The sequence below is a fragment of the Eleutherodactylus coqui genome, chromosome 1 (assembly GCF_035609145.1).
Source record: "Eleutherodactylus coqui strain aEleCoq1 chromosome 1, aEleCoq1.hap1, whole genome shotgun sequence".
NCBI classification, from domain to species: Eukaryota; Metazoa; Chordata; class Amphibia; order Anura; family Eleutherodactylidae; genus Eleutherodactylus; species Eleutherodactylus coqui.
Window position 1 is genome coordinate 472,504,983 of NC_089837.1, and position 136,254 is coordinate 472,641,236.

At 44.2% G+C, this 136,254-nt stretch overlaps 1 protein-coding gene across 1 annotated transcript; it reads right to left on the reverse strand.

Annotated features, from left to right (window-relative positions):
* Window positions 1–366: 366 nt before the first annotated feature.
* LOC136586035 (zinc finger E-box-binding homeobox protein zag-1-like) lies at window positions 367–99,857 on the reverse strand. Its single transcript, XM_066584435.1, has 7 exons — window positions 99,748–99,857; window positions 28,416–28,562; window positions 22,065–22,186; window positions 11,111–11,213; window positions 9,630–10,813; window positions 4,136–4,280; window positions 367–2,369 (listed from the first exon to the last, which is right to left on the reverse strand). The coding sequence occupies exons 1-7, from the start codon at window positions 99,803–99,805 to the stop codon at window positions 2,071–2,073; spliced, it is 2,058 nt and encodes a 685-aa protein (XP_066440532.1). The 5' UTR covers window positions 99,806–99,857; the 3' UTR covers window positions 367–2,070.
* Window positions 99,858–136,254: the final 36,397 nt, after the last annotated feature.

Sequence of the window (136,254 nt, forward strand, 5' to 3'; positions counted from 1 at the left end):
TCACAACAAACATTGGGACCACAGCGGAGCTGCAGCAATGGATCCTGGCAGTGGCAGAGAGGTAAATACTACTCAGTTCATTATTTTTACTACAGGCAGTCCCATTAGAGGGATGATGTCCGGTAACCAGACAACTCCTTTAAATTAAGTAAATTTAGTTCATGCGTTGCAATAAGCACCATACACATTGTTAGTTGAACATATCTGATATGTTATTACACTGTTTCTCATACCTGACCGTATCTGTTTACTAATATATGGTGTATTTAGTTGTATAGTAGTAATATATATATATATATATATATATATATATATATATATATATATATATATATATATATATATACACATACACACCTCCTCCTCATGTAATTTTTTTATGGGTTGTATAACTTACTGTATATCTTCCTTTGACCTTTCCGTAACCACTGAGTGACAAAACTAAAAAATAAGAGTGTTCTAAGCAAAAGCAGTGAAGATTAATTTCCTATTTAAAGGGAACTTGTCACCACCTTTGAGTCCAACAAACTACGTTAGTGCGTGCACACAGCGGGACTCTTTTCAGCCAGCTGTGTGCATGCTCTTTCCCATTTATCTCCATGGGAGAGTGCATGCACACAGCCAACGAAAAAGAGTCCCACTCTGTACGTGCAATAACTTTATAGTGACATGAATGGGGCGCCAGGTGAGTATCATACACCGTTACCCCTACTTCCCTTTTCATCCCCTCTTAACATAGTTTATGGGGCTCAAAGCTGATGACAAGTTCCCTTTTAGCATTAAAAGCACCAGATACTATGTATACAGAGGGAACAGTGGTTATTTAATGACACACCACAATTTAGATTAGAATACCAGCATGAGTGCAGTTTACACTAAAACAGAGTTTAGTGCCAGAGGTGTAGTTATAGAGGGTGCAGAGGTAGCAGATATACCTGAGAGGGCCCCCAAACCCTTCTGTTACATAAGAAGACCTAGTATTGCAAATGGCACACAGGTGCGTGTGTAGGGGGCTATGCCTAGTGCATTATTAAAGGTTCTCGCTCTCCATAACTAAACCATTTGGAATTGAAGAGGTAAGAAATGGTTGTTGTAAAAAGACTTCTTTAGCCTGGTATTCAGTGTCAAACTTGGGTTCCCGAGGGCCAATACAGAACACACTGTGTGCACATCTACTTTCTTTTAATATCATTTGCAATCTTTTGTTCTTAGCATTGCACACAGGACATATCAATAAGATCTAATAGGTCATTTGTGAATACACTCATAAGAAATGTGATTGGTTTCAAAGTTATCTCCAAATACCAAATGTCTTTAGTCGAACTTTTGAGGCCCATTTTTGGGAGAAAGCCAGGATCCTTTGGTCAGTTACAGTCCTGTGGAAAAAATACTGCAAAGTAAGATATCTGATTGACTCCAAGTGTATTCTGCATCAGGACAACGACCCCAAACATCCAGCCAATATCACTAAGAACTATCTTCAGCATAAAGAAGAACAAGGAGTCCTGGAAGTCATGATATGGCCCCACAGACCCTGATCTCATCATCATCCTTTCAGACACCACCCCTCACAGAGTTGCCCCCTTCCCCTTAGCAACATGTCACAAACAGGACGGCGTTCCTAACCACTGTCTACCATTGATTCAGATGTCTTTGGACCACCCTGTAGATTTTTTTGTTCAGTCACTTTGCATTTTTGTTAATTGACAAACTATTTACACTTCTATTTTTGAAAGCATTCTTACTTTGAAGCATTTTTTCCACATCTGCCTAGAAGTTTTCTACAGCACTGTACATAACTGTGTAGTTGCGACTAGATACAAATGCAGGCTATATAAGCCAGTCCTTCAATAAATTAAAATTGATCTTAATAGAATATTTGCACTTGAAAATTGCATGATTGTTGTATATAATTTCATTAGTTCCTCAAATGAAACCACGTCATGTTTGTTGTTGGGACACTTTACTGTCTGAATCAAAAATTGTTTTTCTTTTTTTTGAGTATCGATTGATCCACATCCTTAGAGAACAACTGTAGTGCCTTTTATTTGTGTACCGTATGGGTGCTTATTAGATCTGGGCCACGGTCATCAGGTCTTCAGGCGAATGTAACCCTGGGTAATTTCCAGACTGGTTAGATGTGTTTCCCCAAGGCATCTCACCATTTTCTGTTGGATCTGTAGTGTCTCTATGGCAGTAAGAATACCGATGGTTCATATGCTGAGAGAAGGACCCAGAATGGGAGAATCTTTTGCCACATTTATCACAACGGTAAGGCTTTTCTCCTGAGTGTAGACGAATATGCTCAATGAGGTGATGCTTGTGCTTGAAGGCCTTGTTGCAAACTTCACACTGATGTGGTCTGTTTCCTACATGGGAAAAAAGAAAATATGAAAAATTGTGAAACTCAACAAGGAAAGGCTAGAAACAATGGGAGCAGACACAGATTAGATATTAGAAAAATACTTTGACAGTGAGGGTGATGAATGAGTGGAACAGGTTACCATAGGAAGTGGTGAGTTCTCCTTCAATGGAAGTCTGCAAACAGAGGCTGGACAGACATCTATTTGGGGTGATTTAGTGAACCCTACATTGAGTAGGGGTTGGATCCGATGACCCTGGAGGTCCCTTCCAACGCTACTATTTTATGTTTCTATGAAAATCATAATAACTTGTCACCTTTTTGAACATTTTCTGCAAGGGTTTTCTAACGTTTAAAAATATTCCCAGTGTTAGCTGCATATGAGTAGAAAATAGCAGATAGGCTCATAGTCAGCTTTCAAACCTCTGATGCTCTTATGATAATAGTTCAATAATCCCCCAATATTCTTTGTTGATTTGCCACATTGATGACCTGTCTTACTCGGTATGACCATGCCGGCCAATCACTGCAGTGACAGGTTGTCCTTACTGACATCAATGACTGACTACCAGGGTCAAGTGTCAAGTAATTCATTGATACAGCCAAGGAAGCCACAAGGGGACAACAGGTCATCTGCATGGATGAAGGGGGGTTTTAAAAGGTGAGTATTTGACTTGTTATTTTCTTGCCATATGCAATTTATAAAAGTGATAAAAAGCAATTGATTTCACCTCTTCATTTATTATTTACAGTGGCTATAGACATTAAATGGACAGGACCTTTTCCCAAAACTTTGACTCATCTAATAGCCTGTGCATATCTCATGAATCTTGGTCATATACTTGCATTAAAAATGTGCTTTTACCACTGAAAATCAAGTTTGAAGTGACTGCCACTAGGAGTCTCCTTTCCAACAACTATACAATCCACTGCCTGTCGTTAGGTATTTGGCTTCTCTAGTAAGAGGGAGATAAGAACACTGCTAGTTACTATATGCAACAGAGGGGTGGTCATTCAGATGCAGTACCTGCAGCTGATTGGAGCAGGGCTAAGCAAAGCAGCATATGAAGTGTGGGAGAGGAAGTCCTGCCAGAATAGCTGCTTATGACATGTCTCACACTTGTAACTATAACAAACAGTAGGGGAAGCAGAAACATAGGAAGATCTCCATGAAAAAGTAAATTGATAGAGTTCTAAATAGGTGCAAACAGCAGCAAAACAGTGAAAATGAACGCCTGGGCTGCTTGTTAAAATGTTTTGAAAACTCAGGTTTGCTTTAATGACAAAACTGTTGGCTATGGATGATAGAAATCTATCCTATCAGCTGAAAAACTTTTTGGACTTCATTACAAAAACACTCCAATGCCTATACCGGGCTATAAATGCCCTCTTGTGCCATATTCAATCATATTGTTATAATCTTCCTTCAGTGGCGTTTACTTTTTCAGTGGCTATATACATTTAGTACATACCACAAAGGCTACAGAGATACTTTAGCCCTCCCTTGTTCAACCAATCACAACAGCAACTCTTCAATGATGTTTGTGTGACCCATGACCATATAGACTGGCCCATTATATCACTAGTTAAGGGTTAATGACTGGCGCAAATTTTTGCCCAAATTTGGTGATATTTTAGACGTATCTTTTTAACTTGTTCAATTTTCACCACAATTAGGCTAAAAAACAATTGCCTTTTTTAAAATTAAAATTAGGCAAAGCATATGTACAGATAATATAGTGTGTGAATAGCAGAGATAGTGAATGTCCGTACCTGTATGTTCATATTTGTGGCGTAGAAGAGAGCTGCTTTTCTGGAAACTCTTACTACACTGATCGCAGGCATATAAGCCATTGTCCGCTTTCTTGGTCTTCTTACGTGGTGCACTTGCGATTTCTTTCTCTTCCACTGAGATATCCTTCAAGAACCAAACATTTAAGACAAGATTCACCAAATGCTATATGTATATACACTACCCATAGATGAGTACAGTATATTGTAAGCATACATTGTTAAAAGGGTATTAACATTTCAGACAACTTCTGCTTATTTACTACTATTGTAAATTACATTTTAACTGACTGCCACTTCTCTACAATCCAGTCTGTCCTTAGATGCAGAGCTTCTGTAATAACAACGACGTTTCCATACCAACAAGAGGGACTATCATCACAGCGACTCTCCTGCACTCACAGGCTGCAGGCTGACAAATCTGTCGACACTGTGATAAAGATCTCCACAGTCTCTGCCTCTCCTGCAGTTATAGTGTATGGGTGTGTGTATGTGTGTGCACACATTACACATACATATTATAGTGGGTTTACTAACCATTTGACCAGAATGTTTGTAAATGCTTCATCATCCTGAGAAGCAGAGGAGGAAGCATTCAGACATTGCTTCCCTGCTGACTGGAACAGAGACAGTGCAATGCAGCATGGGAAGTGAGGGAAAGGAAGTAAAGCACAGTGAACTACTGGCAGAATGCTAGGCTTGGTACATGCCCTCTGCATAATGGTGGATAGCAAACAGCAGGGCAGTGGAAAAATGTGGAAAATCATCTAAAAATCTGAACTTTAGACATGAAACAGGGTGCAAAAAGCAGCAAATGAGTAACAAGAACCTTGTGTATTTTAGAAAACATGTTGAAAACTAAAGTATGCTTTAAATGAAAGGGCTTACCTGGTACTTAAAAACTGAAGGTGAATTACAGCTCCATGCAGCTTCGAGTCCCATTAGTGTGAACAGGACTGAGCTGTAATACCAGGCATAGCCACTACCTAAAGAAGCTATTATTAATGGCCTACCTTAAAGAGGTTATCCCACTTATCCCACTGAGCTGTTTTGCTGCAGCTCTGTACATTGCTCAGTGGTTGAGGTTGGTACTGCTGGTTGAATTCTATTGAAGTTAATGAGACTCAGCCTGCAGTACCAACTCAAGCCACTGCACACTGTACAGAGCTGCAGCAAAACAGCTTAAAGTGGTATAACCCTTTTAAGGTAGGACATCAATAATAGCTTCTTACTTTAAGTAGTGCCTGTGCCTGGTATTATAGCTTAGTCCTGTTCACGCGAATAGAATACACAAAGCTGTACTGAGCTGTAATACTTGGCAAAGCAACCACTAAAATTATGGAGCTACACCTGGCCAGGTTAAAGAGTGAAGCTGAGATACAGGAGTTGTGGAGTGTTACTTTAAACTGATTACACGGATGCATTTATTTTATATATAATCTAGCAATCCATCCATTTGAAGAAAATGTTTCTGGCTGTTTTTCTAAATAAGTTTTAAGTTAAGTGAGAAGAATACATTTGCATACTTACCAACATTAAGAACACCAAATTGGGGACATCTAAGCCCTCCCTACAGAACTCCTCTTCACACACACCCTTCCCCCCAGAAATGCCCATTTTGGGGTGGGGTTTGCATAAACTCAATCCCTTTTGCAGTCTAGTTCGTTGGATTGTTAGGACTATAGGCAAGTATGCATCTCACTGGCACTTGGGCTATAAAAACAGTGATATTCTCACCACTGAATCACTGTCAACATTTAACCCCTTGAGTGGCAGGTTTCCTATCACCCTGTCGTGCCCACCAGGGCAGGTTTTTTAAAATGGTCTAATCATTGAATTTCAACTAGTTTTGCAGTTGCGTCTCAAGAGCCATAACTTTTTCATTTTTCCATTGACATGGCCATATGAGGGCTTGTTTTTTGCGGGACAAGTTGTGATTTTTTAAACAGGGGGGGAGGAAAAAAAGAAATGGGGAAAAAAGAAAAAAGGGGCCATGTCATTAAGGGGTTAAATAATGTATTAACTTCCTTCTCTGGGTCATTACGACGCACATGGATACCACATGTGTGATTGTATTTTTGATTTTTTTACAAAGTAAAGGGAGACAAGTGTTTTTTTTATTTTTTTAATAATTTTTTTACTTTTTTTTTTTAAATTTTTAAAAAAAATTTTTTTTTTTTGTCCCTTTAGGGGACTTCCACAGGGACCCATCAGGACCCCTGATCACATTCCAGGGGTCCGATGGTGACAGCCCTTTACATGCTGCAGTGACAGCCCTTTACATGCTGCAGTCACATAGACTGCAGCATGTAAAGGGTTAACACAGCAGAGATCGGAGATTTTCTCTGATCTCTGCTGTAAGAGCTAGTACCTAGCTGTCCTCTGACAGCTAACAACCAGCTCTCCCTGCCACAGAGACCATCGGCTGGCTTCTGACAAGCCGATGGTCTCTATGGCAACCTGTAAACAAAGCAGGACATTGCCGACATGTCGGCAATATCTTCTGCTGCTTTTTCAAAGCCCTTGCTTTGTTCTCTGTGGGTCTGTGCAGGCAGAGCACACTGTCACAGCTTGTGGCATTGTGCTCTGCAGCTCCCACAGTGATACATAGCCCGGAAATCTTCCGGGCTATGTTGCTATGAGCAGTGGAGCTCGTCACGGAACTTTTCCGGGCGTGCCACTCAAGGGGTTAAAGCAGAGTATAAATGAATGTAAACCAAAGTTTGCTGTGGCAACAAATGTTTTACATTCATCTGTAAGATCAAAGATACTGTGAAGGTATAAGCTGACAACTTACAAGACCTAAAACTTTAACCACCCAATAGCACTTCAAGACCTGTATAAATACAAGACAATTTATTTGCATATAGCACAGAGTGCCTTATATATTACTACCTTGCTTATATGAACTTTAAAGAAGTTGTCCAGATGTAAACTACTGATGGCCTACCCTTCGGATAGTTTGTTAAGTGTAGATCAACAGGGGTCCATTGCCAAGGAACCCCACCAATCCACTATTCTCTGGGTTTTTACCTCATGTACTAAGCGGATTTCTGCAGGAAGCAGACAGCTCCGTTCCCACTGCAGTGGTCAGGCTTTGTAATGCAGGACAATTTCACATTGAAGTGAATGGAACTTGGCCTGCAATACCAAGCCTGACCACTGCAGTAGAACAGATCTGTCTGTTTCCTGCTTAAATCTGCTTAGTGCATGAGGGAAAAAGTCCAGAAAACAAAGGATTGGTGAGGTTCCTTGGCAATGGACCCCTGTTCATCTTCTATTGATGACTCATCCTGAAGTTACACCTATTTACACCTGGACAACCCTTTTAAGAACTTTCATTTCTCTGCATACTAATACAAGGAAATTGGCTTTAATTAACACAATCTTCATGCTAAAATAAAATTAATGATCAGTGATGAGCAAGCTTTTGAAAAACTTGGATTGGTTCACCAAACTTTTACAAAAGTTCGGTATGATCCATTCTAGTTCGAACCAAACCAGAAATTCACCAGAACTCCTAAAACTAATGTATAACACTGTCTAAGAGGCATAAAAGCCCTGTATAACACTCTGAGGTCTAGTGTTGAGCGAGCCAAACCTATTTTGGGTAGATCCTTGCTGAGCGTCCGGTTCAGGTTCATGCTCACCTGAACTTTCAGTAAATTTCAACCCTAAACAATGTTCTACTAGTTCGGCTCACTCAAAACTAATAATGATGGTTATGGAATGGTTTAATTTTTGAATAGAGGAGATTTCGACCTGCTAACAAAGTAAGGTCTCAAGACCTTTACAATATATATATTGTAAATATATATATATATATAATGTTTCAGAGAAAGAACAACCAAAGTTCACTGTTTTGTGTTTTTAAACAGAACCTGCCATTTTGTAGATAAATGTTGTAGAATACGTTGGTGAATGCAGGCACATGAAAAAATGCATTCTAGAGCAAAGAAAACACAGTTTCTGGAAGAACAATGCAAACAGGTTGTTCAAAAACTATGATGCATTCTTACATCCATTGTACCTAGAGCAGTGTCCTTTTCGCATTCAAAAAACACTGGACTGGAAAGTGACGTTTGTAGCACCCCTACTGTGCAGTATCATAATGCGCATAGCCGAACTTGGGCTTTATCAAAATGCGCAAAACGCAATTCCAGAGATATCGCAACATTGAATAATCTGTCCCCTACTCTTCTTCCATTACAAGTGGACAAAAACAGTGATTTGCAGGCTCTTAAACAACTTGTGCCAACAGAATACTATGATTACTATGACAATTTGCTACAATCGGGCAATTTTTCAGATGATGATTAAAGGGGCTTTGTCATTTAAAAAAAAAAAAAAAAAAAAAAAATCTATACTTAACTATTCCATCCCTGTCAGTTTCCTTAGCACTAGAGATGAGCGAGTATACTCGATAAGGCAAACTACTCGAGCGAGTAGTGCCTTATTCGAGTACCTGCCCGTTCATCTCTAAAGATTCAGGTGCTGGCAGGGGGCGGGGAGCGGCAGGGAGAGCAGGGAGGAACAGAGGGGAGATCTCTCTCTCCCTCTCTCCCCCCCCGCTCACCGCCGCAACTCACCTGTCACCCGCACCGGCAGCCGAATCTTTAGAGCCGAGCGGGCAGGTACTCGAATAAGGCACTACTCCCTCGAGTAGTTTGCCTTATCAAGTATGCTCGCTCATCTCTACTTAGCACATGTTCTCCTAGCTGAGCTTTTGCAGTGTCCCGAGTCACCTCACCGCATGCTCGGCCCAGCTTGTAATGAAGGCTGCATTCCTCAAATTCCTTCCGGCCGGGTCAGTGAAGGTCTCATCCCTGTGCTGTAGCTTCACTGCCTAGGAAGGAATTGTCATCTATTTCAGGGACAGCTTGTATGAGCAATCTCTGAAGATAGGCAGTACCCCTGCTGGCCTGTGAGCTGTGAAGTAACGTATATTGGTTGGCAGGCAGAAGACTGCCAACCAAATGTACGTAACCTCACAGGAAGGAGAAGAATCAGGCAGCTCAAGGTGAAGTGACCCCCTGGACTGCAGGAGACAGGAGAAGATGGGGGAGGTGAAGATCTGGTAAGTGGACTGACGGGGCAGGAATAGATAATTATAGAATTTTTCTTTTTTAGTGACAGAACCCCTTTAAGGGAAAGATAAAACATTTTCTCTATACGATATAGCTTTCACACAAGTTTTCAGCTTTAGAAGTGTTCCCTACATGTATTACAGTGTTCAAAATTCCATTTCATTGTATACTTTAGGCTTGACTCTCAAATTAAAATGATCATTTTTCAGTAATAGTGGACTTTGATCATTCTTTCCCCGGGCCCTTCATACACAGTGCCCAGTGAAGCCCCTTATGATAATACATGGAGACTGTATGCTTCCCTACTAGGAGCTGTAAAGCCTTCATGTATTGCCATATAGGTGCATGAGCTTGAGCTTATCTCTTTACAGAAGTATCGGTTGACCCACCGTTGGTGTGAAGTCTTCACTTCTTCTTGCCAAGTTGTTTGGCTGGTTTTCATAACAGTTTATAAAGGGGCATAATGAGAGTCCACCGAAACTGTGGTTAATATGTAGAAATGGGTAGCGACTGTGTATGAAGTTGTGTAGTACATCTGGTAAGAAGCATGGCAAATTGTGGAACCCATGCTCCGGCGAGAAGAAATCTGGCCTGGAACTTTTACTTCTCAATGGATTATTTTCATGTTTTAATGGTTCCTCACTTAAAACGGTCCTCACATATGGATTGATATGTGTTTTTGGGATAGATAAATCCAGTGGCTCAATCTGAGGTTCTTTTAGGACACTGTCAAATGGCGCATGAACAGGACTTATGGAATTTGACTTGATTTGTTGTGAACTACAATACTGAGTTGAATGGCAGCTCTGCGAGTTTTCCAGTCTATAGGCAGGAGATAAGAGTTTTGGACATTTCGGAAGTAAAGACTGGTCGCATCCATTGACTTTTGTTTCCTGTTGCTCTTTTTCAGTTTTTAAGTTCTCTGTACCAGGCTTTCTTTGTGCAGCATTTGGATATATTACTGAGTTATTTCCTATAGTTTCAGTAGGCAAGCCTAGATGGTAAGGAACCAAGGACATTGCAGACTGTTCTGTCTCACAGTACCGACTGACAGACGGTGTTTCTGGTTGGTACTTTCCACATTGAGTGGCACTAACATTCTGGTGGTCTATTTCCCGTTTCTTTAGTGAGTCCCACTGCTTAAGATCATCTTCTGACCACTTGTTGGATCTGATTTGTTGCAAATTCCTCCAGCAATCATTGCCAAAATGCCAAAGACTTGAAGCCTTTTCCAATTGTGGACTCAGAGCCATGTCAAACGAAATGTTCTCGAGAGATCCCGGAGTGATATTAAAATCATGGCTACACCAGGTGACATGTGAGGCTGGTAAAGATTCAGCAACTGGATGGTATATTAGCCAGTTTTTACTATGGGAGTTTTGTAGTTTGACTTGATCAGTATACTTTTGTCCAAAGTTCAGTTCTCCAGGAAGAGAACATGAATGGATTAATGGAGGCACCACAGAATGACCGTCTTTAGAGGGAAAGCATTTCCTGTTGTTTAAGTGAGAGCTGTAAGATCCCGAATGTGAGAACCTTCGTTTGCACTTGGAACATTCATAGGGTTTCTCACCTGCAAAATAGAGCAAATTATTTTAAAGTAATTTCATCTCTGCTTATGTACAAAATAAATAATAATGCTTCACTCCTAGGACATGTTATAAATGGCCTATCTCAAGATTTCTCTAAGTGTTCTCATCCATGGAACCATATTTGCTAGAGTTTGGGGCACAATGAGGGTTTAGAAGGCAATTAGTCCTGTTTTCTTTGACTACTGATATTAGTTTGGTTCCATGTTTCCTGCTGTTCCTGATACGAGCTTTTATTATATACCATATATAAGAGAAGAGCAGCTTTTCCGGGCACTTACCGCTGTGTATACGAAAGTGTTCTTTCAAATGATGTTTGAACTTAAATGCTTTTCCACATTCCACACACTTAAATTTTCTGCTTTCTGTATTCTTCACTGCGGTCTGGAAGAAAAGACAAGCTGCTCAACAAAATGTGATAAACCTATTGAAATAAAATATACTTTTGACATGGTCTACACTTCACAACTTGTATATGGGCAAGATACAAGGGACGGATATGCTGCTGGTTTTCTGCTGCAGAATGAGGGCTTACACCAATGGACGTGTTTTAGTACAGCTACATGGCTACTGATTTTAATGGTTTCATTTTCACTAGCTCTAGAGATGAGCGAGCATACTCGCTAAGGACAATTACTCGAGCGAGCATTGTCCTTAGCGAATACCTGCCCGCTCGGAAGAAAAGGTACGGGTGCCGGCGCGGGTGAGCGGTGAGTTGCGGGAGTGAGCAGGGGGAAGAGAGGGAGAGAGAGATCTCCCCTCCGTTCCCACCTGCACTCCCCCGCCGCTCCGAGCCCCGCCCGGCACCTGAATCTTTTCTTCCGAGCGGGTAGGTACTCGCTAAGGACAATGCTCGCTTGAGCAATTGTCCTTAACGATTATGCTCGCTCATCTCTAACAAGCTCTTTTCTTGGATGTGAATACTACACCCGAGAAAAGATAGGACTTGCCCTCTCTCTCCTGCACATAGTTAATATTACTTGGGCAGGACCTATCTTCCCGCAATTTTTTTCAAACTCCTGAGCTTTGGTGTGGAATTTGAATGGCAGCAGGGAAAAATACCCCCAAAAAGTTCATGCACACCTATGCTCCGTAATGGTACGCATAGTTGCCTATATGGCCGTCTGAAACTACCCTGAGGGCTTATTCACATGGACGTATATCGACCAGGTTTTCACGCCCGGCTGATATACGCTGCCCCTCTCTGCAGGGAGAGGAGGAGGGATGAGGCGAGAGCTAGTGCACTGAGCTCCCGCCCCCTTCCACTCTTTGCAATGGGAGGGGCGGGACAAGGGGGCTAAGCTCTTCCCTGTCCCATGCCTCCCATTCCAAACAGTGGTGAGGGGCGGAAAGGGGGTAAGAGCTCAGTGCACTAGCTCCCGCCCCGTTCCGCCTCCTCCCCTTGCAGAGAGGAGCAGCGTATATTGGCCGGGCATGAAAACCCGGCCGATATACATCCACGTGAATAAGCCCTCACAGGTAGAAAATCTGTTATAGTAGCAGCAAAACTGATGACATTTTACCAAATTGCATGCGTGCACTGCGTAAAGAAATTCACACCGAATGTGCAACAGAATTGATCTTCAGTGCAGATTTTAAATCTGCAGCATGTTAAAGGGGTATTCCAAGACTTTTTACATTTTTGAGGTTTTTTACAGCAGGTTTCACTCTCTGCAATGCATAAATTGCAATTTTAAATTCCATAAGAAATCTACAGCAAAATATGACAAATCTGCTTATGTTACATACAGATCTTCCTGGAAAATCATTGTAACTATTTTTCTAACATCTATGTCCTCTATGATATCATATAAGACATCTGGGGTCATTCACATTGCTTTTTCCCCCACACTTTTCAACTGTAGCTGGGGCATCCATAGGAGCAGCATCCATAGGAGCCCCAGTTACAGGGGAAAACACCCCCTTGTAGTGACAATAGTCACTGGCAGAGCTGATCTGGGTCTGCTAGGATCCTGCAGCTCTGCTGTGGCATGGGGTACCAGTCATAAGATCGTCAGGCCGAAAACCAGAAGTGGCACTTGTTGTGCACTTCCACTTTCTCTGTTCACTACAAAGCACTCATTGAATGCTATGTAGTCTGCAAAAGAAAAGGCAGAATAAGTTAAAAACTGCTACTGCCTTCTCCTCCAGGTCCTCAGCTGTGACTAACAGCCAAGGACCCAACCTGCTCCTGCTACAATGCAGGAGCTTTAATCCAATGCCAGATTTTTACCATCGTCCGGGATTAAAGCCCAGGACCAAGTGCCGTAAATTTACGGTGCTTGGTCCTTAGGGGGATAATGTTTAGACAAACATATGGATTTTCCAGGTCTCATTCAGATTAATACATTACCAAATTCTGCAACAAAATCTGTTGTGAATTCAAGGGCACAGTGTTGCACCCCATAGCTACCTAGCACCCGATAAGTCTCTTTTCACTATACTGCATATATCTGTCAAAGTCAGGCAGGGCTCCAAATTCCCCAGCATTGAACATATTCACTGACTGCACTAGACTGTACTGGAGGGTGAGTATTGACTTCACTGGGGATTGTGTATCCTACAGACCCTAGCCTCCAATTATGCAGGATCCATGACCATTCTGTACATATTGTAATAGCCAATAGTCCTTGGAAGCAAACTTCAACGGGCAGGGTTTGCACAAATTCAACTGGAAATGGGTAGTTTCAGGGCCTACCGGGTCATTTTGCGGGTGGTCTTGGGGATGTGGCTTAAATGTCCTAAATTATATTGTCAACTATAAATAGACAGGAGCCACAAATGAAACCCTCATCACTTTACTAGACTGACTCACTAATAGGGGGATAGTGATAGGGCACTCAGTGACCATATGACTGCAGGAGGTTTATGGCTCCAATTGGGGACAGCAGCAGTAACATGAATACCGCATAACACGTGGTGAAGGGGTGAAATTTCAGATACAGGCATGAAAGCTGAATACTGTAGAGATATTAAGCACAATTAATTTCCTATAACTAACTTTTTAAACTAAATCGCTCATTGTAGACTTTATTTACATTCACAAATGCAGTTGTTAAAAACCACTAAAAAGTCAAAGAAGTATTATATGACCATGTATTATTTACAGAATAACAGTACAGGATCATTTGCAGGTTATATTCCTTCTAGCTCAGTAGTTTCATTTTGACAAGAAACAAATTTACTTATAAATGTGTTGTTTTGGAATCTCTAATGCTGCGTATATTGCTAGTGTAGTTTCCAAATGAATTGTAAGTAACTTCTCTTACTTTAGTGATCTCTCAATCTGCGCAGTCATGTGAAAAAAGTAAGGACAGCCCATGTAAAGTTTACTTAATCTTGTAAATAGTTGGACAAATTCAACTAGAAGACTAAAATACTAACAAATTGACATTCCAATCATTTATTAAACAACAAAATTACAAAAATCCCCTTTAGCACTACCTTAAATGGTCACTGTTTTTGAGACAACTTGTGTTATTATGATAGCTAAAGCGAAACTAGCAAAAGTGCAAATCACATTATTTACCTAAAATGACATTTTTATGTTGAAAAATCTCTCTAAAGTGCTGCACACTAGGGGTCTCCCTTCCTGTTAACTTTCTGTCCACTGCCTGTTGTCATGTGAAGTCCATCTCTAGTAACAGAGACACAAAGATGGATAACAGGCAGTGGGGGTGAATGTTGTCTCACGAGTTTTATAAAAATCTATAGAGAGGCGAGGTGGAGCAGAAAGCTGCTGCAGGAGAGAGAGAAATTCACACAGATGCTGCTGTTGCTAATAATAAGTCTGTTACTGCTACCATATCTATACTGCTCAGTACTGCTGTACACTGTCCTCGATGATGCTGTTTTCCTGAGCAGGAAAAGAGCAGGGGCCATTGAAACATCAAGGAGAGTTAATTTGTTTGTTATCTCTACCCACCACCTTGGACCAGAAAGGTTGGAGATATGGCCAAGCCCAGAAAATGTGTAACATGGATCCCCATATCTCCATTATGAGGGAGAGAAAGAAATGAAAATTTTATGTAACACAGACAGAACAATGTACCAGGGACTGGGGATCTTATAACCAGACATTTGGAGAGCTAGAGCCAGCTGTATATCTAGATCTCTATCCCATTTTGACAAAAACTCTGGAGGTTGGTCAGAGTTACTGGTAGTTATGGCAGAGTATATGTCAGATAGTGTGTGCTTAACTGGGCCTTTTCTTATACAAAGTCTTTCAAGGGGCGTTAAATCTGTCCTATTTCCAAGGTCTCAGGGTAGGGACAAGTGGAAAGATGGCAGCTCTAGCTGCTGTCAGACTGAAAGATCAGGTAGGTTCCAAGTGGCTCTCTGCTCCGTAATACTGGATCCTCTTCAAACCACATTATAAAAGCAGCGTTACTACAGCTACCAGGAAACTACAGATTATCCCGCACTAGAAGCATGGGCGATGAGGAAGGAGAAATCAATGGGTGTCGTCCCCATGTCGAGGGTGTTTTTTTTTTCTTTATATACACAGTTTCTTTTTATAGAGAAGTCAATAGGAAAGCACTTGAAAAATGTCATGTTAGGTCTGTGCAGGCAGTGTGAACAGCGACCTACACGAATACAACCTTTTGAAAGCTGGACAGGAAATGGAAAGGGATATGCACACACAAAAAAACCCAAAAAAAAACACAGACAACAACAGGAGGCCAAATATGTACCAATGAACTAATTCACATACAGATGAAATTGCTAATAGGTATGTACGAGGTATTGGTTTGTATTTTGATCAAAACACGTAAGCTCACAAGCCCATGTCAAGGGTCCTTGTCTTGAGTCCCTACTCTAATAAACAACAAAAACCACAAGAAGGGAACCCTGCTTACAAGTGGGGCAATTGTCTAATAGGGACGACCCCATGTTGGAACCTAGGGGGACACTGTCTCACCCCAGATAGTAACTGTCCGGAACAGAGCAAATACAAACAAGTCAGCAAACCACAAACAGGATATTATTCACACAAGGCGTCTGCACACCAGACAAAACAAGACCCTAGCATCAACCTATCAATGGATGAAGGGGACAGGACAAGTCTCGGGCATCCACCCACCAACAGACAAAGGAAACAGAACAAGGCTCGGGTGTCCACCCTTCAATGTACAAAGGGAACAGAACAAAGCTCAGTTGTCCACCCTCCAATGGATGGGTTGGAGAAACAAACGTGAACTGCCAACGGATGAGTAGATCAGACATAGTTCAGACACAAACCAAAACAGAACATCAGATGGAATTCAGACAAGGGAAGTACAGACAAAAACCAAACTGAACCGCATGTATGCAAACCACAGTAAAAGGGACTAGTATTTATATGCAGCAGACTGGTGGTAATTGGCTGGCTGAAGATCTCCATGCCATTAGCCAGCCAAATCAAGCACACCTACAACCGTGTGCTCCTGGAAACCCATAGCATTGCAAGCCCCAAGAGCACAACGTGACATGTCAAACCTAGAACATGCTGTCCTGAAACTTCGCACATCTGAATTTTTTATTTTTGCGGTCAGTTTATTATTATCTGTTTGTTCAATTACATCACCTTTATCTTTATTTATTTCCTGTTACTCATATGGCTCCAATTTATTCCACAGCGCTCTTCAGAGACTGTCATCACCCACACCAGTCCCTGATGCTAAGGGGAGGGAGGGGGGGGGGGGGTCACATACTAAATTTCCTTAAGCAGAGACTAGGAACAGTTTCCTAAGAACCCAATTAACAGATTTGTATGTTATTTCCCTGTGGCATGTGGAAAGGATCTGGAACACCCGGAGGAAGTGCCTACAAACATGGGGAGAACATAAAGCCTCCATGCAGAAGTTGCTGTCCTTGGTCAGATTTTTAACTCAAGACCCCAGTACTGCGAGGCATCAGTGCTAACAACCGTGCTGACCCCATTATATCGAATGAAGGTCAAATATAAATATGTCTGCATATGTTACAAAAGAAAAACTTCGTAGCATGTCCTTACTTTTCAACATGACTATAGTGTAATAAATAGAATATAAGCAGTTACTCTTGAGAAATATGTCTGCGTGTTTGCAGATACCATCTCCCGACTTGCTACGTACAAACATCTTATTAAGCGCTGGCTTCCTTCCGCTGTTGTCTCGTTATCTGCATGTTATATTCATTTTGTAGCAGTAATGTCTGTACAGTTGCAGGATCATTCATGTTCTAAAAACATGTAAGGGGCCATTATGAAAATGTAATAAAATATTAAGATCATTTTATCAGTTAAGTAGCTTGAACAATGGCATCCATGACCTGTGTTATGTAATGCCTGTGTAGCTGTATATGTTCCTGTTCCCTCCTATGTGCTTACCCCGAATACTGGTAAATGATTAATGTAGGTGCAAGGGGAACATGTAGTGAACCGTTATGTAAAAGTGTAGCGATTCGCGGTCGTGGTCGCCCTTTTACCTCACCTGCCTCCCATGATGGCCATTGTACATTCTCTCCTCATGTCTGTGGCAGATGCAGCGCAGTGGCCTTCTGTCAGTCTCTGCTGCTCAAAGGGTGCGTGTGCAAACATGCCCGCAGTTCAAAAAGTCCAGCAAGTATCCTGTAAGTCTATCCCCCACCAATCACGGAGCACCTCTGGTTCTACCAAGCACCTTTTGCCCCTAAGGTAGGTGCCTAGGCTTTTGGTCTACTTGCCCAGCTAAAGGTGTTATTCATTTGTACTGATTTCCTGGTTTCTGACCCTGACTACTCAGCATTCTCCACTCCTGACCTCAGCTTGTTTTAATGACCATTCTCCTTCTGTTGCCTACAGATTACCGAACCTACTCTGTATGCCTTGACCTTTGGATTGTGTCTTGTGTTAAAAAATACACTGCCTGACTTAATTGTGGACTTCTCTGATTACGCTTCTGTTCACATGCTCAGGTACCATGCTTTGGTCTGTAGTTGCATTAACTGCCACCAATGAAGCCTAGATCACGACTGGTGGGGTGGAAGGGTGAAAATTAGGGTTCTTCAGTTATAATCTCTAGATCTGGCCCAAAGCCAAACCAATGTGTGGCACAGCGGGCCCATATCCGAACAAAAAGTTACTGGTTCTTGATGAAAGTTTTCAATAGCTGATGTAGACATTGACTTACTGGAGTGTATGTATATACTAAAGGGGAGAAAGCAGTACAAGAGGGAATACATGTAGAATAACCACATTTTTGCAAAGCAATAAGGCAAGAAGAGAGATGCTAAAGAGTGTGAATAAATTCACTAAACCCTCACCAAGGCTTGAAGCTGAACGAGTCATCTTCTTCCATTGCTTTAACTTTCATATGTGAATTAAAACCAGTCTTGAAAATCATAAAGTAATTCGAAGGACTTGGCCCAACAACTTAATATTTAAACAAAAGGGATATCCGGCACGTCCGGGCATAAAAAATCCATTTTATTAGATATCACTTAAAATCAATAAACCATGATCCAACAGAGCTGTGCAAACTAATATTTTTCAAGCTATATGTCTCTTGGTCACAGCAAGCCTTACAGCTTGAAACGCGTAGGGATCCACACCTCTGTTAGATAATGTTTTATGGATTTTAAGTGATGTCTAATAAAATGGTTTTTATTATGCCCGGATGTGCCACATATCTGTTTCTATGCTGATGGTCTTCACTGTTTGTCGTCATTGTTCCAAGCACGTTGGGGAATACAAGCCGTGTAGATGATAACCAAAAGCATTATAGCAGTAAGCAGACTTTGTTTGGATTTTGAACCATTTAATAAATAGACTGGATAGACAAGATGCGTTCATTGCTACTGGATCCCTGCTCTGTCTAATAGGTGGGTTCACAAGTTGTATAATGTCCATATATTTCAATAGGGCATATGGGAAGTGGTTATCTTTGTGACACTACCCCTTTAATCTACAGTAGATTGATGAAAGTTATGTTTCTACACAGATAGAAAACTGAAATCAGAAAAAGAAGACAGGGTCTATCTAGTCAGCCCATATATTATTTCCTTTATCTTTCTCTAAGGATAAATCTATCCTTATACCAGGCAGCTTGAATTCATTTATTGGCGATTTTCCAAGTACGTCTGCTGGAAGTTTGTTCCAAGCATCTACTACTCTTTCAGCAAAATTTTTTGCTTCTCATTTCTCCCCACCAAACCAATCTCAGATTGTATCCTCTTGTTCTACTGTTTAGCTTCCTAATTAAACCACTTCCTGACTCATCTTTATCTATACCTTTAACATATAAAGGTTTCCATCACGTTCCCCTCTCCCTTCTCTCCTCCTGTAACATATATAAAGCTTTTCATCATATCCTCCTCTCCCTTCTCTCCTCCTGTAACGTATATAAAGGTTTCCATCATGTTTTGCATCTCCTTTCTCTCCTCTTGTAACATATATAAAGGTTTTCATCATGTCTACCCTCTCCCTTCTCTCCTCCTGTAACAAAGGTTCCCATCATGTCTACCCTCTACCTTCTTCTCTCTTGTAACATATATAAAGGTTTCCATCATGTCCCTCCTCTCCCTTCTCTCCTCCTGTAACAAAGGTTTCCATCATGTCCTCCTCTCCCTTCTTTCCTTATATAATATATATGAAGGTTTCCATCATGTCTACCCTCTCCCATCTCTCCTTCTGTAACATATATAAAAGTTTCCATCATGTCCCCCTCTCCCTTCTTTCCTTCTATAAAATATATAAAGATTTCCATCATGTCCCCCTTTCCCTTCTCTCCTCCTGTAACGTATATAAAGGTTTCCATCATGTTTTGCATCTCCTTTCTCTCCCCTTGTAACATATATAAAGGTTTCCATCATGTCTACCCTCTCCCTTCTCTCCTCCTGTAACAAAGGTTCCCATCATGTCTACCCTCTACCTTCTTCTCTCTTGTAACATATATAAAGGTTTCCATCATGTCCCTCCTCTCCCTTCTCTCCTCCTGTAACAAAGGTTTCCATCATGTCCTCCTCTCCCTTCTTTCCTTATATAATATATATGAAGGTTTCCATCATGTCTACCCTCTCCCATCTCTCCTTCTGTAACATATATAAAAGTTTCCATCATGTCCCCCTCTCCCTTCTTTCCTTCTATAAAATATATAAAGGTTTCCATCATGTCCCCCTTTCCCTTCTCTCCTCCTGTAACGTATATAAAGGTTTCCATCATGTTTTGCATCTCCTTTCTCTCCTCTTGTAACATATATAAAGGTTTTCATCATGTCTACCCTCTCCCTTCTCTCCTCCTGTAACAAAGGTTCCCATCATGTCTACCCTCTACCTTCTTCTCTCTTGTAACATATATAAAGGTTTCCATCATGTCCCTCCTCTCCCTTCTCTCCTCCTGTAACAAAGGTTTCCATCATGTCCTCCTCTCCATTCTTTCCTTATATAATATATATGAAGGTTTCCATCATGTCTACCCTCTCCCATCTCTCCTTCTGTAGCATATATAAATGTTTCCATCATGTCCTCCCTCTCCCTTCTTTCCTTCTATAAAATATATAAAGGTTTCCATCATGTCCCCCTTTCCCTTCTCTCCGCCTGTAACATATATAAAGGTTTCCATCATGTCCCCCCTCTCTTCTCTCCTCCTGTAATATATATAAATGTTTCCATCATGTCCCCCCTCTCCCTTCTCTCCTCCTGTAACATACATAAAGGTTTCCATCATGTCCCCCTCTTCAAACTCTCCTCCTATAACCTATATAATGGTTTCCATCATGTCCTCCTCTTAAAGGAGATGTCTCGAGGAAGCAGTTAATTTTTTTTTTTGCCCAGTCCCCCCCATTAAACACACATTACTAAGCCCCCCTGTAAATGACATTTCTAGCTGGTTCGTACTTACCGTTCCAGCGTTTCAGCAAGTTATAAAAGTTTCCTCAAGATGGCCGCCGGCTCTTTCCCAGTCGCTCGCTGCAGCCCGACGTGCGCGCTCCCGAGACGCCGCCAGCTGTGTCTCCATGGCAACCGGACGCATCGCAGCCGCCGACCAGACGCCCCGCAGCCGCCGACCAGACAGCAGGTAACCGGCGCTAGCCCCCGGCTCCCCAGCGCTAGCTCCCCCGGCGCAGCGACAGCCCCCCCCATCGCAGCGACAGCCCCCCCGGCCTAGCGCTAGCTCCCCCGGCGCAGCGACAGCCCCCCCGGCGCAGCGACAGCCCCCCCGGCGCAGCGACAGCCCCCCCGGCCTAGCGCTAGCTCCCCCGGCCTAGCGCTAGCTCCCCCGGCCTAGCGACAGCCCCCCCGGCCTAGCGCTAGCTCCCCCGGCCTAGCGCTAGCTCCCCCGGCGCAGCGACAGCCCCCCCGGCCTAGCGACAGCCCCCCCCATCGCAGCGACAGCCCCCCCGGCCTAGCGCTAGCTCCCCCGGCCTAGCGCTAGCTCCCCCGGCCTAGCGCTAGCTCCCCCGGCCTAGCGCTAGCTCCCCCGGCGCAGCGACAGCCCCCCCGGCCTAGCGCTAGCTCCCCCGGCCTAGCGCTAGCTCCCCCGGCGCAGCGACAGCCCCCCCGGCCTAGCGACAGCCCCCCCATCGCAGCGACAGCCCCCCCGGCCTAGCGCTAGCTCCCCCGGCCTAGCGCTAGCTCCCCCGGCCTAGCGCTAGCTCCCCCGGCCTAGCGCTAGCTCCCCCGGCGCAGCGACAGCCCCCCCCATCGCAGCGACAGCCCCCCCGGCCTAGCGACAGCCCCCCCGGCCTAGCGCTAGCTCCCCCGGCGCAGCGGCAGCCCCCCCCGACCCATCACTTACCTGGGAGGCTTCTCGGGGCTGCTGGGCTGGGCTGGTCTTCTCCGCTGGGCAGCTCCAGTTTCTGCACCTTCCTCTAACAGAGGATGGTGCAGAATGGCCGCTTCAGCGCGCTCCCGAGCAGTGACAGCTCGTCTGCGCATGCGCAGAAGAGCTGTAGCGGGGAGCACACTGAAGCGGCTCGTGCTGAATGGAGAAGACCGGACTGCGCAAGCGCGTCTAAAAAAGCAAGCTGCCAGCGAATTTAGACGGAACCATGGAGACGAGGACGCTAGCAACGGAGCAGGTAAGTGAATAACTTCTGTATGGCTCATATTTAATGCACAATGTACATTACAAAGTGCATTAATATGGCCATACGGAAGTGTATAACCCCACTTGGTTTCGCGAGACCACCCCTTTAATTCTTTCCTCCAGGTTATGTTGTGCTAAAAAAAATAAACAGTTTTCCAAAATTCTTGTTGCTACAAATGTTATTTAAGTGATAGAATGTATTTCCATACCTGCAAGGCCTGCTGGGAAATGTCCAGGCAATGACAAGCATTAAAAGTAGAGTCAATCTGTGAACTATTGTCTATTGGGTTATATTCCTTTCCACAGTGCAGACAAGATTTCAGTTCTGCTCCTTGAAGAAAATCACAGTAAGTGACACAAAGCAAAGATTCTCAGAAGAATAACATGAATAATGCCATGCTTTTAGTCTTGTTTGTCTGTATTGTGGATCTGTGATGAGCTATATGCCTCTATACATTAGTACAGCAAAATTACTTTACTTTACTCTCCCATCTGCTAATTTGGACATTTTGATAATCTACTTTTGTTTCATATACAGAACTTCATGTCGATTGTCACAAGATCATAATGTGAAAATTGAACAGAAAAACAATTCTGAGTTCACCGATAAAACCTCTACTTTTATAAGTAAATGACAGATACCGTACTTTCCTAGAATTATCCATTAATCCAGAATATTTGGATATAGTAGCCAGAAACCTCTAATGCCAGAATAGGAGAATTGAAACCAAAAAAGTAATTTCTATAGAATTAATGTTTATGAAATATAAATTTGCACTATAAATATAAGATTCATCAGTATAAAAGTTAGTGTAATTTTAATTACATGCAGTACAGTGTAAAGGTGTCAGGCAGAAGTCAAAAATATGCTGCAAAATAAGAATTTTTTTCAAAGATAGAAGATGTCTGATTGCCTCCATATTTATTCTGCAGCAGGACAACGACCCGAAACATAGAGCCAATATCTTTAAGAACTATCATCCGCATAAGGAGGAGTAATGAGTCCACATCCATCTGCAGGTGTGTGGTCTGATTGGAAAGTGGGGAGGTGGTGGTGATTGGACAGCTGGTGGTGTCACTAGCTGGCCAATCAGACATATATATAGATATTCCCGTCCCTCCTCTTAGAGGGCATTGGTTATTTCTCTGCATGGTAGCGCTCTGGTCCAGTCTTCGTCTTTCTGGTGTAATCATCTGCTAGATAAGTCCCTGGTTTTTGTACTGATTACTTGCTATCATGTATCTGCTTCCGAGTGCTGCTGTGGCTTTTGGTATTAACATTTGTCTTTTGCCACTTCTTTTACCATCTAGGGACAGTCCAGGTAGCCCTTAGATTCTGCCCACCCGTACTAGGTCTATCACCCCACTTTAAGGCAGGGTTTTCCTGTATTAGGCTTTGTTCCCACAAGCGTATATCGTCCCACCGGTTTAATGGCCGGCCGATAAACACTATGATCTGATGCATTGGATTCCAATGCATCAGATCAAATGGCCATATTCCCGCAACGTAAAAGCGCCCGGCCGGCCAATATAGCGCAGAGCCTTTTTTACGTCAGGCCTTAAAGATAGTCCTCGAACTATCTTTTGGGCCGGAATACGTCGGCCGCTGCATGGGCTACTATGGGAGCCAATGACATTGGTCAGAGAATTTTAGCGTTTAGCGTGACTGCTAAACTTCCTCCCTCTTCTCTCCTCCCCTCCAGCTGATTGCAATGTGAAGGGGTGGAACATGGGTGGAGCTAAATACCGCTCCGTCCAGCCTCCTCCCATTGCTGGATGCAGACAAGGGGCGGGACATGGAATCAGGCAGAGGGGAGGAGAGAGGAGGTGGGCCGGCGAGGGGGAGGGAAGGGGCAACGGCATGGTGGCCTTGGTGTATATACGCCAGGGCCCATGCCATCTGAACCGGCGCACAAACATTAGATTTGTGTGCCCGTTCACAAGTTTTTACACCTCACATCATAGCGCATATCGTCGGGCCGTGAAAACGGCAGCTAATATGCTCGTGTGAAAGAGTCCTTAGTGTAATAGCGTGAGTTTTCCCTTTCCCTCTTTTAGTTACATTATTTGCAGCTTTGTTCTCTGAGTTTTCTGTGTATATCCGTCCTATTGAACAACCATTACGTTTGATCCGGAGGAAGCGTCCGGATTAGATGTAACAATGACACCAGGGTTATGTAACTGTGCCAAGAACCCTAAATATATGGTATGTGGATGGTGCAGTAACAGGAGTATCCACGGTGGATATCCCTCTGATGCGGACTATTTAAACCCTCAGATGCCGTAGTTGCTATTGTTTACGGGGTGCCGATGAGTTTCCATCACAGTTGGGGCTTAAAGAAGGTCCCCAGGGCTGCCATCTGTGTATATCTTTCATATAATAAGGACAGCTTTTTGTCAACTATGTAACAATATTGACTTTTGATCACGCAAGGAATAAAGTATATGTTCTGAAACCAGAATATTTCTTTAAAGGAACTATGTCACCCAAAAAAAAAATCAGATAGAGAAGCATATCACATTTTTCTACTTTGTTTTACTTCTTTCATTGTAAAATTTTCTATTCTGCTGTGTGTATATGACTATGGAGGCGGCCATCTTTTATGAGCTACATTTAACAGCATTTAGAGCATTTAGTGTTATGTTTTACAGCAATGGGTCATTCACACAATGGGCAGGAGGGAACCATTGACTTGTATGAAGACTGATCTAGACATGCTCTGTGACCTGTGCAAAGCTTATTTTTCAGTAGGGGTGGGGGGGTTAGATCATCACAGCTTTTGTGAATAGTGGGTCCTGTTAGTGTAATCCTGCCTGTGATGTTAGTGCAAAGCTTTCTCTGCAGATCAGTAAGTAACAGACTAGTATTAGGCACATTGGTCAGTGTGAAAGATGTTGGATCTTAGGAATTTTTTTTAGATAGAAATTCTGACCAAAAATTTAAAAAAATGTATTAAAAAACTCTTAAAAATGATGTTTAACAAAAAACAGGTCATTTACGGATGACACATGACCTTTAATGATGTTTGGCAATAGGATGTTTAATTAGTTTCAATAAGAACCAACAGAATTGTGAATGTAGCTCTGGATTACAGCACGAACTTTAGCTTAGAGCCACTGCAAGAAATGTAATATGTGGATTATATCTATAGTATAAATGGTTAACCTATTAAAAGATCAACATGATCTTAATACACACACTATAGGGATAAACAATCAAGTTGAAATGCCAATCAGTAACAACTACTGTCCCGGAAATGACAAAAACTTTCATAATGATAAGAAAAAAAATCATAACAGTTTCTTAGCATTTTTCAGAATGTCAAAGGACGTTGATCTCATTTCAACCTATATGTTGTACTAAGTGTGATTCAGTAAGCCAAACCACTGTTAGAAGTGTGTAGGCTCTGGGAAATAACATAAGGGCACTAGGGTAACGTGCTTATATACTTTACAGTATTAATGCATTTGCATTCGTATACACCTTGGAGAGCTGTAATTCTTGACAAAATACCAGGGTTTCGTAACTTAAACCACACAAAAACCTCTAAATGTTTTCTGCTTACGGTTTCAGATATTGTTATGCCATCAAACAACATCTGGGTCAGAACTATGACATTGGCAGTTGACACCAGCCTGTGAATCATTTAAATGTTAGCTACAAATGTAGCAAAGTTTAACTTGACTGCAAACTTGTCGAAGAAAGTTATCCGAAGCAATTAAAAAACTATTGTTATCCTACCGTACCACTACGAAACTCATGGTAAAGTAACTGAAAGGGTAAAAAAAACGGAGGCACGCAAAGTTATCATAGCGCTCTGAAAGCCAAGTTAAACTTTTTGCTATATCTGTGTGTACTGCAGGCCAGGGGCATTTAGCAGTTGTTATAGTCAATCAAGGATGTAGAAGTGAGCTTGTACTCATCCCTACTAGAGATGAGCGAGCGTACTCGGAAAAGCACTACTCGCTCGAGTAATTTGCTTTATCCGAGTATCGCTGTGCTCGTCCCTGAAGATTCGGGTGCCGCTGCGGCTGACAGGTGAGTCGCAGCGGGGAGCAGGGGAGAGCGGGTGGGAGAGAAAGATCTCCCCTCCGTTCCTCCTCGCTCTCCCCTGCAGCTCCCCGCTCCGTGCCAGCACCCGAATCTTCAGGGACGAGCACAGCGATACTCGGATAAAGCAAATTACTCGAGCGAGTAGTGCTTTTCCGAGTACGCTCGCTCATCTCTAATCCCTACCATATACCGTATTTTTCGCTTTATAAAACGCACCGGACGATAAGACGCACCCCCATTTTAGAGCGGGAAAATAGGGAAAAAATATTTTGATCTCACCAGGGACAGTGCAGGGGATAATAATGGGCGACGGAGCAGAAGGAGCAGAAGAGGTCTGAAAAACGGAGCTCCGTGTTACATCAGTGCTTCTGTGTGGCAGGAGGAAGGGAAGAAGCCATTTGGTGGAGGTGGGGAGCAGCGGTACATATGCGCAGCAGTGGGGAGGTGGGAAAACTACTAAATGATGGCACATTTGTTCGTGAGATCGTGACGAATTTCGGCACATTTGCTCTAAAAGATAAAGCAACTCCCCCCCCCCCCCCCCCCGCTTTGGAGGGAAAAAAGGTGCGTCTTATGCAGCGAAAAATACGGCAATATGTTTTTTGTCAGAATTGGCAGCTCACACAATATTCATGAACCATGTAACTGCTAGTTGACTCTTGCGTCATCATTGTCACAAGGGGTGCAATCGCCATGCTCCTAGTGGTCTGTATGCATGTATATGTGTGCTGGTGCTTAGCTTATTATTACATTTGCATTCATTTTATTGCAGCTTTATTTTAATAAGAGCCGTGTATTAATAGAGCCGTGTATTAATAGGGCCACGCGTTAATAGAGCCACGTATTAATAGAGCCATGTATTAATAGAGCCATGTATTCTGCACTGAACATGCTGCTACATATGGGATCTATTAGTGTATTGCTGGTGTAGCATGTAATGTGTACCGTCTGACTTGTTAATGTTTTTAATTGCCTGATTTGTGTAATAAAGTGGATTTTCTTACATATTGTTTTATTCTGTGTGATTGATTTCATTGGATGGCGATCATTGAGTAATAACGCAGAATATTATTGGTATTTTTAAGCCTGCTTTTTGGAGTAACTCAAAAAATTGCAATTGTGCCTCTTTTGGCATTCATTTTGCTGTAAAAATGACGTATTTGCAATGGGAGGGGCCTTGATGGTGGCGGAGCTAAGTTCTGTTAGGGCTTCTACCCACTAATTGCTGCGTTTTTTCCAATGGAACTTTCTAATGTTAAAATCGCATTGCAGAAAAATCACAAATTTGTGCTTTTGCGATTTTTGTGCGATGCGATTTTAACATCAGAAAGTCCCATTGAAAAAACGCAGCGATATCGCAGCATTAAAAAAAACGCTAGTGGGTAAAAACCCTAACTCTTTAATTTTTCTGTTACAGCTTGCACTTTTTATTGAACCATTTTTTTGTCCATACACTGTTTCTCTCAATTTTTAATCCCTTTTTTTTGCAGACAAGATGACAAAAAATGCAATTGTGTCTTTATGTATTTTCACTTTTTAATAACATTCATAATATAGGATTAATAATTCAATACTTAAATAGTTTGGTCTTTTATGGAGGCAGCAGTGCCAATTACCTTCTTATTTTGTTGTTTAGCTTGCTTTTGTTGGAAAAGTGGGGATTCAATTCTTACTATTTTATATTTTTCAAAAACTTTACTTAACTCAGTTATAAACTTTTTTGTCTCCTCCGAGGACTTAAACTTGCGATATAATTTGTTTGCTCCTCATGGGTGTTGATGGGAAGCCAGAGGGAGACCCTAACCCCTGTATGGCAGCTTACATGCGGTTAGCATTGACAGCATATATAATTTGTCAAATTGACACAATTGGAGCTGGCTGTGAACATACGGCGAGTGTCAACTGTCAATATCCTCTGTGATGTTTATGTATGTTACAGGGGACAAAGGGTTAAAGAGAACCTGTCAACTCTCTGACATGTCTGTTTTAGTAAATACTTGCATTTCTCATAAAATACATTACTGTAGCATCTTTCATAAATGTTGAGTAGAGTTGTCTCTAGGTTAATCTTCCTGGAAATGTATAAATTGACACCTGAGTGTCACTATTTCCGTAGTGAACAAAATGTGCCCCTAAAAACTGACACATTCCAATCGACCAGAGAGCGTCAGACTGTGTAAGAACAGAACCTACGTAGAAGGTGTATCGTAACACCCAGTTGTCAATTTGTACATTTCCAGGAGGAAAAGCAGAGGAACAGTACAATACAGAGTTCAAGAAAAAATGCTCCTCCTGAATTGTTATTTCATGAGGGCTGCAAGTATTCCCTAAAACAGATATGACCGACCAAAGCGCTCACAGGTCCTCTTCTACAATATATTTACATATATGTTGACCAGTGCATTAAGGGAAGTGATCTAAACAATACGTTGGGCACTTCTGCACTAGAGGGACAAAGCAAAGTGTCCACTTTTTAGCCTAAGAGGACATCTAAGCAATAACTTACCCTCTGGGGGCGCTGTGCGTCCATCCGTTTCACTTTTCAGTGTTGGGAAGATTAAAGTAAGTGGCGAAGTATTTGATCTCTGTTCTTCATCTCTTTCTATTCTGGAGGACGGATCGGCCGTTGTGTGAAGCTGCTCTTGATTGTCCCCTGAAAAAGTATGCAGAAATCGTAAAAAAAACCACAAAGTATTAATGAAGTTGTGAAACATTGTACTGAATAGTAGGTACTCTTTAGGGAGCTTTCACAGCTTCTGTGAAGACCAATGTGTCACCACCGGATTTATAAACTAGCACCAAGTGTTTTCACTTTCAGTTTTAACCCCTTAGGCCGAAAGTCTCATGGAATGTCTGCAGCGGGACTATGCAGAAATTCCGTGAGATTTCTGCAGCGGGAAGGCTGCTTCAAAACCAGTGCCATTCGGTGCAGATTTGGAGCTGCTTTTCCGCCTGTATTCTGTTGCGGTAATCTCTCCCCATAGAGAGAAGAGAGCCCACAGCAGAAACAGTGATACAATTGACAAGTTGCAGATTTGAATTCCGCATAGCTAGTCAGTTTCCACATAGCTTGTCTGCAGCAGAGTGTCTGCAGCGTGCGAACGAGATTTTTGCAAATCTTGTCTACTTTGCTGCTTAGTCTCAGGAAAGTCCGCACGAAAATTCCGCAGCAATTCCGCCACGTGGGAACCCAGCCTTACAGCCCACATTGCTATTCTCTATCACGGCTGTGTTCAATGCACAATCAGCATAGCAGTTTACTGGATAAGACAGCAGCACAGCATACTAGCACAGCAGCTCATATGCTATATGAATATACAGAGATCTCTGATATTTCCAGCCTATGTCACAACTGTGATTAAGATATAATTAGCATAGCAATGTATTAAATCTTAAATTTTGGCTGCTCTATCAACTAGCACCCTGTGCCTCCCAGTGTTGGCTGTCTGCAGTTCTATCGTTTCCCTGAGGACAGCATGCTGTATGAATATGATGGTGGCTATAAATGACTGCCCTTTCAGCATGTCTAGCTAACATACACTTGGTTCCTCTATGGATATAGTCAAGATCTAATTCAGCCACCTATTCCCTTATTTTAAAGTGTATTTTTTGAGTGCATATATGTAAATAATGTATACATGGATAACACACAGACAGGAAATACAATGTACAACCTATTTATGTTTCAGTTGAAATAACTGATAGCTTGTTTTAGCTTGAAAGAAATTCCGCTACAGTTTTTTGCTATCGTCTCTTTACACTGTTTACTGTGCAGCATAAACGTGTTATCTTTATTCTGCAGGTCAGTACAGTAAGGCCGCCTGCACACGGGCGGAAATCCCGCGGCGGGATTTCCCGCGGGATTTCCGCCACTGAAAGTTTGCATAGGAGTGCATTACAATACGCACTCCTATGCAGACGGCCGCGGTTTGGCCGCGCGAAATCTCGCGTGGCAAACAAACCGCGGCATGTCCTATTTTTGTGCGGGGCTCGCACTCACCCGGCCGCCGGCTCCGGTCTGCGCATGCGCCGGCTGCGCGGCAGCCGGCACATGAAAGAGCAGGGGCCGCCAGGCGCGGGTGAGTACGCGCTCGTCTCTGCAGGCTCTCGGGTCGGGTCCCGCGGTGAGAATTCTCGCTGCCGGATCCGACCCGCTCGTCTGCAGGCGGCCTTATAGAGATACCGAATTATATTTGTATGTTTTTTTTTTCTGTTTTAGTATTTTGCTCAATAAAAGCTTGCTTTATGGAAGAGTCTTTTTTTGTGTTATCGCAGTTCAAGAGCCATGGCTTTTTAAATTTTCCATCAATGTAGGTGTATGAAGGCTTGTTTTTTGCAGGATGACTTCTTATTTGTATTGGTATTATTTTGGGAGACTTGGATCACTGATTACATTTTATTAGAGATGAGCGAGTATACTCGCTAAGGCACTACTCGCTCGAGTAATGTTCTTTAGCCGAGTATCTCCCTGCTCGTCCCTGAAGATTTGGGGGGCTGGCGCGGGGCGGGGAGCGGCAGGGGAGAGCAGGGAGGAACGGAGGGGAGATCTCGCTCTCCCCCTCTCCCGCCCGCTCTCCCCTGCCGCTCCCCGCTCATCCCTACATTTTATTCATCGATTAGGATATCCTAATGAAAAAAAACATCAAATCTTCCATAAACGTTTCTTTCACATCATCCAGCACACCGTGAGGTGTAAATTATGGTAAGCTTATTTTAACGGTTGCTAAGAGGTGGGGGGGACTTTTTATTGTTACACTTTATTTAATTTAGGCCGGCATCACAAAATTTGCACACGCAATACACTGAGAATAGAGTCTATTGATTTCAATGGGTTCGTTCACATGTGGATATTTTTCTACGCTTTTAGGACACGCAAAAAAAAAACAAACAGTAGGCACATTTGCGCAGCAAGAAACACCATACAAGATAATTGAGAAGTGCAAATGCGCTAGGATATGTGTGAAACACTGCCTAATTGCACAGGAAGAAGAACACCTCTGGAACTCACTATACTAATTAGCCAACCACTAGTTTTTTTTTCCAAGCGCAAATGTACATGCCCATGCATGCGGAAAAAGTACAGTATAATACACTGATGCGCACACAAAAAAGCATTGTTTATTCCTCAAATACGCTATGCTCATGCGCACGCAAATACACATATGCTCGTGTAACGCCGGCTTTACAGAGGTTGTCCAATGTATTCTATTTTAGCTATATAGGTCGCCCATGTGAATAAATAATAACGGCGCTAATACTCACCTCTCCCGGCTCCCCGCTGTGTCCAGTGCTGCTACTCCGGGTTTTTATACAGGATGTCACAGGCTGCTGCAGCCAATGACAGATCTGTGCTCCATCTCTTATTATAGTCTACTGAAATCTAGACACATTTGTATGTCATTAGTATTTTGTCAGTATTAGTTCGGTATTTGCATGCATTACTGTTATTTTTTATTGGGCAAATATGGATCCGTATTTTCCCAGTAGGAATTAAGACAAATGAAAGCGAATGTAGAGGCAAATACGGATCAAATAATGATGAAATACTAATAACATATGCTTGATGTCATCTGTAACACATTGGATTATAGACATGTTACAATGTGAAACCTAAGCCTTAAGACAAGTTCTGATACTGTACATACTGTAGCTATATAGTAACATAGTATGTAAGGCTGAATGAGGACAATGTCCATCTAGTCCAGCCTGTTTATCCTCCTATGTTGTTGATCCAGAGGAAGGCAAAAACCCCCAAGTGCAGGAGCCAATTAGCCCTTTTGGGGGAAAATTCCTTCCCGACTCCCTAATGGCAGTCAGACTAATCCCCGGATGAACCCCTAATAGTCCAAAAATACATATGAAAATGCAGATGTAGCAATCGTTAACATGACTGATGCGTCGTAATTACTCAATTCACAGCATTGTACTACATTGTGGTTGCTGCCATAATGCATTAAATGTCAGGTTAACATTTGCTTCATCTATACTGCAAAAATCACGTATAGCAAACAATACAGTAATGAGCATGATCAATTAATTAATGCATTTAGGCTTTTGTTATATGGTCACCTGTTATGCTGCCACTTTCTTATACTCTAATGCTTCATGGTATATTTTTGACCCGTCTTCTTTATAGTAGCCTTGTGTACATATGTCTACATTTTTCCTACATATTACACTGCGGTTGTTTGATTACATCCAACCATATTATTGCTAACTGTCTCAGTTGTCCTGAAAATTCCCATCATACCTTACTGTATATACTGTAGCAAAAAAAAATTAAACTAAAACTTCATCTTTAAAAAAACAAAAACAAAAAAAAAAACTATTCAGCTCCCTCTATAAATTACTATTTCATTTCTAAAACTTTAGTTGGTATTGTCCCTATTATTAAAAACTATACCATAACTTTCTATCATATCTAAAACTATACTATAACTTTCTATGAATGGCTGTGTAACATACACATACCCATTAGATTATTTTTATGCTTCATTTACCCATTAATAAGTTTAGTTTGGACTTTTCACACTCACCTGAATTACTGAACATACTAGTGACTTCTTGAAGGTTTGTGGGAGAAGAAGCTGTCAGCCAGCTATAGGTAGAGACAACTTCCCTACTGAAACCGAATGTGCACTTGCTATACCTACACAGATTAGTTTCACACTGTAGTTTTCCTCCACCCTCCAATGTGCAGTCTCTACAGTGTTGGTGGTTATAGGGTCTGATGGATCTTATATAAGGTCCAGGGCTGGACGGAGACTGAAATTCAGCCCTGACAAAAGTACACAAGCCTACTTACACCATCACAGCACTGTAAATAGGCAGCAATTCACGTTAATATACCCACCAATGCCATAAATGTACTTCACAGGGCAGGAAGGGGTTACATGTGTGCTGGGAATTGTAATTTCTGGACATATTAGTGGACAGCTATGTTACTTACCTTTGCAACTGTAAAATGATATATTCAGTGAGCCATTAGGTTCTACCCCACCCTCTCCAGTCTGGGCATGACTTCTGCCATCCTGGGTCAGAAGCGGTGTCGTGTCTCCTTAAGGAGAGCGCCCAAAAAGTGTGTGGGGACACCTAGGAGGTGAGTGGATCAGGGGATGGTATAGTCTCTCCCTTACGAGAGCACCCAGAAGGGGTGTGAGGGCACCTAAAAGCTAAGTAAGGAGACTTATAAGGCAACGCTCCTCTGGGAAATTTATGCAAATCAGAAAGTTGGGTTTCCAGAGGCTGCACTGGCAGCAGTCATTTTATACCATTTCCAGACAACCTCTTTAATATGTAATGTCATAAAGTAGGTGGTAGTAAAAGATTTTACTGAGATTAACTATATTCACACACGGCAAATTTGTTGCAAAAAGTTTTGCAAGTGTCTCATTGATGTGAATGGGGCAGGAGTTGAGAGCTAGGATTATTTTTTTGTACTGCTGCAAAATTCAGCTTGATGTAGACAAGCATGTAATAACATGTATAGAGCATCCATTTAATATGTAATCTATTCAGGTAGAGGATAGAGATACTAAAAACACACTAAGGGCAAATTTACACGTCTGTAGGCGTTTTATGTGCTGGCGTTTGCAATGGGAGGGGGTGTGATGGAGCGGAACTATACTCCCGCCCTTTGTTCACAGCCAGCTTCCGCCCCCTCCCATTGCAAACAGCGACCTGGGTTGGAGAGGAGAAGAGATGGGGGGGAGTTTAGCAGTCACGCTGCTAAACTCCCTCCCACATCCCTTCTCCGGCAGTTAACATAGGCTAATCACAGGAATCTATGCAGCTGCCGGCAGCGGCTTGACAGTGCCTGGTCTGGCGCTTTCATGCCGCAGAAATACGCCCCTGTGCACTGATGCATTGTAAGCCAATGCATCAGAGGGGCAGCGTATATCAGCCAGGCGTGAAAACCCGGCCGATATACGCCCGTGTGAATATGCCCTAAGGCTCCCTTCACACAAACAAATGCATATTTGTGCAAGCCTGAGTGTAGTGTTTTTGCAGAACGGTTGGTGCTTTTCAGCACGCGGATCGGTGTATTTTACTGTACTTTTTGCACTTTCATTCGCACGCGGTAAACAAAGATCCACCGATTGAATTAGCTAATTAGTCTAATAAGTCCCAGATGTGTTCCTTTTCCTGTGCAGTTATCAGTATTTCACTCATCTCCTAGCATATTGTGCATCTTCGTTGACTTTTTGGAAAATAGAGCATGCTGCAAATTTATTGTGTGAGGAATGCAGATGAAATACACATATGTTGTAAATTAATCCATTGAAATCAATGGGTTCTATTCTCTGTTTAGGAGTGTGCAAATTTTGCTGACACAAACACGCACGGAAATAGATCAGTGTGAATCTGGCCTTACTTGGAAGAAAACTCAGAGCTGAAAACCTAAATATAATTTAACTTGCATCCAAATAAAAAAAAGAGGAACCACAGCCCGTCCCACAACTAAAGATCATGTTTATTCATTTCAGATCTTTCTCGAAGACCGACCTACCCACATCAATGTAAATCTCCAAGTGGTTTATTACAGTATGTATGTAGACTAATATTAATGCTGACTGCTTTTACAAATCGGAAAGCTGACCGGAAGGTTCTGATGGTTCAGGGTGGTTTCACATCTGCATCGGGGGTTCCGTTTTCCTGTTCCGTTCGGGGAGCAGGGGAATCTCTTGGCCAAACGGATTCATCTTGTGACGCAACCGAACAACGCTGAACAGATCCATTGACTATAATGGGGTTTGCTCCCTTTCTGCTCAGCTGCCTGACTCTTCTTCCAGGATTTTGTGCTGTTTCTGTGACAGAACCTCTGATCGAAGGTGCCAACGCGGATGTGAAACCACCCTAAGTGAGCACGATCGCCGTCCGACATTGCGTTCACCAGTTTGCGTTTTCACGGCGATGCAGAAGACACCTCATTCTATGGATCTGGAAGTTTCAAAAGTGGAACTTGCACTTATAAGATATTTATGGCATACGTTCAATATGACTCAGATAGTAATACCCCTTTAAATTGTATTCTGATTCTTGGGGAAGGAACAGAATAGCAATGTTGCTCTCAGACCCAAAATGGTTGTACATTCTTGCTCTGAAGAGTCCAGTCTGGACATGATAATCAATTCTAATATTTTATGGGCTATAGAGGTGATTATAAATGAAACTTTTATAGGTGGAGACCATATAGAATTGTTTCTCTCCTCTCTGTGCGTTATCTGAGAATCCTTGCATTGGCCAAAGGATATGATTCTATGGTCCGCCCATCATTTATAAAGAGCCTGTACAAATACACTTTAAATTGCATTGTAAACACTGTTTTCATCATTGCGCATGCAGAACATAGAATCAATAAGATTTAATAAACTATTTGTGAATCGACTAATAAGCAATAGACCCTAATGGTAAATGGCTAACTCCACAATAAGCTCCAAGTTAGTCTGTCTTCTAGTGCACCCTTGGGGTCTCAGAGCCCCCCAGAGGACCTTCTTGTACTCAGGTGGGTCATCCCATCCCTCATAGGCAGCAGGGTCTTTTTTTTTCACCTTGCAAAATCAGAAAATGTCAACGAACCCACTGACATCAATAGACTTTATTCTCTTCGTATTAGTGCGTAAATTCTACGCACGCAAATACGCCTGTGTGAATCTGGCCTTAGAAGGATTAAATTCAACCGAAATAAACTGTCTAATCTAAAATGCATCTGCAGATTACAACAAAAAACGGAGTATTTCCACGGGGAGGAGTGTTTTTCTTCTATTCTCATAATGTGTATTTTTAGGGGTTTGGACTGAGTCACATTAGACATTTCTGAAATGTTTCTGGAAATTAAGCACCTTTGTACATGCACAGACCTGCAGCAGTTTCGCCGTACAGTCTGTGGAATTGGTGTGAATTTTCCGCAGCAGAAAATTGACACCCAAATCGTCACAATTGGGGCAAATTATGACGTGGATTTTGAATGGATTCAAAGCAGACTTCACCTCTTCAAATTGAAAGGGTGAAATCAGCTGCGGATCTGCATCAAAATGGTGCAGATTTTGACATAGATTTTGGTACAGATCCACAGCAAAACCCTCAGCACAAACTATTCTACGGATTTTGGTGGGGATGTGTACCAAAATCCTCTATGTGTGAATGGACCCTTAACAGCTTATTCACAGTGCCATATGTGCAGCACGGACATAGTTGCGCCTAAATGAATGATGATTCTTCTCTCTCACTGGCAGTTCCAACTCTGTGCCAGAGTGCAGGAGTTTGAAAAAAGAAGTGGGAAGCTAGCGGCTGCATGGTCTATCCCGCACAAATCACGATTGGGAAAAGAGGTGGTGAAAATGAAGCCACTGAAATCCCATAGAGATTAGTGGTATCAGTTTGTCGGTGGAGACTGTTCGACCCGCATCCCATATGGAATTGACATTGAATACTACGCCTGAGAAAAGATAGGACTTGCCCTATCTTTCCTGCACAACATGAATACCGCGTGCAGGATAGTTTGAAAAGCTGGTCAAGGGGAAGGGATTCCCCTCCTTCAGAGGCGGAACTACACTCCATGCCGCCGAGTGCAGTTGCGCCTACGGTCATCTGAATAAGCCCTTATGGTTGTCATTAAAGGGTCATTCATGAGGTTTCATTCACACGGGTGTATTTGCGCTCCATATTACATAAAACAAACAGCTTAATCCCTATTAATTTGCCTTGGGTTATTCAGATTAAGTGTTTTGGTCCATATCATGGACCAAAATTGCTCATTAAAGTCAATGGGATCACGTAAATACGCAGTAAATATGTGTAATACAGGTTTATTCACTGCATATTTATGCATGAAGACAGAAGAAATCTATGGGACTTTTTAGTGTTTTTTTGCGTACATGAAAAACACAGTGAAACCATGCACAGAAAAGAAAACACAAGAAGGTCCAAATATGTGAATATGCACAGTTTTGGTCTATCTCTGTATTTTATGGACTGAAACTGCACACACCTGTATGAATGAGCCCTAAATGTAACTACTCGTTAACACGGCTATGGAGCTCTTGGCATTGGGATGGCGTTTCTTCCCTTCCGCCTATTTAACACTGAGCTTTCTACCTTGGAGGGTGACTTGGGTGCCTGGTAGAGGGTCGGAGCTGTGTCACCACCTGTGAGCTGTTGAACAGAGGTATGGAGGTGCGCACTGGAGCTCAGAATCCAACATGGCACCCGCTCCCTGTGCTGGTGTGCCCCCAATGCCAGGCACTAGTTACATCCTCTGGAGAAAGTGAAGAGCCGGTACTTCTGCATCTGGACTTTGTGGGTCACATAAAATGACTCAGAGGGCTGGATCAGCCCATGAGCCTTGAGTATGACACATGTGCCCTATATCTTCCCACGTAGCCCATGCATGAACATATCAGAACTGAAGTTTAAGTGCCACTATAAAAAATGGTAATGATTGAGAATGAATAAAACCTTTTTCCATAAGTCAGAATGGCGATCCGCTCTGTAAAAGCCGTTCTGACTTTTGCAGACCAAGCTCATCCACACAGCACTTGATTATATAATGTTACCTTACATAGGCTACTACAGGGAAAGGTCTTACTATAAATGAAGTTCAATGCAAGTTCAATCCCCGCATGGTTCAGGTAGCCGGCTCAAGGTTGACTCAGCCTTCCATCCTTCCCAGGTCAGTAAAATGAGTAACCAGCTTGGTGGGGGGTAATAAATAAATAAATTACCTGAAAGAGCTGCGGAATAAGTTGCCGCTATACAAATAACAAGATTTATTTATTTACATGCCTCTTGGTAGGGCGCTTCATGCTCTGTTACAAATTTTGCATTGGGGACAAGAAGCTTCAAGTTATACCTTTACTCAGCTGAGTCAAGAGAAATATTCCCCCAAACCCCGGAGTCACTAATGTCCAGGGGCGTAACTATAGAGGATGCAGGGGATGCGGTTGCACCCGGGCCCAGGAGCCTTAGGGGCCCATAAGGCCTCTCTTCTCCATATAGGGAGCCCAGTACTATGAATAAAGCTTTATAGTTTGGGGCCCTGTTACAGGTTTTGCATTGGGGCCCAGAAGCTTCAAGTTACACCTCTGCTAATGTCTATCCAGTAAGTCTACTGAAACTATATGTTTATTTATAAAAATCTTTTATTTCAGGTTTATTGGCCCTATTACATGGACAAACACAAATAATCATCACCATATCACTGACCAACTATATTTACTTTCACTATAAGGGTTACATTATTTCAATCACAAATTACTGTGAGAATCTGATGTTTCTCAAACTTTCCAAAACCTCCTGGGAGGCTGTGGCAAGTGGGTTGACAATGCTGCATAAAGTGCATGTATAAGACACTTAGACCTCAAGGAACTTCCCCGCTGCCTGATACAATCTTTCTGAGTTAACAATTTAACATATTAATGGAACCGACTAGAAATATCAGTGAAATGTGTGCTGATACTTCAGCATTCATAGAGTCAAACTTTCAAAGTGATAGAATGTTGCAGAACGAAAAAAAAGGTTGGTACGATCTTAGCCGCTAGAACAAAATGTGACTGTTCGCAGCAAGAGAAACCACGTAATCTTGTAGATATGATACTTTTTAATGGCTAACAAAAATACATGATGTTATAGCGAGCTTTCGGATCTATTTCATTATGCCTGAGGAAGGATCCTGAGAGGTCCGAAAGCTCGCAGTAACATCATGTACTCTTGTTAGCCATTAGAGGGTGGTAGGACGGCCTTCACTTAGGCCGGGCTCACACCAGCGTAATTACATCATGTATTGCGCTCGCAATGTACACTCGCATAAAATGCGGTGAATGGAATCAATGAAAGTACTTTGATTTTCATTGGCCCACTCACACTAGCGTTTTTTATTGCCTAAAGAAGAGCGCAGCGTGTTCTATTTTACCGCGTATTCCACACGTACAGCCCAGTTGTTCTATATGGATGCATAATAAACACTGTACATACGCAATTACATTGCATATGTGCGCCGTATATACGCAACGTCACTAAGCGACAGACCAAGAAATATAAAAAAAACAAAACAAGTCAGACTGCGCATGACAGCATTCGTTTTACGCATACAGTCGTGTGAGCCAGCCCTTATCAACATAGGGGTCTCCACTGACAGACTCAGATAATGGGGCTTATTTACTAATACTGTTAAAGGGCTTAAACAGACATGTTTGTGAAAACATGATGAATTCAACCCATTCATTTCAATGGGTTAGTTCTCATTAGCGTGTTCTCACGCGCAATTCCTTTACGCGAGAATATATAGAATCTGCCCTATCTTTGTCCGCCTCATACAGCAAGCTGCCATAGAGATCTATGGCAAGTAACAAAAAAAGGAAAATAACGACAGCTGGCCCTTGCTTGGCTTTAAATTGCCATTTTATTCCATGGAAACAAAGTAACATGCGCACGCGTGTAGAGTACAATGCGCTGACACAGACGTATCAACCTGTTTAGTGCCATCTTCAAACCTAGTTCATGCGCAAATACGCTCCGTCGCGGCGAGTATATTTGCGCATACATTCTACTGCTGAAGCCCAAATACAGTTTAGTGCGGCTTCAGATGACTGTATTTACACATGTTTTTGCCCACGTAGAATATACACATGCAATACGCATAGAAGAAGGCCCATTGATGTCAATTGGTTCGTTCTCACGAATTGTATTTTGTGTCGCCCCAAAAATTAGGTCTTGCTGTAATTTCCTGTGTATTGGCGAAGCAAGGGCCGCATAAAAGTCTGTAGGAGGTGAGCAAATGCACTGCTCAAGTCCATGGGAAAATGAACGAATGTGAACCTCGTTAGCCTAAATAGCCTTTGAAATCATGGAAAGGGGGTGTGGCGCGCATATGAACAGGCCCTGCATGCGTAAAGTATAGTACTATGTGCGATACGTGCACAAATCTACCTCATCAAACCTGGTTCACTGCGTAAATACGATGCACTGAAGCATGTGCAATTGTGCATACGGTCATCTGAAACCACCCTTAGACAGCGCAAACTTAGACTACATACATTTTTCACATTAGCTCTGCTGAATGTAAAATCGGTCAGATTTTAAGAGTACTTAGCCATATCTTTATACCACCTTTTAGGTCTCTTAGTTCAGTGTTTATCAACTCCAGTCCTCAGGGACCACAAACAGGTCCTGTTTTCAGGATATCCTATAGTAAGAACACCTGTGGCAATGTCTGAGGCACCGACGGTAATTACATCACCTGTTCAATACTAAGGAAATCCTGAAAACATGTCCTGTTGGGGGTCCCTGAGAACTGGTGACCTGTTGGGGGTCCCTGAGAACTGGTGACCTGTTGGGGGTCCCTGAGGATTGGAGTTGGGAAACACTGGGTTAGTTTACAACAAAAATGGCACCATTTTTGATGCACAGTATAGACCAGTATGTTGAAATTCCTCTAGGTAGTTTGGACAATCTATTTGAGAGGACAAATTGTAAGGAGGCGCCTTGATGATATAAAAATTGTTATATACTTATAACAATAATAGAAAAAATGAGAGTTAACTCACCTGGTGTCAAACGAGGATACCTTTCCCAAGGCACCTCGCTGACACCGTAATCCAAGTTCACTTATAGTAAAGCCTTTAGTTCCATCCGACCTCATTCGGAGAGCTGCAGGACCGTTTTAGTTTAAGCTCCACCGGATGACCGGGGCTTAGGTAGAGTATGCAGAGTAGATAAAATAAACTATCCGCGCTCCAAGGGAATAAAACGGCTTCAAAGTAGGGAACCAATGTCCTTCTTTATTAATATTCTTTGAGCAACGCGTTTCGGTAGATTAACTACCTTTTTCAAGCTCTGTACATTTAGAATAGCTAGCACATATAAATAGGCACTCACATGTCAGTCCATTTGTCTCCAGCCCTGTGAAATAGCAGGTCTGTAATTAGCGGGGGCGTGGTACACGCCTCCCAGGTAAATCCCACTTCATCTATGTTGATCACCTGGAACGCTCCGATCTGCGCTATTTGAGAGGACGTTTATATATTTCAACCCCCTGCTCTCACTAGTGGCTGATTATTCATCTCTTATCGATGAAGTTGGTCTAGTCCTTTTCCCCTTGGTGCTGCCATCCGGATCAAGCTAAGTAGTTGATGTATTGATTTATATTTAGTATTGTTTCTGCCATTGCTCCTACTGCCATTGGTTGTTACCACCTTATTTTCGACATTTCCTGTATTTACCCTGGGTCAGTACAGGTGTCCTAGGTTCGGGATGTGGGGTCGTGCTTGTCGAGACGATCAGCCCGCTTTAGGCAGGGGTATTTTCCTCCCTTCGGCTGTTAAGGCTAGATTCCCCAATTTTTCCCCTTGCTTATGTCTGGGTGGTGATTTTAGTGTTTTACGTGGGATTTTCTTGAGTTTATTTGTCGCATGTGAACACTGATGTGCATCTGTGCTGAGTGTAGTGCTTTAACATTCAGTATGAATGTAACATCCTAGTACCTTGAATCATATACTCACCTGTCCGCCGCTGCCGGGGCTCAGGCTTGTCTAGCCGCCGCTTGTTCTCCCTGCATTTTTAATTCCCGCCTGCTGAAAAGCTGCAGAGTAGTACAGAGAGAACAAGTGACGGCTAGACGTGCCTGAGCCTCGGCAGACAGTTGAGTATATATATTTTTTTATTATTTTACTACATCTAGGGATTATTTTCAGGGAAGGGCTTATATTTAAAGCCCTTCCCCCAAAATCACTGCGGAGGTACCGGCCTCCTCTTGCTTTTAATGGGGAAACGCCATCCCGATTGAAATCAGTGGGAGAGCTTCGCGTTCAGGAACGGATTAATGGCTTTTCCATTCATTTCAATGGGGAAAATTGATTTGACTTACGAGTATTTTGGGTTAGGAGCTCCATCATGGAACGAATTAAACTTTTAACCAAAGGCACCACTGTATAGTGCTTTTCAGCTTCACTAATCAGATAAGCATAAATCCATTTATGTAACAAGGCTGGCCTCACTGCAAAGTTAGAGAACTTACTGCCCACCAAACAGAAAAATCAGTTGAACATGACTGACTTAAAGTGTACCTGAATTTTTATCCAGTTTTCTAAAATTTAACAGGTACTTCTCACCCTCTCATTTTCTGCTTTTTGCACCCTGTGTCATGTTTGTAACTTCTGATTTTCAGGTGCTCCTTGATTCTATGATTCTCCATTTTGCTACTGCTCTGCTGTTAGCAATCCACTTTCAGACAGGAGGCATTCAGCAAGCCTAACATTCTGTGAGCAGTTCACTGTCCTGCACTTCCATGCCCTGAGTTCCCATGCTGCATTGCACAGTCCGTGATCCAATCTGCAGAGGGACAGTACCTGAATGCTTGCCCCTCTGCTCTCCCAGTATAATGCAGGCATTTTGGTCAAATGGTTAGTAAACGCAATATAACATGTGTACAAACAGACATACACCCCAGAAGAGTCAGAGATTGTGGAGATTGTTATCATAGTGTCTTCAAATCTGTCAGCCTGCAACCTCTGTGTGTACAGGAATACTTCAGTGAAGATAGCTCATCCCCCACTGCTAAGGAAACACCTCTGTGTCTTTGTTTATACAGAAGCTCTGTACCCAAAGACAAGCAGTGGATTGCACAGAAGCTGTAAGGGAGACCCCTAGTGGCAGCCACTTCAAAAGGGATTTACAGCGGTAAAGAAACAAACTTTTAATGCAAGTGTATTACAGAAATGATGAGAAAAACCTAAGCTAGTAGATGCGATGTCTGAAAAGTTAATGCCCCTTTAATATAGATAAGCTTACAAAATAAATCAATTATCTATTGTTACATTTGTGAATGTCCTGTATATCCATGAATGTTACCTGACCTTGGAGAACCTGCTCATCATAAAGTCACTCCTAGGTTATATAAGGTTTAATTTGTGTGCAGAGGAGCCTGAGCCCCAGTAGCTAAAACCAGGAAGTGTGGTGTAATTAAATATTGTCAATGCTGACAGTATGTGGTCTTTGCTGGCCTACCTTGACAAGCTTACTATATGCCTAATTACTGGTAAAGGTGGTACTCGAAAGGTGCTGCACAGAGAGCAAAGTTCTCATAAGGGTGGAGGGCTCAATACTCAACCACATTTTGTAAAGTTTGCATTCTGTAGGGAGTGTGAAAATGAATTTATCTGCAAAATGCCCTTATTGTGGTAACCATTCTGTTTGAAAGCATATGTCCAGCCGTCACATCTCTACACGTTCCCATGATCATAGCACTGCGAATTTTAGCTGCGGTCACAGCTGCTACATCGTCTTTATGCAAAGAACTGTACGCACAAGCAGGTAACTAGTCTGATAATTCACAATGGGTTTTATATTTTTCTACAGCAATGCAGAAATACATTTCATATCACATAAACATGATGGCTGACAGATACATCAGAAAAAAATATGTTTTAAGGCAGATTGCCACCAAGGCTGACCACAATTAACTTTACCACCTATCTATAAGATAAATGATAAAAATCTGGTTGATGCGGGTCTCATACTGAGATCCCCACTGGCCCCGAAAACTGGGATACTGTGCCTTCCTCTCCTCCTCACTGTGGGTTCTTTGCACCCACCTGCAGCAAAAATAATGCCAGTGCCAGATGTATCATATGACGAACATCAACAGCACCCAATGGATATTGACTATGATGGGATCCATTGGGTTTCCGTCGTGGTGTCCATCAAAACAGCGCAGGATGCTATGATATCTTGTCTGACCAAATCTCTGCTGGAGGCTCCTAATGGAGCCTACCATGCAAATATGAACCTGACTTTAGCTGTGGTATATGCAAATAGGACACCCCAGTAAAAAGTAGCAAGATGGCTTATGTGCTGCCACAAGCACTCTTGATAATTCTGATTATATAGTGAAAGGGCATGGCATTTACATATAGCATGGCTTTTAATTCTGACCACAATTACCAATCAAGGGGCCAGCTTAAGTTGCATTTACGTGGGCTGATTATCGAGAACAAACCTTCACCCGAACATTCATTTCCCTAATACTTGGCCTTTCTGAATAAAGGAAGATTGGCCAATGAACAGGCAAATGCTCGTCTGCTCATGTAAATCGAGACATATGCAGTAGACTTTGATAGATGATCGTTCAACCCCATAAATCCCCATCTACTGTGTGTGAACGGCAGTGAATGAACGCCAATCAACAGACTTTGTTGATCGGTGTTCATTAAAGCGGGCCAATTCTCAGCCTGTATAAACGTAGGTTATTGTAACCATCAGTTTAGTTTTAATGGAGCATTTTCTTACCTAAAAGGTAGCCATTTCAATTAAACATTTGTGTTAATTTCCTGACAATTAAACAACTGCTTATTTAAAATTCATACTGCCCTGCTAGTACTTAATATAGTGATTCTGAACTCTGTAACCATGGGTGTCTCCTATAAAACACATCCATTCTATATTATAATGAAGAGTAATGAAAAAAGACTAGTACTCTGAGCGACCCATTGGTAGGGTTGATTTCCCCCCGCTGGCCAGTCATGGGCTGTATTCCTTTTGTCTTTGCATCTTTAGATCAGACTTTGAAAACCTATCCATATATGCACCTAGTTGTCTGATAAAGGGGTCTATGAACCTCGAAACGTGTTACCTGCTGGCTTTAAATTAAGCATAACCCATACATTTTTTTTGCCACTGCTTTTACTCCCCTTATGAGCTAATACCTCCCTTTGGTCACTTCAGAGTCCTAGGCTTTTTTGATCACTGTTCATCACATTACCAAACGCTAACTTGGCCATAGGTCAACCAATGTCCTAGGCTGGCAAAACCTTCATAGAATAGGCTTTTCACCACTCCTGCTTCAAACACATCTGAGCACCATTTAAGTTCTCCTACAGGGTTGCTCTACCTAAACTCTTTGTTCCTTTTCTCAAGCTATTCTATTTTATGACAAAGATTTGTTGACTGCTTTGCCAGCCTCCATAACAAAGCATCTTTGAGCCAGCTGAAAACACCTTTCCAGCCCTACATTTAGGGGATGATACACATGTGCGAGTTCAGAGTTCCGTCCTAGAAAACTCGGACAGAACTCAGAACCATCAATGGGGCTATTAAAAACAGCATTTTTTGTTTAACAGACTCATGACCTATGATAAAAGAAAACCACAGCATGTCCTATTCTGGGGCAATTCACGTTCATGGATGAGAGTAGGACATGCAATGTCCACTGTTCAAAGCACATGAATGGGGTGTCTGTGTGGAGAATCTTGCACCCAACTTGTACTTGGCCATCTATCTACTACCTTAAAGCGACAGCTCTTACTGCTGTGTTCTTTTGAGGAACCTCTTACTGTGTTCCAGGTTTTCTATGGTGTGAAAACACTGATCTTAGACATAAAAGTAAATCAAGGGGAATCTCTGCATGTTAATAACTGAAATATACTTGCATTTACGGCTTATATAGATGTGTACAGTTTCTAACAATGGCAACTATATACTAAAAGGTTTACTCCTGGGGAACTTGTAGTCTTTCCTGACTCCGAGGAACAGGTGGCACTATAAGCGGACAATGTGGTGATATAATGACATGTTATGCTAATTTCTAAAGGGTATAAAATTGCATAGTAGACTACACTATTTCATTCTGAAGAATACAATAAAAAACTTATAGGTATACTTTTTTCTAATATGAAAACCTATGAGAGATGTTGGACATTATAAGGCATCCAATACATGTATACGTCATGAGCCTTTCATGACGTATCCCTTAAATGGATGCCGTTATGGATGATGGATGTCAGTGACAGATGCCTAACAAGGCAATCTGTCACAAAAAAAGTTATAATGGCACCCGTGTAAAAGTCATTAGAACTAATAATGCATGCATTAAATGGAAGCCATTGTATTCTATGGGTGACAGATGCCCCTGTTTAACACACGTCAGGCAGGTGCTTTTTCCAACATATGCTAAACGTAATCAGAAAACTTGAAATTAATGGGACTAGGGACTTGTAGAACTCTACTCTAAAATGCGATATCGTGTTCGAGCTACTGTTGGGTTTTCTATATTTCCGTATGATGCATGTTGAGAATGTATTTCTGTCTCCTAGCAGCGAGCGTCTCATTATTTTATCCCTGCTTATCAGTCTCAGTATCACTGTGACTGACTAATAATTTCATCAATTCTCTTGATTTTATTAAATTCTTAAGAATTTTCTTACGATTTTCTGATTCATTTCTGACTGGCACGGGCATTTGATCACGAAACTCTTACTTTTCATCCCCTTTGAGTTGTCATGACAAAAATACTCTACACGCATGCCGCATATCTCTACATTTTGAGGTTTCTGCAAAACAGCAAGTACAAGATATATATTTCCAGGTGAAGATGAAGAGTGCAACAAATATTTGACTTCACGCTTTAGTTTCTTAAAATAGTAATTAAATTAGAAGTATGTTAGAATCCGCAGCAAAAATTGGATGTCTTACGAGTGGATCTTGCCATACAGTTTGCCTTATACATTGCAAAAAAATGTATAAGGGTAAAAATGCAAAGGGTAGAATCCGTCTCAAAAACCTTGAAGAAATCCACAGCATCTAGCACTGGCAATAGATCTGAAAATCTGCACCATGCACTAAAATTTGTACTCCCCTATTTGTCAATGATGCTTTGCAAAACCCTATTTACTAACACTTTACTGTATTAGGCTAACGTCACATAGGCTAACGCGTATCAGGCCTGATATCGCGCTCGCCAACATACAATATTCCCGTGGATGCAAGGCGTTTTTATATCGCGGAGCTTGGGGGCTTGTGAAGCCTATTAAGCAGAGCTTAATAGAATGCCTGACAAAGTACAATATACTGCAATATTGAAGTATTGCAGTATACTGTATAAGCTATGGGGACTAAAAATAAGTAAAATAAAATTTCCTTAATTATTATCAAAAAAAGAGCAAGTTTTCAAAAAAAACCTCTGCTTTTCTTTTTTTTAACATAAAAAAACAAAAGGAAATGAAAAACGTATTAGTTATCAAAGCGTCCATAAAACTCTAACCTTAATAGAAAAAAAGGCCAAAATTAGACTTTTTTGGTCATCCCATCCTCAAGGAAAAATTTTATAAAACATCGTATGTACTCCAAAATTGTGCCAGTTAAAAAACTACAATTTGCCCCTTTAAAAAAAAAAAAAAAAAGCCTTCACACAAACTTATTGATATAAAAATAAAAAAAAAAGTTCTTCAATATGTTATATTGCATTGTAAATGGTTCCATTGAAAAATACAGCTAATAAAAACTATAGGTGGCTCCACAAAAAAGAGTTCTCGCAAAACGCCCCATTGACAATAAAATAAAAAAAAAATTGAAATATTAGAATATGGCGGCAATTTAAAAAAAAAAGTGTTCTTTCATTTTTTTAAAGTAATAAAACTGGCATCGCTGAATTTGTACTGACTCATAGAATAAAATGAATAGGTTATTTTTTGCTGCACTGTGAAAAGTAGTCCCAAAAATGGCGCAATTTTTTTCCTATTTCACGCCACTTCCAAATTCTTAAAAGCTTTTCAATACATTATATAGTACAGTGAATGGTATAATTAAAAACACAACTTGTCCCAACTTGAAAAGAATTGCTGGTCAGTAATGGGTTAAAGAGGTTTCTATATCAGATTCCTTGTAATTATATGGGGATTTTTTTTTCATATTGTAGCATGTCAATCAATTCAGCAAGATGTATGCAAAGAAGATATAAACCTCCACTACTTGATACCTAGGTGATTATTAATAAAAAGCAGAAGGCGTTTGGAGTTTCAGATTTGAGTCATGCTTGCCACATCTAAAAGCCAGCTCCTCAACATGAAGGGTATGTAGATGAAGCGATCTTGTCAAGTTTCAGTGATACATAGTAATTAGAGATGAGCGAGCATACTTGCTAAGGGCAATTACTCGAGTGAGCATTGTCCTTAGCGAGTACCTGCCTGCTCAGAAGAAAAGGTTCGGCTGCTGGTGCGGGTGACAGGTAAGTTGCGGCAGTGAGCAGGTGGGAGCGGGGGCGGGGGGGGGGGGGGGGGAGAGATCTTCCATCCGTTCCTCCCCGCCTGCCGCCGGCAGCCGAATCTTTTCTTTCGAGTGGGCAGGTACTCGCTAAGGACAATGCTCGATCGAGTAACTGTCCTTAGCGAGTATGCTCGCTCATCTCTATTAGTAATGTAATATTGTATGTGCCATATATTCTTCTCGGATACATTGCATATCTCTACCTGTGTGAGTATTACTAGTAGTATTCCGTAAAATCCTACGGCCAAGACATGATGCTTTCCAAAGTTGGCCAGTAGACCACTTCTTTAGGAAGACCACCCCTGATTTAGACCTGATTTTTCTGTGACAGATTTTCAATATTCTTATATATTATGCATATTGATCTCTTCTTTGAGAAGGCCACCATTCTAGACGATCACTCAGCACTGCAGTTTTGGTGGGCGGTCCCTAAGGTTTCACTGTATTTTTAGCATCATTAGAGTACAAGGCAGATAACTGAACCACACAAATTAGTTAAGAATTAATATTTACCATAAGTCTAATTTTTTTGTCATCGTTTTTTAAATGACCCTCTTAATTTTTTTTGTCATTTTTAGGCACCAAATCAGTTCTGCCCTGGCATTGAATCACCACCTTTTCAAAACGTCACCCCTCAAAGTATTCAAAAAAAGCACTTAGTAAGTCTGTTAATCTTTAGGTGTTTCATGGGAATTAAAGCAAAGTGGAGGTTAATTTCAAAAATATTATTTTTTGTAGATATTCAATTTTCAAAATATTCAATTGTTTACAGACCCTCCGAGCTACTGGTACAGTCCAAAACCCAGAGAAGTGGCCCCATTTTGGAAACTACACTTTTTGAGGTCTTTATCTAGGGATGAAGTGAAAAATGTGACCCCACAGGTGTTCTCATGTAATGTAATGGGTGGTGAAGAGAGAAAATTGCACATTTTCCACAGTTAGGCTATTTCAGTGCCCGATATCGTATGCGCAGCTTGTGCTACTGGAAAAAGATAGTGTCAGAACCGGCAACTCTCGGGGCCGCCGTGCCCGCACCACCGGTCCGGCCACCCGGGGTGCAGGAGCGCGGCGCAGAGGTACCCCGGTTCTTGTGATCTCCCCGGGCCGCTGTAAGACTGGTCGCCGCCGGGTTGCTAGGGAGGCAGCTGGTGCTTCTAGTGTCCTGACTACCAGGCTGGCTTCCCTAGTAACTGTCTGTGCAGCTAGACTGGGGGCGTGTCCCCAGCACCGCCCTGATTAGCCCTGCTGCTGTCAGGCTCCCCGCCCCAATCAGCTTCTGGGGCGGGAGCGCTGACAGCATTTAAATAGGTGTGTTTTCCTCTCAGGCCTCGCCAGTGTTAGTTTGGTTCTCCAGCTGCACCCGCGTTTATCCTGACTGCTCTTGTGACCTCGGCTTTTCTGACACCTGCTTTTGGACTTGACTACGTTTTTGCCTGACCCCTCCGTACTGCGTACCCTCTTGTTGCCGACCCGGATTGTCTGACCATTCTACCGTTGCTTGTCTCAGTGTCTGTTTGTCTCCCGTGTCCCGCTTCCCTAGTGAGGGTAGGGACCGTCGCCCAGTTGTCGCCCTGGGGGTTAGCCCAGGGGGGCAAGTAGGCAGGGACAGGGGTTGCGGGATATCTCAGGGACCCCCATATCCCAGACACTGTCCTGACAGTAACACTGGCCGAACTAAGGTCAGACCCTTGCATCCGCCCGGCAACTTTGAGCCCCTCGATGGAGGCCGTGGCGGCTGTAGCGAACCAGGTCCAGGTCCTTACGACCCTTGCCCAGGACCTAACAGCCCGCTTGCAGCCACGGGAACAAGTGGCAGCTGCAGGTCCCATGCAGCCCTCGTCCGCTCCAGGAACGATGTCAGAACCTCGAGCCACGCTTCCGGATTGCTTCTCCGGAGAGAGAGATCAGTTTTTTGCATTTAGAGAGAGCTGCAAGCTCTACTTTGATCTCCGCCCCCACTCCTCTGGTACTGAATACCAGAAAGTGGGAATCGTAATTACCCGCCTGAGGGGAGAGCCCCAAAATTGGGCTTTCTCGCTACCAGCTGGCTCTCCAGCCCGACTATCCCTTGACGCCTTTTTTTCCGCCCTGGGTCAAATTTATGACGAACCCGACCGGGCGGGCTACGCAGTCTCCAAACTTCTGGCCCTGCGCCAGGGTGGTAAGATGGCGGAGGACTACTGTTCCCAATTCCGTCAACATTGTACGGAATCCCGGTGGAACGATGCCGCCCTAAAAGACTTATTTTTGACCGGTCTGTCTGAGGGTCTCAAGGACCTACTTGTGGCCCACCCAGAGCCTAAAACCCTGGAGCAAGCCATGTCGCTGGCTATTCGAGCCGACCGACGTTTGAGGGCCAGACACGCCGCTCGGACCACCCCACTCCCCACGTCTACTTCTTCGACTGACCCGACCTGTTACCCTCCCACCACCGAGGCCATGGAGCTGGGAGCCGTGAACCCCGAGCAACGACGGGAACACCGCCTGAAGAAGAACCTCTGCTTCTACTGTGGGGAGCCGGGTCACCGCATTGCTACCTGCGCTAAGAAGCCACGGCAGGAAGAACTCCCGCTCCTAGGCAGTTGTCGGGGGGACTGTCTAGGAGCCAAGGTACTCCCTGTGTTGTCCAAAATGTTAGTGCCTTGCACCCTAGAATTTCATGCTTTCCACCGTACTGGGCAAGCCTTTGTTGATTCGGGGGCTGCGGCTAATTTCGTTAACTTTAATTTCGTTGCTCAACTGTCCGGGGTTTTGTTACGTTTAGAAACTCCGATTCTGGTTTCAGGAGTGGACTCCACTCCTTTGCAAGCAGGGGTGGTTAATCTGGTGACCCCTGAAGTAAGGTTTACTATAGGAGCCTTACACGTGGAAACCTGCACCTTTCTAGTGATGAGAGATTTGTCTGTGGACGTCGTCCTAGGCCTCCCCTGGCTCCGGGAGCACAACCCGGTAGTAAATTGGGACACGTTGGAACTGGTAAAGTGGGGTCCCCGCTGTGCCAACCACCTTCGTGCGGTGAAGGTGGGAATCTCCACCTGCGAGGGGAGCCCCCTACCAGAATACCTCTCCGAGTTTTCTGACGTGTTCTCCAAACAATTATCTGAAGCTCTGCCCCCTCATAGGGAATGGGACTGTAAAATAGACTTGATTCCTGGGGCCAAACTTCCTAAGGGCCGCATTTATAACGTTACGGTTCCAGAGAGAGAATCCATGAGGGACTACATCCAGGACAGCCTGGCCAAGGGGCACATCCGGCCCTCAGAATCCCCGGTGGGTGCCGGGTTTTTCTTCGTTGAGAAGAAGGATGGGGGTCTCCGGCCCTGTATTGACTATAGAGAGCTAAATAAAATCACAGTCCGAAACCAGTATGCTCTTCCACTCATTCCTGACCTCCTCAACCAGGTCGCTGGTGCCCGATGGTTTTCCAAACTTGATCTCAGGGGAGCATACAACCTCATCCGCATTCGGGAGGGGGATGAGTGGAAAACCGCCTTCAATACGCCCCTCGGGCATTTTGAATACCTAGTTATGCCTTTTGGATTGTGTAACGCCCCCGCCATTTTTCAGGGGTACATGAACTCAGTGTTTCAGGATATCATGGGGGTGTTCGTGGTTGTATATCTAGACGACATTTTGATTTTTTCCTCCGACTTGCCGAGTCACCATACTCACGTTCAGACTGTGCTAGCTCGACTCAGACATAACAAGCTGTTTGCTAAACTCGAGAAATGTGTTTTCGGGGTACAAAGGATATCATTTTTGGGGTATATCATCACGCCATGCGACTTCCAGATGGATCCTGAAAAGGTGAAGGCCATCACGGAGTGGGCCCAGCCAGGGTCGTTGAAAGCCCTTCAACGCTTCCTCGGCTTCGCCAACTACTATCGCAAATTCATTAAAGACTTCTCCGTGGTGGCTAAACCTCTAACGGACCTCACCAGAAAGGGGGCAGATGTGAGGACCTGGTCTTCTGAGGCTCTGAGGGCCTTCAATACCCTAAAGGCGGCGTTCTCGTCTGCACCTGTCCTAGTACAACCGGATCTGTCCAGTCCTTTTGTGGTGGAGGTAGATGCCTCTGAGTTTGGTGTGGGAGCGGTACTGTCCCAAGGTCCCTCCACTCTCACCAACCTTAGACCGTGTGCCTATTTTTCTAGGAAGTTTTCGTCCACCGAACGGAACTATGATATAGGCAACCGGGAATTGCTGGCGATTAAGTGGGCTTTTGAAGAGTGGAGGCATTTTTTGGAAGGAGCCCATCACCAGATTACGGTACTCACTGACCATAAAAACCTCACTTATCTAGATTCCGCTAAGAGGTTAAATGCTCGGCAAGCCCGCTGGGCCTTGTTTTTCTCTCGGTTCAATTTTGTTGTTACCTATAGACCCGGTTCTAAGAATGTCAAGGCTGATGCCCTGTCTAGGAGTTTTGGTTCTCCGGAACCTTCCGAGCCGGAGCCTGAGAGCATTCTCTCCCCTGGGGTGGTCCTCGCTGCTGTCTCCTCTGACCTTTCACCTCTCATTCACGCCGCTCAACAATCTGCTCCTGAAGCCCTTCCGGAAGGCAAATTATTTGTCCCGTTGTCACTGAGATTGAAAGTGTTAGAGGAGACACATGCTTCAGTCCTAGCTGGACACCCCGGTATCAGGGGTACTCTGGAGTTAGCGGCCAGACTCTATTGGTGGCCGCACATGGCCAAGGATGTACGGGTATTTGTGTCCGCGTGCCCGGTTTGCGCAAGGGGGAAGAACCTCAGGAGACGTCCTGAGGGGCCTCTTCTGCCCTTGCCCATTCCGTCCAGGCCATGGTCCCAGTTGTCCATGGATTTTATTACTGATCTGCCATCCTCGCTGGGGAATACGGTCATTTGGGTAATAGTTGACCGTTTCTCCAAAATGTCTCATTTTGTTCCACTTGGCAAGTTGCCTAACGCCAAACTTTTGTCTGAGATGTTCATCAAGGAGATTGTTCGGTTACATGGGATCCCCGAGGATATTGTGTCTGATAGAGGGGTTCAGTTCGTCGCTCGCTTCTGGCGAGCCTTCTGTAAAAATCTAAACGTTAATTTGTCCTTTTCCTCCGCTTTCCATCCCGAGAGTAACGGACAAACGGAACGGATGAACCAAGAACTTATCCAGTATCTGCGACTGTTTGTCTCTGATAACCAGCATCAGTGGGCCAACTACTTACCTCTCGCCGAATTTGCTATTAACAACCATGGTAACTCGTCGACCCAACTGTCACCTTTTTTTTGTAACTATGGGTTCCATCCCCGGTTCTCGCTTTCTACTCCTTTGGTCTCGAACAATCCGGCCGCCGACATATCCGCCGAAGAACTGTGCACAGTTTGGGCCCAGGTTCGTAAGAACCTTCAGGGTTCCCAAGAGAAACTGCGTAAATACGCAAATAAAAGACGTACTATCTCTGCACCTTTTGTGGTCGGGGAGCAGGTTTTATTATCATCTAAGAATCTGAGACTTAAGGTCCCCTCCCTGAAACTTGCTCCTCGGTTCATTGGCCCATTTACGGTTTCTCAGGTTATCAACCCGGTGTCATATAAGTTGGCACTTCCTGACCCCTGGAAGGTCCACAAGGTTTTTCACAAGAACTTGCTTAAGAAGTATGTGACTCCAGTTCTCCCCACCCAGAACCCGCCTCCTCCCTCTCTGGTACAGGGGGAACTGGAGTATGAAGTAGAAAGGCTTGTGGATGCCCGACGGGTTAGAGGTGGGCTGCAGTACCTGGTCCACTGGAGAGGATTTGGCCCTGAGGATAGGACGTGGGTCCCTGCCAGGGACGTTCATGCGCCACGCCTAGTCCAGGCATTCCACAGGGCTTTCCCGCTTAAGCCCGCACCTGGCCATGGGGGTCCGGTGTACCCCCGTAGAAGGGGGGGTACTGTCAGAACCGGCAACTCTCGGGGCCGCCGTGCCCGCACCACCGGTCCGGCCACCCGGGGTGCAGGAGCGCGGCGCAGAGGTACCCCGGTTCTTGTGATCTCCCCGGGCCGCTGTAAGACTGGTCGCCGCCGGGTTGCTAGGGAGGCAGCTGGTGCTTCTAGTGTCCTGACTACCAGGCTGGCTTCCCTAGTAACTGTCTGTGCAGCTAGACTGGGGGCGTGTCCCCAGCACCGCCCTGATTAGCCCTGCTGCTGTCAGGCTCCCCGCCCCAATCAGCTTCTGGGGCGGGAGCGCTGACAGCATTTAAATAGGTGTGTTTTCCTCTCAGGCCTCGCCAGTGTTAGTTTGGTTCTCCAGCTGCACCCGCGTTTATCCTGACTGCTCTTGTGACCTCGGCTTTTCTGACACCTGCTTTTGGACTTGACTACGTTTTTGCCTGACCCCTCCGTACTGCGTACCCTCTTGTTGCCGACCCGGATTGTCTGACCATTCTACCGTTGCTTGTCTCAGTGTCTGTTTGTCTCCCGTGTCCCGCTTCCCTAGTGAGGGTAGGGACCGTCGCCCAGTTGTCGCCCTGGGGGTTAGCCCAGGGGGGCAAGTAGGCAGGGACAGGGGTTGCGGGATATCTCAGGGACCCCCATATCCCGGACACTGTCCTGACAGATAGCTTTCTTTTTATTACGTTGCTCTTCTTGGTTTTAGAAACACCCTGCATGAGGCCCTAATGATTTGCGCAGAGGTATGATAGGATTCAGATGATAGAATATATTAGAAGATATTGAAACATCCTATATAAAAAGTTGAAGAACTTTGTAAATACGTTGCATGATTTACTTTGTAGCTATCCAGAGTTCCAGACTATATTAAAGTCCCAAGTTGATTTTGCAATTTTTCTGCTAATTGGAAACATTTAGCAAGCATGTAGCGGATGTAAAGTGGAGTTCCCGCCTGCCCAGGGCAGAAGTCGACAGTGCAACAGTGGGAAATACCTTCTGTGATCCATAAGACAGGTAGGGAGAGTATTGAGAGTTGTCAGTTACCATTGGATTGGAGTTGCCTGGATTGAGTACTACAATAGGCCAGTGTGATTTTCTCCATCTTATCATGCTCCGTAGTGTGGTGCTAGTGGAGCAAGGGTCTAACGCGAGTGGAGAAAGTGGTATAGTGGAGCACACAGGGTGGCAGAGTGACAAGCAGTCTGAGTTTCCTTATGTGAGTGACCCATCACCATTAACACCATTAATAAATGTGTCTCTGTTTCTTTTTTCCAATGTTTTGTCTTTGAAGGTCTAGTGCCTTTGTACCTACCTACCATTTTAGTTTATTATTGAAACATTACATTATGTTGGTATTTGGGATTAATCTTTTAGGCCGGTTTCAGAAGAGCATATTACAGCTGCATTTCTGCATCCATAATACAGACTAGGGTTGAGTGAACTGAGTTTGCTAAAAGTTTGGTACGAACCTGGGGCAGTCTGCCCTGGCTGAGCCACTAAAATTTATAATTCCCTCTTTTGCTTAGTAGTTAGCACTGTTGCCTTTAGGCACTGTGACCCTAGTTCAAATCTGACCAAGCAAAGCATCTGCTTGGTCAGATTTGAACCTAGGACACCAGCACTGGAAGGCAACAGTGTTAACCACTGAGCCATCATGCTTCTTCCTTCTTCCTCCGGAGGAGGTGGAAGAGGAAGAGGAGAAGAATAAGAAAAACAAACGGATTACGATAATGTTATTCTCCTTCTCCCTTTTCTCCTTCTTTGGTTAGCACTGTTGCCTTGCAGTGCTGGGGCCTTTTGATTCAATTCTGGCCAAGTAGATGTTGTCCTTGGTCAAATTTGAGCCTAGGACTGTAGTGCTTAAAGGCAACAGTACTAATTACCTAGCTACATGAAGAAGAAAAGTTATTTTATGGCTCCTAAACAGCGTTATACACTAGTTTTAGGGATATTGCTGATGTTTTGCTTCCGTTTAAACTAATTTAGACTGAACCAACCTTTTTGCAGAAATTCGGCAAACCAGCCAAACCGAACTTTTCAAAAGTTTGCTCAACCCTAATGTGTGTCCTCGTGGGGTTAACTGACCCAAATGTGGAGCATCATAGGTTCTTTTGATGCGGAGTTTGGGTTAGTAAACTCCTGGGTCAGACCAAGATGCATGTCCATATTACAGACATAGAAATTCAGCCATAATATACTTGTCTGAAACTGGTTTTAAGCATATGTATATTATCATAAGCTATGTTTTAAGTGGGTTAAATCTGAAAATGTGTAACTATTGTGGATTCAATCATCCTTTTTTGTCTCTGAAATCCCTCAGAGTGGAACCTGTTCTGACTGTACCTTGGTCAAGTGAGATGGTGCTGGGAGGTAATGAGTTCTCCTTTAGTGGAAGTCTTCAGAGTCTGGACAGACCTCTGTCTGGGATGATTTAGTGAATCCTGCACTGAGCAGGGGTTGGACCAAATGACCCTGGAGGTCCCTCCCAACTCTACCATTCTATGATTCTAAGTAGATACCCAGACACCCTGAGTATTTGTGTAAGAATGCTATGACCCAGCCAGCCTGCTAGGCCATGATATGCTTGCTGTGAGTTGCTCAGTGAATATATCGTCTGCTCAGAGTTGTGAGCTGTATTTTAGAGCCCATTCCTCTTGCCATAGACAACTGCCAGGCTGTATGCCCAATTGAGATTACAATTGCCACACTGTGTACCTTATACATTCTGTTCTTGGACTCTGCTGCTAATGGTGTAGCGACCCAGAGGCTCCTACAGGGTAGTCAAAAGGGTTAATAAGTCCTTGGAACCATGCTCTGAGCCTTGCGGTCAAAGGTGGCACCCTGCAGGAGAAAGGCACTGTCTTTCCCTGCATAACAGGTTAAAGCTAAATCTGCGTAGCAGCAATTAATTTTTCTGATTGGTGGAGTGCGAGGAATCAAGTAAGCCAGAGAAAGTGAGCAAAAGGGAGAAAGAGGAAATGAGTCAGCAGGAGGAGAAGAGAGCAGGAAGCAGCCAGAAGGGCGGTGGTGAGAGAGAATGTGGGGGAAGAAAGGAGCTAGAGAGCATTGAAGAAGGGCAGGAGCGGCTGCTGTTGACCCGACCGCGCCCGGAGTGGAATCAGGGTCTTTTTCATCCCTGCTGCTAGGAACCAGCGCCAGGGCAGACCCTATGGAGGCTGCACGGAGACTAGTCAACACAATCGTGAGTCCAATTCCTCCGTGAGTAGTCAGAAGTCAGTGGGGCCACAGTAAAGCCTGTACTAGTCCCTTCATTTCTCCACAAATAATCTCCTACTCAGCAAGCACTTAAAGGGGTTGTCTCGCGAAACCAAGTGGGGTTATACACTTCTGTATGGCCATATTAATGCACTTTGTAATGTACATCGTGCATTAAATATGAGCCATACAGAAGTTATTCACTTACCTGCTCCGTTGCTAGCGTCCCCGTCTCCATGGATCTGTCTAATTTCGCTTTCTTCTGGCGTTTTTAGACGCGCTTGCGCTGTGCGGGCTTCTGCCTGGTGCATGGGGCCGCTCGTGCCAGAGAGCTGGTCCTCGTAGCTCCGCCCCATCACGTGTGTCGATTCCAGCCAATCAGGAGGCTGGAATCGGCAATGGACCGCACAGAGCCCACGGTACACCATGGGAGAAGACTCGCGGTGCATCGTGGGTGAAGATCCCGGCGGCCATCTTGGTGAAGGAAGAAGTAGGAAGAAGGAAGAAGTCGCAGAGCGGGGATTCGGGTAAGTAATATATATATATATTTTTTAACACATCCCTTGGGTTTGTCCTGCGCCGAACGGGGGGCCTATGGAAAAAAAAAAACCTGTTTCGGCGCGAGACAACCCTTTTAACTTAGTCCAGCAGCTTTGTCCTGCAAGAGAGAGTCCAGGAGTCATTGATTGTTGTTCTTAATTTATGAGAAGTTTGCGGAAGTTTCTACTGCTTGCTAATCTGCCCAGTGCAAACGTTGTATTCCATCAGTGTTATTCAGTAAACTGTGTGCCTTCAGTCATACTGCAATTTATCTGGACTTGTCTCTTTATTTTGGTATTGCAAGAACACCATCACTCAAAGGCACTGGCGTCACATCAGACATCACACGAACCACTAATTGCTAACGTTCAAAAACCTTATTAAAATCCTCCAGTTTAGACAGAATAGCCACCACCGTGACCAAAGTAAAGTTAGCGCACCCACTCAAGCTACTTCTCCTTACTGCAGTGGCAACTGCAACACTTTGTTGCATCCAATTGTGTTATAATGACCACACTGTGTATCTGCGTCTGTTCTATGCTATGCTGTAATGCCAGTTGCTTTATACAGAATAAAGATACATCAGTTATATTGCCTTGTGTCCACCTCCTTACTGCTGCCATTCCCAAGTGGGATGACGAATTAAAGCAACTCTCTGGGCCTGAAGAAACTAAGATGGCCAGACCACTTTTCTAACTACCTGATGCACCCTGTGCACTAGTATGCATCATTGGTCTAAGACTCTACACATGAGTAGTGCTGGCCAGTCAGAGCAGCATATAGGGTCTAAGACTGCTAATGCATGCTATGCACAATGTGCATCAGGTAGTCAGAGAAAAAGTGCTGCCATCTTTGTTTGTTCAGGATCAGAGAGTCGCTTTAAGGGTCAAGAGCCAGGCACAAAAATTAACTCTTGGTTTATACAGCTACAAAAATTTTAGTGTTCACACTAGCATATATGCAAGTGACTTGTGGTTTAGAAACTATATTACAGGGTATGCCTTACAAAGTAAAAGCCCAGATCATCTAAACCAAGGTGTCAGCACGATGCAGGAAATAAGATAAAACACAGGTCCTTTATCATTCAGGGCATCTTCAAATTGCAAACACCTGAATTGCTTAGAACAGTTCGGATGAACAACGTCTTAAGAAGCATGAAGCATATTGGAAAAGTAGGAGAACCTATAATGATCCTTCTAACCAATACGCTTCATCCAATGTAATAGTTCCCCCCGTAACATAGCCTATCCTGGTCTGCAAAATGTAGGACACTGCACTTGCTAACTAAGTGCTATTTTTTTGTTTCCTGCTGACACAACATCATTGTGGTTTTTATTTTCAGATGTTTGAACTCAGGTGATATCTAAAATAGTTGATAATGTCCTTTCGTGATAAGAATAACAACTGTCAGCAGAGTATAATACATTCCATCAGCAAGCTGATAATGCATATTAGAGAATAGGCTGGAAATAAGCAAAAATCCAGCAAAAAAAATATTGTAGCCACAGACTCAGAGATAGAGAGACCAGATGTGAATGTAACTCCAAGTAATTACACAGGTTTATATGCAGTCCCCGATTTATACACAGGTCCCCTTTATGTAAAATATCTACTTTACCCAAGAGCATATGTAAGGGGGTATAGATAGGCCCCGTAATATGATGAACGTTTTGCACTGTCTGAAAGTATTTTACTGTGCTCTTTAAGGCTGTCCTAAACCGCTGGCCAGGGTGGACTATAAGTATATATACATTGACTGTGATCACTTGAGGTTGCACACCTACTATTCCGGGTATGTGTTCCAAAGGGAACTCTGATATACATATTCTTATTCCCGTTAAGGTAAACTGTGTACACTGTTTATAACTGTTCATTTAAATTTTGTATCTCCAGCTTGCCAAGTGGAGTGGTTGGATTATGATGAAGGGTGCGTGTAGGGGTTAAACCATCAATGTCCATATTCTATTATAGTTTAACCCCTTAGTGACGGAGCCAAATTTTGGAAATCTGACGTGTGTCACTTAACATATCATAACTCCATAAAGGCTTTGCATATCCAAGTGATTCTGACATTATTTTTTCGCCCCATGTATTTTATTTAGGTGTAGAGATGAGCGAGCACCAAAATGCTCGGGTGCTCGTTACTCGAGACGAAATTTTCGCGATGCTCGAGGGTTCGTTTCGAGTAACGAACCCCATTGAAGTCAATGGGCGGCCCGAGCATTTTTGTATATCGCCGATGCTTGCTAAGGTTTCTATTTGTGAAAATCTGGGCAATTCAAGAAAGTGATGGGAACGACACAGCAACGGATAGGGCAGGCGAGGGGCTACATGTTGGGCTGCATCTCAAGTTCCCAGGTCCCACTATTAAGCCACAATAGCGGCAAGAGTGGGCCCCCCCCCTCCCAACAATTTTTACTTCTGAAAAGCCCTCATTAGCAATGCATACCTTAGCTAAGCACCACACTACCTCCAACAAAGCACAATCACTGCCTGCATGACACTCCGCTGCCACTTCTCCTGGGTTACATGCTGCCCCCCCCCGCACGACCCAGTGTCCACAGCACACACCAAAGTGTCCCTGTGCAGCCTTCAGCTGCCCTCATGCCACGCCACACTCATGTCTATTTATAAGTGCGTCTGCCATGAGGAAGAACCACAGGCACACACTGCAGAGGGTTGGCACGGCTAGGCAGCGACCCTCTTTAAAAGGGGCAGGACGATAGCCCACAATGCTGTACAGAAGCAATGAGAAATATAATCCTGTGCCACCGCCATCAGGAGCTGCACACGTGGGCATAGCAATGGGGAACCTATGTGCCACACACTATTCATTCTGTCAAGGTGTCTGCATGCCCCAGTCAGACTGCGTTTTTTTATAAATAGTCACAGGCAGGTACAACTCCGCAATGGGAATTCCGTGTGCACCCACAGCATGGGTGGCTCCCTGGAACCCACCCGCTGTACATAAATGTATCCCATGGCAGTGCCCTGGACAGCAGAGCTAACGTCAGATTAAATGCAGGTGGGCTTCGGCCCAAACTGCATGCCCCAGTCAGGCTCGAGTTTTTTATAAGTATACACAGGCACGTACATCTCCCTAATGGGAAGTCCATGTGGACCGACAGCATGGGTGGGTCCCAGGAAGCCACTGGCGGTACATAAATATATCCCATTGCAGTGCCCAGCACAGCTGATGTAACGTCAGCTTTAATGCAGGTGGGCAAAAAATTAATTGGATTACACTGTAGCCGAGGGCCCAAAAAAATTGGTGTACCAACAGTACTAATGTACCTCAGAAAAATTGCCCATGCCCAACCAAGAGGGCAGGTGAAACCCATTAATCGCTTTGGTTAATGTGGCTTAATTGGTAACAAGGCCTGGAGGCAGCCCAGTTAAAATAAAAATTGGTTCAGGTGCAAGTTTCAACGCTTTAATGAGCATTGAAACGTATAAAAATTGTTTACAAAAACTATATGACTGAGCCTTGTGGGCCTAAGAGAAATTGCCCGTTCGGCGTGATTACGTCAGGTTTCAGGAGGAGGAGCAGGAGGAGGAGGATGAATAGAATACACAGATTGATGAAGCAAAAAGGTCCCCGTTTTTGATGGTGATGGAGAACGATGCTTCCATCCGCGGGTGCAGCCTACGTATTGCTTAGGTATCGCTGCTGTCCGCTGGTGGAGAAGAGAAGTCTGGGGAAATTCAGGCTTTGTTCATCTTGATGAGTGTAAGCCTGTCGGCACTGTCGGTTGACAGGAGGGTACGCTTATCCGTGATGATTCCCCCAGCCGCACTAAACACCCTCTCTGACAAGACGCTAGCCGCAGGACAAGCAAGCACCTCCAGGGCATACAGCGCGAGTTCACGCCACGTATCCAGCTTCGACACCCAGTAGTTGTAGGGGGCAGAGGCGTCACCGAGGACGGTCGTGCGATCGGCTACGTATTCCCTCACTATCCTTTTACAGTGCTTCCGCCAACTCAGCCTTGACTGGGGAGCGGTGACACAGTCTTGCTGGGGAGCCATAAAGCTGGCAAAGGCCTTGGAGAATGTTCCCCTGCCTGTGCTGTACATGCTGCCTGATCTCTGCGCCTCCCCTGCTACCTGGCCCTCGGAACTGCACCTTCTGCCACTAGCGCTGTCGGATGGGAATGTTACCATCAGTTTGTCCGCCAGGGTCCTGTGGTATAGCATCACTCTCGAACCCCTTTCCTCTTTGGGTATGAGAGTGGAAAGGTTCTCCTTATACCGTGGGTCGAGCAGTGTGTACACCCAGTAATCCGTAGTGGCCAGAATGCGTGTAACGTGAGGGTCTCGAGAAAGGCATCCTAACATGAAGTCAGCCATGTGTGCCAGGGTACCTGTACGCAACACATGGCTGTCCTCACTAGGAAGATCACTTTCCTCCTCCTCCTCCTCAGGCCATACACGCTGAAAGGATGACAGGCAAGCAGCATGGGTACCCTCAGCAGTGGGCCAAGCTGTCTCTTCCCCCTCCTCCTCATGCTCCTCCCCCTCCTCCTCAACGCGCTGAGATATAGACATGAGGGTGCTCTGACTATCCAGCGACATACTGTCTTCCCCCGCCTCCGTTTCCGAGTGCAAAGCGTCTACCTTTATGCTTTGCAGGGAACTTCTCAAGAGGCATAGCAGAGGAATGGTGACGCTAATGATTGCAGCATCCTCGCTCACCATCTGGGTAGACTCCTCAAAGTTTTCAAGGACCTGGCAGATGGCTGCCAACCAGGCCCACTCTTCTATAAAGAATTGAGGAGGCTGACTCCCACTACGCCGCCCATGTTGGAGTTGGTATTCCACTATAGCTTTACGCTGCTCGTAGAGTCTGGCCAACATGTGGAGCGTAGAGTTCCACCGTGTGGGCACATCGCACAGCAGTCGGTGCACTGGCACATTAAACCGATGTTGCAGGGTCCGCAGGGTGGCAGCATCCGTCTTGGAGTTGCGGAAATGTGCGCTGACCCGGCGCACCTTTCCGAGCAGGTATGACAAGTGTGGGTAGCTTTTCAGAAAGCGCTGAACCACCAAATTAAAGACATGGGCCAGGCATGGCACGTGCGTGAGGCTGCCGAGCTGCAGAGCCGCCACCAGGTTACGGCCGTTGTCACACACGACCATGCCCGGTTGGAGGCTCAGCGGCGAAAGCCAGAGGCAGGTCTGCTCTGTCAGACCCTGCAGCAGTTCGTGGGCCGTGTGCCTCTTATCTCCTAAGCTGAGTAGTTTCAGCACGGCCTGCTGACGCTTGTCCGCCGCTGTGCTGCCACGCCGCGCGACACCGACTGCTGGCGACGTGCTGCTGCTGCTGACACATCTTGATTGCGAGACAGAGGTTGCCTTGGAGGAGGAGGGTGGTTTAGTGGAGGAAGCATACACCGCCGCAGATACCAGCACCGAGCTGGGGCCCGCAATTCTGGGGGTGGGTAGGACGTGAGCGGTCCCAGGCTCTGACTCTGTCCCAGCCTCCACTAAATTCACCCAATGTGCCATCAGGGAGATATAGTGGCCCTGCCCGCCTGTGCTTGTCCATGTGTCCGTTGTTAAGTGGACCTTGGCAGTAACCGCGTTGGTGAGGGCGCGTACAATGTTGCGGGAGACGTGGTCGTGCAGGGCTGGGACGGCACATGGCAAAAGTAGTGGCGACTGGGAACCGAGCGCGGGGCCCCAGCCGCCATCATGCTTTTGAAAGCCTCCGTTTCCACAAGCCTATACGGCAGCATCTCCAGGCTGATCAATTTGGCTATGTGCACGTTTAACGCTTGAGCGTGCGGGTGCGTGGCGGCGTACTTGCGCTTGCGCTCAAACAGTTGCGCTAGCGACGTCTGGACGCTGCGCTGAGAGACATTGCTGGATGGGGCCGAGGACAGCGGAGGTGAGGGTGTGGGTGCTGGCCGGTAGGCACTCGTGCCTGTGTCCTCAGAGGGGGGTTGGATCGCAGTGGCAGGTTGGGGCACAGGGGGAGAGGCAGTGGTGCAAGCCGGAGGCGGTGAACGGCCTTCGTCCCACCTTGTGGGGTGCTTGGCCATCATATGCCTGCGCATGCTGGTGGTGGTGGCTCCCTAGCTGATCTTGGCGCGACAAAGTTTGCACACCACTGTTCGTCGGTCGTCAGGCGTCTCTGTGAAAAACTGCCACACCTTAGAGCACCTTGGCCTCTGCAGGGTGGCATGGCGCGAGGGGGCGCTTTGGGAAACAGTTGGTGGATTATTCGGTCTGGCCCTGCCTCTACCCCTGGCCACCGCACTTGCTCGGCCTGTGCCCACACCCTGACTTGGGCCTCCGCGTCCTCGCCTGCGTCCACGTCCTCTAGGCCTACCCCTACCCCTCAGCATGCTGTATTACCAGTAGTGCAGAAAAAGAACGCTGTAATTAAATGTGCCGCTTATTGGCCTGTGGTTGGAGGCTGACTTCGCTTACGGAACGCACAGCAGAGCCAGGAAAGAATTTTGCGCAAGCCTGCTGTAACACTTAGCTGGCTGCGTATGAATTAGGACAACTACCCCCAGCAGAGACCCAGTACACTGAGGACGGTCACAGGCAGCCCAAATAGATTTTTTTACCCAAATGTTTTTGGAAAGGCCCACTGCCTATATACACTAAATATGTCTTCTGTTGCTGCCTCACCACTACTGGCCCTGCACTATGTAAAATTACTGCAGACTGTTTCACTGTGGACAGGAATACAGCGGTGATGTAACAGGCAACACAGAGCCAGGAAATAATTTTGCGCAAGCCTGCTGTAACACTTAGCTGGCTGCGTATGAATTAGGACAACTACCCCCAGCAGAGACGCAGTACACTGAGGAAGGTCACAGGCAGCCCAAATAGATTTTTTTCCCCAAATGTTTTTGGAAAGGCCCACTGCCTATATACACTAAATATGTCTTCTGTCCCTGCCTCACCACTACTAGCCCTGGACAATGTAAAATTACTGCAGGACGCAATGCTCTGCACGGCCGATATACAAAAAAAAAAAAGTGCAACACTGCAAAAAGCAGCCTCCACACTACGGCACACGGTCAGATGTGGCCCTAAGAAGGACCGTTGGGGTTCTTGAAGCCTAAAATAACTCCTAACACTCTCCCTATAGCAACTCCAGCAAGACAGCACTTTCCCTGAACTATGTCAGAATGCATCTGTGGCGAGCCGCGGGAGGGGTCGATTTATATACTCGGGTGACACCTGATCTTGCCAGCACTCACTGCAGGGGGGTGGTATAGGGCTTGAACGTCGCAGGGGGAAGTTGTAATGCCTTCCCTGTCTTTCTATTGGCCAGAAAAGCGCGCTAACGTCTCAGAGATGAAAGTGAAAGTAACTCGAACATCGCGTGGTGCTCGCCTCTAGTAACGAGCATCTCGAACACGCTAATACTCGAACGAGTATCAAGCTCGGACAAGTACGTTCGCTCATCTCTATTTAGGTGGTAAAAATAGACCAATATAATTTGTGTATATTTATTAAAAGTGCCAATATTGGGAAAATTTTGAAATAATTGTCATTTTTTCACATTTACAACTGTAATATCTCAAATATGTCCAAACATACTGTATAAATTTTAGCTAAGATATATATTTCCATCTGTTCATTTTATTCTGAATGCACATTTGAAAAACTTTTTTTTTTAAAACCATTTAGGAGACGTACAAATTTAACATTAATTATCAGCATTTTGAGGAACACTTTATTTTCCGGCACCAAGCCAAGATTGCAAAGGTTCATAGGTGTCAGAATTATAGATAACCCCACAAACTACACCCTTTAGTGTATTCACTGAGGGGGGTCAGGAGCAATTTGACCCCACAGTTTCTTTTCAGGAATTAATGCAATTTAGAGTAGAAAAAAATAAATTTTTTCTATAGTGCACATGAAAATGAGGATTCACACCTCAAAATGCATACCCCCGTTTCTCCCGTGTTCAGAAACATACCCATTGTGGCCCTAATCTTCTGTCTCGATGCACAACGGGGCCCAAACTGAACAGAGCGTCAAACTTTAACTGTCTTTTAACTTTTACGCCATTAACCATTAGATAATGGCGATCACATGACCGAAGACCGCTTACCGCGGTCCCCCATGACATCTCCAAGTTCTTGGCTACCTCTAGTAGCCAGGAGCAAGGAGATTTAAAATTTCAGTAAGGGGAGCTGAAACTTTAACTTTTTTAAACTTCTCATTGACTTTAACGCGATCGCCGGTATCCAGTGGATACCAGCGATCACGTGATGGGGGCGGGGTACTGCAGCCCTGGATGACAGCTCCATGCTGTCGGCTACCTCCGGTAAGCGGCAGCATGGAGCTATCACGTCCTGAGCCTGCAGGGCTTTCATTCCCAGAGTAGGCATGTTTTTATGTCCTCTGGGAATTAAGCCTAGCAGGCCAGGACGTAAAAAGGCAATGGGGCCGTCACTAAGGGGTTAAGGGTGACTACCCACCACAGTTTTTTTTCACTGTGAAATTCATAGCGTTTTTTTTTTCTGCAGGGGTCTATGGGACTTGAAATGTTAAAATTGCGATTCTGCACGATCGCGATTTTAATATTACAAGTCCCATAGACCCCTGCAGAAAAAAAAACGCTGCGAATTTCGCAGTCAAAAAAACTGTAGTGGGTAGTCACCCTTACTGTGTGTTGTGTGTCACTGACCGGACCTTCAGAGAGATCACATGGTTTGTTTTACTATGGCTTTAAAACAGTGGGCTGCTAGGACCTTAACTGGTTTGCTGATTGGCTAAGAGACTGATCTTAAAAGGCTGTGTTCACACTTGGCATTTTTTGCTGCTTTTTTGAACTACTTGTGGGCTGAATCACCAAGACTGAGTGTTGCTGAACCGTACGGTGTAAGTTGCTGAATGAAGCAGTGTACTGAACGACTGAGATAGAAGCAGCTTATTTCTGAACCCAAGCTCCCCCAACATTGGTTCCACGACACTGAGCACAGAACGCTAACGTAAATGAAAGACATTAAAAGTGTACACTAGTCCTGAACACTGGTGTATAACACCGTCTACGAGTATTGTACATGGATTTTATGGCTCTTAGACAGTGTTATACACCAACTTTAGGGGTTTTGGAGAAACTTTGGATTCATTATGACTAATTCGAGCTGAGCTAAAATGTTTGCAAAAATTTGGCGAACCAGCTGAACCTGACTTTTCAATAGAGTCAGGTAAGGCCTGTGACTAGGTCTTCTCTCAGCACTCCCCAATAGTGATCCAGGACAATATGAATCCTTTGTAGTAGTCTCTCTAGCTGTAGTCACTGCAGCATTTGTTCTCTCAGCAACATCAGTTCTGGCGTATTGTGGATCTGTGCTTCTCAAACACCTGCTATATTCCCTCTCTAACAGGCAGAGATTCTCCAGGACATGTCTCACATGGCTCCCCAAGCCAATTCCTTACTCCTTTGGCAGCTTTCTCTCCCAGCAATGCAGTCTCTCTTAAAGGGGTTTTGTCATTAGAAAAAAAAATCAGTACTTACCTATTCCTCCCCAGGCAGTCTTCTTACCCCATCTTCTCCTCCCTGATCTTCTTCTGGCTCCTCCTGTCCCGCGGTTCACTTCACCTCCAGCCGGCTGCATCCTCTTCCTCCTGTTTTGGAGTGTCCATGCTCGTTAGTCTCCTTCCAGCAGCTCAGTATAGGTTACATCACTAGTGACGTAGCGTTCACCGCCTAGCAGGGAATGCTGGGCTATTGCCGAGACTGCGCATGCACACTGTCTCACCGCGAGTGTTCATATACTATTAACAGGATAGAGCGCACATGCACAGTCTCGGCAATAGCACGGCATAGGAGTCAGCATTCCCTGCTAGACAGTGAACGCTACCTAGCGTACATTGACCTGCAGGACGGAGACTGCCGAGAATGGACCCTTCGCCACAGAAAGAAGAATCGTCTGGTTGGAGGTGACATGACCCGGGGGACTGCAGTAGCCAGGAGGAGATCGGTGAGGTGAAGATGCGGTAATAAGACTGACATGGAGGCATAGGTAAGTATAGATTTTTTTTACACAGGAGCAATAGTCATTCGAGTGAATGGAATTGGAGCAGGGTGGAATGTTCTGGCCTGCCCAGCTCCATTCACAGTAAACAGAAGTCACTCAAACATTGACAATTTCTCACTCCTTGTTGATGGCTGCATGCACACGGGACAACTATTGCGCAAATTTGCCGCTTTGAGCGAGAATTTGGGCGATAATCGCCCCATGTAAAGTCCCTTAATGAGACAAGTTCGTTTCTAGTGTTGTTTCAACTGCTGTTTATCCAAGGACATGTATATCACGACCTTATTGTTTAAATCATGTTTATGTAATGTTTAGATTTTTTCTTTTTATTGCATCTCTCAATGTAAAAAATAAAGAGAGAATATTGCAGTTTGCACACTGACCACTAGATGTCAGCTTAAAAAGCCTTTGCTACACCACGAGCTGTGGTGCTGCGGTTTTACAGCATATAGTGCATGTTCTCACCTATTTCTTATTAGTCAGCAGGGGCATATCTATAAGGGGCACAGAGGCAGCAGTTGTGCCCGAGGAGCCCCGAGACGTAAGAAGAACCAAAAACCCACATTAAGAGACACCAGTGGCAAATGGTAGTATGTTACAGATTTTGCACTGGGGCTCAGGAGCTTCAAGTTACTAAGCTGTTAGCTGATCAAGAGTTCGGCTTCATCTATATGGGCATATGCAATTTTGGTCCATGAAAAACGCACTATTTTCATTGCATGCACATGTGTGATTTTTGGCACATGTTTGGTGCATATGCACATTTTTACAGCCGTGTTGCATCTGTATTCACTGTGTTTTTCATGCACAAAAAAGCCCACTTTTCTCCCTACTGTCTCCTGGCATCAGGCATAAAAAAATGTAGTACATAAGCATACAACGACATATTTGCTGTGCCTTTACGTGATTCTGTAGACTTTAATGGGCAGTTCGGTCTGTAATAAGAACCCAAATAGAGCTTGCTGTGCATTATTAATTACGTGCTTAAAATACGCACGTAAAAAAATGTACGTTTGACTACACCAATGCAAATCCGTGGTGTTGTATGCTGTCCGTATTACGTCCATAAAAAGTACGGACCTCCTACAGACAGAAAAGACACCTCTGTGCATAAGGCTTAATGACAAGGGTAATAAAGAAGCCAGTTGATGCAGACTAGGGCATTGGGGTAGATACAATAGTGAAAGCCCATAAAGCTGCTGTAAGGACCCATAAGTGCAGGGGTCCGACCTTCCGAGTATAGTAACATTAACAAATAAAAGAGGGGAAACATACCGCCCTTCTCTCCTACAATAAAAGTATGCACCACCCATACACCACCAATGACGTTGTTCACATGTGTCAATGTTTTAACTGGTAGCTATTTTTTCAGATTTTTGAAATGTGAATGTTTTCTGTCCATCAAATCACAGAAACAGATGATGGAAGCATGAAACATGTAACTTGCAAACGTGTAAGGCGTATCTCCAACATAGAGGGGCAGAGGTACTAATACTGTCTAATAGTTAGTGCAAATGTAGACTAGAATGTCTTCAAATGTTTCAGATTTATCGCAGTGTCAAGCAGGGGTTGTGGACCTACTGTGTCACAAACAGAAGTGACTTGGGGGGTACTTTCAAAGGCAGCACCTGTGGTCTTATGGCATTCACCCTTTAAACCCATCAATCAAGATCTGGACTTTGCTGCAGAAGTCTCCAAAGTGATGCTACAGAAGTAGTCTTGGTATTGTAGCAGTTGATGCTAACCGGTCAGGGTAGCCATATGGCGGTACCGGAGGAGCAGGCAGAAATGTGGTGATGGAATAGAATCAAAGTCAGGTGGAATTCTTGTGAACTGATATAGCAGGTCAAAGTCAGAGCAGGCAGCAGTCACAGAGAGTGTGGTCCACAAACAAGCTGAGGTCAGGGAAACTGAGTAGAACAAACATGGGTCAAGCCAGGAGTCAATCAGAACAAGTGCATACCAAACTGGACTGATTGCTGAGGCACCTGTTAGCAGGGCAGGGTATCTTAAAGGGGTTACAAAGCTGCAGTATTATGGTTTTAACTCTGGTCTTATCCCTGCATACCAGTAGTTCTCCATTGGTATCCAATGGTTATGACCTGTAGGCTCCCCTGTTACTGGTCGGGCATGCTAAGCGGCTTGGCTTACAATTCTGTAATAATAGCACAGTATATACAGTTGTTAATGTGCACTTGTCCATAACGGGTTATGGGGAATTGGGGGAGATTTAGTCTTTGCACGCCCCAGTGACCATTTTTAAATAACAGTGTGGAAATCTAAAGATGACTGGAATGTAGTGGTGTTGCAAAAACAAGTACTGGAGTTCAGTTCAATGATGTTCATGGACTTTAGGAATAATAGCAATAAGTGGAAATGTTAGGAAATACCCTTATAGTCAGAGGCTTGACTGGATTGGCCGGGATGGAAAACCTGGGTGCACGCACTGGCCCTTTAATTGGTGGGCTGGATGTGCGTGTACCCCTCATGAGGACCAGGAAAGTAATTGGAGATGTGGCGTGTACTGCAGACAACACAGGAGACATGGCGCTGGCCAATACCAACAGTAGGAGGACTTAGGAGATGCCATCGGCCATGGCTAGTGGCCATAACACACAGTGAATCAACCAGAAATCAGACTAAAGGGGACAGAGGACCAGGAGACTTGGAAATGGCTAAATAGAAACGCGTTTCGGTGCCATTATTGGCGCCTTCATCTGACCTTTATTACATCCAGTGGCTCATGCTGGATGATAAGTCTGGCACATCTATAGACTTTCTAGTCTAAGTTTATAATATCTCAGGTTTACAACATATTTTGCACCAAAATCTAACACTTTCTAAAGCACATCATAAATGTGATGCAAAGAATGTGTAACGTTGCATTTACATGAATGGTTTTCACGCTTGACCTCTGTCTGATTGTGAGGACAGAATTCACATGTGAAAAGAACTCTTGATTTTCAATGGGTTAATTAATTTACATTAACAATTTTTCATGCGCAGCAATAGTGCAAGATTGCCGCAATATCTTATTTTTGGGCAATTCTGCTATGAGAATTGCCCATTATTCCCTATGGGATCATGAAAAAAAATTGAATCTCACTGGCATGCCATACAATTTGCATACCAGTGCAATCCATTTTTGGGACCTCACCAGAGGTGAATGCAATAGGTTGCATAATATAGTGTCGTTTTTCCATGCTGTATTACTTAGGCATTTGGATCAAAGAGATGAACATAGATTTATAATGTGATTATTTACCGCCTTTGATTCCAACCTTGTTGTAACCCTCTCATTTAACTTAATGAAAAATAAAGAATATATACAAAAAATGTAGACAGTGGTGGACATAGACAATAATGTATGGTCCACTTTCTCACCAAAATGCTATCATAGTACCTTCCCTTACTGTATGTCCCCAACAATCCACCAGTGAGCTATCAAATGAATTTGCTCAGTCCCCTACATCCAATCCAATAGCCATCAGGAAGCTGCTTTTAAGGTGACAGTGGACCATGTCTTATCTACTGTTGACTTGTATGCATTAGGTGCACATATGCCATGTAAACTAACGGATGTAGAGCGAATGAAAAAACCTTGTAGACAGAGGCATAACTTGAAGCTTCTGGGCCCCAATGCAAAACCTGTAACAGGGCCCCCAACTATAATGCTTTATTCATAGTACTGGGCTCCCTATATGGAGAAGAGAGGCCTTATGGGCCCCCTAAGGCTCCTGGGCCCGGGTGCAACCGCATCCCCTGCACCCTCTATAGTTACACCCCTGCTCGTAAAGATCTTGAATGCTGAAGCCTTCTATAATGCACAGCAGAAGATATATCATGGTAGGGGGCTAGTAAGGTGAAAGAGTAACACAAAGTGGGGAGAGAACCTAAACCAGAAGAAGTCTTAATTTATCATCGATGTTATAATATCCCACAGAGTGAACAATTTATTGGTACAGCAGAACTACAATCCAGAAAATACTTTATGTTGTGAGAAAAAATGGGAGCCGGAGTAGTATTCTTCATGGCACAGTCACAAGGTCTCAACTCTTTTGAGCCCTTGAACGAAGTAGCATTAAGCAACTTTGGTTCAGCGTGAACCCGAACCTTGGGCGATTCATCTTGGCCGAACCCCCTAAAATCCCTCCTCTTCCATCACCGTTGTTTTGATTCAAACTAATTTGGATCGAACCAAACTTTTTGCCCATGTTTGTTGAACCGATCTTTTGAATCATTTGCTCATCACCAATGAGGAGCTTCACCGTAGGGTCAAAGATACAGTAAATGCCCTAAATACTATTCATCCCTGTGAGAAGGGCTACTATCACTATAGATTATGGTTAATTCAGTGGCATCTTTAAAAAAAGATGTTATTTTTTGGTAAAAAGGACTCAAAGTGATTTCCAACATTTCCGTTGTACGATATACAGTCACCGTCCATTTTTGCCCATATGTGAATGAGGTCTAACCCTTTTATTCTCGGCTTAGTGCAAGCTTCCTTATATCTTTGGCTTAATCAACTTAAATTGGAACCCTTTCTTATCCCATCCAAGAGTTTAACACAATATCATTGTAGAGGGCTTTCGAAGTACTCATTTCTCTTTTGTACCTCCAACCCTCAAGGCCACTGCAGCTGTGTAACTGAATGTTTTATCACCCTAAAAGTGACAAAGGCCTCAGTCTTCTGAATTCTGTTGTGAAATGCTGTCATAGCATAGTTATTGCCAGACTCTCCACCACAACTCAGAGAAGCAATGCGAACAATTCACTGTCCATGCTATTTATAACGGCCTTTCAAGAGCTAGGACACAGGCAGCCGGGGGGTATGCTTCAGAAAGGGGTCTTTTATGACTTACAAGCGAGAATAAAGGACGTATTTACTGTGCCACCTTTGTGCTCATCTCAGTGGTCAGTGCTAAAATATTCATATGGGTATGGTGATTTTTTTAAAATGAGACAGAACAATCATTATAGGCAGAGCAACTAATTGGCACATCTGTAGACTCGGAATTACAAGACCCAACAGTCTAATTTTATATAGTGACATCAAAGGAACCGCTAATCAAAAGTAAAGTTATGTATTAAGTCTAATGAATACAAGCAATGTATTAGACTAAATTCACACCATGTTTGTAGTGTACTGTGGGCGTATGGGCAGGGAGTATTTCCTAACACATAAGCTAAATGGCCTGTGGATATGAACCTTTGTACTGAAATGTATTAGTTGTTTATTTGCTTCCTAACTGCAAAATTAAGCAACTTTCTAAATTGATTTAATTAAAATTTCCCTAGTATTTTGTTGTAGAGTCTGTATACCTCCTTCACATAGATGGCTGCCCTGCAGCTTCTGAAATAGATCCAACTGCTCTTAGTTCTGTTGGCTCTCTCTAGTCTTACCCTATCGTCTCTCAGTGTAAGGCTGGCTGGCTGTACACATTAGATGTATATTGAGGGAAACTGACAATTTCAGGAACACCAGATGATCATCTAATGTGTACAGGGTTTACCCAACTCTACCCCGACAGCAGATGTTGCGAGAGATAAGGAACGGGCAGTTGGATTACAGCTGTCACATCCTTTTGTTCTCAGAGAGGTAAGCTGCTGTCAGAGGAGTCTGGAAGTGAGTCTGTCCACTTTCTACATTTAGAATACATGCACACTCCACTAATGCATATGTATGAGGGTGACGGGCATTAATGTGTATGGTCACTCTTAGAAATAATAGTGGGATTGAAGGAGGTTGTGAAAAACTGATATGTGAAAAAGCATCCAAGTCTTCAGGGAGAGTAGATCACATAAGTTTATTGTGTCACAGTGAAAGTATGGAGAAAAGCTCATACAGGGCATTCTGAGGGGTGATGGTGGAAATCACAAAGGATGAGTATCAGTGTAAAAAGAGAGGACATCATCTTGAGAAGACTCTGCAAGGGGAGGGGTAGGAGGAATCAAATTTGCTAGCACAAGGAAGGTAGTTTTAACGTTATGGCTGATCTGTGTAATTTTAGTCCTTATGTACTTAGATACAAACATAAGAGACATAACCACAAGTCTCAAGAAATACTCTGTGATTTATATATTTGCTGCTAATGCTGTAATGTTTTTCCTACATGGTTCTAGATCTGCAGATAGATGCTTTGCATTAAGCGTGCAAGAGTTTAGAAATCTCTGCAAAAAAAATCCCGCAGCTGATAAAAGGACCAGATTTGAAATAGCTGTAAAACCAAGTATTTAGCATAAAGACATTTGGCCACAGATAACAGAGGTGAATGTAGGAGGAACAGGTATGCTGACATGTGAGACGGGATCTATCATTGTCCGTGTTGGGGAGGAGATGGTTCTAGGACGTACCTGCACATTTACTGATAGGATTTCAATTGCCAGGTCTTAAACAATAAAGCATAAGAGAAAGCTGTACATTGCTTGTGCCTGTCCAAACTGCAGGGGCATAATCGTGTATGGAGAACATTCTATACAGGGAAACACAACACACAAAACTGGAACGAGGTGTGCTTATGTATGTTATACATAAAACAGAGGCGTAACTTGAAGCTCCCAATGCAAAACCTGTAACAGGGCCCCCAACTATAATGCTTTATTTATAGTACTGGGCTCCCTACATGGAGAAGAGAGGCCTTATGGGCCCCCTAAGGGTCCTGGGCCCGGGTGCATCCGCATCCCCTATAGGTACGCCCCTGACGTAAAATGGCACCACTGGACCTAACTTACGGCTTGTTCACACTTGTGTTTAATCTACGATTTGTGTTTTCGTCTCTCTGTTACATTTTTTGGAGCAGACACACGAAAATAAAACGGAATTAAATGGTTCCGTTTTTTTACTCCATTGATTTCAATAGGGTTTTTAAAACAAGCAAACTGTAACACTTCCGAGAAGTGAAGCAACCAGCAAAAGAAGTTTCAAGCACGCATGAGTGGCCGATGACCTCTGGTATTGTGTGATGTAAAATCCCTGGCTAGGGTAGGGGTAATGGACAGCAACTGCGATATTGGCACCATAGTTCTGGGTTATGCTGCAAGGCCTTGCTGGGTAATAGTTGCGTGATATGGATAATATGTGATGTTATGTAAACTCTTATGTTGGGGTGTAATGTATATGTTACGTCTATGGCGACATATGTGTAAGCTTCTATACTGTCTGTGTGCCTCTACGTTATTCTTTACTAGTATTTAATAAAAGCCTATACTGCAAAATAGAGGCCAAAAAATGTTGGCATGCTGAAAAGAAGCTTAGAAAGGTTTTCTGGGACCTTACTTTTGATGACCCATCAATAAGACCCCTGTTATAAGTAATTGATCGACGGGCTCTGCCGCTCAGGATTTTTGACGATCAGCTGATATCGTGTCAGCTTCAGTGTGTAGCCAGAAGCTGACAGCTCCGTTCCCATTGCAATGGCCAGGGTTAGTAATTGTAGGCACCAATTATAATAGGGGTGATTGGGGCAACCGCCCTGGGCCCTAGTCTCCAAGGAGGCCTACAGGCTTCACAATTCCCTTTTTTATAATCCGCACTGCTAAACCTAAATGGTTAAACTCCTTCCAGGGAAGTTAATTATGATGTCCATGCAGAGAGGAAAGGCTGTGAGTGTAGTAAGGACTTTAACCCCTTTCGTTCCCTGTGGCTAGAGGATTAGCCGGGGGCTAGGCATTCTACTATGGGTCACAAAGTCGCCCTATACTATTTGGAGCACAAATAGAGCCTTAGCACTAATTAAGGCCACAGAGGAACATGTTTCTAAAGAAAGGGTCCTATTGTTAAGTGAGGGAACCTTGGGGGTCCTACTTCTAATTTGAGCCACAGAAGGTCATATTACTAAGTGCTGCCACAAAGAGCATTACTACGACTAAGTGAGGCATAGTGGGGGGTCACTACTACTAAGGGGGACACAGAGGGGATTACTATTACTAAGTGGGGCACAGAGAGGGGCCTATTACTAATTGGGGCCACAGAGGGTCATATGCCTAAGTGGGGCCACAGAGGGGTCACTGTTACAATGTGGGACTACAGCGGGAATATTTTTACTTTCTCTGCTCCCCAGCCCTGCCAGTGACCTCCCCCCGCATGCTGTTCGGTCGAGTAAGCAGTTACTCAGTCATAGCGATACTCGATTGAGCAGCATGCTTAAACGAGCATGCTCGCTCATCTCTAGTAGGCACTGAAAAATTGATTAGTGTTTGCAGCAGCCAGATGGGGAGAGTGTACAGAGGTGAGTCATGGCTGGAAAAAAATCTCAATGGCGATCTGGTCCCAGAGAAAAGAAAAATAAATATGGCCAACTCCAAACAGAGACAATGTCACCTGAGATCACTGGAGGTAACCGCACTGCAATCACTATCACCGTGTAGAGACAATATTTGAGTACATTATATGCTATTATTTAGAGTTGTAATAAAGCTGAGCCCATGTATCTAAGCTCACCACATTATAACGGTCTTATAGAATATATATAACTTTTTTTTGGGGGGGGAAGGCAAATTCACGTGTGGTGGATTTCCTGCGGATATTCTACAGTGGAAAAATCCTCAGAAAATCCACATCAAATGTTGTTATTTGATGTTCTACCAGAGGATATTCTACCAGGGCCGGAGGGCCCAAGTTATGTGTGTGGGAGGGGGGCAAATTGTGTGGGTCTGTGTATGTGTGTGTGTGAGGGGGGCAAGTTATGTGTGTGTGTATGTGTGGGGGGGCAAGTTGTGTGTGTGTTTATATGTGTGTGTGGAGGGGACAAGTTATGTGTGTGTTTATATGTGTGTGTGTGGACAAGTTATGTGTGTGTGTGTGTGTGTATGTGCAGTGGGAGGGGCCCAAGTTATGTGTATGTGCAGTGGGAGGGGCCTAAGTTGTGTATGTGTGTGTGGGTGTGGAGGGCAAGTTGTGTGTGTGTCTTGGGGGGCAGGTTGTGTAAACAGCCCCAGGCCAATTGTTCCCCTAATCTCCAACTGGCAAGTACAGCCATTCATGTCTATGTGAATGGCAATACCAGATCTTTCCAAGAGAGTGCAGATCTGTTGTTGTCACTCTAGAAACAACCGATTTCAACTATGCAACAGCCTGAACTTGTTTGCACCATTTTTAAAAATATACCGAACAGCTTCCAATTAGAAATTGCTACATTTGTAAGATTCTAAAAGAATAAATACAATAAGAAAATCTGCCAATTGCCTGATTTTTTTTTTTTTTACTATAAGCACCAATACAACAGGCTGCGTTGGCGCGTAGAGAGAGAAGGTTCCAACAAGCAGCTCGTGAAGTAAAGCATTCTGTTATGACTCATTGTTACTTGGTTACTTGCATGTTGCTCTCTTTGACTTCACAGGGTGCAGCAGGACTCTGTCATTAATACATATTTCAGAATGTGCGTTTTACCTTTCTGGAGGAGTTACCGGCTGAAGGAGGTGTGAGAGATTTATAGCGTTCCGCAGGTACAGATAGGATTCCGTGTACCTGTCTCATGCAGGTACCTCTCTCCTCTCGCAATCATGTTATTTTAGGGCTTCAAAGAGGTTGTTTGTCAAATGAAATCACAGACACTTTCAAAGCTACTATGCTCACACAGGAAACTGAGGGGATCCTGGACACCCACACATCAGCCCAGCAAAGGTAGAATGAGGGTAACCAATATATATATATATATATATATATATTCTGCTTTTTGCGCAAACCTTTAACCACTATACAAATTTGTATTTCAAAAGTTCACTTTATGCCCTCCTTCGTTAAGTAAAAAGTTGTAACTGTTGGTCCAAACTATTGACTGAGTTCACATCAAAATCGTAATAGCCTCTATGGCTCACAGATATACAGCACATAGCAAATACTCGAACACTACATATCTGTGCTTTGTCATTACTTGGCTGGGAGATTGTGAACCATGGATGTCCAAGCTGCATAAACCAGACACCTATCACAATCAACGAGCTCATCTATGGAACCAGATTACTACCACTATTCCTAATGTATGATGGGGCAGAGGTGATAACCCTTACCAAACACCAAATGCATATGGTCTCATAGCCTAGGAAATGTAGGCTTGACCTGCCCTGGGGTGGCTTCGGTGACAAAATCCAACATCAAGCTGAAAGCCCTATTTTGATTTTAGGGCCACCTCTATTTTTACTCGAGGCATGCAACCTTCTCAGATGGGACAGAAATAAGTTCCTGGGACTTGGAGTCACTCATAAGCACAGGAAGATGTGTTGTGGAAAGCAATCGATGAATTCAAAGGTTCTGAAGGGTGAGGAAGTACTGAGACAGGTCTAGGCCACATTGTTTCTCTTAACTTTATTCAACAGATTTGGTTGCTTAAACGTTTTGTGACAAATTCTAGGAATTTCTTTTGACTGGCTACAACTTGCAGTATTGCATCCGGTGCTGAATTTTCAGGGTGGACAATGCAAAACCCCTTTCATGTATTCTGTTTTGAAGTCCAGAGGCTAAACTTGGCTTTAGAAACTCATTTCTTTCTGGAAGCAAATATCGACAACACTTTATTCAAGCTTTGCCCAAGTGGGTAGTGTCCTAGCACTTTGCAGAGTCACTGCGAACTTGGATCTGGTGACCCTCGGGAGCATGGATTCTCCCTTCTGCCCAGCTGAAAGGACACTGCGTCACGGATCTCACTTACTGGGAACATGCCCATTCTCTCGGAAACCCATGAATCTGTCTTGTAACTCATAGCCCATTTGGCAACCTGGAGGTATATCAACTTAAAGGAACAGTTACCATCATATCCCATCTTACGGGGCTTCCAAAACCGTCTTCTACAACAAATGTTGACTAGCACAATTCGGCATACGTTAATCCCTTTAGGCAGATAAAAAATAATGTGAAATAGTTCTGTTGGCAGGTACATGCTAGAGGATTTCCTTTTGATTAATACTATCATATAATTATCCTACAGTATCAATATTTTTAAGCATATTTAGACCCATACAGTACATTTTAGCCTTTTGCATTGCATTATAGCAGGATGCCAATGTAGACCTCAACATACATACTGAAACACAGTATATGAAGATAAGAGAGCCATGCCCATAGTGAATGATGGGTATAGGAGTATACAATGGGTATAGCAAGTTACGAAAAAAAGCAGTAGTTGGCAATGTTGTTGTTTTCTTGTTGATGTAAGACTTATGGAAGGAAGAAAGAAGTTTATACTCTAGTGTTAGTCATCATCTTAAAGATGATGGCTCATTAGTTTCAATGTCAGTTTCTACATTTATGTTATGCCACAAACAGGTCTCACAGTTAAGAGACATCTCAAAGTCTTTTATTGTTTGGCATACTAGTGGTCCCAAACTTTTTGTAGTACTTTAAGAAGTACTTTTACGTATGACAGATGATAGTGAGCCACGTGAAATAGTGAAAGTGAAGAATCCTATTAAGTATTTGGCCTAGTGATATAGCTTTATCTTAATGTTAACTGCCACTCATATGTTTCCCCCCTAGTATCAAGTTCTAGCAATGCAATGGGTATACTAGTAAAGTTTAGAATTAGCAATAGTTGGCTGGCCATATGCAGAGCACCCTAAAGCCACATGTGGCTTCCAAGCCATTGGTTGGAGAACACATTATTTCTAGCAATTGCTTTGCATATTGGATCAGTGAGATGGTTACTGTTGGTTGTGTTATGTTATTTGCATGTAGACCAGACTTGAATATCCTACAACAAAAGTCCAGAAATAATGACCAATGACCAATAATGTCCATCAGTGTTAATTAACAGGGCTTTCTAGTCTCTATTCCATAGAAATCTATTGTAGTCATTGTAGGATGATAATAAAACCTTGAAAATGTTTCTGGTGCACTAATTACACTATCCTACCAAAAGTATTTGGACACCCCTTTCGCTAGATTATTATTATAAGCATGTCACACGTCCTTAACCATACTCCATGAGGTGCAGACCCTTGGAGGTGTCAGCCACAGTTTGTAAAGGGAACTGCATGCTATTGGATATATGGGCTATGCTGCTGCACGCAAGTCATAAATCACAAAACGCCATGCACCTGTCCATCTACAATGTTGCAGGGAACCTCATCATTGGACAGTTGAGCAATGGAAGAACAATCTACGGAGTGACGAATCATGCTTCTCCATCTTCACATCACATGGATGTACCTGGGTGTGGAGGATGATGGGGAATGCTTTTTGACTCTGTTGCCAACAGTTAAGTATTGCGGCGGTTCCATAATGGTGTGGGGATGTGTTACGTGGCATGTTCTCAGCCCGCTGATTGTAGTGGCAAGAACCATAAACATGGAGGTATATCTTAGCATTCTAGACAATAATGTGCTGCCAGCAATGTGTCAATACTCTGGGAATGGTCAGCCATACTTCCAGCAAGACACTTCGCCTTGGCACAAATCTGATGCTGTTTGATGTTGCTTTGAGGATATGGCTGTTCCACGATTGGACCGGCCTGTACAGAATCCCGACTTGCACCCTACTGAACATATTTGGGACTAAATGAAACATTGGGTGAGGAAATGTGAATAGCGTCCATTTTCTTTGAGATAACTCATCAAACATTTGCAGGATGACTGGAGGGAAATACCAGCTGATGTGTATCAGACATTAGTAGAAAGTATACTATGGAGAGATCTGATGTCATTAGGGCCAAATGAGGCCCCACTAAGAAATAACAGATAAAAATACAGTGTAATTACCGGTACTGCTTTAGATTCTTGCTCAGGTGTCCAGTTGCTTTTGGTAGGATAGTGGGCATCAGCTGGAGTTGTGTAGCAATTTATCAAGTTTGCCTCTTTTGCAGACATGTAAACTTGTAATAAGTGCTTACTCCACTGGTCTGGTAAGTGTGTATGATCTTTATTGGTTATATGGGTGGAGTAGTGTGCTATCGATTGCTTGCGAGAACCGTGTATATAAATTATCACTGAAAAGTATAAAGAATTCTTCAAAGTGCTGTCTGCTCGACCTTCAACCTTTTGTTGAAAACTGTTCCAGTATATTATATCCATCCACCCACTCAAACCCATCAGAAAATCCATTCTCACCATTTGTTACTGGGTGGGTGAGGAGTGAAGAAAATATGTAGCACAAAGTTATTACCGATATTCCCTGGAGTGCTGAGTAGCTTGTTCTCCAGGAGGGTGTAGACTGGGTCAAGGGTCAAGAGTCATTTTCAGATATACGAAAAATCCAAAATACTGATTTCTAACACAGTTAAACCATGTTTAGATGGAGTTGGTTAGCTTCAGAATTTTTTCCCCTATTTTCCCTTTCATTTAGAGGTAAAAAACATGTAAAAAAAAGTACAAACAATGGTAAGCGGAAACGGAAACCTCTCGGAGGCACAGAAAAACAAAAACAACTGTATACATAATAAGCAATGTACCGTGACTCAAGATCCTTATGGGGGATAAACAGAGAAAGTAGCTATAATATAATTCAAACTTTCTTACTTTCTCTTACCTTGAGGGTGAAGTCACACGAACGTATATCGGCTCGGTTTTCACGCCGAGCCGATATACGTTGTCCTCGTGTGCAGGGGGGGGAGGATGGAAGAGCCAAGTGCAGGAACTGAGCTCCCGCCCCCCTCTCTGCCTCCTCTCCGCCCCTCTGCACTATTTGCAATGGGGAAAGGTGGGACGGGGGCGGGGCTAATTCTCAGAATTTAGCCCCGTCCCACCCCACCTTTTCCCATTACAAATAGTGCAGAGGGGCGGAGAGGAGGCGGAGAGGGGAACGGGAGCTCGGTTCCTGCTCCTGGCTCTTCCATCCTCCCCCCCTGCACACGAGGACAACGTATATCGGCTCGGAGTAAAAACCGAGCCGATATACGTTCGTGTGACTTCACCCTAAGGCTGGATTCAGACGACCGTATATGAGCTGGGTTTTCACGCCGGCCGATATACGGTATCCCTCTCTACAGGGGAAGGAGGCTGGAAGAGCCAGTAACAGTGCTCTGAGCTCCCGCCCCCTCTCCACCCCCTCTGCACTATTTGCAATGAGGAGAGGAACTTAGCCCCACCCCATCCCGCCTCCTTTCATTGCAAATAGTGCAGAGGGGCGGAGAGGAGCCAGAGAGGGGGCGGGAGCTCAGTTCCTGCTCCTGGCTCTTCCATCCTCCCCTCCCTGCAGATGAGGACACCATATATCGGTTCGGCGTGAAAACCCAGCCGATATACGGTCGTCTGAATCCAGCCTAAACTATTGAATTGCGCTTGTTACAGATGTAGCAGAGTTTAGTGTGTCTATGATAACTTGTTGGAGAAAGTTAACTTATTTGAAGCAATAAAAGTAAAGTAATCGAAAGAGTAAACAAACTGTAGTACAGAAAGTTATCACTACTCATTAAGGGGGCTGTACCAGAATTTTAAGTTATCGATGGGGAATGTCTCACCGTTGATCGATGGAGGTCTCGCCGTCGATCTCAAGGATGGGACTCCTGTGTCGCATTCTCCTGTCACTGCGGGGGTTGCTTCTCACCCCGCAGTGACATCACTCTGGATGGTCAGCGCTCCATTAATTTAAATGCAGGTGCCCTTTAGGTATCTTGGCAGTCCCACTGAAAGTGAATGGAGTGCTGATCACAAATACAGAAGCCCCACAAGGAGGAGGTCAGGAGACACAGTACCCTCCAATCTTGAGATCTGCAGGGGTCTGTAGACCCCAACTGATCAGCAAGTTATGGCCTTTCTTGTGGACAGGGCATAACTTGAAATTGTGATTACAACCCCTTTAAACATTGGGTTAAACTTTGCTGCATCTTTATCTAAACACATCAAAACACAATACATCTCTGCCCCTTCCTGCAGCAAATACCCCTGGCACTTGCTTGCCTGCTCGCAGCCACTTTCTTAAAGGGCCAATGTGTTTCAGTCAAAGGTCCTTTATTATTTTCTATGGGAGAATTCGAAAAACGGATCACACTTGCATGCCATTCGATGGATGAGCCAGTCACCTGTCCGTGTCATATCTGCATGATTACTTGGTTTCTCTTACTGAGGACAATCCCATTTCAGTCACTTGTTCGCAATGAAGTTGTTCATTAATTAACATTTTACCTCGTTTTGAAATGGGAGAACTATTCGTAGACTTGTGTTTTACTCATGGCAGCTTCCTTATCGGCTCTTTGTAGCATAACAACCGTATCTGTTGCTTTTTTACCCAAAAAGAAACGATATTCCTCAGCTGCACATTCTTCGCATGAATCAGCCTTCACAAAACGAGCGAAAAACTGAACAACTTGTTAACAAAAATGCCTAGAGCCGAACGCAACCTTCCCCAACAACGTTGGCCGGCTTGTGTGTGGCATGGGTTTTGGATGTGTTTGTGTGATTTTCAGGTCTGTACTGGCTTTGCATTCATTATGCTTTTCATGTGTGCAAAAAAAAAAAAAAAGGAAATGAAAAAAAAAGCTAAGCACAATGGGCTCTATGGTCACGGATTTTGCAGTAAAATAGAACCTGCTGCATTTTATTTTCCATGAGCGGATTATGCAATTCCGACCCGCTAATGTGGGCGGAATTGAGTAATCCAATGCATTTGATTGAACTGCGTATTACCGTGGACAATACGAGACCGGTCTAAGGAAGGGACATCTGATTACATCATACCCGTTTCTGCCTTAAAGGGGTCGTACTTGAATTACTAGTTATCCCCCATCCATAGGATCGGGGAAGCGGAGGGACTCACTGCAGCGACCCCCACTGATCCCGAGAACGGAATCTGCACTCTCTGCTGTAAGGAGTAGAATGCATGGAGTGATGGTCGTCAAGCGAACTGCCGCTTCCTTCATTGGCGCTACAGAGATAACTGAGTGGCAGTCACTTGCGTATTTCCGTCAGCCCCATTCAAAATGAGTAGAGCAGCAGTGTGCTTGCGCGACCGTCACGCCATTCATTCTCCTCACTGCGGGAGGTACTTGCTCGGCCAGCGCTTCATTCTCTGTGACCACTGCGGGTTGGAGAAGCATCCCCACAGGGACAAGAAGAAGGGTACATGAGACTTCCACTCTAAGGACCAGTAGTGAGACCCCCACCTATCCTGTGGATAGGGAATAATTTGTAGTTTGTAATTGTGGTACAACCCCTTGTTGGTGGAGTGCGACTTGTACAATCAGTGTGAATAAGGCCCCATTTAAACCTGCATCGGAGGCTTGGAAAAGGAACCTCCGACGTGGGTGTTAATGGGGACTAAGTGCAAATAGTGTCAACTACATGCATTATATTGTAGTTACTTCACTGGTCTATATTATAGAATTGCCATTTTACTAGAGACACCTATCTAGTAATGAGATAAGCCTTCCTTGACCTGCAGCAATTTGTCATTGTCGTCCATCCACAGGATCTAGGTCATCTGTTATTATAACCCATCCATGCTGGACTTGAAAGTGGAGCACTAGTATTGCATTCAGCTGCAATTAGTTTGACTGCACTCCACCTCTTTGTCAGAATGATTCTTGACATCCTCCTCTGACCCCTTTCAATGTTTACATCCACAGGATCCCATTTCGCTGGATGTTTTTCTCTGATCACACAATCCTCTGTAAACCCCTCTCCACACTGTTTATCAAACACTGGCTTTGGCTAGTCTAGCAATGTTAACCATGCCTTGTTGCAAATTGCTCAGGTGTCTCTAATTAAGTGGCCAGTGAATGTATGGTAGTTCCGGGACATTAGTGATGAATACTGCAAATCACAGCATTTATTCTTTTTACTATCATCTGGAAAAATATATAAATGTGTGGGCTGTGAAAATGTTTCCCATGATATGAATGATTTTCCATGGGTAAAATGGTTGTATTGCGTGAAATATGAAAGGTAATTTTACATACAATCATTGTGAAAAACAATCCCTCCCCCAGAAGTTCTTGTCGGCAGCGAATGAAGCTTTCTCAGTGTGATTGTAACATTGATATAAATGATTACACTATCAGAGCAAAAGGAGAATTGGTTGGGGGAAACTAAACACTTGATGGGACGCTCTAGTACCCTGTTGTATCCAAGCTAGAGGCGGTACAAGATGTGATACAGGCAGACATGGAGGCTCTAGGACCCTGTTGTACTGCCTCTAGCTTGGATACAAGATGTGATACAGGCGGGCATGGAGGCTCTAGTACCCTGTTGTAGAGCCTCTAGCTTGGATACAAGATGTGATACGGGCGGGCATGGAGGCTCTAGTACCCTGTTGTACCACCTCTAGCTTGGATACAAGATGTGATACAGGCAGGCATGGAGGCTCTAGTACCCTGTTGTATCGCCTCTAGCTTGGATACAAGATGTGATATGGGCGGGCATGGAGGCTCTAGTACCCTGTTGTACCACCTCTAGCTTGGATATAAGATGTGATACAGTTGGGCATGGAGGCTCTGATACCCTGTTGTACCGCCTCTAGCCTGTAAACAAGATGTGATACAGCCGGGCATGGAGGCTCTAGTACCCTATTGCACCGCCTCTAGCTTGAATACAAGATGTGATACAGGTGGCCATGGGGGCTCTGGTACCCTGTTGTACCGTCTCTAGACTGTATACAAGATGTGATACAGGCGGGCATGAAGGCTCTAGTACCCTGTCGTACTACCTCTAGCTTGGATACAAGATGTGATATAGGCGGGCATGGAGGCTCTAGTACCCTGTTGTACCGCCTCTAGCCTGGATACAAGATGGGATACAGGCAGGCTTGGAGGCTCTAGTATTCTATTCGGCTGTATCTAGCTTGGATACAAGATGTGATACAGGCAGGCATGGAGGCTCTAGTACCCTGTTGTATCGCCTCTAGCTTGGATACAAGATGTGATATGGGCGGGCATGGAGGCTCTAGTACCCTGTTGTACCACCTCTAGCTTGGATATAAGATGTGATACAGTTGGGCATGGAGGCTCTGATACCCTGTTGTACCGCCTCTAGCCTGTAAACAAGATGTGATACAGCCGGGCATGGAGGCTCTAGTACCCTGTTGTACTGCCTCTAGCTTGAATACAAGATGTGATACGGACAGGCATGGAGGCTCTAGTACCCTGTTGTACTGCCTCTAGCTTGGATACAAGATGTGATACAGGCAGGCATGGAGGCTCTAGTACCCAGTTGTACCGCCTCTAGCTTGGATACAAGATTTGATACAGGCGGGCATGGAGGCTCTAGTACCTTGTTGTACTGCCTCTAGCTTGTATACAAGATGTGATTCAAGCAGGCATGAAAGCTCTAGTACCCTGTTTTACCACCTGGATCCAAGATGTGATACAGGCGGGCATGAAGGCTCTAGTACCCTGTTGTACCGCCTCTAGCTTGGATACAAGATGTGATACAGGTGGGCATGGAGACTCTAGTGCACTGTTGTACTGCCACTAGCTTGGATACAATATGTGATACGGGTGGGCATGGAGGCTCTAGTACCCTTTTGTACCACCTCTAGCTTGGATACAAGATGTTACTTAGTGAGAATGGAGGCTCTCGTACCCAGTTGTACCGCCTCTAGCTTAGATACAATATGTGCTAAGGGTGGGCATGGAGGCTCTAGTACCCAGTTGTACCACCTCTAGCTTGGATACATGATGTGATATATGCAGACATGGAGGCTCCAGTGCCCTGTTGGGCCATCTCTAGCTTGGATACAAGATGTGAAACAGGCAGGCATGGAGGCGCTAGTATTCTGTTGTACCAGCTCTAGCTTGAATACAAGATGTGATACGGACTGGCATGGATGCTCTAGTACCCTGTTGTACCACCTCTAGCTTGGATACAAAATGTGATATGGACGGAAATGGAGGTTCTAGTACCCTGTTGAGCCACCTATAGCTTAGACACATGATGTGATATGGGCCGGCATGGAGGTTTTAGTACCCTGTTGTACCGCCTCTAGCTTGGATACAAGATGTGATATAGGCGGGCATGGAGGTTCTAATACCCTGTTGTACCACCTCTAGCTTGGATACAAGATGTGATACAGGCGGGCATGGAGGCTCTAGTACCCTGTTGTACTGCCTCTAGCTTGAATACAAGATGTGATACGGGCAGGCATGGAGACTCTAGTACCCTGTTGTACTGCCTCTAGCTTGAATACAAGATGTGATACGGGCAGGCATGGAGGCTCTAGTACCCAGTTGTACCGCCTCTAGCTTGGATACAAGATTTGATACAGGCGGGCATGGAGGCTCTAGTACCTTGTTGTACTGCCTCTAGCTTGTATACAAGATGTGATTCAAGCAGGCATGAAAGCTCTAGTACCCTGTTTTACCACCTGGATCCAAGATGTGATACAGGCGGGCATGGAGGCTCTAGTACCCTGTTGTACCGCCTCTAGCTTGGATGAGAGATGTGATATAGGCAGGCATGGAGACTCTAGTACCCTGTTGTACCGCCTCTAGCTTGGATACAAGATGTGATACAGGTGGGCATGGAGACTCTAGTGCACTGTTGTACTGCCACTAGCTTGGATACAATATGTGATACGGGTGGGCATGGAGGCTCTAGTACCCTTTTGTACCACCTCTAGCTTGGATACAAGATGTTATTTAGTGAGAATGGAGGCTCTCGCACCCAGTTGTACCGCCTCTAGCTTGGATACAATATGTGTTAAGGGTGGGCATGGAGGCTCTAGTACCCAGTTGTACCGCCTCTAGCTTGGATACATGATGTGATATATGCAGTCATGGAGGCTCCAGTGCCCTGTTGGGCCATCTCTAGCTTGGATACAAGATGTGAAACAGGCAGGCATGGAGGCGCTAGTATTCTGTTGTACCAGCTCTAGCTTGAATACAAGATGTGATACGGACTGGCATGGATGCTCTAGTATCCTGTTGTACCACCTCTAGCTTGGATACAAAATGTGATATGGACGGAAATGCAGGTTCTAGTACCCTGTTGAGCCACCTATAGCTTAGACACATGATGTGATATGGGCCGGCATGGAGGCTCTAGTACCCTGTTGTACTGCCTCTAGCTTGGATACAAGATGTGATACGGGCGGGCATGGAAGCATACAGATTCTGTATGGTATCCTGCCGCATATCGCTTCACATTTGCTGTAACTGAGCGTCTAGATCATGCAAACTTGTAGGCTGTCGTAGTTGGCATCCCAGATGGTCCCATACATGTTCTATTGGTGATAAATCAGGTGACTGGGCAGCCACAGAACTGGACAAAGTCTTGGGGGCATTCCTGTGACCCCCTGTTGTGTACGACCAAGCAATATCCTGCTGGAAAATGCCTTGTGGAAGCCACCATGAGAGGAATACAAGTGGCTGCAGGATGTCCTGAACATATCGCTGAGCTGTCATTGTCCCTCGTACCACTACTAGGAGGGACCGATTGTCCTATAAGATGGCCCCCCAGACCATCACACCAGCAGTGGGGGCAATGTGCAACTTCACAGCAAAGGCAGGTCTGAGGTGCTCACCCCTCAGTCTCCAGACACTAACACCGTTGTCAGTGCCCAAACTAAACCTGGATAGATAAGTCACTGAAGATAACCCGGTTCCACTCCATAGCAGTCTAGTTTCGTCATCCACAACACCACTGCAAACATAGGCAATGGTGGGTGGGTGTCAAAGGTAGTACATATAATGGATGCCATGACACCACGTATCCTTCAATGATGGCACCACCTGTCTCTGGATAGTGGACAATGAAACAATTGCTTGTCGGACAATCAGATGAACCTCTCTACTGGTGGTCTGTCGAATGTCCCAAGCCGGTCACCTTCTGTGCGTGCCCTCAAGCATTCACTGGTCCCAACACCTCTGGTCAGAATGGCTCAGGTGACTTCTCCCATTCCAATACCGTGACCCCTCTCAAAACCTGTTAACTGTGCGACATCTCTTCGATCGCATTGTAAAGGCATGTGTAGGGGTCAACAAGCTCAACAGAAATGGAAAAAGAGGTCACTACACACAAGGAGCCTCTGAAAGCCTTTTTATAGGATGAAACCACTTTTAGGGCTTCAGGTGGCAAGACCGTTTGTCTAATCCGGCTACAACTCTAATCGTTTGCATATCTGCCTGAGATGTAACTGCATGCCAGGTTTTGCAACAAACCGACAACTCCTTCTACATGCTGGATGACTTTTTTGACAAAGCGTGCATTTGCTTTGTTTCTATAGAGCAACTGCCAGGACAGTGCAGGCCAGAAATGCATAAAAACCGCATAACATTGTTGAAGATTACACGCAGTTTTGATGCAGTGGATGGAGGATCTAGGGTTCAAAAAAACCCCATGCATGAACTACAGCTGGTTCAAATGTCCTTTTTTTACCTTAACATGTAAACGCAATCGGAATCATCATTATATCATGGAGAGATCAGTATATCTACGGCCACTTTACTTAAAGGATCCTGCAGTTGACCTGATGTTATCTGATGTGATAACCGAAGCAATCAAGTCCTCCAGCCAAAAAACTCATACGATGCTGCCAGTGGAGTAGATCCCGTACTTATTTCACAGATAACCTATTCGCTCTTAGTACTTAGCAGCGTCCAAAAGTAGGGTAAAAGCATATGATACATTTAGCATAAGACGACTTTTACACTATTTCAGAACTTCTGACACTATTGACCTGAGCATGTCTTAGTATTACTGAGTCATGTTCAAAACTACCATACAGAATACGGAAAATCCATTATAGAATTCAAAGTAGTTATGTGCTCATACAATTACACATACTCTCATTATGACTGTATGACCCTTAAAATGTTTAAATTTACGTTTTATGTAAAGTTTGGAATATGTTGCTTTTCAGTTATGACTCGCTTCTATCTCAATGTGCCGAGTCAGAATACAGACGGCTGGAGACAGACCGCCTATTGACAACATCACACTTTGAGTGGCCATTACAATTTGAAGTGGCCTGTCACCGTTAAACAGCGAAGGTGGTCGTTATATACGTAATTGTAGCATTCATAAAATTGTAAGGTTTGAACATTACCTTTCTTATTTGGGAATCGCATGAACATAACAGAACCCATTTCTGCATTAACCCTTTCCAATCCAATTTGCATCCTGGTTTTCCTAGGGGGCTTACTCTTTCTCTGCTGTTATACAACGGCACTATCTGCTGGCTAAAGCCAGTACTGCATGAGGTGACTCATTGGATAGGCTCCGACAGCAGAGAGGCTGGCAATATACAGCAAGAGAACCCCGACGGAAGTCTTCCAACATCGGAGCTGTACAGCCTTAAATCATAATGTCTTTAGATGTCAGACAGTGGAAAGGAAAGGGTTAATATTAGTTTGGCTGTATTTTAATTACTATCACTGCTTCACAAAGGAACGGAAGTCAATGGGGCAGATGTACTAATCCTGTCTAATAGACAGTGTAGACTTAGATGTTAAGTTTGGTGCATCTACGGACACTTTTGTCTAATTTCACACCATCTATTAGTTGGCTTACATTGTGCCAAAATTTTAGTGCACATTGCTGCATTTGGGCATGCCCCTTTCCTGACTAAGGACTCCTCCCTTGTCAATCAAAGCACAGAAAGTGTTTAAAAAAACAAATCAAAAAACATTGTGTCCTGTACTGTCACACAACCGTATGCGCTAATACGCGTGCCGCAGTGCAACGTATTTGCGCATGAACGAGGTTGGATGAGGTATATTTGCATGTGCATCTTCACATAGTATTGCACTTTTTGCACACGCAGGGCCGGTTCACACACCCTTTTAATGGATGAAATGTCTATTAGCCTGATGCGGTCCAGATTTTCTTTTCTTTGCAGTTTTGCGCAATGTTTCACGCATCCTTTTGCGTATTTCCGCACTTCCCATAGACTTCTATGTGGCCTTTGGTGCTCAAAAAGGCAGAAAGGTAGAGCAGGTCCTACTTTTTTTCGTGCACGTGAAATGTGCACGCAAAACATACTCATGAGAACGAAGCAATTAAAATCAATGGGTTCTATTCTCCATGTTTTGCGCATGCAGATTTTGCGTATGCAAATACACATTCGTGTGAAGCTGCCCTAACAAATGTATGATAGTTTTTGTGGTGCAAATTGAGCCAAAATTCTGGCGCATTCAGCTTAGTAAAATGTGCCCCAGTGTGTGTTTAGGAATGTCTACATTAAAGCTAGTCATACATGTTACATAGCTGTTGGATGACATGTCTATTTACATGGATTCAGGGGAATAGGCCGCTGCCAGAACGATTTCCTGCAGAATCATGTTGAAATCCAGAATTAGCAATCATTCTTTCCCTCTGGAGACCCTTCCTTCACACTAATGGCAGTTTGGCCAACATTTCTATACTGAGGCACATTCATTACTAGTCTTGAGCAAGTCGCTCCTTTTTTTAGTTCTAAAAGCTTTTATTGAGAAAGAGGAATCAAGACATTCGTGACATTAATGCAAGAAAATGTCGCATGAAAGGTTGTGAATCAAAGATTGTAATAACAGTAAAAAGCGACATCTGAACATCTTTACCCTAATTTGAGGGAGATTCCCCTATCGGTTGTTTTCCACTAAGCAGATGTACATCTAATCCTAAAAAAAAGGAAACTGTATAACTTGGGAAAGCGGAAGGAAAGGGAGGGGGGGGTAAGGTAAGTAGGAGTTGGGGGTTGAGCCACGAGGATGGATGTTATGAGAACCACCCCTGCAGGGGACGTGTTCAGAAGAAATGTAGATAGTCTGGAGATAGACCAGAGGGGAGAGTAGCCACCAGACCAATGGAGTGGGGGGTGTAGGGTGTGGAGACCGCCTCTGAAGACTACCACTCTCCAAGTTTAGGAGATAACCTGAAGGCTAACCAAGGCTGCCACAATCTGTAGAACCCCTCAATATCCATATCCTCAACTGCTCTCATCTTTTTATAGCACACAAGAGTATTGACCACTTCTACCCATTGGATACTAGATGGGGGTAAACTGGGTTTCCATAATTTGGGAATAATTTGCCTGACAGCCTGGATGAAAAACCTTAAAAGACCTTTCTTTACACTAGCAATGGATCCCAGATATATAGACAACAAGGTCATCTCAAATGTGATTACGATAGATAGGCCGCATATATCATTGTATAACCCCATGATGTCCGACCAAAGGGCTGCCACTGGAGAGTATTCCCACCAAATATGGAACATATTGCCCTGGCCCCTAGAGCATCTCCAGCATAAGGGAGAGGACTGAACAAACATTCCGTGTAAGCGTTCCGGGGTTCTGTACCAGCGTGATAGAATCTTATAATTGAGCTCCTGAAGTCTGGAGAAAGATGTCCCCTTATGTGTTGATGTAAAAGCTTTCTGCCAGGACCTCCCAGGGAAATACCATTCCAAATCCTCTTCCCATGCCTCCACGAACTCTGGAGGTCCGTCCCCAATCTCCCTGGACAGCAGCATCTTATATAAAAGTGAGATTAGACGGTTAGGAGAGTCCTTGGCTCTGCTAATCTCCTCAAAAGGGGTGAGCTTCTTAATTAAACCTGCCCCGGGTGTCTGGGAGTCCACAGATCTCCTCAGCTTAAAGTATGTAATCCAGGCTCCAGGTGGGGTGCGGGTCTCTGCAAAGAACTCCGTCAGAGGTCTCAACCCTGATGTGCCGACCACGTCTCTTAAGCGTGAAACAGGATTTGTGGGGGTAAATAGAAGTGACACGCTGTGTTCGAAAGTTTTAAATTGGGGGTTGGCCAACAAAGGTGTAAGAGGGCCTGGGATAGAAACCAATGAGCTCTTCGTGACAAAGCCTGACCAAGCGTCCATTAGGTGCGAGAGCAGGGGGACAAATTAGGCAAGTCTCTGAGCATACTACCCAGGATCGAAAACACCCCCTACGTCCACCTGGGGTCTGTATCATATTCGATTTCAACCCAAAGCTTGGACACGCGATTCTTGAGGAGGATTTTACTCCTTTCTATGGTACAAATCAATTCAGATAAGTTGCACTAAAAAGAATAGATGTTACGCCTCTTTTTCCACTTTTCAAAAGTGTATCGAGAAGGGGGCAGGGTTTGAGCGGACTGAGGCTTTTAAACAGATTTAAGAACTGAAACTTTTTAAATATGTTGCAAAATGTGTTGCCCTTTCACTACAGTAGCGGGTGGCATACAAAGTGACTCCACATCAAAAGACACATTTAAAGATGTCGAAAGTTTATCAATATTGTGCAAAATTTGATACAGAAAGATAAGCTGCCAGAGAACTCCTAGACATGGAGAGTGATTAAGGGCTAATGCCCATGGCCAGATTTCTGCTGCGTTTTACACGGCGGAAATCCGTGGCGTTGTCCCGCAGCTTTTAGGTTCTATTGAACCTAATAGCTCAATGCTCACACCGCGGAATTCCGCAGCATGAAAGAAAATGCGGCATGCTCTATTTGCCGTGGGAATACACGTGGCCGGGTCCCGAGTTTTTTTATTTTTCTTGGTTCTCTCTCTCTCTCAGAAATCCGTGCCAAAAAAGGAAATGTGAATGAACTCATTGAAATCAATTTTCATTTTTGTGCATGTAAAATATCTGTGTACAATGCAGAGAATAGGGGGTCAGTGATGCCAATGGGTTCATTCACACGAACATGTTTGCGTGTGCGTAAAACAGTATTTCCTGCTGTACTTTCCTGTGTATTTGTGCACCAAGAGTTCTGTAGAAGTCTATGGGAGGTGCATAAATACGCACTCAATATGCATGCAAATGCGCAATTCTATGGGAAAAAGAAGACATCTGGAACTCATTAGTCCAAATAGCCTTTAAAATCATGGCAGGGGACTGTCCCATGCCCATGTGAACTGGCCTTGCGAGCGGAATTCTGGGGTATTCTGCAGCGGATCTCCACCGCGGGAGCCGCTGTCCGGGAGCAGGAGCCGGCATACAGAGCTCCGTCGGTCAGCCTATCTGACAGTATGCTGTGATTTGCCGTCCGCGAGCGGAGAATTACAATGATTCTCCGCTCGTGGACAGGGGTGCTGCGCTCTCCATAGCAACCCTATGGAGAGCTTTCACTGCGTTCCCCGCGGCCGGATTATCGCCGCGGGGAACACAATGCAAACTCACTTGTGGACAGGCAGCCAAACTCTGCACTATTGCGCGTGAGAGAGGGAAAATAGGTCCTGCCTACGTGTGAGAAAGATAGGGCAAGTCCTATCTTTTCTTGACCGTAATATTAATGGATGAGAATCCCAATAGTGAAAATAAAACTATTGAAATCAATGGTTTGGTTTCTTCCCGTTACGCGGATGTGATTTTCACGGACGCATAACAAGACTAAAACACACCCATCTGTTTTAAGCCCTAATATGCAGGGTAAATACAATCCTGTGAATGTGCCCTTTAGGGCTGGTGGTGGTGGTGGTGGTGGTGGTGGTGGGGGGGGGGGGGGGGTGACCATTCCCATTTAAAATTCACACAAACAATCAATAAAATGGATTGCAATATACTGCTACAAACCATCATGGAATCGGTTTTATCTATTTCCCATAGGGTGAAGAAATCCGACTTCAAAGACCTCTGTGTGCCTCTTCTGGACGGGAAGCCTACGGAGGCGCAGTAGGGTTCTATAGAAGTTCATGGGTGCTGTGTTACAGAGCTGTATATATTGTATATACCCAAAGTGTCTACTCCAAAAATACTTCAAAATCTAGAAAGGAGCATCGGTACATTGCAACTTTGTGTCTTACATCTTGGGTAGTGACTGCGCATATATTAGTCATATACATGTACCATAGAGCAGACTTCTTATACAGTAGGATATTAAAAAATACAAGTCAGTGTGAACGCGGGCGCATTTATTACTGGGGTTGTTGCCCCAGACTTTTGGCATAAATTGCACCTTGTTTTTGGTGTAATTCTCAATTTAGACAAATTTGCTATTGATTTGCACCATAAAGATCAGATGTTCCATCTCTCACTCCTGTCGAGGATGGCGGTCATGGCTGGCTGCTTGGTGAAGGTTTAGAAACATTTTTAACATGCCACTCTTTAATAAGTCACAAAATGTGTTGGGCGGAGGACAGAGTGACTCCACATTTCCAGATATATTTAAAGATGTGACAAATTTATCAACATCGCGCAACATCTGATGAATTTGTCGCATCTGAAGAAGGGAAGAAAAGGGGCCAGAAAAGTCGTGTTAAAAATTGCTGTTGATAAAGTTCTCTCCCCCCCCCCCCCCCCGTTCCCATCATTCAGACAGAAGACTCAATACGTTTGTACAGAGCAGCAATTCATTGTAAGGTGAGCCGTCGGTAACAGAAGGAGATTCCATACTTGGCTAACCTGCGATTTTAAATAGCTGTTAGTAGCCGTAAATAATAATATTCATTTCTTTAACATACCTGCTCTTGGTGCTGGCTGCATGTGGAATCCCTCAGGGAAATCCGACCCTGTGCCCAGCCGGCATCCGCGCGTAACTGCCTTGCTGAAATTTTCTCTGTACTGCGGATGGCCCGCATGGCTACTATCAGACATGCGCAATACAGTTTTTTTTTTTAAACCTCTGCTTTTCCTGCGTCATCACCTAGCAATCACTTAGAATCCGCGACCTTTCCTCAAAGTCATTGCAGAAGGGCCGCGAATAAGATGGCTTCCATTGACTTCAATGGAAGCCGTCCGCGCAAAAATAGAATATGCTAGGATTTTTCCTCTGCAAGCGGAAAATCGCAATTGAATTCCACTCAAATTCCACTGGAAAAAAAGCGTTTTTCAATAGCGTGTTATAGGCAGTATTTGCTGCGGAATTCGGAGGTGGGTATCTGGTGCGAATGTGCCCATGCGTTTGGTGCGCAAAAAATAAAGTAATATGCGCGAAAATGACTCGTTCATGCACAAATAAGTTGGTCTGAGGCAAGCGTATTTGCACATACGGTCTTCTGAAGAAGCCCTTAAAGTGATTCGTTTCTGCCATTACTGAAATCCAGTATGATTGCTGTTTGTAATCAATAGACCTAATCATTAGGTTAATAACTTCTCTGTATAGGCTGGCAAAGGGTTATGGATTTAAAGCCCCAATACTGGCATTCCTACATTATAATATACAGCTATAGTCAGCAATTATACAGCATATTGCCCTTTTACAAGGACATCAATGCATGGACTGCAGTATGGGTATTGTGGTATCTGCTACAGTTAAGTCCGTATTCACATTGTGTAGCAATTCTCAATGTATATTACAGCAAGTGTTGGTGAGGCTTCAATTTTTTTGTATTTTGGAAACCGTAAAAAAAACCTCATATCTATCTATCTATCTATCTATCTATCTATCTATCTCATATCTATCTATCTATCTCATATCTATCCATCTATCTATCTATCTATCTCATATCTATCCATCTATCTATCTATCTATCTATCTATCTCATATCTATTTCTCTCATCTATCTATCTTTCTATCTCATATCTATCTATCTAGCTCATATCTATCTATCTAGCTCATATCTATCTATCTATCTATCTAATGTTCTCATCTATCTATCTATCTGATATCTATCTATCTATCAATCTCATATCTATATATCTATCTATCAATCTCATATCTATCTATCTATCTATCTATCTATCTATCTATCTCATATCTATCTATCTCATATCTATCTATCTATCTCATATCTATATATCTATCTATCAATCTCATATCTATCTATCTATCTATCTAATATCTATATATCTATCTATCAATCTCATATCTATCTATCTCATATCTATCTATCTCATATCTATCTATTTATCTATCTAATTTTCTCATCTATCTATATATCTATCTCATATCTATCTATCTATCTCATATCTATCTATTTCTCTCATATCTATCTATCTATCTAATTTTCTCATCTATCTATCTATCTATTTCTCTCATCTATCTATCTCATATCTATCTATCTATCTATCTATCTATCTATCTATCTATCTATCTATCTATCTATCTATCTATCTATCTATCTATCTATGTCCTATCTATCTATCTCATATCTATCTATTTTCTCATCTATCTATCTATCTGATATCTATCTATCTATCTATCAATCTCATATCTATATATCTATCTATCAATCTCATATCTATCTATCTCATATCTATCTATCTATCTCATATCTATCTATTTATCTATCTAATTTTCTCATCTATCTATCTATATATCTATCTCATATCTATCTATCTATCTATCTATCTATCTATCTATCTATCTCATATCTATCTATTTCTCTCATATCTATCTATCTATCTAATTTTCTCATCTATCTATCTATCTATTTCTCTCATCTATCTATCTCATATCTATCTATCTATCTATCTATCTATCTATGTCCTATCTATCTATCTATCTCATATCTATCTATCTATCTATCTATCTATCTCATATCTATCTATCTATCTCATATCTATCCATCTATCTATCTATCTATCTCATATCTATCCATCTATCTATCTATCTATCTATCTATCTATCTCATATCTATTTCTCTCATCTATCTATCTTTCTATCTCATATCTATCTATCTAGCTCATATCTATCTATCTAGCTCATATCTATCTATCTATCTATCTATCTATCTATCTATCTATCTATCTATCTATCTATCTAATGTTCTCATCTATCTATCTATCTGATATCTATCTATCTATCTATCAATCTCATATCTATATATCTATCTATCAATCTCATATCTATCTATCTATCTATCTATCTATCTATCTATCTATCTATCAATCTCATATCTATCTATCTCATATCTATCTATCTATCTCATATCTATATATCTATCTATCAATCTCATATCTATCTATCTATCTATCTCATATCTATCTATCTATCTATCTATCAATCTCATATCTATCTATCTCATATCTATCTATCTATCTCATATCTATCTATTTATCTATCTAATTTTCTCATCTATCTATATATCTATCTCATATCTATCTATCTAATATCTATCTATTTCTCTCATATCTATCTATCTATCTATCTAATTTTCTCATCTATCTATCTATCTATTTCTCTCATCTATCTATCTCATATCTATCTATCTATCTATCTATGTCCTATCTATCTATCTCATATCTATCTATTTTCTCATCTATCTATCTATCTGATATCTATCTATCTATCTATCTATCTATCAATCTCATATCTATATATCTATCTATCAATCTCATATCTATCTATCTCATATCTATCTATCTATCTCATATCTATCTATTTATCTATCTAATTTTCTCATCTATCTATCTATCTCATATCTATCTATCTATCTATCTATCTATCTATGTCCTATCTATCTATCTCATATCTATCTATTTTCTCATCTATCTATCTATCTATCTGATATCTATCTATCTATCTATCAATCTCATATCTATATATCTATCTATCAATCTCATATCTATCTATCTCATATCTATCTATCTATCTCATATCTATCTATTTATCTATCTAATTTTCTCATCTATCTATCTATCTATCTATCTATCTATCTATCTATCTCATATCTATCTATTTCTCTCATATCTATCTATCTATCTATCTATCTAATTTTCTCATCTATCTATCTATCTATTTCTCTCATCTATCTATCTCATATCTATCTATCTATCTATCTATCTATCTATCTATCTATCTATCTATCGATCTATGTCCTATCTATCTATCTATCTCATATCTATCTATCTATCTATCTATCTCATATCTATCTATCTATCTCATATCTATCCATCTATCTATCTATCTATCTCATATCTATCCATCTATCTATCTATCTATCTATCTATCTATCTCATATCTATTTCTCTCATCTATCTATCTTTCTATCTCATATCTATCTATCTAGCTCATATCTATCTATCTAGCTCATATCTATCTATCTATCTATCTATCTATCTATCTATCTATCTAATGTTCTCATCTATCTATCTATCTGATATCTATCTATCTATCTATCAATCTCATATCTATATATCTATCTATCAATCTCATATCTATCTATCTATCTATCAATCTCATATCTATCTATCTCATATCTATCTATCTATCTCATATCTATATATCTATCTATCAATCTCATATCTATCTATCTATCTATCTATCTCATATCTATCTATCTATCTATCAATCTCATATCTATCTATCTCATATCTATCTATCTATCTCATATCTATCTATTTATCTATCTAATTTTCTCATCTATCTATATATCTATCTCATATCTATCTATCTAATATCTATCTATTTCTCTCATATCTATCTATCTATCTAATTTTCTCATCTATCTATCTATCTATTTCTCTCATCTATCTATCTCATATCTATCTATCTATCTATCTATCTATCTATCTATCTATCTATCTATCTATCTATGTCCTATCTATCTATCTCATATCTATCTATTTTCTCATCTATCTATCTATCTGATATCTATCTATCTATCTATCTATCTATCTATCAATCTCATATCTATATATCTATCTATCAATCTCATATCTATCTATCTCATATCTATCTATCTATCTCATATCTATCTATTTATCTATCTAATTTTCTCATCTATCTATCTATATATCTATCTCATATCTATCTATCTATCTATCTATCTATCTCATATCTATCTATTTCTCTCATATCTATCTATCTATCTAATTTTCTCATCTATCTATCTATCTATTTCTCTCATCTATCTATCTCATATCTATCTATCTATCTATCTATCTATCTATCTATCTATCTATCTATCTATCTATCTATCTATCTATCGATCTATGTCCTATCTATCTATCTCATATCTATCTATCTATCTATCTATCTATCTATTTCTCTCATCCATCTATCTATCTATCTATCTATCCGTTACAGTCTACTATTTGTATAAAATAATGTGAACCTCCATATGAACATAACCACAAATGCTTCAGCGGCGGATATATCTACAGTATGATGGAACTACACTATGGTAACATTGATGAGAGATAACAACAAACATGCAACAAGTTCTGAACTTTTACTTTACTACTGTAGTTGGAAAGAAATGTGAAGCGCATTAAAGCAGCGACTGTAACTCCTGGCAGAGAGGAGACGGTAACTTCTTATTTACCATCCCCAGTTCAGTGGTTGTAGCTGTAATACCTCGGATGTCCAGCTAATCTGTACTAAACAGCTGCTTGGCATTGTAAGCAGTTGTGGCCGCAGAGGGTCCATGGCTTTGTGGTTAGTTAGGCGGTTATGGGGTAGACAGGTGTTACTGCTCACCTTGACTTCTCTTAGGCTGGGCTTGCTTTCTGCGCTTCTCCTTCGAATCCTCAGACATGGTACATGTGTGTTGGACAGTAACACATCCAATGGAAGCTGAAGTGTCTGCAGCTTTCTGAGTCTGACACGCACATGCTAGGGAGTACCCCACAACTCCCTGTATGATGTCACACGTAGAGGGGCTGTCCTCCAACAAACCAAAAGCCAAAAATGAATTGCTGCCCGATACATATTAACCCTTTTCCTAAAACTGAGACTGAGCGTACATTCAAATGGCTTGCATTTATTACTGATTCATACACATCTGACTGCTGACGACATCCTGGAAGTCATCTGTGTGCAGTGATATCAGCATTTACTGTACAGGTCCGTTACCCCTTCCTGTACAAGTTAGAACACATCATTCAAAGGTTATATCAGCCCAGTATGGGGGCATTCTATAATGCCATATGTTCCTATAGGAGATATTTATATTAAGAAACTTTTTTTGTTTGTAGGCACTGCTAAATTGAAATTTGGGCAAGAATGATGATAACTTTAGTAATATGAATGGTTAGTGGAAAGGATTTTCTGAAAGGCTCTTCTATAAGACACATGACACCTAATATATAGGATGTAGTCAAAAAGCCGGATCCGGCGCTATATCACAATACTGGTATCCTATGTTAAAAGAACCATAGTGCACTCGAGCCATGGATGAGCTATACAATGGTATGGCGCACATCGGGGCCCCGGAACATGAATTTCAGTTTTGTGTTGTGGCCCTTTTAAGAGATAGAGAGTAAAACCCAATTGCAAAGTTGAAGAGTAGCATGTGAGAAGCAGATTTCTGCTCCTTGCCGTCTCTCTAAGTCCCGTGGGACCGCTGCTATGACTGAAGTAAGGAAAGTGTACTCAAAGTGGTTGTTTTCTGTTTCTCGCAAGATACTCTTCAACTTTGCAATTGGGTTTTACTTTTCATCTCTTACAGGGACCACAACACAAAATTGAAATTCATGTTCCCGGGCCCCAGGAAGTCAATGGGGCCCTCAGTAGAAGTCAATGGGTGCGGATGATCCGCAGTGCATCCGCAAATACAATTGCGGATGCACTGAGGATTTGAAGGTTAAAATCAACTAGAGAGGTGGGGAAAAGGCAGGGAGGTGGGAGGTGTGGTTGCAGATTTTTTTCTGCGCGGATGATCCACAGTGCATGTAAAGGAAAACCTTTACATCCGCAATCTCCAGCAAAGGGTTTCCACAGGTCTCCCACTGCGGAAATCCACATGCGAAATCTGATCTGCCCATGAACATGAGGCCTAAATAAAATAAGACATTCCCGAAAATAAGACATAGGGCCTGTTTTGGGATAAAAATGAATATAAGACAGGGTCTTATTTTGGGGGAAACGCGGTATAAATATAAGTAGATTGGTTATAAAAATCCATTTTGGCTTCTTGTGTTTAATCCTTCATACTGTCTGTGGAGATTTTGACAATGGAGGTGAAATCATTGTCAGGATTCTTTTATACTGCTTCGTCTACTCCTGACCACTATGGTAGTAGCTGCTGTTTGTGTCTTGCCTTTTGCTGCTGCACTCCCATACTATTGTGGATGCTATGCCACCTCAAATGATATCTTTTAAAGGGTTGTCCCACCCCTAGGGGATCCTGTCGACGGGCGTATGCATAAAATGCCGTGGGTCTCCCTGCACCGTTTTACTGATTTTATAAACATCGGCTCTCCCGGCAGATACCGCGTATGGCTGCGAGCGCACTGTGCATTCCTGCGTATCACAATGTATTCTGTATGTACAGCGTTTTATACGCAGCCTATACAAATGTATAGGGCTCACGCTGTGTGGTAGGCAGAGAAATAGAGCATGCTGCAGTCTATTTCTTGTGCGTATCGATCAGCAGTGTCTACACACATATGTCCATGGATTAATGAAAGTCTATTAACTTTCATTGACTTCATTCACCGCGTAACATGTGGCCGTGCAACGCACACGTAATATCCGGTGAAACCACGGTCATGGACATGAACCCTGGTTTGCTGCAGGAAGCCAGCAACTGCATACATTGCACAGTGACCTGGGTTGGTACTGCAAGCTGAGTCCCATTCACTTTAGTAGGACTTAGCTTGCAATACCAACCTGCACCACTGTGCAATGCACAGAGCTTTCTGCTTCCTGCAGCAAAGCAGCTAGAAGTGGGACAACCCCTTTAATAATGATCAAAAATATTTGCACAGTAATCTATCTTGCTTCATGTGACTGCTTTAGCCTAGAAACCGAACAGTTCTTAAATAGTCAGGGCTGCTATCATATTAGTGCAAAATAGTTTCTGATGGGGGATACCTATAGGTGAACGCCTGCCATGTGATTTTAACATTAGAAAGTCCCATTGACATTTGCAGAAAAAAACGCAGCAATATTGCAGCGTTAAAAAAACGCTAGTGGGTAAAAGCCCTTAGTCTTAAAAGTTCCAAAACATGTTTTTCTCACTCCTTCAAGAATATATATAATGGAGACAGCAAGTCTATAAGACAACTTTTATAACACAGTAGGCTTACATACAGCGGGTTCTCTTGTTGGAGCCAACTTTTTCTTTTCTTTATCTACGCCCAGACTCCGTGACGATTTCTTCCAGCCATGATTTGTTTCTGCACACCATTTCCATTCTGTTGTGACCCACAATACCACTCTAATTCTCCCCTTATAGTAACAATGCCCCATACAGTACTAGTGTGCCCTTTTGTGCTCTACAAAATAAAAGTGCCTCTGAAAATAATACATCCTTTGTGCTCCCAAAGTAATAATGTGCCTCTGCAGAGTAATGGTGCCTCATCTATGTCTCTACAAAGTAACAATGCCCCGTCTGTGCTCCCACAAAGCAATTGCATTCCCTATCTGCCCCAATAAAGTAATAGTGCCCTTAAATAATGCCCTTTGTGCTCTTAAAGGGGTTGTCCCGCGAAAGCAAGTGGGTCTATACACTTCTGTATGGCCATATTAATGCACTTTGTAATATACATCGTGCATTAATTATGAGCCATACAGAAGTTATTCACTTACCTGCTCCGTTGCTGGCGTCCTCGTCTCCATGGTGCCGTCTAATTTCAGCGTCTAATCGCCCGATTAGACGCGCTTGCGCAGTCCGGTCTTCTCCCTAGTGAATGGGGCCGCTCGTGCCGGAGAGCTGGTCCTCGTAGCTCCGCCCCGTCACGTGTGCCGATTCCAGCCAATCAGGAGGCTGGAATCGGCAATGGACCGCACAGAGCCCACGGTGCACCATGGGAGAAGACCCGCGGTGCATCGTGGGTGAAGATCCCGTCGGCCATCTTGCTAAGGTAAGGAGGAAGTCGCCGCAGCGCGGGGATTCGGGTAAGTACTAAACAGTTTTTTTTTAACACATGCATTGGGTTTGTCTCGCGCCGAACGGGGGGCCTATTGAAAAAAAAAAAAAAACAGTTTCGGCGCGGGACAACCCCTTTAAGTGCTCTTTAATAGTGCTCTTTAAAGTAGTTGAACCCCTAAGGAGTCCTCTCAAAGTATTAGTGCCCTCTCAATGTAATTGAGCCCCAAATAGAACTCCTTTTGTGCCTCCAAAGTAATAGTGCCCTCTTTAATTGAGCCCATAAATAGTATCCCTTTTGTGCCCCCAAGATAGTAACACCAACTCAAAGAAATTAAGGCCCCAAATATTGTTCTTTCTCTGCCTCCTCACAGAAAGTGAGACTGAAAACAGTTCGCCCAAAGTAATAATGCCTCCTCTAAATAATCATGGCCCCAAATAGTGCACCCTCTAAGAATCCAAGGTAATAGCAAAAGTATTTGAACACTCCAACAATAGCCTCCCATGCGCCTCCAAAGTAATTGAGCCACCAAATAGTGCCCTCCTCTGTGACTCCAAAGTAAATGAATGCCCAAATAGTGCCCCCAAAGTAATTTAGCCCCCGAAATGGTGCCACCCTGCAATCCACCACTGCCTCCGAGACAAAACAGCAGTAGCATGACAAATTTTATTACTTATGCAGTTGCTTGCTGGCTGTGAAGCTACATGGTTCTTTTCATATCCAAACTCTTCCCCCGCTCCCCGACACTTGGAGCATATACTCCGAGAACAGGCATGCAATACAAAGGAGTCGGACTATGGAAGGAGCCACATAGCAGTGGCTGTGTTAGTAATAAAGTTTGTTAAAGGGGTTGTCCCGCGCCGAAACAGGTGTTTTTTTTGTCAATAGCCCCCCCCGTTCGGCGCGAGACAAACCCGATGCAGGGATAAAAAAAAAACCAGATAGTACTTACTCAAAACCCCGCGGTCCGGCGTCTTCATACTTACCTTGTGAAGATGGCCGCCGGGATCTTCACCCTCGGTGGACCGCAGGGCTTCTGTGCGGTCCATTGCCGATTCCAGCCTCCTGATTGGCTGGAATCGGCACACGTGACGGGGCGGAGCTACGAGGAGCAGCTCTCCGGCACGAGCGGCCCCATTCAGCAAAGGAGAAGACCGGACTGCGCAAGCGCGTCTAATCTGGCGATTAGACGCTGAAGATTAGACGGCACCATGGAGACGGGGACGCTAGCAATGGAACAGGTAAGTGAATAACTTCTGTATGGCTCATAATTAATGCACGATGTACATTACAAAGTGCATTAATATGGCCATACAGAAGTGTATAGACCCACTTGCTTTCGTGGGACACCCCTTTGTCCTGCACAGCAGTCTAGTGGGGGCCCAGCCATGGCACCCCTGGTTGCTACTGTGGTGAGGGGAGCCTGGTTACAAGTGTTGTCTATGCAGTTAAAGGGGTTGTCTCATGAAAGCATGTGGGGTTATGCACTTCTGTATGGCCATATTAATGCACTTTGTAATGTACATCGTGCATTAAATATGAGCCATACAGAAGTTATTCACTTACCTGTTCCGTTGCTGGCGTGCCCGTCTCCATGGTGCCATCTAAAATCGCCTCTTCTGGCGATTTTAGACGCGCTTGCGCTGTGCGGTCTTCTCCCTTCTGAATGGGGCCGCTCGTGCCGGAGAGCGGCTCCTCGTAGCTCCGCCCCGTCACGTGTGCCGATTCCAGCCAATCAGGAGGCTGGAATCGGCAATGGACTGCACAGTGAAGATCCCGGCGGCCATCTTACTAAGGTAAGTAAGAAGAAGGAAGAAGTCGCCGCAGCGCGGGGATTCGGGTAAGTACTACCCGTTTTTGTTTTTTTTTAACACATGCATCGGGTTTGTCTCGCGCCGAACGGGGGGCCTATTGAATAAAAAAAACAAACGTTTCGACGTGAGACAACCCCTTTAATAGAGAAAGCCCCTGTTCTAGAAGGAGAGGTGTTTGCTGGGACAGACAGAGGAAGTCCGTTCTGTGCAGTAAAACAGCAGTATGTGCAAGAGAAGGCTAAAGGCAGAGATCACTGCAAAACACTTGTGTGCAGAGGTAGAAATCATACAGTAGTAGAAGAGGGGACACGTGTTGCATGCAATTTTTCTTCTAGTTTGTCTAGTTTGCGGAATAAGTTGACGCTATACAAATAAAGATCATTATTAATATTCGATATGTCATGACATTTTAAGACTTTATTTTCAATGTTATATTGCCATCTAGTGAACAATGTTTGTATTGCATGCCAGGATGTGAACTGCTAGAAGGTAGAGTGGGTCGTGTGGGCGTCAGGTCATTGCTCTGGATCAGGGGCGTAGCTATAGTGGGTGCAGGGGATGCGGTTGCACCCAGGCCCAGGAGCCTTAGGGGCCCATAACGAAAAGGAAGTGAAAAGAACTGGTATGGAGGCGCAACACTCTAAGCTACTGGAAGATGTAGATCAAAGTCCAATGTGTGATGGTGAAAGCACTTCTTTTTTATTATTTTTTCAGAAATTAAAAACCAGCAATGGAATACGCGTTTCGGGGAAGAACCCCTTCGTCAGTTCGGCTGGATAGGACAACAGGATGCCTAGGGGTGACACGATTCCAAAGATGTATAGAATGTGTCGGAGGTCCTGTGTGCAGGAGGACAGGGGAGAAAAAAAAATGCTTTAACCAGGTTAAAGCATTTTTTTTTCTCCCCTGTCCTCCTGCACACAGGACCTCCGACACATTCTATACATCTTTGGAATCGTGTCACCCCTAGGCATCCTGTTGTCCTATCCAGCCGAACTGACGAAGGGGTTCTTCCCCGAAACGCGTATTCCATTGCTGGTTTTTAATTTCTGAAAAAATAATAAAAAAGAAGTGCTTTCACCATCACACATTGGACTTTGATCTACATCTTCCAGTAGCTTAGAGTGTTGCGCCTCCATACCAGTTCTTTTCACTTCCTTTTCGCTACACTTACGCCCACACTGGTGGAGCGTCATCTGGTTGGCAGCACCTCCACCATTCAAAATACTCAATCATTGAAAACTCTTTGTACTCCATAAATATTCCACTACCCTCACTGGGTCTTGCTCCACCCTCCTTTTTCATTTCTTTTACTCACATTAGGGGCCCATAAGGCCTCTCTTCTCCATATAGGGAGCCCAGTACTATGAGTAAAGCATTATAATTAGAGGCCCTGCTACACAATTTGCATTGGGGCCCAGGAGCTTTAAGTTACGCCTCTGCTCTGGATGCTGAGTATTTAGAGCTGCGCTCCATGCCATTTTGTGTTGTTGTGGTTGATGCCCTTCCAAGGAGAAGAAAAGACTAGGCTACCGATTTCGGACCTGTTGCATGGGCATTAAGGACAGCACTATAACTCAATTGTTGCAGTTTAATAAAAGACGAGTTGGAGCATTATTGAAGTTATACATAGAAACATAGTATGTTAGGTTGAAAGGAGACAATGTCCATCTAGTTCAGCCTCTTTCCACCACCCTTGTTGATCCAGAGAAAGGCAAAAAAAACAACGAGGCAGAAGCCAATTAGCCTCCTTGGGGGAAAAAATTCCTTCCCGACTCCATAATGGCAGTCAGAATAATCTCTGGATCAACGTTTGAAAGTTCCTACCTGACTCTAAGACCCGGATCAACAACTCAGCTGGTTATTTAATGTCTAGATCCTGTAATGTCATAGCGCTCTAGAAAGACATCTAGTCTTCTCTTAAACTCCTCTATGGATTTTGCCATCACCACATCCTCAGGCAGAGAGCTCCACAGTCTCACTGCTCTTACAGTAAAGAACCACCATCTATGTTGGTGATGAAACCTGCTTTCTTCTAGACATAGCGGATGCCTGCTTGTTACCGTCGCAGTCCTGGGTATAAACAGATCATGGGAGAGATCCTTGTATTGTTCCCCGATATATTTATACAGAGTTATTTGATCGCCCCTTAACAGTCTTTTTTCTAGGGTGAATAATCCCAATTTTGGGTATTCCAGTCCTCCCATTTCGTTTATTAATTTAATTGCCTTCTTTGAACCCCCTCAAGCACTGCAACATCCTTCCTAAACATTGGTGTCGAGAACTGTGCACAGTATTCCATGTGGGGCCTGACGAGTGCCTTACATAGTGGAAGAATAATGTCGTCCCTCGCCCCTATACCTCTTTTAATTCCCCCTCAAGACCTCATTTGCTTTTGCAGCAGCTGACTGGCATTGATTGCTCCAGTTAAGTCTACAGTCCACTAGTACCCCCAGGTCTTTTTCCATATCTCTTCTCACTAGCAGACCTAGTACCCCATTTAGTTTATATTGGTGACATCCATTTCTCTTGCCCATGTGCACAGCCTTTTGTAGTCGTACATTGTCCTCCGTTGTATTAATTGTCTTATATAGTTTTGTATCCTCTGCAAATATTGATATTTTACTGTGTAGTCCCTCTATCAGGTCATTGATGAATATATTGAACAAAATGGGGCCTAATACTAAACCCTGTGGCACCCCACTAGCGACGGTGGCCCAATCAGAGTATGAGCCATTTATTACCACCCTCTGCTTTCTTTCTCTGAGCCAATTCTTTACCCAGATACACACGTTTTCACCCAATCCGAGCTGTCTCATTTTGTATATCAGCCTATTATGCGGCACGGTGTTAAGTGCTTTAGAGAAGTCCAGATATACAAGATCAATAGACTCTCCCAGGTCCAGCTTAGAACTTACTTCATCGTAGAAGCTGATCAGATTGGTCTGACATGATCGACCCCTCATGAACCCATGCTGGTGAGGAGTTATACTGTTCTCCTTGAGATATTCTAGGATGGCATCTCTCAGAAACCCCTTGAATATTTTTCCAATTATGGCATATGTTTCCCACGCATTTGGCCATAAGCCCATGGCAGCATTCCTACAAGCCACCAATATATAAAGATGCATGGATATGGGGCCCATCTCAGATGGGAAGACTCCCCAGTTGGGAGCATGCAGCTGACCGACGAGGTCCTGAGATACAACCCACATTCCCTGCTGGGCGGAACCGCACTCTCCATTGGGGGACCGCTCTTCACACCACCGTGCCGCACATCCAGGGCTTCCTATTCAAGTACTCTATTGGTATTTCAAAAAGGAGGACACCAGTATTGAGCTATAGCGCTGGATCTGGCGTTTTTTTTTACTATACCCTGTATATAACCCTAAATCGAGGACCTATGCAACAAGTGAGGGTATAGATATAAATCTGCACTGTTATGTTTCATTGTGTGGAATAGTAAATATTATTCAGTATTACAAAGTATAAAATAAAAAAACATCAATGAAAAAGTCCCGTTCTTGATTTATATGAGACGGGAATAATAAATGGATGTAGTCGTAGACTGAGAGCTCCTGTCCACGGGCGTTTTTTTACCGCGTATTATATGTGCGTTGCATGGCCGCGTAATATGCTGTGAATTGAGTCAATAAAAGTCAAAGGACTTTCATTGATCCGTGCACATGTGCATGTAGACAGTGCGTGTAGATACATGCGAGGAACAGGTCTCAGCATGCTATATTTCTCGGTGTTCTATGCAGCGTGAGCCAGATACTTTTGTATAGGCAGCCTATGCAAACACTGTCCATACGCAATACATTGTATGTCGGTGGCGATTTCATATGCAACTCCGCTATAAGGGTGGTTTCAGAGGAGCCAAGGCGCAACTATGCTCCGCTGCACGGAGAGTAATTGTGCCTGAACACGGGGAATTTTTTCCCTTTCGATGACTTTTCAAACTCCGCTGCAGAGCGCAAGATTTTAAAAATAACCACAGGAAGAAAAGTACTGCCCGATGTTTCCTAGACGTAGTATTGGTATTAGTGTATCTTGATGCCACCAGGAAGAACTGGTGGAGTCAAGATTGACAGGGGGTGACGCCCCCTGTACCTGATTGGCTGCAGAGATAGATGGGCTGCAGGTCCTTGCAGCTCACTAAGCTGACGCTGCCTTCACCTGCGCTCCTTCATGAGTAGCGTGTCGTGATTTCTGACAGAGATGGAGGGTTAGGGTGAGGGAAAAGTAACAGTTAGGCTTAGTTGTAAAATATAAGGCTGACTGTTTTCCTTCCCTTCACCCTAACCCTCTATCCCTGGCACAAATGGACGAATGCTGTTTTCCCCATGCCTCACTGCTGAGTCCTGTCCCCCGCTAAACGGTGCTTCCACTGCTGCTGCTCACCCTGCATCACCAGTCTTACGCTGCCGTTGTGGGCAAAGCAGGCAGGAACGGTGTCTGTCGCATCGCTGCTATCTCCGGGTTCCACTCTAGGTGCACACCGCTGTTTGCTCCCGCTTCTGCTCCCCCTGCTGCAGAAACAGGTGGGAGCGACTTCAGTGTTGCTTCGCTGCTGAAGTCCACTGCAGTAAGCTCCCTCTTTGGCTCCCCCTGCGGTCAAAGCAGGCCGGAGCACTGTAACTCACGTCCCTAGGTCCCACTCCTCCTGCTGTCCGCTGAAGTCCGGCACACTAGGCTCCCGGTTCTGCAGCAGGACCAGCAGCTAACGGTGCTTGTGGATCGTTGCCGTAACTATGTCCAGGACCTGCGGGGCAGGACCGGCCGCTGCTTGGTGGCCGGCGCCAGTGAAGGAACTTTGTTGTGGGTGTCCATGGCAGCAGCGGCCGCTGTATACCTTTTCTATGACAGTTTAGTGGGCTTGCAGGACCTGATGCTGAAAACCCTTAGTAGCCAATCACCATCAGAGGGTGTCACCCCACTGTTAATCTTGACTCCACCAGGAATTCCGGGTGGCGTCAAGATACAATAATACCCGTAGTATTCACTACCAGCGGGGAAGAAACTCAGACTGATATCACGCGTGTAAAATTGCGATTCTGGATGTGAGGGAAATGCATTTCTGCTTCAAAAACGCATTTCCTCACATATACATACTTGCGATTTTTATGAACATCGCAAGTGCTTCCTATAGTTCTTCAATAGGGAAAGAATACAATATCCGAGACTTTATCAACTGTAGATCTCAATTTGTAGTATACAAAGCAACATGTCCGTGCCCCCTCGACTACGTAGGTAAAACCACACAACAACTACGCCGACGGTTGCTGGGTCATATTGGGAATATAGAACGAGGGGAACCCACGAGCCTATCTACACACATTAAGGAACATCATGGTAATGACCCTAATGTCCTCAAATTTCAAGGCCTAGAAATCCTACGGGATAATGGGAGGCGCGGCAACCGGGATCGACGGTTGCTGCAAAAAGAGAGTCAATGGATTTTTCGACCTTGACTCATGTGCCCCCAGAGGCCTTAATGAATGCCAGTCTTTTTCCTCATACATCTAAGATTCCTCAATAAATGTAAATATTGACAATAAGAACTGGGATCAATGATCCCGATTGACATATATGGCAGCGAAAATGATGCGATACTTACAACCCAATAAGAACTGGGATCAATGATTTTGATTGACATACATGGCAGTGAAAATGATGCGATACCTAGGTGGTTACTCTCGTCTTAGGGTTAATGACTAGAGATGAGCGAGCACCAAAATGCTCGGGTGCTCGTTACTTGGGACGAAATTATCGCGATGCTCGAGGGTTCGTTTCGAGTAACGAACCCCATTGAAGTCAATGGGCGACCCGAGCATTTTTGTATTTCGCCGATGCTCGCTAAGGTTTTCATGTGTGAAAATCTGGGCAATTCAAGAAAGTGATGGGAACGACACAGCAACGGATAGGGCAGGCGAGGGGCTACATGTTGGGCTGCATCTCAAGTTCACAGGTCCCACTATTAAGCCACAATACCGGCAAGAGTGGGCCCCCCCCCCTCCCAACAACTTTTACTTCTGAAAAGCCCTCATTAGCAATGCATACCTTAGCTAAGCACCACACTACCTCCAACAAAGCACAATCACTGCCTGCATGACACTCCGCTGCCACTTCTCCTGGGTTACATGCTGACCAACCACCCCCCCACGACCCAGTGTCCACAGCGCACACCAAACTGTCCCTGCCCAGCCTTCAGCTGCCCTCATGCCACGCCACACTCATGTCTATTTATAAGTGCGTCTGCCACAGGAAAAGCAGGCACACACTGTAGAGGGTTGGCACGGCTAGGCAGCGACCCTCTTTAAAAGGGGCGGGACGATAGCCCACAATGCTGTACAGAAGCAATGAGAAATATAATCCTGTGCCACCGCCATCAGGAGCTGCACACGTGGGCATAGCAATGGGGAACCTATGTGCCACACACTATTCATTCTGTCAAGGTGTCTGCATGCCCCAGTCAGACCGCGGTTTTTAATTCATAGACACAGGCAGGTACAACTCCCTATTGTGAAGTCCCTGTGGACCGACAGCATGGGTGGCTCCCTGGAACCCACCGGCGGTACATAAAAATATCCCATTGCATTGCCCAACACAGCTGAGGTAGTAATGTTGTGCTTAATGCAGGTGGACTTCGGCCCACACTGCATGCCCCAGTCAGACTGGGGTTCTTTAGAAGTGGAAACAGATGCATTTATAATTCTCTGTGGACCCACAGCATGGGTGGGTGCCAGGAAGCCACCGGCGGTACATAAAAATATCCCATTGCATTGCCCAACACAGCTGAGGTAGTAATGTTGTGCTTAATGCAGGTGGGCTTCGGCCCACACTGCATGCCCCAGTCAGACTGGGGTTCTTTAGAAGTGGAAACAGATGCATTTATAATTCTCTGTGGACCCACAGCATGGGTGGGTGCCAGGAAGCCACCGGCGGTACATAAAAATATCCCATTGCATTGCCCAACACAGCTGAGGTAGTAATGTTGTGCTTAATGCAGGTGGGCTTCGGCCCACACTGCATGCCCCAGTCTGACTGGGGTTCTTTAGAAGTGGAAACAGATGCATTTACAAGTCCCTGTGGACTGACAGCATGGGTGGCTCCCTGGAACCCACCGGCGGTACATAAAAATATCCCATTGCATTGCCCAACACAGCTGAGGTAGTAATGTTGTGCTTAATGCAGGTGGGCTTCGGCCCACACTGCATGCCCCCGTCTGACTGGGGTTCTTTAGAAGTGGAAACAGATGCATTTATAATTCCCTGTGGACCCACAGCATGGGTGGGTGCCAGGAAGCCACCGGCGGTACATAAAAATATCCCATTGCATTGCCCAACACAGCTGAGGTAGTAATGTTGTGCTTAATGCAGGTGGGCTTTGGCCCACACTGCATGCCCCAGTCTGACTGGTAATATGTACCTTAACAGTAACCTCGTTGGTGATAATGTGGTGGTGACTGCGGACCTGGTAGCGCGGTTTAATGTAGTTGGTTTTCGGAATGTGGCCAGGATTAAGTGGGCCGTGGGGGGGGGGGGGGGGGATGGTGGTGGTGCTCTCTTGTTGTGTCGTTAAAGGTGAAATTCTTGGACTGCCACCAGACGGACCAATGCAACGGTATTTGCCAAGAATGTTTTCATTGTTGGAGGAGGAGGGGGATGTTTTGGAGGCACTATGTGTCCTCTACACGTGTCCGTTGTTATATGCACCTTAACAGTAACAGCGTTGGTGGGAAATGGCCTCGCCGCCATCATCTCTTTGTGAAGCCTCTGTTTCCACACCCCAGTGACATACCATTAGCAGCGGTATAGGCAGAGCCCAGAATTATTAACATTTCAGCGGTAGCATTAGGGACAGGCCCCACTAACATATCACTAGCAGCAGTATAGGGGGAGCGCAGTCAAAGTTCCATTTCAGTAATAGTAGCACTCAAGACAGGCCCCAGTAACATTCCCATTGCAGCAGTTTAGGGAGATAACAGTCTCTTTCACATTTCAGTAGCTGCAGTATAGACAAGGCCCCAGGTACATTTATGTAGCTAAAGTGTAGGCCAACCACACACACCTTTCTGTACCATGAGTGCAGGCGAAGAACATAGAAATTACTATGATTACACTGTAGGCGAGGGCCCAAAACAATTGGTGTACCAACAGTACTAATGTACCTCAGAAAAAATTGGCCATGCCCAACCAAGATGGCAGGTGAAACCCATTAATCGCTTTGGTTAATGTGGCTTAAGTGGTAACTAGGCCTGGAGGCAGCCCAGTTTAACGAAAAATTGGTGCAAGTTAAAGTTTCAAAGCTTTTAAGAGCATTGAAACATATAACATTTTTAAGAAAAATTATATGAGTGAGCCTTGTGGCCCTAAGAAAAATTGCCCGTTCGGCGTGATTACGTGAGCTTTCAGGAGGAGGAGCAGGAGGAGGAGGAGGAGGAATATTATACACAGATTGATGAAGCAGAAATGTCCCTGTTTTGGATGGTGAGAGAGAACGATGCTTCCATCCGCGGGTGCAGCCTACGTATTGCTTAGGTATCGCTGCTGTCCGCTGGTGGAGAAGAGAAGTCTGGGGAAATCCAGGCTTTGTTCATCTTGATGAGTGTAAGCCTGTCGGCACTGTCGGTTGACAGGCGGGTACGCTTATCTGTGATGATTCCCCCAGCCGCACTAAACACCCTCTCTGACAAGACGCTAGCCGCAGGACAAGCAAGCACCTCCGGGGCATACAGCGCGAGTTCAGGCCACGTGTCCAGCTTCGACACCCAGTAGTTGTAGGTGGCAGAGGCGTCAGGGAGGACGGTCGTGCGATCGGCTACGTACTCCCTCACCATCCTTTTACAGTGCTCCCGCCGACTCAGCCTTGACTGGGGAGCGGTGACACAGTCTTGCTGGGGAGCCATAAAGCTGTACAGGGCCTTAAAGACTGTTGTATTGCCTGTGCTGTACATGCTGCTCGATCTCCGCACCTCCCCTGCTACCTGGCCCTCGGAACTGCGCCTTCTGCCACTAGCGCTGTCGGATGGGAATTTTACCATCAGCTTGTCCGCCAGGGTCCTGTGGTATAGCAACACTCTGGAACCCCTTTCCTCTTCGGGAATGAGAGTGGAAAGGTTCTCCTTATACCGTGGGTCGAGCAGTGTGTACACCCAGTAATCCGTAGTGGCCAGAATGCGTGCAACGCGAGGGTCACGAGAAAGGCATCCTAACATGAAGTCAGCCATGTGTGCCAGGGTACCTGTACGCAACACATGGCTGTCTTCACTAGGAAGATCACTTTCAGGATCCTCCTCCTCCTCCTCCTCCTCCTCAGGCCATACACGCTGAAAGGATGACAGGCAAGCAGCATGGGTACCGTCAGCAGTGGGCCAAGCTGTCTCTTCCCCCTCCTCCTCATCCTCCTCATGCTCCTCCTCCTCCTCCTGAACGCGCTGAGATATATACAGGAGGGTGCTCTGACTATCCAGCGACATACTGTCTTCCCCCGGCTCTGTTTCCGAGCGCAAAGCGTCTGCCTTTATGCTTTGCAGGGGACTTCTCAAGAGGCATAGCAGAGGAATGGTGACGCTAATGATTGCAGCATCGCCGCTCACCACCTGGGTAGACTGCTCAAAGTTTCGAAGGATCTGGCAGATGTCTGCCAACCAGGCCCACTCTTCTGAAAATAATTGAGGAGGCTGACTCCCACTGCGCCGCCCATGTTGGAGTTGGTATTCCACTATAGCTCTACGCTGCTCATAGAGTCTGGCCAACATGTGGAGCGTAGAGTTCCACTGTGTGGGCACGTCGCACAGCAGTCGGTGCACTGGCAGATTAAACCGATGTTGCAGTGTCCGCAGGGTGGCAGCGTGCGTGTGGGATTTGCGGAAATGTGCGCAGAGCCGGCGCACCTTTCCGAGCAGGTCTGACAAGCGTGGGTAGCTTTTCAGAAAGCGCTGAACCACCAAATTAAAGACGTGGGCCAGGCATGGCACGTGCGTGAGGCTGCCGAGCTGCAGAGCCGCCACCAGGTTACGGCCGTTGTCACACACGACCATGCCCGGTTGGAGGCTCAGCGGCGCAAGCCAGCGGTCGGTCTGCTCTGTCAGACCCTGCAGCAGTTCGTGGGCCGTGTGCCTCTTATCTCCTAAGCTGAGTAGTTTCAGCACGGCCTGCTGACGCTTGCCCACCGCTGTGCTGCCACGACGCGCGACACCGACTGCTGGTGACGCGCTGCTGCTGCTGACACATCTTGATTGCGAGACAGAGGTTGCGTTGGAGGAGGAGGAGGAGGGTGGTTTAGTGGAGGAAGCATACACCGCCGCAGATACCACCACCGAGCTGGGGCCCGCAATTCTGGGGGTGGGTAGGACGTGAGCGGTCCCAGGCTCTGACTCTGTCCCAGCCTCCACTAAATTCACCCAATGTGCCGTCAGGGAGATGTAGTGGCCCTGGCCGCCTGTGCTTGTCCACGTGTCCGTTGTTAAGTGGACCTTGCCACTAACCGCATTGGTGAGGGCGCGTACAATGTTGCGGGAGACGTGGTCGTGCAGGGCTGGGATGGCACATCGGGAAAAGTAGTGGCGACTGGGAACTGAGTAGCGCGGGGCCGCCGCCGCCATCATACTTTTGAAGGACTCCGTTTCCACAACCCTATACGGCAGCATCTCAAGGCTGATAAATTTCGCTATGTGGACGGTTAACGTCTGAGCGTGCAGGTGCGTGGCGGCGTACTTGCGCTTGCGCTCAAACACTTGCGCTAGCGACGGCTGGACGGTGCGGTGCGAGACATTGCTGGATTGGGCCAAGGACAGCGGAGGTGAGGGTGTGGGTGCAGGCCAGGAGACGGTAGTGCCTGTGTCCTCAGAGGGGGGTTGGATCTCAGTGGCAGGTTGGGGCACAGGGGGAGAGGCAGCGGTGCAAACCGGAGGCGGTGAACGGCCTTCGTCCCACCTTGTGGGGTACTTGGCCATCATATGTCTGCGCATGCTGGTGGTGGTGAGGCTGTTGGTGGTGGCTCCCTGGCTGATCTTGGCGCGACGAAGGTTGCACACCACTGTTCGTCGGTCGTCAGGCGTCTCTGTGAAAAACTGCCAGACCTTAGAGCACCTTGGCCTCTGCAGGGTGGCATGGCGCGAGGGTGCGCTTTGGGAAACAGTTGGTGGATTATTCGGTCTGGCCCTGCCTCTACCCCTGGCCACCGCACTGCCTCTTGCAACCTGCCCTGCTGCTGCCCTTGCCTCCCCCTCTGAAGACCTGTCCTGAGTAGGCGTTGCAAGCCAGGTGGGGTCAGTCACCTCATCGTCCTGCTGCTCTTCCTCCGAATCCTCTGTGCGCTCCTCCCTCGGACTTACTGCCCTTACTACTACCTCACCGATAGACAACTGTGTCTCATCGTCATCGTCCTCCTCACCCACTGAAAGGTCTTGAGACAGTTGCCGGAAGTCCCCAGCCTCATCCCCCGGACCCCGGGAACTTTCCAATGGTTGGGCATCAGTGACGATAAACTCCTCTGGTGGGAGAGGAACCACTGCTGCCCAATCTGAGCAGGGGCCCGAGAACAGTTCCTGGGAGTCTTCCCGCTCCTGAGCATGTGTCATTGTAGTGGAGTGAGGAGGCTGGGAGGAAGGAGGAGCAGCAGACAGAGGATTCGGATTTGCAGCAGTGGACGGCGCAGAACTGTGGGTGGACGATAGGTTGCTCGAAGCACTTTCTGCCATCCACGACAGGACCTGCTCACACTGCTCATTTTCTAATAAAGGTCTCCCGCGTGGACCCATTAATTGTGCGATGAATGTGGGGACGCCAGAAACGTGCCTCTCTCCTAATCGCGCAGCAGTCGGCTGCGATACACCTGGATCAGGAGTTCGGCCTGTGCCCACACCCTCACTTGGCCCTCCGCGTCCTCGGCCGCGTCCACGTCCTCTAGGCCTACCCCTACCCCTCAGCATGCTGTATTACCAGTGATTTGATTTCCCAGGCAGGAAATAAATTGGCGCAAGCCTGCTGTTAAACGTAGCTGGCTGCGTATGATTTCTTTACGTTCTCCACCCACCACACACGTACCCAGAACGCTGAGGACTGTCAGAGGCAGGCCAAATAGAATGTTTTCCCTTTTTTTTCAAGGAAAGGCCCACTGCGTATATTCAATCAATAATAAATATGTCTTCTGGCCCTGCAAATGTGTCACAGAACTGCAGGGTTGCAGAGTTATTAACTACAGCAGAGCGGTGATTTTTCCCAGGCAGGAAATAAATTGGCGCAAGCCTGCTGTTAAACGTAGCTGGCTGCGTATGTTTTTTGTTAACGTTCTGCACCCACCACACACGTACCCAGAACGCTGAGGACTGTCAGAGGCAGGCCAAATAGAATGTTTCCCTTTTTTTTGGTAAAGAAAAGGCCCACTGCGTATATTCAATCAATAATATATGTCTTCTGGCCCTGCAAATGTGTCACAGAACTGCAGGGTTGCAGAGTTATTAACTACAGCAGAGCGGTGATTTTTCCCAGGCAGGAAAGAAATTGGCGCAAGCCTGCTGTTAAACGTAGCTGGCTGCGTATGTTTTTTGTTAACGTTCTGCACCCACCACACATGTACCCAGAACGCTGAGGACTGTCAGAGGCAGGCCAAATAGAATGTTTCCCTTTTTTTGGTAAAGAAAAGGCCCACTGCGTATATTCAATCAATAATATATGTCTTCTGGCCCTGCAAATGTGTCACAGAACTGCAGGGTTGCAGAGTTATTAACTACAGCAGAGCGGTGATTTTTCCCAGGCAGGAAATAAATTGGCGCAAGCCTGCTGTTAAACGTAGCTGGCTGCGTATGTTTTTTGTTAACGTTCTGCACCCACCACACACGTACCCAGAACGCTGAGGACTGACAGAGGCAGGGCACATAGAATTTTTCCCTTTTTTTTAAAAGAAAAGGCCCACTGACTATATTCAATCAGATAAGAAATCTGTTCCACAGAAATGCAGTTATATGAAGTGCAGCAGAGCGGTGATTTTTCCCAGGAGGGCAGGAAATAAATTGGCGCAAGCCTGCTGTTAAACGTAGCTGGCTGCGTATGAAATTTTTACTATCTCCACCCACCACACACGTACACAGAACGCTGAGGACTGACAGAGGCAGGCCACATAGAATTTTTCCCTTTTTTTTAAAAGAAAAGGCCCACTGCGTATATTCAATCAATAATATATGTCTTCTGGCCCTGCCTACACAATTCTGTCCCTGTAGTATTACTGCAGGGCGCAATGCTCTGCACAGCCGATTTTGAAAAAAAAAAAAATGCAACACTGCTAACAGCAGCCTGCACAGTACTGCACACGGTTAAATGTGGCCCTAAGAAGGACCGTTGGGGTTCTTGAAGCCTACACTCACTCCTAACACTCTCCCTGCCTAACCACCACTTCTGTCCCTGGACTATTACTGCAGGGCGCAATGCTCTGCAGACAGCCGATTTTGAAAAAAAATAATTGTGCAACACTGCTAACAGCACCCTCCACACTACTGCACACGGATAGATGTGGCCCTGAGAAGGACCGTTGGGGTTCTTGAAGCCTACACTCACTCCTAACACTCTCCCTACAGCAGCACCAGCAGCAGGACTTTCCCTCAGCTAACTCAGTCACAAGGCATCTGAGGCGAGCCGCGGGAGGGGCCGATTTTTATACTCGGGTGACATCTGATCTCCCCAGCCACTCACTGCAGGGGGGTGGTATAGGGCTTGAACGTCACAGGGGGAAGTTGTAATGCCTTCCCTGTCTTTCAATTGGCCAGAAAAGCGCGCTAACGTCTCAGAGAGGAAACTGAAAGTAACCCGAACACCGCGTGGTGCTCGTTAAGAGTAACGAGCATCCCGAACACCCTAATATTCGCCCGAGCATCAAGCTCAGACGAGTACGTTCGCTTATCTCTATTAATGACCTATATTTGTATATAAATCACTATGATCCTTGTTGACATATATGGCAGTAATAATGATGTGATACCAACAACCTAAGTGGTTACTCCTATTGTATGATAAATGATCCGCATATCAACCATCATCGGATTATTATTTATTGGAGGGTAGAGCATCATATATGTACTCTTATTGACTACCTATACTCTAACATAGGAGGACTAATAAATGTAAAGCTAATAGATGTTGTAGCATGACATGTAACTTTAGTCCCAAATACTGCCACGTGTGTAACAATAAATGCATCACTGTCAGTGTGATCATTACATCAATATCATCAATGTCTTTAGTATACAAATATGACATCAGTCTCTTTCCTTATGGTATCCATCATCTTCCTGTAAGTGAATACTTACCTCCATTACTGTCATCATATTGTCAACATAGCAATTCATTTTGCTTTGAATTGCTTTAACATTAGTTCTTATTTGATGTCAAGAATGAGGTCCCTTTAATCATTTATACTGTTGTGCTTTCACACACCTCATTAATTATCTGCCCACATACAGGGGACTAGTGCACCTGTTCCTCCACAGGTTGCCCCAAACCCTCGCGCATTGCTGCCACCAGAGCGATGGATCGCAGGTACACCAACGGACGTTGTTCTCTACCCGGTTGGCAATGGTTGGCAAATTCACGCTTGGAGCCTACTGCGCATGCGCGGACTCGCGAATTATCGCGAGACTTCGGGAGAAGGTGTGCGACGCTTTAACAAGCTTATTGGAGGCACGGCAACCAACCCCCCTGCCTGGGAGGCGTGGCATGTGCAATATAAACCCGGATACCTGGACTACTGACCATCTATGCTCATTTGTCTGACAGCCACTGTGCTGAATGGTTCTCTGACTGCTCTGCAGTTCTATGTCCATCCTGATGACACTGCTAGTTAATACTATGCAGTAGAAACGCGTTGCTGGACATTTCTCTATCTCCTAGTGTGTCTAATATCAGTCTTTAGCTTGCAGCTAAACAATTCACCTAGGCAGATTAACTCCTTAGTAGCTATCACCCAGTTGGATTGACATCCAATCTAACCTATAGCTGGGTGATGCGTATAGGAAGACTTGTGTTTCATAAGTGCATGATTGGAAATTGAATGCACTTATCTATCTACAGACAAAAATCGATGCTATATCTATACCGATCTAACATCTATAAGGAGCTCCGTTTCATGTAATCAGAGAATTGAATAGCCATTTATTTAATTCAATTACTCTGCTGATATATGTTTGGAGATAGACATAATTTTCCCCTTGCCATCATATTGAATGGGAATCTAATGTCTATCAAACATCTCATTCAGTGATAGACGATTTCAACAACATCTATCTACCACTGATATATGTCCTTTATCTTTCTGAATACAAACAGGTGTCTTATAGAATATTATTATCAAGCACCTTTAATTCAAGGGAAATAATAAGTACACAATGCAATGATTAACGTATTTATTGAGATGCGTCACTGACCTAAGGATTCTATATAACCTCTACTCATGTATCAGAGGAGGGAATCTTTATAAAAATAGATGCATTATTCATCATCAAAAATACTCATTGCTGAAGATAAACCAATGCATTAAATACACATTGATATAAATATTGGCCGTTACATCTGCTCTATTAACAAATCCAAGAGCCTCCTTATAATTTTTGCCATTCATATCTTTCATCTTGGTGAAAAAGGGAGAAATTGAATATAAGAACGAACGTACATACCGGCCTGTGAAAACTATGCGCATAAGACCTAATACAACGCATGGCTACTTGGGTGTATATTCAGAAAATTAGGACCTTAGCTTTACTCTGTGTATCGATATAACATCCATATCAATCGACATAATAGTTATATATATACTTACCATCAATAATATATATATTATACTACATGATATTGTGTCATTCTGATATATAAACTAGACGGAGTCACATGAACGGTTTTCCGCCTTGGTGCGAGCATAAGATTATCAAATACAGTATCACGCACATATACACAACTCATATTGTTGTGTTTTTTATTATTCTTGTTTTGTTTGTCACGTATATTTATAATAAAAGTTACGTTTTATTTCATTAGTGGTTCCCTACAGTGATAAATATTCAACCTACGGGAACTTATTTGCCTCGGTGATACCCTTCCTATAGATTTCAATGGTAAAAATCGCATGTGCAGTGCGATGTGCTTTTTTTCAAAGGAGCTCATAGGAAATAATCGGCAATTCCTTACGAGTAATCACCCAGAAATAGGACATGCAGCAAAAAAATTGCTCATCTGAATAAACATATTGAAATCAATGTGTTATTAACACGTGCGAGTTCCGTGCATATCGCTATCGGAACATATGTGTGAACGGAGCAAGAAATGGGAACCCCAAACGCACATATGAAAGCACCCTTACTAGTTGATACTTTTGTGTCCAAAAAGACAAAAGTTTTTCAAAATCATTCCCCCACTGACTGGCTGGACACTTTCTGGTTACTCATTGCAGGTATTCGGCCCCGGTATACAGTAGATGGAATTCAGTAGAACTTATTTTTTAGCGCTCTTGTCTGGTGAGATAGCCACACATCACTGTACTCTGGTGCCACCTAGTGGTAGAAGGAGAAATCCAAGAAACAGCATCATGTACACAGATACTTTGTAAGAAAACTTTAGGAGGCAGGTATTTATGTTAACCCCTTAGTGACAAGCCTATTTTGTGTCTTAAGGACCAAGCGATTTTTATCATTGCATTGCAATAACCATAACACATTGAGTTAGGGCTCCCACCCACTGGCGATATTTTCTTTCTTGCGCTGCGAGAGCACGAGAAAAATCTCACATCGTAGCGCAAGAAAGAGGCCGATATAGAACCGGCATATCGCAAGTGGTTTCAATGGGGCTAGCGACAGCAGCGCTAGCCCCATTGAAAGCATAGGGAGAATGCCGCGGACTTCTGCCACAGCTGTGACAGCTGTGGCAGAAGTCTGCGGCATTCTATTCCATTGCTTTCAGTGGGATCGGCAGCGCTCAGCCAATCACACATAGTTCTTAGCTATTCATTCATGAATAGCTAAGATATAGCTATTCATGAATGAATAGCTAAGGGCTATGTGTGATTGGCTGAGCGCTCAGCCAATAGCTAAGCAGTAGCTGCTATTGGCTGAGCCCTCAGCCAATCTGCACAGCCCTTTCAGGAGGCGGGGATTTTTAAATCCCCGACTGCTGAAAGAGCTCAGTAGCAGTGTCGGGGAGCCAGCAGGAGGATGCGGCTGAGAGCAGCAGAGGTGAGTATAATTTTTTAAAAAAAATTTTCACACTTATTGATGATTATTGGGGAAGGGCTTATATTTCAAGCCCTTCCCCAATAATCATTCCACGAGGCTTGCAAAAGCAGTGCTTTCAATGGGATCGGCAGCTGTGCCGGTCCCATTGAAAGCAATGGAATAGAATGCCGGGGACTCCTGCCACAGCTGTGACAGCTATGGCAGAAGTCCCCGGCATTCTCCATGTCTTTTCAATGGGGCTGGCGCTGCTGCCGCTGGCCCCATTGAAAAGACTGGCGATATGTCGGCGTGATGCTGATATCCCCGGCGTCATGCCGATTTTTTTCTCGCACTGCGATGCGAAACTTTAACTTTAGAATCGCATCGCAGTGGAGAAAAAAACACCAGTGGGTGGGAGCCCTCAGTTGTATGAAAGTTTGGTTTTTGGGAGAAGTTGTATTTTTTTAATGGCACCAGTCTAGGGGAACATATAATGTGTTGTATAACTTTTATTACATTTGTTTGGAGGGAGATGGAAAAAATGTCCAGAAGTTCTGGCATTGTATTTGGTTTTGGTTTTCAAAAATAACATGATGATTTTCTTATCTGGATCAGCAGTATTACTGCGATACCAGGTTTATAGAGATTTGTACATTTTATTTTTGCTACGTTTGCACAATAGATCACATTTTTAAAGAAAAACGAATGAGTCTGACCCATAACATTTTTAATTTGCCAGCAGCAGAGCTCTGTGAGGTCTTCTTCTTTGCAGGAAGAGTTACAGTTCTTATTGGTACCATTTTATTACGTTTTTCTCGCCCAACCCGAGCCCTTGCAAAGACCAGAGCGGCACTCACCTGCTCCCGCGGCCCCGCACAGAAATAGAGCATGCCACGATTTGTTTTCTGCGCGTGATTTCGCGCAGACAAATCGCGGTCGTCTGCATAGGATTGCGTTTTCTAATGCAATACTATGGCAGCTTCCACGGGCGGAAATTCTGCCGGAAATCCCGCAGCGGAATTTCCGGCCTGTGTGCAGGGGGCCTAAAACTCACTGATTTCAATGGTACCCTCACATGAAGAGTTTTTGTGAGCAAAATCCGGTCAGGCAAAAAGAAAAACGCTTCATGCTCTATTTTTGTGCGCATTTGCATACCCGAGGCCCCATAGGAGTCCATGAGGTGCGCAAATGCGCACTTGTCCCGAATGAAATTAAGTGCTAAACTGTGCGATTTTATGGGGTTAATCGGTAACACCGAGGACTAATTAGGCTGGCTGCTAAGTTGGCTCCACCATCTACTAAGTAGGCTACCCACCCTGTTCAAACATGGCACAGCGATATGAACAGGCCTGGCAGCGTAAAAATTGTACAGTAAAGGAGTGAGGTTACGCTTGCGAGAGGACGGGATAACGCTCCATCCGGACCTCAATCACATCGCGCCCATGTGGGGAAAAATGCACATTTTTTTTTTTAAATCAAATTTTTATTGAAGTTTTCCATAATAATTAACCATCTCTCATCGACAAGGAGTAGTATACAATGCAAGATGGGACATGCGTCAATTGTCAATAAATCTGATGTATAACGAGAATTAAGACCATGAGCTACATTGACTCAGAGCCCTTATAACAACCTATCACACCAGCAATATCATGAACTCCTTGCGTGCGAGGAACAAAAAATAAGTGGGGTGGGGGATAAGGGGGGGAAGGAAAGTATATGGAAAGAAAGGTAGGGTAGGGGGGGGGGTGAGAGAGCAGGGAGAGACAGTAGGCAATAAAATGTGGTTACCTGACTACTCCGCTAGAAAGGTGCTTAACAGCCCGTGAGACCTGTTTCTGTGATGTGTCCCGGGAGACACTTCGTCACTTTAGTTGATTGTAGATCGAGTCGGGAGCGTCCCTCAGCGCCCGGGGTCCGTGTAGAAATGAGTTGATGCAGGGTTAGGAGCAGAGGGCAGAAAGTCTGAGCCGTGGTCTACGTGTGCCTATGAGGCTCGGAGGAGACCCTCGCCTCCACTACTCCCCACCTATCCACTAGTGGAAGGGTCCTTACAAGAATTAATTTGTCTCCAGGGGTGCCATGTCTTTATAAAACCCTTGTGTGTTCCAGTATTCCAACTATGTAGTTCCTCCATGTTGTATATAGAATCTACTTTCGTCTTCCAAAGTGCCAAGGTTGGGGGTGTTTTCTGAAGCCAGAGAGAAGGTATTAGGGCTTTGGCGGCGTCTAGCTGAAAGGCTAGCAGTTTGTCTTTAATAGGGTGGAAGTTCACCGAGGGCCTCCAAAGGAAAAGTATCTCCGTCGTGATATGGAAGTTGGTCTTGAGTAGACGCATGACTTCCTCTACTTCTCTCCAGAATGTGGATAGTGCTGTACACTCCCACCAGATATGGCCATATGAACCTGTTTCGGCATTGCATCTCCAACATTTATCATGGTTAGCTAATTTGTGTGTAAAGAGCCATTGTGGGGTCTTGTACCATCTCACCACAATTTTATAATGGCTTTCCTGGGGCAAAATGCATGGAGAGAGGCCAAAAGCGGTTTGTAGGATCAATTTAATATCTGGTGTAGTGAGGGAGATTTTGAGTTCCTTTTCCCATGAGACCAGGAAAGCTGTTTTGTATAGTGCCGTAGGTGTAATAATCCTGTTGCGAATAATAGAGATCGATTTGTTTTTTGGATGGTCACTAAGAAGCATTTTTTCAAATGGGGTCTCTGGTCTGGTGAATTTAGAGGTTTTCTGGAACTCCCTAAAAGCTTGGAGTACATGTGCCCTTTGTAGGAAAGAAAGAGAAAGTTGCAGAGCCAAGGTGTTTAGAATGTCTCCTGGCTGTCTGTGGGCCTGTGCTTGCAGGTCTCTTATCCTAAGGGGTGCAAAATTCTTCCAGAGACTTCTGACGCCTGTCAGTTGCCCAGTTGCTAAGGGTACTCAGTGGAGCTGTGGGAGATGTATCTGGGGCCAAGGATTGCCTAAGCTTGTCCCAAACGTCACAGGGACCACGTAACAGCGGGTTAAAGTTTTTGGATCTGTATACTTTTTTAGATGGGTACCAGAGGTCCTCCAGGAGGGTATCCCCTTCACTGCCCATGGTCAGGGAGTGTAGCAGTTTTTTCCCAGAGGGGGAGACTAGATCTAACCAATATCTTAGTTGGACCGCCTGATAGAAGTCGTGGACGCATGGCAACCCAATCCCTCCCTCTGTTTTCCTTTTGCTCATAAGACTGAAGGCCAATCGGGGTCTTTTCTGTCTCCAGGTATATCCGGAAAAAGCAGAACGTAGGCCTTTGAAGAAGGACTGGGGTAGGTGGATTGGGAGCATTCTAAGCTTATATAAGATTTGCGATAGTACGTATATCTTTAAGATATTTTTCCTGCCAAACCAAGAGGCGTATGGTATGTCATATTTCTGCAGTAGGGATTTAACCTGGGTCAAGAGAGGTAAGAAATTGGCAATGCACATTTTTTTTAATTAATTTTTTTTCTTTAAATTAACCTTTATTGAACTTTTTTTTTGACACTATTTTGTAGCCTCTCAAGAGAACTTGAAGATGCGATAGTTCGATCGTTAGGAGATTACGTTGCATTACTTATGTAGTGCATTCTACTAAGCCTATAACAGCAGCCTGTTACACTCTGCCTGAGGCAGGAATTAATAGACTGAGTTACATGGCAGACGTGGAGGCCTTTGGCAGGCTTTTGACTGCCAATGAAACCCATTGGTACCTTGTGATTACATTCCAGCGTACCCCTTCCACCTGTCATCCGCTTACCTGCTGCAGTTTCTATTGATTGTGGCATGTAAAGGGTTAAACTGCCGGGATCTGAGGTTTCTCTACTCCTGGCTGTTAGAGCAGGAGCCTGGCTGTTAGTAGTCAGTCAAGCCATCGCATTAAAAAGATGTATGTTCAGGTTTAAAGCCCATTAGTGAGTCCAGTAAAAATGTGTTTTGTAGAGATGAGCGAGTATACTCGCTAAAGGCAATTGCTCGAGCGAGCATTGCCTTTAGCGAGTACCCGCCCGCTCGAGACCAAAGGTTCGGGTGCCGGCCGCGGGCAGGGAGCTGCGGGGGAGAGCGGGGAGGAACGGAGGGGAGATCTCTCTCTCCCTCTCTCCCCCCCGCTCCCTCCTGCTGACTGCTGCTCCTCACCGCTCCCCGCGCCGGCACCCGAACCTTTGGTCTCGGGCGGGCAGGTACTCGCTAAAGGCAATGCTCGCTCGAGCAATTGTCTTTAGCGAGTATACTCGCTCATCTCTAATGTTTTATCACTAAGGGGATAAAACACCAACAATTAAAGGAGTTTTCTGATATGAAAAAATTCACACTGGGTACTAATGCACATGTGACCGCTCAAGCCTGTAAACTCCTGGCACTGAAGTGAAGTGCTGGCGCTCGAGCGGGCGCGGGGGGGGCATTTAAGAGATGAGTAATGTTTATTTCCTTATTTTAGCCCTTTTTTTCTCCCTTGTGAACTTTTTTCACGATCTTGGAAAACCCCTTTTTTTCAGCTCTTCAAGATAAAGGAACCCCATTCTTTATGGTTACAACGTTAACCTTCAGTGTGGCATTCATATGAAGATGATCGCTCTTGCTTACGCATTTCGGACACTTAATCCCCGCATTCATCCGCACATCCTACCACTTATTTAAATAACATACAGCAATCCAACACTAGAAGAGACTCGCGTGACTTCCATGTTATCAGGCCAGAGCTAGCCAAGTCCGATTACGTGACGGACATTTCATAAACAAACATTTTATAGAGGAAAGAAAAGGAGAAACACGTAAATATTTATAAACAGACGTTTATCAAATGCTGGAAGAGATGAGATTAATATCTACTAGTGCAGAAACACAAGTATATAAACACAGCGGCAGCATTACACATTGAGAAGCATGGGATTCCTTAGAATCACCATCAAAGCACAGCAAGAAATAGGCAGTCAAGAATGAAACCTTATTTTTTTGTAGGATTAACCCTTCAGTGGACCTAGACTTCCAGACGTCTCATGTCACCACATTTTAGGTATCATTTTTTCGATAGCAAATACCCTTAAGGATATAGAAGGATCACAATGACAAGAGATACATTGTTTTGTTGCATTTAATATGTTACAGATGTAGCAAAGTTTAACTTGACTCTTAAGGACCAGGCTATTTCGGTTCTAAAGGACCAGACACTTTTGGGGATTTTACCCATGTGGCGGTTTTACTGCCTTATTTTTTTGCCTTCAGCTACCAAAATTATTTTTGCTGCATTTTTTCCCCATGACATATAAGTCAATATGTGTTTATATCTTTTTTCACTAACTTTTTTTTAAGACCCCCTGTCCATGGACGTGATTTCGCTGGCGGTAAATCGCTGGCAAATCATGCCGTCTGAAGCTTTCCATAGCATTGCTATGGAAAGCGCCGGCCCCGTGTCCATGAGCAGAGAATCATTGCGCTACTCGGCTCACGGCCGGCAATTTGCAGCATGCTGCGAATTGCCGCGAATCTCCACGGTCAGCCTATCTGTCAGATGAGTTCCTCATTTTGTTTCTGACGTTTTGAAATATAGCTTTGGTTGGCGTCTGTCTGCTTTGGGTCATTTTCCTTTTTATGTATATATTTTTTCTTTTATTCCGTAATTTTTTTCAACTTATTTTTGTAAGTTTTTTTTTAGCATCTATGACCCCCATGACGTCATATAAGACCCCTGGAGGTCATTCACATTGTCTTTCTTTTTTTAATTTCAGACTTTTCCACTGTAGCTGGGGCATCCTTAGGAGCCGCAGTTACTGGGGAAAACATCCCCCTGCAGTGACAATAGTGACTAACAGAGTTCTGCTAGCACCCTGCAGCTCTGCTTTGACAGGGGGACACCCAGCGGTCACATGATCGCCGGGTCACATAGTGGAAGTAATACTTCCTCTTTCACTTTTTAGTATATGCTATGGAGCCGGGTAAGGAGAAGGCATCTTCTACCCCGAGTCCTCTGCTGTGTCTGACAGCTGAGGACCCGAGCTGCTTTATTGCAAGAGCATAGGATTTAATCCCGCGCCAAAGATCTGCTACCAGCGGGATTAAGTTTAGGACCAAGTTCCATATATTTACTGCGCTTGGTCCTTAAGGGGTTAACCTTATAGTCAAATTAAAGGGGTTGTCTGGTTACTCACCTTAAAATCATCGTTCAGACGAAAAACGAACGATGGCCGCGTTTGCACGCAATGATTACTGCTCAAAATTTGTTCACATGATGGCAAATGAGCAATAATCGTTGCGTGTAAACGCTACCATCATGCCCTCTTTTGTCTGAATGATGATTTTAAGGTGAGCTTAAAATCCATCGTTCAGCCGGAGACAGATAACACAGACCGCACGCTGTGTTCTCAGCGGGTGTCGGGAGATTACATTGTATTCTGCTGACAGCCCGTACGAGAACAATACAGCTGTATGCAGAGCCGAGACCGCATGCTGGGCTCTGCAAATAGCTCCCGCAGGCCCTTTTACACGTGAATGAAGGTGATAAAGTGTTAATGGATATTAGTGTCGATTAACACTTCATGCAAAATGATCGCTAAAACTGTCAATCTTTCAATAGTTTGAAATATTGTCTTTGCATGTAAACGGGCCTTTACACTGGTATGCAAATGAGCACATTTTGCAAGAATAGCAACCACATTTAAAAAAATCACATCCAACGAAGCTCTTATTACCCAATGTGATAAATGAGTGCTCTCTTACACATGATACTAAATCCCTGTCATAGGATGTATTCTAATTTCTCGCCTTCATATAGCAGAGGTAAGCATTTATTAGCAATATGTTTTATATGGCCAAACTGGGAATTGTATAGCAAAGTGAATTTTGGCTTCACAGCACATGTAGTCTCAGAGGGAGTCTGTCACCTCCTTCTAGCTCTAAGCTAAGCTTATAGGCTGAAAGTAAGTGACCTGTGGAGTCAGGGCATCTACGTTTTATACTTACCTCAATGCATTCAGCAGCAGCTTCCAGCACTGACAATGGGGGAACAACAGGAAAGGTACGTTTAAAACTTCAAATTATAAAACAACACTATATGATATGCAACCATGTGATTAATGTACTATAAATAAAGCATTATAGATGGGGGCCCTGTTACAGGTTTTGCATTGGGACCCAGCAGCTTCAAGTTACGAATCTGATTTCACAGTGAGAGTTTTGGAAAAAAGATGTTCCAGTGGAGACAAGACACACCAGTACCGTTGTAGGATACCATATGCCAGAGGCTCAAGACCCAAGTGGATCTTGAGACCACTATTTTTGAGTTGAGATACACCAATATTGTTATGAAGAAAGCCTACAGGATTTATTTAGCAGCCAGGCATGTACACATACATACTGTATATTATCTCTAGATTTTTTTGCAGAGTGTTTTGTAACAGTTGCAAAACAATCTCATGTAATGCAAGACCATGTCTGTCTGAGCCGCTTGCTAGGAGTTATTGGATATCAATATTAGTATTACATGGATAAAGGTAACATACAAATAAGTGTATTTTTTGCCAGTCATGGTAATCAGTCCTCAGTTTTGACTCCTTGCTTGTCATGGGTGGCAAAAACTATTCTACACAACAGAGGATTAAAATTTGGATTATCTTTAATCCTTGTTGGGGCAGCAGTGTGGCAGAGCAGTTATAGTCTGATACTAATAATATATCGTAGTAGGTCTATCAGTCAACAGACTATTAGTATCCGGTAACTTCTAGGATTTGTTTTAGTGAGAAAGAAATAATGATTAAATGTGCAAATGTGCCACAAAATTTGGACTCAAAGTAAGCCAACCAATAGAGGGTGTAAAGTTAGGGTGCCAACCCACTAGTGTTTTTTTTTTCTAGCGATGCGAGAGCCAGTGCCTCACAATGCAGAGAAAACTCTGCAATATCGCTCATTGTTTTTTCAGCAGCGCCAGCCCCATTTAAAACATAGGGAGTACATCATGGACTTCTGCCACAGCTGTGACAGCTATGGCAGAGAATTCCTTCATCCCAGTGGGGACTGCAGGAATGATGGAATCTGCTGCCACAGCTGTCATAGCTGTCACAGCTGTGGCAGAAGTCAGTGATGCTATCCCATTGCTTTCAATGCGGTCGGCACTGCTGCGGCCCCATTGAAAGCAGTGGGTTGCAGGCAACCCCTGCAGCGATGATTTTCAGGGAAGGACTTGAAATATAAGCCCTTCGCTGAAAATAAGCCCTGGCTCTAAAAACAAGTTAAAAAAAATTATACTCACCTAGAAGAGCCTTCCGGCTATTCTATCTGGCATGGCCGTCTTCTTCTGTGTTCTGCAGGCCGGGGATTGAAAAATTCCTGCCTCAGAAAGCGCTAGTCTGATTGGCTGAGCGCTAAGCCAATCACAGGCAGCGCTCTACCATTCATGAATTCAATGAATGGCTGAGTGCTGTGACCAATCACAGGCAGCACTCAGTTGTCATTCAATGGCTGAGTGTTGCCTGTGATTGGCTGAGGGCTCAGCCAATCAGACCAGGGCTTTCTGGGGTCAGGGATTTTTCAATCCCCGGCCTCCAGAACACAGAAGACTGCCGTGCCAGAGAAGAGTCGGACGGATCTTCTAGGTTAGTATAATCTTTTGTTTAACTTTTTTTTACAGCTAGGGCTGATTTTCAAGGAAGGGCTTATATTTCAAGCACTTCCCCGAAAATCATCGCTGCAAGGGTTGCCTGCAACACACTGCTTTCAATGGGACTGCAGCAGAGCTGACTCAATTGGGAGCAATGGGATAGCATAACAGACTTCTGCCACAGCTGTGGCAGAGGATTCCCTCATCCCCGCTGGGATGAAGGAATCCTTTGCCATAGCTGTCACAGCTGGGGCAGAAGTCCACGATGTACTCCCTATGTTTTCAATGGGGCTGACGCTGCTGCCAACCGCCCCATTGAAAACACTAAGCGATATCGCAGATTTTTTCTCTGCGCTGCGAGGCTTGAGAGTAAAAATTGCAAATGAGTATGAAACCAATGAAAATTATTGGTTTCATAATCATCACTCTCGCATCGAAAGAAAAAATATGGCTAGTGGGTACGCACCCTTATAGATAGAGCTGTCTGAGGATGCATCAAATTTATCATCCAGCATTGGACATGGTGATAAATATGGCACATTGTCAGACTGGCTGGTCTGAATTTACGTTATTAGATCGGATTAGTACAACTGGGACGATAATATTGATTATTAGGAAAGATTTACGAAAACGCTCTGAAAGAAAAGCTTTCAGTTTTCAATAGCAGAATGTGCAGTAAAAGCTGCATTGTGATTGGTTGCTATGGGCAACAAAGACAAATGTTCTTTTAAAACGTGTCATAAATCTCCCATTCTCACAATAAATAAGCCCCGCCTACTGCGTGTTCTACTAGCTGTTAACATTCCATGACGCATCATTTCCATCTGCCACCCGAGGAGAACAGATCGCCCGCCAGTCTGATGCCGTAAAATATGAAGATGAAGAGCGAACTCTCGCCAAGTTGAAGGTGCAGTGAAGGTCACACTTACATGTAGTTGTAGTCAGGATTCCTGTCACCAAGGGCAAAGATTTAATTCCCTGCCCCATCTCAGGTGTAAATACCCCGACCGGGGTCTGTTGGTGCCACTCCTGGCACCCAATACTAGGGGCACTCTGTACATCCATGGAAGCCCCCTGCTACACCCATTCCAAACGATACATGAAAATCTTTGTTGCCCCTAGCAACCAATCATAGCGCAGCTTTCATTTTACCTCAGCAGTATAAGGAATAAGAGCTGAGCTGTGATTGGTTACTACGAGCAACAAGGACAGATTTAATAAATTAGGCCATCAAGGTTAAACTGCCCCCCCCACCCCCCCAAAAAATGTTCTCTATCCAGAGGGGCAGTCAGAGAGCCAGTATGGGCATTGTTACCACAGTTGCCATGGTAGCAGCAGCCATTTTGGTACAGTCAGTTAGAGGGAGAGGGCATGTAGACCTGAATGTAAACAGAGAGCCGATAAGTCAGAAGGTGGAAAAAGACGAAACATAAAATGAGACACGATAACTGGAGGGTGAAGAGATTTATTATATGAAGTAAATACAATGTGATTTATGCAAATTACTGGAAATAGTAGAAATAGGAGAGAATGATACAATTCTGATTGAGTAGATAACGACTACCCAGCACTGTACATTATATAATGGGGCAACTACAGACCGCAACGCCGTACGTTACACATAATCTAAGTAACAGTCTCTTCCGCAGTAACGGGTCCTCAGTTAGGACTATGGACTCACAACGGATTGCAAAAATGTGCCTATATGATACCGATAGAACAGCAGTGTAACCATGAAAGCTGCCATGTAACTGGTTGCTATGGGCAACAAAGACAACTGACTTTAGATGAGGTCATACATCTCCCATTGTCACAATGGATAAGCCCCGCCCCTGTGTGTTAGATTAGCCGTTATATCCCATGATGCATCATATTCAACTGCCAACCATGGAAAACAACAGATCATTCGCCATTTATCTGCCACGGCAAAATATGAAGAAACCCGTGACGACCAACGAATACAAAGTCCTGACGGCGTGAAGGTATTGTACGCTCGTACTTGGGCAGAATCAGAATTAGGCTTCTGTCACCCAGGGCAAAGATTTCATTTTCTGCCGCTTCTATGAGTACATCATGGCCGAGGTTTGTTGGGGCCCCTCCTAGTACCCAATATTAGGGACACATACTATGCAAGCCTACCTACTACACCCATTCCCTGGGGGACATAAAGTCACTGTCAGCCAGACCCCAAAATGTGTTAAATCCAGAGCGACAGTCAGAGAGCCAGTATGCGCATTGTTAGCGCTGTTGCCATGGCAGCACCAGCCATTTTGGTAAACGGGCATGCGGCTACTGGGCCTAAATGTAGATAGAGAGCAGATAACAAAATGATAGAAACAACAACCTGAGAGAACGGAGCGAAGTGTTTTATAAGTCGTCAAATGATTAGTACAAATCCCATAAACCAGCGAAAACAGAAGAGAAATATGAAGGGGGCGATATAATTACTATTATTCTGAAGTTATAAAGCGCCAACATACTAACAGTGCTGTACAAGAGGACCCTGCCCAGAAGAGCTTACAATCTATGGCCTCCACCTGCTATAAAGGGTCACCCCCACACAGGTGGCTCGTATGTCGTACATCATAGATCAGGCATTCTGAATTCTCTAACAGCATGTTTGTATTGGGGTATTTTCTCATCACCTTTCTACATTTCTTCTTAGGGGGTCTTCCATCTGCTACAGAAACATACAACACCTGGAAGCAACAACGTATCAGACACCAAATGGAGCTCGATGTGAAGATGAAGATACAATCCTGCCGCTACTTCCTGCTGGATAAGTCATTAGAAGTTAGGGTTGCCACCTTTGGCCCCAATGGCAATAGTGCACCTCCTAAATAGCCCGGATAGCAATAGTGCGACCCCTAAATGCCCAAATAGCAATAGTGCGCCCCCTTAATGGCCCCAATAGCAATAGTGCGCCCCTTTAACGGCCCAAAGTAATATTACGCCCCCTTAATGACCCCAATAGCAATAGTGCACCCCCTTAATGGCCCCAATAGCAATAGTGCACCCTCTTAATAACCCCAAAAGCAACAGAGTGCCCCATTAATGGCCCCAATAGCAATAGTGCACCACCTTAATGGCCACAATAGCAATAGTGCTCTCCCTTAATAACCCCTATAGCAATAGTGAGCCCTCTTAAGGGCCCCAATACCAATAGTGCACCCCTTAATGCCCTCATAGCAATAGTGCACCCCCTTAATGGCCTCAATAGCAATAAGGCACCCCAATAAAGGCCCCAATAGCAATAGTGTACCTCCTTTATGCCACAATAGCAATAGTGTGCCCCCTTAATATTACCAATAGCAATAATGTGCCCCTTAATGGCCCCAATAACAATAGTACACCCCCATAATGGCCCCAATAGCAATCGTGCGCCCCCTTAATGGCCCCAATTGCAATAGTGCACCCCCTTAATGGCCTCAATAGCGTGCCCCCTTAATGGCTGCAATAGCAATAGTGCAGCTCCTTTATAGCCCCAATAGCAATAATGCCCCCAAATAGTGGGCCCAATGGTAATAATGTCTCCAAAAATAATAGTGCACCAATAATAGTGGCCCTAATAGTAATGGAGCACTCCCTTAGTGGCCTTAATAGTAGTGCATCTCCAATATTAATAGTGCTCTCCCTTAGTGCCCTTGAGCAACAATCATGGCAAGTAGTTTTACTTATTGATCCAGATTCTGTTTGCTAAATCTGCCAATAACAATAGTGCACCCCCTTACTGGCCCCAATAGCAATAGCGTGCAACTTTAATGGCCCCAATAGCAAGATTGTTCCTCTTTTATGGCCCCAAAAGCAATAGTGCACCCCCTTAATGGCCCCAATAGCAATAGTGCGCCCCCTTAATAACCCTAATAGCAATAGAGTGCCCCCTTAATGGCCCCAATAGCAATAGTGCACCCCTTAATGGCCCCTATAGCAATAGTGAGCCCCCTTAAGGGCCCCAATACCAATAGTTCACCCTGTTAATGTCCTCATAGCAATAGTGCGCCCCTTGAATGGCCCCAAAGTAATGTTACGCCCCCTTTATGGCCCCAATAGCAATTGTGTACCCCCTTAATGGCCTCAATAGCAATAAGGCACCCCTTTAATTGCCCCAGTAGCAATAGTGTGCCCCCTTAATGGTCCCAATAGTAATAGTGCGCCCCAATAAAGGCCCCAATAACAATAGTGTACCTCCTTTATGCCACAATAACAATAGTGTGCCCCCTTAATATCACCAATAGCAATAATGTGCCCCTTAATGGCCCCAATAACAATAGTACACCCCCATAATGGCCACAATAGCAATAGTGCTCTCCCTTAATAACCCCTATAGCAATAGTGAGCCCTCTTAAGGGCCCCAATACCAATAGTGCACCCCTTAATGCCCTCATAGCAATAGTGCACCCCCTTAATGGCCTCAATAGCAATAAGGCACCCCAATAAAGGCCCCAATAGCAATAGTGTACCTCCTTTATGCCACAATAGCAATAGTGTGCCCCCTTAATATTACCAATAGCAATAATGTGCCCCTTAATGGCCCCAATAACAATAGTACACCCCCATAATGGCCCCAATTGCAATAGTGCACCCCCTTAATGGCCTCAATAGCAATAGCGTTCCCCCTTAATGGCCGCAATAGCAATAGTGCACCTCCTTAATAGCCCCAATAGCAATAATGCCCCCAAATAGTGGCCCCAATGGTAATGCCTCCAAAAATAATAGTGCACCAATAATAGTGGCCCTAATAGTAATGGAGCACTCCCTTAGTGGCCTTAATAATAGTGCATCCCCAATATTAATAGTGCTCTCCCTTAGTGCCCTTGAGCAACAATCATGGCAAGTAGTTTTAATCATTGATCCAGATTCTGTTTGCTAAATCTGTTTTGGCCTGATGCTCATTTATACTGATTACCCAGTACTGACTCCAGGGCTTGTTGTTTTCTTTGTTGCCTGTTTGCTCCACCAGTCAGCGACTACTCTGGAGTTGCAACCTAGGGATTCGTAGCAGCGAAGTCCAGATCCCTGTACAGGGGTTAAAGGGTGAAAACCTGCGGTACCTAGCCTCTGCTACCTAGAGTAGCCAGCGCCAAGTCTGGCTGTGGTAGTGCAATTGCTGAACAGGCAATTCCGAACACAACAATGTTTTAGGAATTTAGCATTGTAGGAAACGTGGTGGCAAAGAATTAGAAGTTAACTTCGAGAGGTTATATGAGGGGAGGGGCGGGGTTTGTGTGATATAAAGGGAGGTGGTGGGGGTTTTGTGTGATAGGGAGTGAAGTGATGGGAGGTTTGGGGTTTTGTGGGATACAGTGAGAGGACGTGTATGGGATATTAATATTTTAAACTAGGTAATGTTTTAAATGGGAATTCTGATTCCAACAGGCCCCTAATGGCCCCAATAGCAATAGTGCACCTCCCTATTGGCCCCGATAGCAATAGTGAGCCTGATTGATGGCCCCAATAGTAATAGTGTGCCCCCTTAATAATTCCAATAGCAATAGTGTACCCCCTTAATGGCCCCAATAGCAATAGTGCACCCCTTTAACGGCCCCAAAAATAA

Excerpts from the sequence above, each read along its gene's own strand:
- LOC136586035 (XM_066584435.1), bottom strand. The coding sequence starts at position 99,805 with ATGTCTGAGGATTCGAAGGAGAAGCGCAGAAAGCAAGCCCAGCCTAAG. Across the intron at positions 28,563-99,747 it reads CCAGCCTAAGAGAAGTCAAG|GGGACAATCAAGAGCAGCTT; the intron begins GTGAGCAGTAAC and ends ATACTTTTTCAG. Across the intron at positions 2,370-4,135 it reads CCACAAATATGAACATACAG|GAAACAGACCACATCAGTGT; the intron begins GTACGGACATTC and ends TTTCCCATGTAG.